This window comes from Ranitomeya variabilis, chromosome 6 (assembly GCF_051348905.1).
Source record: "Ranitomeya variabilis isolate aRanVar5 chromosome 6, aRanVar5.hap1, whole genome shotgun sequence".
NCBI classification, from domain to species: Eukaryota; Metazoa; Chordata; class Amphibia; order Anura; family Dendrobatidae; genus Ranitomeya; species Ranitomeya variabilis.
In genome coordinates, this window is record NC_135237.1 from 85,146,765 (window position 1) to 85,290,943 (window position 144,179).

At 42.7% G+C, this 144,179-nt stretch overlaps 1 long non-coding RNA gene across 1 annotated transcript; it reads right to left on the reverse strand.

The window, feature by feature from the left end:
* Positions 1-40,045: 40,045 nt before the first annotated feature.
* Positions 40,046-86,244, reverse strand: LOC143781847 (uncharacterized). The gene is made up of 4 exons (XR_013216817.1): positions 85,696-86,244; positions 54,005-54,112; positions 53,851-53,925; positions 40,046-40,236 (listed from the first exon to the last, which is right to left on the reverse strand). It is a non-coding gene; the product is annotated as an uncharacterized LOC143781847 (long non-coding RNA).
* Positions 86,245-144,179: the final 57,935 nt, after the last annotated feature.

Genomic DNA, 144,179 nt, shown 5'->3' on the forward strand with positions numbered 1-144,179 from the left:
AACCTCAGGGCTACATGTCTGATAGACACCTCTCTATCACTAACCCCTGGGCTTGATGCCAGCCGTGATTATTTACAAAACACAGCTGTCATCAATTCCAACTACCATTACCCTGATTGCCACCTCACCAGGGCAATCGGGAAGAGCAAGAGCCTAACAAAGTGCCAGAATTGGCGCATCTAATGTGATTCACCAATTTTGGGGTGGCTGTAGGCTGCTAATAATCCAATCCCCATCCTGCGTAATACGCCCCAGACCCATGTATCTAATCCTCATGCTGCGTGATATGCTCCAGACATGTGTATCTAATCCCCATCCTGCGTGATATGCCCCAAACCCTTGTATCTAATTACCATCATGCGGGATACGCTCCAGAACCATGTGTCTAATGCCCATCCTGCATAATATGCCCCAGACCTGTGTATCTAATCCTCATCTTGCATGATACGCCCCACACTCTTGTATCTAATCCCCATCCTGCTTGATATGCCCCAGGCTCATGTGTCTAATCCCTATCCTGCATGATACACCCCAGACCAGTGTATCTAATCCCTATCCTGTTTGATATGCCCCAGACCATGTGTCTAATCCCCATCCCTCATGATACGCCCCAGATCAGTGTTTCTAATCCTCATCTTGCTTGACACGCGCCAGACCAGTGTAACTAATCCCCATCCTGCGTAATACGGCCCAGGCCAGTATATATAATCCCCATCCTGCGTGATATGCCCCAGACACGAGTATCTAATCCCATCATGGTCATGCATGATACTCCCTAGACTTGTGCATCTAATACCATCATTGCCATGGGTGATACACCCCAGACCCATGTATCTTATCCCATCATTGGCATGTGTGATACGCCCCAGACCCGTATATCTAATCTTATGTGAGATACGCCCCAGATCAGTGTATCTAATCCCATCATTGGCATGGGTGATACGCCCCAGACTAGTGTATCTAATCCCATGATGGCCATGGGTGATACACCCCAGCCCCATGTATCTAATCCCATCATAGGCATGCATCATACACCCTAGACCCATTTGTCTAATCCCATCAGGTGCATGGATGATAACGCCCCAGAACCGTGCATCCAATCCCATTATGAGCATGCATGATATGCCCCAGACCAGTGTATCTAATCCCATCATGGACATGCGTGATATGTCCCAGACCTGTATATTTAATCCCATCATTGGCATGGGTGATACACCCCTTAACGGTATATTTAATTCAAACGTGGGAGATACATCCCAGACCAGTGTATCTAATCCCATCATGAGCATTGGTGAGATACCCCATGCCAGAGTATCTAATCCCATCTTGAGTATGGGTGAGACACCCCAGACCTGGGTATCTAATCCCATCATTGGCATGGATGATATGCCCCAGACCCTTGAATCTAATCCCATCTTTCATGATACGACCCAGACCAGGGCATTTAATCCCATCATGTGATACAATGCACTAAGCCCTGTATCTAGATACACTGAGTGTAACACACTCTGGAATTAATCACAGCACGTAATACACGCCAAGTATCTAAGCCTAGTTTGATACCGAGAGCTGCACCAACTAACACCTACTTGTCAGCATCACTTTGCAGTCATCAACAATATGGCTCCTCACCGTGATCCTAAACTGTATCCTTTCTTATCCCTTTGCAAACACCCAGAAGGGGAGGAGAGGAGTGACATCACAAAAATGTCAGCAGATTCAGCACACATTTGCTGCAGTCGTAATGTGAGTTAGTTGTACACTAGGTTTTCTTGGCAAATTTCAGCAGCTGCTCCACCTAGTGTTTAATAGTGGAAATGTTAAACATTTTTTAATTTATTTTTATTATTTTCCTCCATTAAAAGCAGATGATAATACTTTTTAAAACAATTAAAACATTAATATTTTTTATTTTTTCAATTGTTGAAAATGCATTTTTTTATGGCACCTTACCTTTAAGGGCTGACAATAAAACATTCAAAATCAACGAGAAATGGGAGTTAACAGAAAAAAAATGGTAAGAAACATTTTCCCCGTATACAGGCGAAAGCACCTGTCTGTTATGACCTCCCCCCAGTGGTATTAAACACCTGCTCAGACATGACGCTAACGGCAGGACAGTACAACACATCCAAGGCATAGAGGCACAGATCATGCCAGGCGTTCAGCTTTGAGACTTAATAGCTGAAGACCACAGAGGAATTAGGGAGTATGCTGGTTTTGTCGATCAGGTGATCAGGTATTGTGCAATCATCTTTAAAAACTTTTCACCCTTGTCAAAAATACCCGGTCATCAGGCCCTGGGCGCTGGCTGGTGTCAGGAAATTGGCCCAAGCCTTTCACCTTAAATTGTACCCCTGCTTGTACTATATGTCTTCCTTGCCTCTCGTTCTTGGTTGGGCAAGGAAGCTTGACCCTTTCTGCTAGTGTTGCCTGATGGGAATTTTTCCAGCATATTTTTCACAATGACCTTCTGGTATACCACCATTTCAAAATGCCTATGTGCCTCAGGAAGAAGAAATGCAAAATTCTGCTTGCAGGGTGGGTCTAGCAGGGTAAACAACCAGTACTCTTTTTTTGCCCAAGATGAATGTAACACGAGGGTCACGGGAAAGTCAGCAGTACATAAAGTGAACCATATGTGCCAAGGTCCCTACAATCAACACTTCCCTGTCTCCACCATGATTACTACTCTCCATCTCCTCCTCCATCTCTTCCTCCTCATTCACCTCCTCAGCCCATCCAAATAGGAAAGACGGGATGAATGTTGTGTGGGTACTAGTCTCATTTGCCAGCTCCTGTTCCTCCTCATCTACCTCAGCCTACACCTCCTCATTTTTACCCAATCTGCGCTGAGCAGATGAGATGAGGCTAGGCTGGGTATTATTTCCCTGTCTTTTCTTCCCCTGTCTCCACCTGGTCCGCATGCAAAGCTTCATGTTTAAGTGTCAGGAGTGGCTGTTTAAGTAGACACAGAAGCGGGATCGTTGCGCTGATAATGGTGTCATCGCAACTCTTCATCTTTGTGGAGTCCTCAAAGTCTTGGAGAACTGCACACATGTCAGACATTCATGCCCATTCTTCAATTGTTATGTGTGGAGGCTGACCAGAATACCAACAGGTGTGTTGGAGCTAAATTTCCACAACTGGCCTCTGCTGCTCACAAAGCCTTGCCAGCATGTGCAGTGTGGAGTTCCAGTAAATGGCCATGTCACACACCAGCCAGGGCAGTGGGGTACTCGGTACCGGGTCTGGTTGGCTGTTAAAGGGGATGTCACGGTGGCTGCAACCCGGTCTGTAGACCTGAGGCTCAATGTTAAAGGGGAACGGTCTTTAAAGGGGAAAATGTTCAAAGTCTGTTGTGACTCCACCTGTGGTGTTTGGTCACTAGTCTGAATGACGCTGCATTGAAGGGGTCCCCTTGGGGATGTTGTGGCAGCATGGGTGTTACACTTCCCACAGGTGAAGCGGGGTCCCCAGGGGTCCTAAGGTGTGTGGCTAAGATGATGATATGTGCCGATGAATATATAGAGGAGACAGTTGTAAGTCTTTACCTGGTTTACTGTAGTTTGCTGGCCACAGTCCAGGGCACCAGGCACGGGTGATGGTGGTCCGGCCAGCTCTGAGGTAATGGAGAGTTCCCTTGTTCCAGTAGAGGTCCGTGAGCCTTTCCAACTAGAGCCTGCTGTAAATGAAGTCCCTGCTGCCTGAAGCTTTCTGCAGAGTCCTCTATTCCCCCTGTCCTGAGACAGGTACCTGCATGATGGGCAGCTTGAGCTTTTTTACAGGGACTCTATCATGCCCCGGGCTCCTCAGGTGCTGCTGCTTCTCAGGCATGGTGCAGGCAGTTAACATGTAGTGTCGTGCCCTCCGGTTCTGCCAAGTGTCATACAGTTCCACTAAGGCCTCAGGCTCCCGGTACCTGGCTTCTGCGCTATGGCTCTGAGGGTGCCCGGTCACAGTTCCCCTCTAAGCCCTGTTCCTCTCCTTTGCTCCTTCCTTTCTGGCTCCTCCACATTCAACCCCTCAGGTCTTCCTCCTTCCAGAGGCTGCAGCTCCCTCATGGCTGCCAGGCCTCTCTGTCTGCACTCAGTTCCAGACTTCCTTCTAATTCAGTGTCTCCCAGCAACTAAGTAGCTCCTCCTTCAGGTCAGGACACATATTGCTTAGGGAAGCTCCCCTGAATCCCGGTCCTGAGCTCCCCCTCCTGGCCAGGATTTGGAATATGTTGTGTGTGGGTGCTTTACCTGGTGAGGAGAACTCCATTGCCTCTGATCATGACATTACCCTCCCCAAAGGGAGCGCAACATCACTGTAGCAACCGGCTACCTGGGGTGCTGCACCAAGACCTACCGTAAGAGGTGCGGGATGCAGCTAAGGAGTTAAGTCACAGTCATCAAAGCTATCATTCAACTGCAGAAAGGACCCCGCATTTGTCCACATACACTGATTGTTTGTCCTGAGCAGACCTGGGTCAGTAATGAAACTAAGGACCACTTCGCCACTGCAGTGGATAACCATGCATGTACCTCTCTACATTCTGCCGCCAAAATACTAAATACTGAGATAGGGCCTGCAGTTAGAGAGATAGCCACATTGGCTGTTTCGGGCCATGCTTATTGCCAAAATCAGCGACCCGGAACTTCTGGATTTACTGACACATTTACTGTTTGTTCCATAATTAAGTATCCTAATCCACACTTATGTGCTCACATGGCACGCAATGGACTTCAGACCAAACTTGAACTTTTTATTTCAGGAGAGAGTCTCTGAGGAACATTTTAGTATATGACAATTGTTCTAATTCAATAGATTTCGCTTATGGCTAAATAGACGTCGCAGTTGGTTGGTTTTTAGGGTATTTTCAGTATAGTTGAGGATGAATTGTTCCTCTGAGTTCATTGAAGTCACATCAGGGATGGGAGAGGGATATTTGTTTGGGGGATAGAGGTAATTGATTGTAAGATTGTAAACTGTTGTGTGGTACTGCAGACGAGCCCATACGTTACACTCATATAATTGTCCCAGTTCTCAGGATGTTAACAGGTAACAGACGACCAGTTTAGACAGGCTTGCCAGTACGTACATGGGCAAGCACAGTGGCTCAGTGGATAGCACCGCAGCCATGCAGCGCTGGAGTCCTGGGTTCTAATACCACCAAGGACAACATCTGAAAAGAGTTCTCTCCGTGTTTGTGTGGGTTTCCTCCGTGTTCTCCGGTTTCCTCCCACTTTCCAAAGACACACTGATAGGGAATTTAGATTGTGAGCCCCATCGGGGACAGTGATGATAATGTGCAAAACTGTAAAGCGCTGCGGAATATGTTATGCTATATAAAGATTATTATTATTTATAGAAATTATATACCAAAATAAATACCAATCTTGCGGATGTACTCTTTTATAGTAAGATCCCTCGTACAGGACGTGCCCATTGCACTCCACTAGGGAAAGGGGGAGGGGCAAAACTCCCAAATAGATATGTATTAATAAACTAGAAAGAGCATAATGCCCCAGGAACAACAAATATACAACATGATCAATATAATATTTAAACTAGAAATTTTATTAACATGATACAAAAAGACTAAAAACAACACGGTTATGTGAGGATATGGTGTATGACTACTGAGAACACCAGCAAAGGGATACACACATATACAAAAGTACAGGGGTACAATCATGGAGCCATATGGCATGAGAAATGCAGGTAGAACGAGCAGTATTGTGCAAGAACAGGAAATGTAGCATAAGGTAAGGGGGGATACTAATCTAGACCATAGATTAGTATCCCCCCCCCTTACCTTATGCTACATTTCCTGTTCTTGCACAATACTGCTCGTTCTACCTGCATTTCTCATGCCATATGGCTCCATGATTGCACCCCTGTACTTTTGTATATGTGTGTATCCCTTTGCTGGTGTTCTCAGTAGTCATACACCATATCCTCACTAGTGTTGAGCATTCCGATACTGCAAGTATCGGGTATCGGCCGTTGTTTGCTGTAGCGGAATTTCCGATACCGAGATCCGATACTTTTGTGGTATCGGGTATCGGGTATCGCAACAACATTAATGTAATAATGTGTAAAAGAGAGAATTAAAATAAAAAATATTGCTATACTCACCTCTCCGACGCAGCCTGGACCTCAGCGAGGGAACCGGCAGCGTTGTTTGTTTAAATTTCGCGCTTTTACTTGGTTACGTGAAGTCCCGGCTTGTGATTGGTCAGGGCGGCCATGTTGCCGGGACGCGGACCAATCACAGCAAGCCATGACGAAATTACGTCACGGCTTGCTGTGATTGGTCCGCGTCCCGGCAACATGGCCGCCATTAACCAATCACAAGCCGTGACGTCACGGGAGGCTGGACATGCGCGTATTTTAAAAAGCGCGCGTGTCCAGCCTCCAGTGACGTCCCGGCTTATGATTGGTCACGGCGCCATGTTGCCGGGACGCGGACCAATCACAGCAAGCCGTGACGAAATTACGTCACGGCTTGCTGTGATTGGTCCGCGTCCCGGCAACATGGCCGCCATTAACCAATCACAAGCCGTGACGTCACGGGAGGCTGGACATGCGCGTATTTTAAAAAGCGCGCGTGTCCAGCCTCCCGTGACGTCACGGCTTGTGATTGGTTAATGGCGGCCATGTTGCCGGGACGCGGAGCAATCACAGCAAGCCGTGACGTAATTTCGTCACGGCTTGCTGTGATTGGTCCGTGTCCCGGCAACATGGCCGCCCTGACCAATCACAAGCCGGGACTTCACGTAACCAAGTAAAAGCGCGAATTTTAAACAAACAACGCTGCCGGTTCCCTCGCTGAGGTCCAGGCTGCGTCGGACAGGTGAGTATAGCAATATTTTTTATTTTAATTCTTTATTTTACACATTTATATGGATCCCAGGGTCTGAAGGAGAGTTTCCTCTCCTTCAGACCCTGGGAACCATCAGGAATACCGTCCGATACTTGAGTCCCATTGACTTGTATTGGTATCGGGTATCGGTATCGGATTGGATCCGATACTTTGCCGGTATCGGCCGATACTTTACGATACCGATACTTTCAAGTATCGGACGGTATCGCTCAACACTAATCCTCACATAACCGTGTTGTTTTTAGTCTTTTTGTATCATGTTAATAAAATTTCTAGTTTATATATTATATTGATCATGTTGTATATTTGTTGTTCCTGGGGCATTATGCTCTTTCTAGTTTATTAATTTATAGAAATTATAGTAGGTATAGATTGTTTGAGCGCCACGCTGTACAGCACAGTGGTCTCAGCCTCCCAGTTGAATGTCTGTATAATGTTTTGATTTTTGCTATTTTTTGGTTGAGTCATCCACATAACTAAGCAAAATAATTACTGTGAGGGAACTGTGTAGGAGTTTTTTCGCCTGCAATTTTGCTGTATCCTGAGGAACACAGCACGGTACACGACTTAAAGATGCAGCATGCATGTAAATAGAATCTGTATCTAAATTGTACCCAAACAAGTCTTGGACCAGTCTCCAAACTCATCCACGTTACAGAATTATTTATATGTGTTTAATAGCTTTAAATGCAACTTATCTTTTTCATAATTAGATTTTTAATATGTAGCTGCAATGTAGATTCACATTTGAACCATATAGAAAACCAATCAGATATGATGTTTTAAATGGGCAGAAAACAGCAAACATATCATTAACCCACACTGACAATTCTCATCATCAAATCCAAAATCTATGATCAGTCTTTGGCAAAGGCTTTCTGTAGCAGAACTTTCCCATGGTCATTTAGATAGCAAAATCACTTCCTTCTATGTCTTCTGAGTCATGCTCAGCATGATATTTTGTTCAGAAGTCATTGTCTCCTATAATAGTGATGTATCACACAACCTTTACTGTGGAGAAATACCAACGGCCATTTATTTTTTTATTTACACATAGAAAACATATTTCACAATCCCCACAGTTAAATGAATTGGAATATTTTAATGTATTGAAAAAATATTAAATCTGAAATCAAACACACAGGAAATGCACAAACTGTGCAGTTGAAAGTCATGTCTCTGCTGTGTTACAAGGCATGATAAAGGGTTGACTTATATAAAGCCCCTCTGCTGTATGGTATTGTAGAATTTACAATAGCTATCACTAGGGTTGAGCGACTTTCATTTTTTTAAGATCGAGTAGGGATTTGGGAAACCCGATTTTGTCCAGAGTCGAGTCGAGTGCAGTCGGCCGATTATCGCTAAAAGTCGGGGATCGACCGAAACACGAAACCCAATGCAAGTCAATGGGGAAGCATAGTCGGCAGTGAGTGGAGGCCAGGAAAACACCTACAGTGCCCATTTTAATGCCAAAAACATCCATTCTTGTTTCTGAAGCTTGCCAATCTTAATTAACTGTATAATAATAGTTGGGCATAGGGAATTGGGGGAAAGTTGTGGGGGGAGTAGGGCTGGCTCAAGTTTTTCGTGGGCCCAGGAAATGCGGACTACGTCACGGCGGTGTTGCAGGGAAAGGTAAGTATTTAAACGTTGCAAGTGCTGTGATCCTGAGCAAGCAGGGGGGGGCCCACTCGTTCGCATTGCCACTGGCACAGGGCCCCTCAAAGTACGGCGGTGTGTTTGCATGGCGGGGGCGCCTCCCACCAGCAGCGACACTTTTGCGTACTCTGAGGGGCCCTGTGCCAGTGACGTCGCCAACGAGTATGCCCCCCCACCTGATGAAGGAACCTGCACTTTCATCTGCACCTTCCTCTTTGTCCCTGTGTAAGGTGGTATAACATGCGGGAAGGGGAACCTTACTTTCAGCAGGGTCAGATTCTGGCTGTGTAGAGTACAAGGGGAATGTAGTGGTCTAGGTCAATGTACCAGCAGACTCATTTAGCAGTGGCTGGGCAATGGGCAGGATGAGGAGGAAACAGATATAGGGCCAAAGAATAAAGTAGGCTAAATGCAGTTCAAAATTGGTAACAGGACTAAACAGGCGGCATTGCTTTGTTCAGTGGAGTAGCAAACCCAAGAGCAGCAGACACTGTTTCAAGGGCCTAACCACACTAGTAGGCCAAATGCAGTTTAATATCTGATAGTATAGGGCGAAAGCCAGAATTTGGAAGCTCAGCTTTGTTCAGTTGAGGACAACACCAGGGAGGGGCAGACACCTTTAGTAGGCCGGAAAAGCCTATTGCATTTTTTAAAATGGTAATTTGGAGCAGAAGGTTGAAGCTCAGCTTTATTTAGTTGAGGACAACACCAGGCAGGGGCACACAGACAGACACCTTTAGTAGGCCGGAAAAGCCTATTGCATTTTTTAAAATGGTAATTTGGAGCAGAAGGTTGAAGCTCAGCTTTATTTAGTTGAGGGCAACACCAGGGAGGGGCAGAAGCCGTTAGTAGGCCCTAACCACCATTTTTTTTTTTTAAAACCACTTAATGAGAGCCGGAAGGTTGAAGCTCAGCTTTATTTAGTTGAGGACAACACCAGGCAGGGGCACACAGACAGACACCTTTAGTAGGCCGGAAAAGCCTATTGCATTTTTTAAAATGGTAATTTGGAGCAGAAGGTTGAAGCTCAGCTTTATTTAGTTGAGGACAACACCAGGCAGGGGCACACAGACAGACACCTTTAGTAGGCCGGAAAAGCCTATTGCATTTTTTAAAATGGTAATTTGGAGCAGAAGGTTGAAGCTCAGCTTTATTTAGTTGAGGACAACACCAGGCAGGGGCACACAGACAGACACCTTTAGTAGGCCGGAAAAGCCTATTGCATTTTTTAAAATGGTAATTTGGAGCAGAAGGTTGAAGCTCAGCTTTATTTAGTTGAGGGCAACACCAGGGAGGGGCAGAAGCCGTTAGTAGGCCCTAACCACCATTTTTTTTTTTTAAAACCACTTAATGAGAGCCGGAAGGTTGAAGCTCAGCTTTATTTAGTTGAGGACAACACCAGGCAGGGGCACACAGACAGACACCTTTAGTAGGCCGGAAAAGCCTATTGCATTTTTTAAAATGGTAATTTGGAGCAGAAGGTTGAAGCTCAGCTTTATTTAGTTGAGGACAACACCAGGCAGGGGCACACAGACAGACACCTTTAGTAGGCCGGAAAAGCCTATTGCATTTTTTAAAATGGTAATTTGGAGCAGAAGGTTGAAGCTCAGCTTTATTTAGTTGAGGACAACACCAGGCAGGGGCACACAGACAGACACCTTTAGTAGGCCGGAAAAGCCTATTGCATTTTTTAAAATGGTAATTTGGAGCAGAAGGTTGAAGCTCAGCTTTATTTAGTTGAGGGCAACACCAGGGAGGGGCAGAAGCCGTTAGTAGGCCCTAACCACCATTTTTTTTTTTTTAAAACCACTTAATGAGAGCCGGAAGGTTGAAGCTCAGCTTTATTTAGTTGAGGACAACACCAGGCAGGGGCACACAGACAGACACCTTTAGTAGGCCGGAAAAGCCTATTGCATTTTTTAAAATGGTAATTTGGAGCAGAAGGTTGAAGCTCAGCTTTATTTAGTTGAGGACAACACCAGGCAGGGGCACACAGACAGACACCTTTAGTAGGCCGGAAAAGCCTATTGCATTTTTTAAAATGGTAATTTGGAGCAGAAGGTTGAAGCTCAGCTTTATTTAGTTGAGGACAACACCAGGCAGGGGCACACAGACAGACACCTTTAGTAGGCCGGAAAAGCCTATTGCATTTTTTAAAATGGTAATTTGGAGCAGAAGGTTGAAGCTCAGCTTTATTTAGTTGAGGACAACACCAGGCAGGGGCACACAGACAGACACCTTTAGTAGGCCGGAAAAGCCTATTGCATTTTTTAAAATGGTAATTTGGAGCAGAAGGTTGAAGCTCAGCTTTATTTAGTTGAGGGCAACACCAGGGAGGGGCAGAAGCCGTTAGTAGGCCCTAACCACCATTTTTTTTTTTTTTAAAACCACTTAATGAGAGCCGGAAGGTTGAAGCTCAGCTTTATTTAGTTGAGGACAACACCAGGCAGGGGCACACAGACAGACACCTTTAGTAGGCCGGAAAAGCCTATTGCATTTTTTAAAATGGTAATTTGGAGCAGAAGGTTGAAGTTCAGCTTTATTTAGTTGAGGGCAACACCAGGGAGGGGCAGAAGCCGTTAGTAGGCCCTAACCACCATTTTTTTTTTTTAAAACCACTTAATGAGAGCCGGAAGGTTGAAGCTCAGCTTTATTTAGTTGAGGACAACACCAGGCAGGGGCACACAGACAGACACCTTTAGTAGGCCGGAAAAGCCTATTGCATTTTTTAAAATGGTAATTTGGAGCAGAAGGTTGAAGCTCAGCTTTATTTAGTTGAGGGCAACACCAGGGAGGGGCAGAAGCCGTTAGTAGGCCCTAACCACCATTTTTTTTTTTAAAAACCACTTAATGAGAGCCGGAAGGTTGAAGCTCAGCTTTATTTAGTTGAGGACAACACCAGGCAGGGGCACACAGACAGACACCTTTAGTAGGCCGGAAAAGCCTATTGCATTTTTTAAAATGGTAATTTGGAGCAGAAGGTTGAAGCTCAGCTTTATTTAGTTGAGGGCAACACCAGGGAGGGGCAGAAGCCGTTAGTAGGCCCTAACCACCATTTTTTTTTTTAAAAACCACTTAATGAGAGCCGGAAGGTTGAAGCTCAGCTTTATTTAGTTGAGGACAACACCAGGCAGGGGCACACAGACAGACACCTTTAGTAGGCCGGAAAAGCCTATTGCATTTTTTAAAATGGTAATTTGGAGCAGAAGGTTGAAGCTCAGCTTTATTTAGTTGAGGACAACACCAGGCAGGGGCACACAGACAGACACCTTTAGTAGGCCGGAAAAGCCTATTGCATTTTTTAAAATGTTAATTTGGAGCAGAAGGTTGAAGCTCAGCTTTATTTAGTTGAGGGCAACACCAGGGAGGGGCAGAAGCCGTCAGTAGGCCCTAACCACCATTTTTTTTTTTAAAAACCACTTAATGAGAGCCGGAAGGTTGAAGCTCAGCTTTATTTAGTTGAGGACAACACCAGGCAGGGGCACACAGACAGACACCTTTAGTAGGCCGGAAAAGCCTATTGCATTTTTTAAAATGGTAATTTGGAGCAGAAGGTTGAAGCTCAGCTTTATTTAGTTGAGGGCAACACCAGGGAGGGGCAGAAGCCATTAGTAGGCCCTAACCAAAGTTGAAGGCCAAATGCAGTTTAATTTCTGATACTATAGGCCGAAAGCCAGAAGGTGGAAGCTCCGATTTAGACAGTGGAGGACAATTTGAATTAGGGACTGCAGCCAGACTTAGTAGGCTGTCCCCTGTGGACCATGCATCCACCACATTAACCCATTGCGCCGTAATGGACACGTAATCTTCCGTGGCCATGCCTACAGGTCCATGCGTCTGTTGTCAGGTGCACCTTTGTACTCACAGATTGCCAGAGTGCATGGACAATGCGGTCTTCTACATGCTGGTGGAGGGTTGGGATGGCTTTTCTTGCAAAAGAAGTGTCGACTGGTTAGCTTGTAGCGTGGTACAGCGTAGTCCATCATGGCCTTATTAATAGTAAATAAAATATATAACTAGGCTCTATGAACTTTTAAATAGGTTCCAGGGGTACACGGGCAGCATTGGTGTGGTCAGTGGAGGAGTATTGCAAGTAGGGGCTGCAGACAGGCTATCACAGGCCTAAAATAACAAACAGTAGGCAGTCATGGCAGTTTTACATCGGTTACATGGATACACAGGCAGGCACTCCAGGCAGCATTGTGGTCAGTGGAGGAGTATTGCAAGTAGGGGCCGCAGACAGGCTATCAAAGGCCTAAAATAACAAACAGTAGGCAGTCATGGCAGTTTTACATCGGTTACATGGATACACAGGCAGGCACTCCAGGCAGCATTGTGGTCAGTGGAGGAGTATTGCAAGTAGGGGCCGCAGACAGGCTATCAAAGGCCTAAAATAACAAACAATAGGCTCATTGCAGTTTTACAGCGGTTACATGGATAGACGGGCAGGCAGCTTGGTGGTGAGTGGAGGAGTATTTAAAGTAGGGACCGCAGACAGGCTATCAAAGGCCTAACATAACAAACAATAGGCTCATGGCAGTTTTACAGCGGTTACATGGATACACGGGCAGGCAGCTTGGTGGTCAGTGGAGGAGTATTTAAAGTAGGGACCGCAGACAGGCTTCAAAGGCCTAACATAAGAAAATGGGCTGGCTGTAGGCACTTTATAATTGGTTCCAGGGGTACACGGGCAGCAGTGGTCTGGCCAGTGGAGGACTAGTGGAAGGAGGGACCGCAGACAGGCTTCAAAGGCCTAACATAAAAAAATGGGCTGGCTGTAGGCACTTTATAATTGGTTCCAGGGGTACACGGGCAGCAGTGGTCTGGTCAGTGGAGGACTAGTGGAAGGAGGGACCGCAGACAGGCTTCAAAGGCCTAACATAAAAAAATGGGCTGGCTGTAGGCACTTTATAATTGGTTCCAGGGGTACACGGGCAGCAGTGGTCTGGCCAGTGGAGGACTAGTGGAAGGAGGGACCGCAGACAGGCTTCAAAGGCCTAACATAAAAAAATGGGCTGGCTGTAGGCACTTTATAATTGGTTCCAGGGGTACACGGGCAGCAGTGGTCTGGCCAGTGGAGGACTAGTGGAAGGAGGGACCGCAGACAGGCTTCAAAGGCCTAACATAAAAAAATGGGCTGGCTGTAGGCACTTTATAATTGGTTCCAGGGGTACACGGGCAGCAGTGGTCTGGTCAGTGGAGGACTAGTGGAAGGAGGGACCGCAGACAGGCTTCAAAGGCCTAACATAAAAAAATGGGCTGGCTGTAGGCACTTTATAATTGGTTCCAGGGGTACACGGGCAGCAGTGGTCTGGTCAGTGGAGGACTAGTGGAAGGAGGGACCGCAGACAGGCTTCAAAGGCCTAACATAAAAAAATGGGCTGGCTGTAGGCACTTTATAATTGGTTCCAGGGGTACACGGGCAGCAGTGGTCTGGCCAGTGGAGGACTAGTGGAAGGAGGGACCGCAGACAGGCTTCAAAGGCCTAACATAAAAAAATGGGCTGGCTGTAGGCACTTTATAATTGGTTCCAGGGGTACACGGGCAGCAGTGGTCTGGCCAGTGGAGGACTAGTGGAAGGAGGGACCGCAGACAGGCTTCAAAGGCCTAACATAAAAAAATGGGCTGGCTGTAGGCACTTTATAATTGGTTCCAGGGGTACACGGGCAGCAGTGGTCTGGTCAGTGGAGGACTAGTGGAAGGAGGGACCGCAGACAGGCTTCAAAGGCCTAACATAAAAAAATGGGCTGGCTGTAGGCACTTTATAATTGGTTCCAGGGGTACACGGGCAGCAGTGGTCTGGCCAGTGGAGGACTAGTGGAAGGAGGGACCGCAGACAGGCTTCAAAGGCCTAACATAAAAAAATGGGCTGGCTGTAGGCACTTTATAATTGGTTCCAGGGGTACACGGGCAGCAGTGGTCTGGTCAGTGGAGGACTAGTGGAAGGAGGGACCGCAGACAGGCTTCAAAGGCCTAACATAAAAAAATGGGCTGGCTGTAGGCACTTTATAATTGGTTCCAGGGGTACACGGGCAGCAGTGGTCTGGCCAGTGGAGGACTAGTGGAAGGAGGGACCGCAGACAGGCTTCAAAGGCCTAACATAAAAAAATGGGCTGGCTGTAGGCACTTTATAATTGGTTCCAGGGGTACACGGGCAGCAGTGGTCTGGTCAGTGGAGGACTAGTGGAAGGAGGGACCGCAGACAGGCTTCAAAGGCCTAACATAAAAAAATGGGCTGGCTGTAGGCACTTTATAATTGGTTCCAGGGGTACACGGGCAGCAGTGGTCTGGTCAGTGGAGGACTAGTGGAAGGAGGGACCGCAGACAGGCTTCAAAGGCCTAACATAAAAAAATGGGCTGGCTGTAGGCACTTTATAATTGGTTCCAGGGGTACACGGGCAGCAGTGGTCTGGTCAGTGGAGGACTAGTGGAAGGAGGGACCGCAGACAGGCTTCAAAGGCCTAACATAAAAAAATGGGCTGGCTGTAGGCACTTTATAATTGGTTCCAGGGGTACACGGGCAGCAGTGGTCTGGTCAGTGGAGGACTAGTGGAAGGAGGGACCGCAGACAGGCTTCAAAGGCCTAACATAAAAAAATGGGCTGGCTGTAGGCACTTTATAATTGGTTCCAGGGGTACACGGGCAGCAGTGGTCTGGTCAGTGGAGGACTAGTGGAAGGAGGGACCGCAGACAGGCTTCAAAGGCCTAACATAAAAAAATGGGCTGGCTGTAGGCACTTTATAATTGGTTCCAGGGGTACACGGGCAGCAGTGGTCTGGTCAGTGGAGGACTAGTGGAAGGAGGGACCGCAGACAGGCTTCAAAGGCCTAACATAAAAAAATGGGCTGGCTGTAGGCACTTTATAATTGGTTCCAGGGGTACACGGGCAGCAGTGGTCTGGTCAGTGGAGGACTAGTGGAAGGAGGGACCGCAGACAGGCTTCAAAGGCCTAAAATAACAAACAATAGGCTCATGGCAGTTTTACAGCGGTTACATGGATACACGGGCAGCTTGGTGGTGAGTGGAGGAGTAGTGAAAGGAGTGTCTGTCCCAGTACTCCCAAAATATAAATAGATGTTAATGTCTCGCAAAACAACCAAAACAAAAAAAAAGGTGGCATACTTAGGTACAGGGGTGGGCTCATCTGCTGAGTTTCTGACATAGTAATTTGGCAGTAACTATTTAATGGTGCCAATATAGGACACAGACACAGACTACTTTAAGTTGCATCATAGATGTCTACAAATTTGTATTGTCAGTGCCAGACATTGAATGATGTCAGCGAATAGACTAAAGATTGGTGGAGCTGTGCGACATAATTTTGCATGTGGTAGAGCACATTTTGAGCTGGGGTAGGGGGGAACTCTCTAGAGGCCGGCGGGACCGCCCCAGGGCCCCTCATGTTACAACGGTGTGTCTGACGTTGGGTGCGCACCACCACCGCCAGAGACACTACATTGTACTATGAGGGACCCAGTAGCAATGCCGTCAACCAAAAGCGAGCACACCCACCTCTTCAGACAAACAGCAGTCTCACGGGTGCTTGCGCCAAGTCGCGATACCACGGCCCCGTGTGGGGAGTTTGGCCATTTAGGGAGGTGTAAACATGTCGTATGCTGTACAATCAGCTGCAGCAAATTAGACATTAGAAAAGTAATTCACAGGCAAGAGCCTTTCATAGGAAAGCTAGGTGTCGGCCGGGCAAGGTGGGGCAAAAGATTTCGAAATCCAGTTGTGGTTCATTTTAATGAATGTTAGATCGTCAACATTTTGGGTAGCCAGACGAGTCCTTTTTTCGGTTAATATTGAACCTGCAGCACTGAATACTCTTTCTGATAGGACACTTGCTGCCGGGCAAGCAAGCTCCTGCAATGCATATTCTGCCAATTCTGGCCAGGTGTCTAATTTGGAGGCCCAGTAATCAAATGGGAATGACGGTTGAGGGAGAACATCGATAAGGGATGAAAAATAGTTAGTAACCATACTGGACAAATGTTGTCTCCTGTCACTTTCAATTGATGCAGCAGTACCTGTCCTGTCTGCGGTCATAGCAAAATCACTCCACAACCTGGTCAGAAAACCCCTCTGTCCAACGCCACTTCTGATGTGTGCACCCCTAACACTCCTAGTCTGCTGCCCCCTGGAGCTCGTGTGAGAACGATCACGTGCGCTGTGTGCTGGGAATGCCTGAAGCAAACGGTCAACAAGAGTTGATTGTTTGGTTGCTAATATTAGTTCCAAGTTCTCATGTGGCATAATATTTTGCAATTTGCCTTTATAGCGTGGATCAAGGAGGCAGGCCAACCAGTAATCGTCATCGTTCATCATTTTCGTAATGCGTGTGTCCCTTTTTAGGATACGTAAGGCATAATCCGCCATGTGGGCCAAAGTTCCAGTTGTCAAATCTCCGGTTGTGATTGGTTGAGGGGCAGTTGCAGGCAAATCTACGTCACTTGTGTCCCTCAAAAAACCAGAACCCGGCCGTGACACGCAACCAATTTCCTGTGCCCCCGGGAAAGGTTCGGCATTAAAAATATACTCATCCCCATCATCCTCCTCATCCTCCACCTCCTCTTCGCCCGCTACCTCGTCCTGTACACTGCCCTGACCAGACAATGGCTGACTGTCATCAAGGCTTTCCTCTTCCTCTGGTGCAGACGCCTGCTCCTTTATGTGCGTCAAACTTTGCATCAGCAGACGCATTAGGGGGATGCTCATGCTTATTACGGCGTTGTCTGCACTAACCAGCCGTGTGCATTCCTCAAAACACTGAAGGACTTGACACATGTCTTGTATCTTAGACCACTGCACACCTGACAACTCCATGTCTGCCATCCTACTGCCTGCCCGTGTATCCTCCCACAAATAAATAACAGCACGCCTCTGTTCGCACAGTCTCTGAAGCATGTGCAGTGTTGAGTTCCACCTTGTTGCAACGTCTATGATTAGGCGATGCTGGGGAAGGTTCAAAGACCGCTGATAGGTCTGCATACGGCTGGCGTGTACAGGCGAACGTCGGATATGTGAGCAAAGTGCACGCACTTTGAGGAGCAGGTCGGAGAACCCAGGATAAGTTTTCAATAAGCACTGCACCAGCAGGTTTAAGGTGTGAGCCAGGCAAGGAATGTGTTTCAGTTGGGAAAGGGAGATGGCAGCCATGAAATTCCTTCCGTTATCACTCACTACCTTGCCTGCCTCAAGATCTACTGTGCCCAGCCACGACTGCGTTTCTTGTTGCAAGAACTCGGACAGAACTTCCGCGGTGTGTCTGTTGTCGCCCAAGCACTTCATAGCCAATACAGCCTGCTGACGCTTGGCAGTAGCTGGCCCATAATGGGACAACTGGTGTGCAACAGTGTCATCTGCCGATGGAGTGGTTGGCAGACTGCGTTCTGTGGAAGAGCTGTAGCTTCTGCAGGAGGACGAGGAGGAGGAGGAGGAGGGGGTGCGAACGCCTACAGCCAACTGTTTCCTAGACCGTGGGCTAGGCACAACTGTCCCTAAATTGATGTCGCCTGTGGACCCTGCATCCACCACATTCACCCAGTGTGCCGTGATGGACACATAACGTCCCTGGCCATGCCTACTGGTCCATGCATCTGTAGTCAGGTGCACCTTTGTACTCACAGATTGCCTGAGTGCATGGACGATGCGCTGTTTAACATGCTGGTGCAGGGCTGGGATGGCTTTTCTGGAAAAAAAGTGTCGACTGGGTAGCTCGTATCGTGGTTCAGCGTACTCCATCAGGGCTTTGAAAGCTTCGCTTTCAACTAACCGGTAGGGCATCATCTCTAACGAGATTAGTCTAGCTATGTGGGCGTTAAAACACTGTGTACGCGGATGCGAGGATAAGTACTTCCTTTTTCTAACCAGAGTCTCATGTAGGGTGAGCTGGACTGGAGAGCTGGAGATCGTGGAACTTTCGGGTGTGCCGGTGTACATGGCAGACTGAGAGACGGTTGGAGACGGTATTGTTTCCGCCGGTGCCCTAGATGCAATATTTCCTCCTACAAAACTGGTGATTCCCTGACCCTGACTGCTTTTGGCTGGCAAAGAAACCTGCACAGATACTGCCGGTGGTGCGGAAAATGGTGGCCTTACAGTGACGGAAGGGATTTTGCGTTGCTGACTAGCTTCATTGGCCGAGGGTGCTACAACCTTGAGGGACGTTTGGTAGTTAGTCCAGGCTTGAAAATGCATGGTGGTTAAGTGTCTATGCATGCAACTAGTATTTAGACTTTTCAGATTCTGACCTCTGCTTAAGCTAGTTGAACATTTTTGACAGATGACTTTGCGCTGATCAGTTGGATGTTGTTTAAAAAAATGCCAGACTGCACTCTTCCTAGACTCGGATCCCTTTTCAGGGATTGCAGACTGAGCTTTAACCGGATGGCAACGCTGTGCTCCAACAGGTTTTGGCTTTGACACGCGTTTTGGGCCAGATACGGGCCCGGCAGATGGAACCTGTTGCGATGTTGATGCCTGCTGCGGCCCCTCCTCCACCTCCGCTTCTGAACTACTGCCGCCTGCACCCTGTTCCCCCAATGGCTGCCAATCGGGGTCAATAACTGGGTCATCTATTACCTCCTCTTCGAGCTCGTGTGCAACTTCGTCTGTGTCACTGTGTCGGTCGGTGGTATAGCGTTCGTGGCGGGGCAACATAGTCTCATCAGGGTCTGATTGTGGATCTGTACCCTGAGAGGGCAATGTGGTGGTCTGAGTCAAAGGAGCAGCATAGTACTCTGGCTGTGGCTGTGCATCAGTGCACTCCATGTCGGAATATACTTGTAATGGGCATGGCCTGTTAAATGTTTCACTTTCTAAGCCAGGGACGGTATGTGTAAAGAGCTCCATGGAGTGACCCGTTGTGTCGCCTGCTGCATCCTTCTCTCTTGTTGTAGTTTTTGCTGAGGAGGACAAGGAAGCGACTTGTCCCTGACCGTGAACATCCACAAGCGACGCGCTGCTTTTACATTTACCAGTTTCGGAAGAGGAGGCAAAAGAGCTAGAGGCTGAGTCTGCAATGTAAGCCAAAACTTGCTGTTGCTGCTCCGCCTTTAAAAGCGGTTTTCCTACTCCCAGAAAAGAGAGCGTTCGAGGCCTTGTGTAGCCTGACGACGAAACTGGCTCCACAGCTCCAGACTTAGGTGGAATATTTTTATCCCCACGACCACCTGATGCTCCACTACCACTACCATCATTACCAGCTGACAATGAACGCCCACGACGACCTCTTGCACCAGACTTCCTCATTGTTTTAAAATCTTAACCAAAGTAACTTTATTTGTTGCTGTCAAACAACTTACACGGTGAGCTATAACTTCAGTATGATTTCAATATCCCTTAACAGGTTGGTGAGACCACAAGGAAAATCAGGCACAATGTTACACACTCTGTTTTCTGTGGCACAAAATCACAGAGATGACACACACGCAGGACTGTCACTCAAGCACTAATGTCAATATTAATCTCCCACCTAATTTATTTTTATTTTTTTCTCAGGGAGACTTTAGAAACCAAATAATATTAAAAAAAAAAAAAAAAAAAAAGGCTTTCTATGGCCCACAATTAGAGAGAGAGAGGTGGCACACCCAGGAGTCAAGACTGGCGCACAAGCTGAAAGGGCAATATTACTCTCCCACTGTTTTTTTAAGTTTTTTTTTTATTTCAGGGAGACTTTAGAAACCAAATAATATTTAAAAAAAAAAAAAAAAAAATAGGCTTTCTATAGCCCACTGAATGAGAGAGAGAGGTGGCACACCCAGGAGTCAAGACTGGCACACAAGCTGAAAGGGCAATATTACTCTCCCACTGTTTTTTTATTTATTTATTTTTTTTTTTCAGGGAGACTTTAGAAACCAAATAATAAGAAAAAAAAAAAATAAATAAATAGGCTTTCTATAGCCCACTGAATGAGAGATAGCACACACAGCAGTGGCACACAAGCCCTGACTGAGGCCAATATTTTTCTCCCACTGATTGATGTAGTGTTTTTGTGTTGAGGTAGATTTTAGAACACAAATCAAGGAAAAAAAAAAAATGCTTTCTATGGCCCACTGAATGAGAGAGAGGTGGCACACCCAGGAGTCAAGACTGGCACACAAGCTGAAAGGGCAATATTACTCTCCCACTGTTTTTTTATGTATTTTTGGTTTTTTAAGGGAGACGTTAGAAACCCAATAATATTTAAAAAAATAAATAAATAGGCTTTCTATGGCCCACTGAATGAGAGGGAGAGAGGTGGCACACCCAGGAGTCAAGACTGGCACACAAGCTGAAAGGGCAATATTACTCTCCCACTGTTTTTTTATGTTTTTTTTTTTTTTTCAGGGAGACTTTAGAAACCAAATAATATTAAAAAAACCAAAAAAAAAAATAGCCTTTCTATGTCCCACTAAATGAGAGAGAGAGGTGGCACACCCAGGAGTCAAGACTGGCACACAAGCTGAAAGGGCAATATTACTCTCCCACTGTTTTTTTATGTATTTTTTGTTTTTTAAGGGAGACTTTAGAAACCCAATAATATTTAAAAAAATAAATAAATAGGCTTTCTATGGCCCACTGAATGAGAGGGAGAGAGGTGGCACACCCAGGAGTCAAGACTGGCACACAAGCTGAAAGGGCAATATTACTCTCCCACTGTTTTTTTATGGTTTTTTTTTTTTTTTCAGGGAGACTTTAGAAACCAAATAATAAGAAAAAAAATAAATAAATAAATAGGCTTTCTATAGCCCACTGAATGAGAGATAGCACACACAGCAGTGGCACACAAGCCCTGACTGAGGCCAATATTTTTCTCCCACTGATTGATGTAGTGTTTTTGTGTTGAGGTAGATTTTAGAACACAAATCAAGGAAAAAAAAAAATGCTTTCTATGGCCCACTGAATGAGAGAGAGGTGGCACACCCAGGAGTCAAGACTGGCACACAAGCTGAAAGGGCAATATTACTCTCCCACTGTTTTTTTATGTATTTTTGTTTTTTTAAGGGAGACTTTAGAAACCCAATAATATTTTAAAAAAAAAATAAATAGGCTTTCTATGGCCCACTGAATGAGAGGGAGAGAGGTGGCACACCCAGGAGTCAAGACTGGCACACAAGCTGAAAGGGCAATATTACTCTCCCACTGTTTTTTTATGTTTTTTTTTTTTTTTTCAGGGAGACTTTAGAAACCAAATAATATTAAAAAAACCAAAAAAAAAAATAGCCTTTCTATGTCCCACTAAATGAGAGAGAGAGGTGGCACACCCAGGAGTCAAGACTGGCACACAAGCTGAAAGGGCAATATTACTCTCCCACTGTTTTTTTATGTATTTTTTGTTTTTTAAGGGAGACTTTAGAAACCCAATAATATTTAAAAAAAAAAAATAAATAGGCTTTCTATGGCCCACTGAATGAGAGGGAGAGAGGTGGCACACCCAGGAGTCAAGACTGGCACACAAGCTGAAAGGGCAATATTACTCTCCCACTGTTTTTTTATTTATTTATTTTTTTTTTTCAGGGAGACTTTAGAAACCAAATAATAAGAAAAAAAATAAATAAATAAATAGGCTTTCTATAGCCCACTGAATGAGAGATAGCACACACAGCAGTGGCACACAAGCCCTGACTGAGGCCAATATTTTTCTCCCACTGATTGATGTAGTGTTTTTGTGTTGAGGTAGATTTTAGAACACAAATCAAGGAAAAAAAAAAAAATGCTTTCTATGGCCCACTGAATGAGAGAGAGGTGGCACACCCAGGAGTCAAGACTGGCACACAAGCTGAAAGGGCAATATTACTCTCCCACTGTTTTTTTATGTATTTTTGGTTTTTTAAGGGAGACGTTAGAAACCCAATAATATTTAAAAAAATAAATAAATAGGCTTTCTATGGCCCACTGAATGAGAGGGAGAGAGGTGGCACACCCAGGAGTCAAGACTGGCACACAAGCTGAAAGGGCAATATTACTCTCCCACTGTTTTTTTATGTTTTTTTTTTTTTTTCAGGGAGACTTTAGAAACCAAATAATATTAAAAAAACCAAAAAAAAAAATAGCCTTTCTATGTCCCACTAAATGAGAGAGAGAGGTGGCACACCCAGGAGTCAAGACTGGCACACAAGCTGAAAGGGCAATATTACTCTCCCACTGTTTTTTTATGTATTTTTTGTTTTTTAAGGGAGACTTTAGAAACCCAATAATATTTAAAAAAATAAATAAATAGGCTTTCTATGGATCACTGAATGAGAGGGAGAGAGGTGGCACACCCAGGAGTCAAGACTGGCACACAAGCTGAAAGGGTAATATTACTCTCCCACTGTTTTTTTATGTTTTTTTTTTTTTTTCAGGGAGACTTTAGAAACCAAATAATAAGAAAAAAAAATAAATAAATAAATAGGCTTTCTATAGCCCACTGAATGAGAGATAGCACACACAGCAGTGGCACACAAGCCCTGACTGAGGCCAATATTTTTCTCCCACTGATTGATGTAGTGTTTTTGTGTTGAGGTAGATTTTAGAACACAAATCAAGGAAAAAAAAAAAATGCTTTCTATGGCCCACTGAATGAGAGAGAGGTGGCACACCCAGGAGTCAAGACTGGCACACAAGCTGAAAGGGCAATATTACTCTCCCACTGTTTTTTTATGTTTTTTTTTTTTTTTCAGGGAGACTTTAGAAACCAAATAATAAGAAAAAAAATAAATAAATAAATAGGCTTTCTATAGCCCACTGAATGAGAGATAGCACACACAGCAGTGGCACACAAGCCCTGACTGAGGCCAATATTTTTCTCCCACTGATTGATGTAGTGTTTTTGTGTTGAGGTAGATTTTAGAACACAAATCAAGGAAAAAAAAAAATGCTTTCTATGGCCCACTGAATGAGAGAGAGGTGGCACACCCAGGAGTCAAGACTGGCACACAAGCTGAAAGGGCAATATTACTCTCCCACTGTTTTTTTATGTATTTTTGTTTTTTTAAGGGAGACTTTAGAAACCCAATAATATTTAAAAAAAAAAAATAAATAGGCTTTCTATGGCCCACTGAATGAGAGGGAGAGAGGTGGCACACCCAGGAGTCAAGACTGGCACACAAGCTGAAAGGGCAATATTACTCTCCCACTGTTTTTTTATGTTTTTTTTTTTTTTTCAGGGAGACTTTAGAAACCAAATAATAAGAAAAAAAATAAATAAATAAATAGGCTTTCTATAGCCCACTGAATGAGAGATAGCACACACAGCAGTGGCACACAAGCCCTGACTGAGGCCAATATTTTTCTCCCACTGATTGATGTAGTGTTTTTGTGTTGAGGTAGATTTTAGAACACAAATCAAGGAAAAAAAAAAAAAATGCTTTCTATGGCCCACTGAATGAGAGAGAGGTGGCACACCCAGGAGTCAAGACTGGCACACAAGCTGAAAGGGCAATATTACTCTCCCACTGTTTTTTTATGTATTTTTGGTTTTTTAAGGGAGACGTTAGAAACCCAATAATATTTAAAAAAATAAATAAATAGGCTTTCTATGGCCCACTGAATGAGAGGGAGAGAGGTGGCACACCCAGGAGTCAAGACTGGCACACAAGCTGAAAGGGCAATATTACTCTCCCACTGTTTTTTTATGTTTTTTTTTTTTTTTCAGGGAGACTTTAGAAACGAAATAATATTAAAAAAACCAAAAAAAAAATAGCCTTTCTATGTCCCACTAAATGAGAGAGAGAGGTGGCACACCCAGGAGTCAAGACTGGCACACAAGCTGAAAGGGCAATATTACTCTCCCACTGTTTTTTTATGTATTTTTTGTTTTTTAAGGGAGACTTTAGAAACCCAATAATATTTAAAAAAATAAATAAATAGGCTTTCTATGGCCCACTGAATGAGAGGGAGAGAGGTGGCACACCCAGGAGTCAAGACTGGCACACAAGCTGAAAGGGTAATATTACTCTCCCACTGTTTTTTTATGTTTTTTTTTTTTTTTCAGGGAGACTTTAGAAACCAAATAATAAGAAAATAAATAAATAAATAAATAGGCTTTCTATAGCCCACTGAATGAGAGATAGCACACACAGCAGTGGCACACAAGCCCTGACTGAGGCCAATATTTTTCTCCCACTGATTGATGTAGTGTTTTTGTGTTGAGGTAGATTTTAGAACACAAATCAAGGAAAAAAAAAAAATGCTTTCTATGGCCCACTGAATGAGAGAGAGGTGGCACACCCAGGAGTCAAGACTGGCACACAAGCTGAAAGGGCAATATTACTCTCCCACTGTTTTTTTATGTTTTTTTTTTTTTTTCAGGGAGACTTTAGAAACCAAATAATAAGAAAAAAAATAAATAAATAAATAGGCTTTCTATAGCCCACTGAATGAGAGATAGCACACACAGCAGTGGCACACAAGCCCTGACTGAGGCCAATATTTTTCTCCCACTGATTGATGTAGTGTTTTTGTGTTGAGGTAGATTTTAGAACACAAATCAAGGAAAAAAAAAAATGCTTTCTATGGCCCACTGAATGAGAGAGAGGTGGCACACCCAGGAGTCAAGACTGGCACACAAGCTGAAAGGGCAATATTACTCTCCCACTGTTTTTTTATGTATTTTTGTTTTTTTAAGGGAGACTTTAGAAACCCAATAATATTTAAAAAAAAAAAATAAATAGGCTTTCTATGGCCCACTGAATGAGAGGGAGAGAGGTGGCACACCCAGGAGTCAAGACTGGCACACAAGCTGAAAGGGCAATATTACTCTCCCACTGTTTTTTTATGTTTTTTTTTTTTTTTCAGGGAGACTTTAGAAACCAAATAATATTAAAAAAACCAAAAAAAAAAATAGCCTTTCTATGTCCCACTAAATGAGAGAGAGAGGTGGCACACCCAGGAGTCAAGACTGGCACACAAGCTGAAAGGGCAATATTACTCTCCCACTGTTTTTTTATGTATTTTTTGTTTTTTAAGGGAGACTTTAGAAACCCAATAATATTTAAAAAAATAAATAAATAGGCTTTCTATGGCCCACTGAATGAGAGGGAGAGAGGTGGCACACCCAGGAGTCAAGACTGGCACACAAGCTGAAAGGGCAATATTACTCTCCCACTGTTTTTTTATGTTTTTTTTTTTTTTTTCAGGGAGACTTTAGAAACCAAATAATAAGAAAAAAAATAAATAAATAAATAGGCTTTCTATAGCCCACTGAATGAGAGATAGCACACACAGCAGTGGCACACAAGCCCTGACTGAGGCCAATATTTTTCTCCCACTGATTGATGTAGTGTTTTTGTGTTGAGGTAGATTTTAGAACACAAATCAAGGAAAAAAAAAAAAAATGCTTTCTATGGCCCACTGAATGAGAGAGAGGTGGCACACCCAGGAGTCAAGACTGGCACACAAGCTGAAAGGGCAATATTTACTCTCCCACTGTTTTTTTATGTATTTTTTGTTTTTTAAGGGAGACTTTAGAAACCCAATAATATTTAAAAAAATAAATAAATAGGCTTTCTATGGCCCACTGAATGAGAGGGAGAGAGGTGGCACACCCAGGAGTCAAGACTGGCACACAAGCTGAAAGGGCAATATTACTCTCCCACTGTTTTTTTATGGTTTTTTTTTTTTTCAGGGAGACTTTAGAAACCAAATAATATTAAAAAAACCAAAAAAAAAAATAGCCTTTCTATGGCCCACTAAATGAGAGAGAGAGGTGGCACACCCAGGAGTCAAGACTGGCACACAAGCTGAAAGGGCAATATTACTCTCCCACTGTTTTTTTATGTATTTTTTGTTTTTTAAGGGAGACTTTAGAAACCCAATAATATTTTAAAAAAATAAATAAATAGGCTTTCTATGGCCCACTGAATGAGAGGGAGAGAGGTGGCACACCCAGGAGTCAAGACTGGCACACAAGCTGAAAGGGCAATATTACTCTCCCACTGTTTTTTTATGTTTTTTTTTTTTTTTCAGGGAGACTTTAGAAACCAAATAATAAGAAAAAAAATAAATAAATAAATAGGCTTTCTATAGCCCACTGAATGAGAGATAGCACACACAGCAGTGGCACACAAGCCCTGACTGAGGCCAATATTTTTCTCCCACTGATTGATGTAGTGTTTTTGTGTTGAGGTAGATTTTAGAACACAAATCAAGGAAAAAAAAAAATGCTTTCTATGGCCCACTGAATGAGAGAGAGGTGGCACACCCAGGAGTCAAGACTGGCACACAAGCTGAAAGGGCAATATTACTCTCCCACTGTTTTTTTATGTATTTTTTGTTTTTTAAGGGAGACTTTAGAAACCCAATAATATTTAAAAAAAAAATAAATAGGCTTTCTATGGCCCACTGAATGAAAGGGAGAGAGGTGGCACACCCAGGAGTCAAGACTGGCACACAAGCTGAAAGGGCAATATTACTCTCCCACTGTTTTTTTATGTTTTTTTTTTTTTTTCAGGGAGACTTTAGAAACCAAATAATATTAAAAAAACCAAAAAAAAAATAGCCTTTCTATGGCCCACTGAATGAGAGAGAGAGGTGGCACACCCAGGAGTCAAGACTGGCACACAAGCTGAAAGGGCAATATTACTCTCCCACTGTTTTTTTATGTATTTTTTGTTTTTTAAGGGAAACTTTAGAAACCCAATAATATTTAAAAAAAAAAATAAATAGGCTTTCTATGGCCCACTGAATGAGAGGGAGAGAGGTGGCACACCCAGGAGTCAAGACTGGCACACAAGCTGAAAGGGCAATATTACTCTCCCACTGTTTTTTTATGTATTTTTTGTTTTTTAAGGGAGACTTTAGAAACCCAATAATATTTAAAAAAATAAATAAATAGGCTTTCTATGGCCCACTGAATGAGAGGGAGAGAGGTGGCACACCCAGGAGTCAAGCCTGGCACACAAGCTGAAAGGGCAATATTACTCTCCCACTGTTTTTTTATGTATTTTTTGTTTTTTAAGGGAGACTTTAGAAACCCAATAATATTTAAAAAAAAAATAAATAGGCTTTCTATGGCCCACTGAATGAGAGGGAGAGAGGTGGCACACCCAGGAGTCAAGACTGGCACACAAGCTGAAAGGGCAATATTACTCTCCCACTGTATTTTTATGTATTTTTTGTTTTTTAAGGGAGACTTTAGAAACCCAATAATATTTAAAAAAATAAATAAATAGGCTTTCTATGGCCCACTGAATGAAAGGGAGAGAGGTGGCACACCCAGGAGTCAAGACTGGCACACAAGCTGAAAGGGCAATATTACTCTCCCACTGTTTTTTTATGTTTTTTTTTTTTTTCAGGGAGACTTTAGAAACCAAATAATATTAAAAAAACCCAAAAAAAAAATAGCCTTTCTATGGCCCACTGAATGAGAGAGAGAGGTGGCACACCCAGGAGTCAAGACTGGCACACAAGCTGAAAGGGCAATATTACTCTCCCACTGTTTTTTTATGTATTTTTTGTTTTTTAAGGGAGACTTTAGAAACCCAATAATATTTAAAAAAAAAAATAAATAGGCTTTCTATGGCCCACTGAATGAGAGGGAGAGAGGTGGCACACCCAGGAGTCAAGACTGGCACACAAGCTGAAAGGGCAATATTACTCTCCCACTGTTTTTTTATGTTTTTTTTTTTTTTTTCAGGGAGACTTTAGAAACCAAATAATAAGAAAAAAAATAAATAAATAAATAGGCTTTCTATAGCCCACTGAATGAGAGATAGCACACACAGCAGTGGCACACAAGCCCTGACTGAGGCCAATATTTTTCTCCCACTGATTGATGTAGTGTTTTTGTGTTGAGGTAGATTTTAGAACACAAATCAAGGAAAAAAAAAAAAATGCTTTCTATGGCCCACTGAATGAGAGAGAGGTGGCACACCCAGGAGTCAAGACTGGCACACAAGCTGAAAGGGCAATATTACTCTCCCACTGTTTTTTTATGTATTTTTTGTTTTTTAAGGGAGACTTTAGAAACCCAATAATATTTAAAAAAAAAAATAAATAGGCTTTCTATGGCCCACTGAATGAGAGGGAGAGAGGTGGCACACCCAGGAGTCAAGACTGGCACACAAGCTGAAAGGGCAATATTACTCTCCCACTGTTTTTTTATGTATTTTTTGTTTTTTAAGGGAAACTTTAGAAACCCAATAATATTTAAAAAAAAAAATAAATAGGCTTTCTATGGCCCACTGAATGAGAGGGAGAGAGGTGGCACACCCAGGAGTCAAGACTGGCACACAAGCTGAAAGGGCAATATTACTCTCCCACTGTTTTTTTATGTATTTTTTGTTTTTTAAGGGAGACTTTAGAAACCCAATAATATTTAAAAAAATAAATAAATAGGCTTTCTATGGCCCACTGAATGAGAGGGAGAGAGGTGGCACACCCAGGAGTCAAGCCTGGCACACAAGCTGAAAGGGCAATATTACTCTCCCACTGTTTTTTTATGTATTTTTTGTTTTTTAAGGGAGACTTTAGAAACCCAATAATATTTAAAAAAAAAATAAATAGGCTTTCTATGGCCCACTGAATGAGAGGGAGAGAGGTGGCACACCCAGGAGTCAAGACTGGCACACAAGCTGAAAGGGCAATATTACTCTCCCACTGTATTTTTATGTATTTTTTGTTTTTTAAGGGAGACTTTAGAAACCCAATAATATTTAAAAAAATAAATAAATAGGCTTTCTATGGCCCACTGAATGAAAGGGAGAGAGGTGGCACACCCAGGAGTCAAGACTGGCACACAAGCTGAAAGGGCAATATTACTCTCCCACTGTTTTTTTATGTTTTTTTTTTTTTTCAGGGAGACTTTAGAAACCAAATAATATTAAAAAAAACCAAAAAAAAAATAGCCTTTCTATGGCCCACTGAATGAGAGAGAGAGGTGGCACACCCAGGAGTCAAGACTGGCACACAAGCTGAAAGGGCAATATTACTCTCCCACTGTTTTTTTATGTATTTTTTGTTTTTTAAGGGAGACTTTAGAAACCCAATAATATTTAAAAAAAAAAATAAATAGGCTTTCTATGGCCCACTGAATGAGAGGGAGAGAGGTGGCACACCCAGGAGTCAAGACTGGCACACAAGCTGAAAGGGCAATATTACTCTCCCACTGTTTTTTTATGTTTTTTTTTTTTTTTTCAGGGAGACTTTAGAAACCAAATAATAAGAAAAAAAATAAATAAATAAATAGGCTTTCTATAGCCCACTGAATGAGAGATAGCACACACAGCAGTGGCACACAAGCCCTGACTGAGGCCAATATTTTTCTCCCACTGATTGATGTAGTGTTTTTGTGTTGAGGTAGATTTTAGAACACAAATCAAGGAAAAAAAAAAAAATGCTTTCTATGGCCCACTGAATGAGAGAGAGGTGGCACACCCAGGAGTCAAGACTGGCACACAAGCTGAAAGGGCAATATTACTCTCCCACTGTTTTTTTATGTATTTTTTGTTTTTTAAGGGAGACTTTAGAAACCCAATAATATTTTAAAAAAAAAATAAATAGGCTTTCTATGGCCCACTGAATGAGAGGGAGAGAGGTGGCACACCCAGGAGTCAAGCCTGGCACACAAGCTGAAAGGGCAATATTACTCTCCCACTGTTTTTTTATGTATTTTTTGTTTTTTAAGGGAGACTTTAGAAACCCAATAATATTTAAAAAAATAAATAAATAGGCTTTCTATGGCCCACTGAATGAGAGGGAGAGAGGTGGCACACCCAGGAGTCAAGACTGGCACACAAGCTGAAAGGGCAATATTACTCTCCCACTGTTTTTTTATGTTTTTTTTTTTTTTTTCAGGGAGACTTTAGAAACCAAATAATATTAAAAAAACAAAAAAAAAAAATAGCCTTTCTATGGCCCACTGAATGAGAGAGAGAGGTGGCACACCCAGGAGTCAAGACTGGCACACAAGCTGAAAGGGCAATATTACTCTCCCACTGTTTTTTTAGTTTTTTTTTTTTTTTTCAGGGAGACTTTAGAAACCAAATAATATTAAAAAAAAAATAAAAAAAAATAGGCTTTCTATAGCCCACTGAATGAGAGATAGCACACACAGCAGTGGCACACAAGCCCTGACTGAGGCCAATATTTTTCTCCCACTGATTGATGTAGTGTTTTTGTGTTGAGGTAGAATTTAGAACACAAATCACGGAAAAAATAAATAGGCTTTCTATGGCCCACTCAGTGAGAGATGGCACACACAGGGATGGCACTGTAGCAGAAATGCCAATCTTAGTCTCCCACAAAAAAAACAAAAAAAAAACAGGGACTGTCCTACAATTACTATCTCCCTGCAGTAATCTAAGCCAGGTATGGCAGGCAGCAATAGGAGTGGACTGATGCACAAATTAAATAAAAAGTGTGGACAAACAAAAAAGATAGCTGTGCAGAAAGGAAGGAACAAGAGGATATGTGCTTTGAAAAAAGCAGTTGGTTTCCACAGTGGCGTACACACAGCAATACAGCTATCACGGAGCCTTCTAGGGCAGCCCAATGAGCTACAGCGCTGAGGGGAAAAAAAAAAAAAAATAGCTTCCACAGTCCCTGCACACCGAAGGTGGTGTTGGACAGTGGAAATCGCTGCAGCACAAGCGGTTTGGTGGTTAGTGGACCCTGCCTAACGCTCTCCCTGCTTCTGACGAAGCGGCAGCAACCTGTCCCTAAGCTCAGATCAGCAGCAGTAAGATGGCGGTCGGCGGGAACGCCCCTTTATAGCCCCTGTGACGCCGCAGACAGCAAGCCAATCACTGCAATGCCCTTCTCTAAGATGGTGGGGACCAGGATCTATGTCATCACGCTGCCCACACTCTGCGTTCACCTTCATTGGCTGAGAAATGGCGCTTTTCGCGTCATTGAAACGTGACTTTGGCGCGAAAGTCGCGTACCGCATGGCCGACAAGCACAGGGGTCGGATCGGGTTTCATGAGACGCCGACTTAGCCAAAAGTCGGCGACTTTTGAAAATGATCGACCCGTTTCGCTCAACCCTAGCTATCACTCATGTAAGAAGTGAAATCTGGCATTGTACTATACCTATATTTCTCTGCTGTATCTGTGCATCATGAATCGTGGTATGTGTTAAAGGGGGGGGGGGCACTGAGACTCTTTGACCCGGGGCCCTCAAAAACCTGGAGCCGGCCCTGATGATATACCGTATTTTTCAGACTATAAGACGTAATGGACCATAAGATGCACCCCAAATTTTCAAAAGGAAAATAGGTTAAAAAAAATAATGTGTCAAATGGGGGTCCATCTTACAGTCCAAATTCAGCTTACCACGGAGGGGGATAGGCACAGGTGCAGGAGTGGTCACAGGGGTTGTTCAGTGGTCCAGGCTGGTGCGGTGGCCTCTGGGAAGTTTCATCTCAGGCTGGTGTGGCAGCGGTGCTCTGTGCTATGGCGGTGGTGCTCTGTGCTGCGATGGTGGTGCTCTGTGCTGCGGCAGCAGTGCTCTGTGCTGTGGTGGCTGTGCTCTGTGCTGCAGTGGCGGCGCTCTGTGCTGTGGCACTCTGTGCTGGGGCGGCGGTGCTCTGTGCTGGGGTGGTGGCAGCGCTCTGCTGCAATGGCAGTGCTCCGCCAGCATTTTGACAAAGCCCAGAGGCCTCCGCAGCTCCATTGCTGTGATGCGGTGGCTTCTGGCAAAATTGCTGCTGGGGGCGGCGCATGCTCAGATTCAAATCTTGGCAATGGGGCTTTGACAAAATGCTGGCGGAGCACCGCCGCTGCAACACAGAGCGCCGTCGCTGCCCCAGCACAGAGTGCCACCGCTGCACACTGCATTTGTAGGTGTATTCTAACTATAAGACGCACCCCAATTTTCCCCACAAAAAATTGGGAAAAAAGTGCGTCTTATAATCTGAAAAATATGGTAATAGCCATGTACAGTATCTACTATATAATTGTCTAAGGGTCACTTCCGTCTTTCTGTCTGTCTGTCTGTCCTTCTGTCTGTCTTGGATATTCATTGGTTGCAGCCTCTGTCTGTCATGGAATCCAAGTCGCTGATTGGTCGTGGCAAAACGCCCACGACCATTGCCACGACCAATCAGCGACGCGCACAATCCGGAAGAAAATGGCTGCTCCTTACTCCCCGCACTCAGTGCCCGGCGCATACACCCCTCTGGTCACCGCTTACACAGGGTTAATGCCGGCGGTAACAGACCACATTATGCCACGGGTAACACACTCTGTTACTGCCACTATTAACCCTGTGTGACCAAGTTTTTACTATTGACGCAGCCTATGCAGCGTCAATAGTAAAAACATCTAATGTTAAAAATAATAAAAAAAATAAAAAATCATTAGATACTCACCTTCCGCTGCCTTTCCCGCTTCTCACGATGCTCCGGCTGGTCCATGCAAGCGGCACGTTCCGGAGGCAAGGATGGTCTGGGAGAAGGACCTGCCATGACATCACGGTCATGTGACCGCGACGTCATCACAAGTCCTGTGCGCCTGCGCGAGAAGGACCTGCCGTGACATCACGGTCATGTGACCGCGACATGGTCATGTGACCGCGACGTCATCACAGGTCCTGCGCGCCTGCGCGAAAAGGACCTGCCATGATGTCACGGTCATGTGACCATGACATCATCACACCCTGGGACCGGAAGCTGCCGCCTGCACCCCACACAGGCGACAGAACTACAACGCACCTGCGGAAGGTGAGTATATGTTTATTTTTTAATTTTTTTAACCTGTGACATATGTGGCTGGGCAATATACTATGTAGCTGGGCAATATACTACATGACTGCCCAATATACTACGTCGCTGGGCAATATACTACGTCGCTGGGCAATATACTACGTCACTGGGCAATATACTACGTCGCTGGGCAATATACTACGTCGCTGGGCAATATACTACGTCGCTGGGCAATATACTACGTGGCTGGGCAATATACTACGTCACTGGGCATTATACTACGTCGCTGGGCAATATACTACGTCGCTGGGCAATATACTTCGTGGACATACATATTCTAGAATACCCGATGCATTAGAATCGGGCCACCATCTAGTGTATATATATTGGTGTTGCCTGCTTTTTATTCAAACTTCGACTAACACTTAATATTAAACTGTAGACAAAAACTGAAAGCTAGAATTAGTCTTTGGTCTCCCAAAAATTAAGGTTTTACACAAGACGATGTTCAGCATTACACGTCCGCTATTCGGTAACTGTTTCCTGGTTGGGAATCACTTATTAGCCCATTTAGACTGGCAAACCATGCTTCATAGTTACTTAGCTGCATGATTGAAAAAAGACACATGCCCATCAAGTTAAACCAGGGGACTTTGTCATGATGCATGATAAAGTCTGTCCTAAAGAGCATGATCTTTAGCATCGATCAACTGGATCAACATTCAGAATAACAATTTTATTCATGTACATAAGTATTTATTGGAGATGAGTAAATAAATTCCAGTAGAACTGAAATTTACCTCTACAAAAATCTGCATTCTCCAAAATGAGATTTTCTTGTAATTCGCTTACATGCTGGCCGCCATTTTTCGTAACCTTAAAGGGCCATCAAAAGGTTAGGAAAATACTTATCCTCACCTCTCAAGTAATGCCCTTGGGCCCCTCTGCTCCTCACCATCACCAATTCAGCCTTCACTGCATCTTATGATCCTTATCACTGACATTTAAATCGCACATTGTGATGCCAAAATTACTGTATGTTTTTTCTGCAACACTAAAAAAAATGCAATAACAGGCAATCAAAACATTGTATATGCCCCAAAGTGGTATCAATAAAAACATCAGCTATGGGCACAAAATAACAATCCCTCAAATAGCTCCATCAACCAAAAATGTAAAATGACACTGGTCTCGGAAAAATTGTGGCCCAGGCAATATTATTTTACAAATGTACGATTTTTTTTCCACCACTTAACAAACAATATGCATTTTTGGTATCTCTGTAATTGTACTGACCTGGAGAATCATATTACCAGGTACTTTTTAATATATAGTAAACATAGTAAATAAAAAACAAAACAGTTGTGGATTTGCGCTTTTTTTGCAATTTTGCTAAACTTTTTTCCCATTTCCTTGAACATCTCATGATGTATTGAATAGGGTAATTTAAAAGTTCAACTTGTCTGGTAAAAAACAAACACTCATGTGGCTATGTTGATGGAAAAATAGAAAAGCTATAGAACAAGTGAAAATGCAAAAGTGGAAACTAGGCAGGTCGAGAAGGTTAAATTAAGAAATGGGTGATACCGGTTGGTGGGGTGTCCTTACGTATTCCTTTACTGTCCAATTAATGCTGCCGAGGCCAGACTGTGTGGGACTCCACTTCAACAAGAAGATAAGTGTTGCTCAATTATCAATTTATTTATCAATTTCTGGGAGGAATAACAGAGGATTTGTACAACACAGAGTTATATAGTTACATAGGTTGAAAAAGACCTAGGTCCATCAAGATCAACATTTCATATAGTTACTGATGCAGAGTTATTATTTCATGGAGTATAAAATGATTTACCATATATGCTTGTGTATAAGCTGAGTTTTTCAGCACAGCTCAGAGCAGGTGCTTGCAAGCCTGCAGCACTGCCTGTCAGATCACTGATCTGACACAGTGGTATGCAAAGTGTCAGATCAGCGATCTGACATTATAGCATGATGTCCCCCCCTGGGGCAATGTTATGAAGTTAAAAAATATATTTACATATGTAAAAAAAAAAATTCCTAAAAAAATATATTGTTCCACTAAATAATTTTTTTTATCTAAGTAAAAAACAAACAATAAAAGTACACATATTTAGTATTGCCGCGTCCGTAGTGACCCAACCTATAAAACTGTCCCACTAGTTAACCCCTTCAGTGATCACTGTAAAAAAGTAAAAAATAAAAAAAACGAGGCAAAAAGCAATGCTTTATTATCATACCTGTTGTGAATTCCGTTCTCGAACTCCCTCCTGTGGTCATGAATGGTACTTCAGTGAGTTCTGTCCGTGGACTCCCTCTGGTGGCTGTGAGTGGAGCTGCTGGTTCTGAGATTCCTTCCCCACCTGCCCTCGTTTGGGGCTAGGCTGGATTCTCTATTTAACTCCACTCAGATCATTACTCCATGCCAGCTGTCAATGTTCTAGTACCGGTTCAGATCTCTCCTGGATCTTTCTGAGGACCTGACTACTCCAGCAAAAGCTAAGTTCTGGCTTGATCATTTGTTACTTATGGTTTTTCTTGCTAAGTTCTAGTCCAGCTTGCTATTGTGAAACTCCTGGCTAGCTGGTAGCTCTGGGGGTGCAGAGTGGCACCACCGCACCGTGAGTCGGTGCGGGGGTATTTTTTGCACACTCTGCGTGGTTTTTGTAGTTTGTTGTGTTGACCGCAAAGATCCCTTTTCTATCCTCAATCTGTTTAGTTAGACTGGCCTCTCTTTGGTAAAGCCTATTTCATCCTGTGTTTGTGATTTCCTCTTAACTCACAGTCAATACTTGTGGGGTGCTGCTTTTACCTTTGGGGAAATTTCTCTGAGGCAAGTGAGGCTTTGTTTCCTTTCTTTAGGGGTAGTTAGCTCTTAGGCTGTGAAGAGGCGTCTAGGCAGAGTCAGGCACGCTCCACTGCTATTTCTAGTTGTGTTGATAGGAGTAGGGTTTGCAGTCAGCAGAGTTCCCATTTCCCCAGAGCTCGTCCCGATTCCTTGTTTAACTATCAGGTCATTCCTGGTGCACCTAACCACCAGGTCCATAACACATACCGCCAAACAAAAAGTGGAATAACACGCGATCCAAAAGACGGATATAAATAAACATGGTACCGATGAAAACGTCATCTTGTCCCACAAAAAACGAGCCACCATACAGCGTCATCAGCGAAAAAATAAAAAAGTTATAGTCCTCAGAATAAAGGGATGCAAAACTAATTATTTTTATATAAAATAGATTTTATCGTATAAAAGCGCCAAAACATAAACAATGATATAAATTAGGTATTGCTATAATTGTGCTGACCCGAAGAGTAAAGCTGCTTTATCAATTTTATCAAACGTGAAACGGTATAAACGCCCCCCCAAAATTGCTGGTTTTTGTTCATTCTGCCTCACAAAAATCAGAATAAAAAGCGATAAAAAAAGTCACGTGCCCAAAAATGTTACCAATAAAAACGTCAACTCGTCCCGCAAAAAACAAGACCTCATATGACTCAGTGGACCAAAATATGGAAAAATTATAGCTCTCAAAATGTGGAGACGCAAAAAATATTTTTTGCAATAAAGAGTCTTTTAGTGTGTGACAGCTGCCAATCATAAAAATCCGCTAAAAATCCCGCTATAAAAGTAAATCAAACCCCTTTCATCACCCCCTTAGTTAGGAAAATATAATAAAATTTAAAAAATGAATTTATTTCCATTTTCCCATTAGGGTTAGGGTTAGGGTCGGGGCTAAAGTTAAGGTTAGGGCTACAGTTAGGGTTGGGGCTACAGTTAGGGTTAGGGTTACAGCTAGGGTTAGGGTTGGGGCTAAAGTTAGGGTTAGGGCTACAGTTAGGGTTAGGGTTGGGGCTAAAGATAGGGTTAGGGCTACAGTTAGGGTTGGGGCTACAGTTAGGGTTAGGGTTGGGGCTAAAGATAGGGTTAGGGCTACAGTTAGGGTTGGGGCTCCAGTTAGGGTTAGGGCTACAGCTAGGGTTAGGGTTGGGGCTAAAGTTAGGGTTAGGGCTACAGCTAGGGTTAGGGTTGGAGCTACAGTTATGGTTAGGGTTGGGGCTAAAGTTAGGGTTAGGGTCGGGGCTAAAGTTTGGGTTAGGGTTGGGGCTAAAGTAAGGGTTAGGGTCGGGGCTAAAGTTAGGGTTAGTGTTGTGTCTAAAGTTAGGGTTTGGGCTACAATTTGGGTTGGGGCTAAATTTCTCTTGTTACCCTTGGGAAAATACAAAACAGGGGGCTAAAAGATAATTTTTGTGAAAAAATATGATTTTTTACTTTTACTGCTTTACATTATAAACTTCTGTGAAGTACTTGTTGGGTCAAAGTGCTCACCACTCAACTAGATAAGTTCCTTAGGGGGTCTACTTTCCAAAAAGGTGTCACTTGTGGGGGGTTTCAGTGTTTAAGCACATCAGGGGCTCTCCAAACGTGACATGGCGTCCCATCTCAATTCCAGCCAATTTTGCATTGAAAAGTCAAATGGCGCTCTTCCCTTCCGAGCTCTGCCATGCACCCAAACAGTGGTTTACCCCCACATATGGGGTATCAGCGTACTCAGGATAAATTGCACAACAACTATTGGGGTCCAATTTCTTCTAATACCCTTGGGAAAATAAAAAATTGGGGGTGAAAATATCATTTTTGTGAAAAAATATGATTTTTTATTTTTACAGCTCTACATTATAAACTTCTGTGAAGAACTTGGTGGGACAAAGTGCTCACCACAAATCTAGATAAGTTCCTTAGGGGGTCTACTTTCCAAAATGGTGTCACTTGTGGGGAGTTTCAATGTTCAGGCACATCAGGGACTCTCCAAACGCGACATGGCGTCCTATCTCAATTCCAGTCAATTTTACATTGAAAAGTCAAATGGCGCTCCTTCCCTTCTGAGCTCTGCCATGCACCCAAACAGTGGTTTACCCCCACATATGGGAAATCAGCAAACTCAGAACAAATTGTACAACAACTTTTGGGGTCCAATTTCTCCTTTTACCCTTGGTAAAATAAAACAAATTGGAACTAAAGGCATTTTTTGTGAAAAAGAGTTAAATGTTCAATTTTTTTTAAACATTCCAAAAATTCCTGTGAAATACCTGATGGGTTAATAAACTTCTTCTGTGAAATACCTGAAAGGTTAATAAAGTTCTTGAATGTGGTTTTGAGTACCTTGAGCGGTGCAGTTTTTAGAATGTTGTCACACTTGGTTATTTTCCATCATATAGACCCCTCAAAATTACTTCAAATGTGATGTAGTCCCTAAAAAAATGGTGTTGAAAAAATGAGAAATTGCTGGTCAATAGTGTTGAGCGATACCGTCCGATACTTGAAAGTATCGGTATCGGAAAGTATCGGCCGATACAGGCAAAGTATCGGATCCAATCCGATACAGATACCCGATACCAATACAAGTCAATGGGACTCAAGTATCGGACGGTATTCCTGATGGTTCCCAGGGTCTGAAGGAGAGGAAACTCTCCTTCAGGCCCTGGGATCCACATTAATGTGTAAAATAAAGAATTAAAATAAAAAATATTGCTATACTCACCTCTCCGACGCAGCCTGGACCTCAGCGAGGGAACCGGCAGCGTTGTTTGCTTAAAATTCGCGCTTTTCCTTACTTACGTGATGACCCGGCTTGTGATTGGTCGCGTGCCGCCCATGTGGCCGCGACGCGACCAATCACAGCAAGCCGTGACGTAATTTTAGGTCCTTCAGGATTTTAAAATTACGTTCTGGCTTGTGATTGGTCACGTCGCGGTCACATGGGCGACGCGACCAATCACAAGCCGTGACGTCACGGGAGGCTGGACACGCGCGCATTTTAAAATTTTACATGGATATGGATCCCAGGGCCTGAAGGAGAGTTTCCTCTCCTTCAGACAATGGGAACCATACACTGAGAACTTCTGATTCCGATTCCTGATACCACAAAAGTATCGGATCTCGGTATCGGAATTCCGATACCGCAAGTATCGGCCGATACCCGATACTTGCGGTATCGGAATGCTCAACACTAGTCAGAATCACTGGGATCCGTTGGATCGTTTCAGAGTTATAACCTCATAAAGGGACAGTGGTCAGAATTGTAAAAATTGGCCTGGTCATTAACGTTCAAACCACCCGTGGGGTAAAGGGGTTAATAGCATAAAACTAGAACTCCATATGAACAACCCTTACCAGTTTATAAGTGAAGTCATTACCATACCCAGTTCACACTGATATATGAGTAAAACGGACTGCATGCTTATCCCCCTATATTTCATTTCTGCAATAAAACATTATTTATCTATTTGCTATAATTACCATGCAACCCCAGCATTTTTTTCCACCAATTTTAACACAAGTGAATTGTGTTAAAAGCAAATATTTTTGTTATGCATTTATTTCATATTTACAACTCAAAAAGAGAAGATTGCAAATTGTCATGAGAGATCCTGTATTGTGGTTAGGGTGTAATTTGTGAGACTATTTATATAACAACCGCAGTAGATAATCAGCCAAGAAGAAAAATGTAAGGACTATTGGCAAAACACTGCTTTTTTTTCTTGCTCAGCTGTTGCATGCTACAAATGTGCTAGAACAGGGATTCAAAGATCTGAGTTCCTATATTTAAGCAGATTGCAATTACAGTGTAAGCAAGCAGAGCTCCTGCACCAAATGGTTGCAATTAGAGAATAAGTCGGCATGACATATTTCTTAGTGGCAAGCGGCTAAATGTCAGTTTCTGCTGCTACATATTGCTCACACTTTTGCAAAGATGTCAGCATTGCGAAGGGGAAAAATAATCTTGTATATGTTTCTCTTAAAACTCAAAGACATTTGTATCTTTAATCAGCAGCGAGTGGGGAAAGGGATACCACTCTAGCCCATATGATTTTAATTAGGGGTTATGAAAGCAAAAGTGTGAAGATAGGATTCTGACTGCTGGATGGTCACAGAAGCCGCTCCACAGCTGCACATGTTACTCACAGAGGGACCATTCCAGGATGTAGGTTGATGACAGCAGTGCAGAGAGATCTTTGATAGCTTTGCATTTTTTAGGGGATTTGATGAGCAAACATGTGGCTTTATAACCAAACTCTGCAATAGAAAGCACATTTAGGAAAAGAAAATGAGGGAACATGATCTCTAGAAGGCAAATAAAAAATCATCAAGAAGTGGAGATACAGCTTGTAAAGTCTATTATCATCATACAGTTGTTAACAGGTAATAGCTGGAAAGTTTGCTTTATTCCCTCGTATTGGGAACCATTACACATATTGTTTATGTTACTTAGGAGGAAGGGGAAATGGCAAGTATTCTTTAAACTGACTAATCTCTTCCAAACACATGGCTAACTCTGGTTTGGGACTTTTGAAGATTTTTGAAATTCACAAGCCCTCACATGGCCATTTTCACCCCAAAATAAAAAAAGTTATGGCTCTGGGAAGAAGGGGAGCAAAAAACAAAAACGCAAAAAAAAAGAAGAAAATACCTCCTGTCATGAAGGGGTTAAAGCTCTACATTATGCCAACCATTCATTTGTTTGTACCCTGAGACATGCATGAATAAATCAACAGCTGGGTGTTACTATTTGGGGGGTATATCCATGCATTATATGACTCTGTCCAATCAGTTCTGCCAGATTTAACAAGGGACATGGTAACATAAAACTATCAATTTTTTTTCGTAAATGTTCAGGCTTAAAAACAGAGAAAAAGCACAATGTTGAGCTCTATGAAAAGATGCTTAGGACAGTTATTTTCTTGGGAATACAAGTATTTACTTTACCAAAATAGACATACCAGGGGTGCTGACAGGTCCTTCATAAGGTTTGAGAGGAGGTCTTCATTTTAGCATTTCACTCACATATACAAATGGCTCACATTCTATACAAAAGAGCCGAAGCTTCTTCAAAACAAAACCCCTCAAAAAAGCGTTTTCACGCACTTTCTATGACTTCATGTATTGTAGAAAACATAAATGTGGCTTATTTTTGTTGGATCTAGAATGCGAAAACAAGAGAGAGCTCACTCTCAGACATACACACATATTAAACTAAGCACGAAACAAACGCATTTCTGATTCCTGTTATGTTTCAAAACCGTAGTCCAATGTACACTCATCTGAAATACGTGTTGAAAGATAGTAAAAAAAACTTTTGTATTCTACGCAGCACGATGAAGAGAAATAAATTGTATTTAGGATATAAACTAAAACCTTTAGGTTTGAAAGCAACGATTCTGTATAAATGAGATGCAGTCATGGCTGAAAGTGATGGCGCCATTTAAATTGTTCAAGTTTTTCTCCCAGAAAATTATTGAAATTACATATTTTTTTTCAATATCAAAAGGCATCCTTATCAAAACAAAACAAGTTTGGGGCAAAGAACTCACATAATGTGCATTGCAAAAGAGAGGGTAAAGAAAACCCACAGAGTATATATCCTTAACCCCTTCACCCCCAAGGGTGGTTTGCACGTTAATGACCGGGCCAATTTTTACAATTCTGACCACTGTCCCTTTATGAGGGTATAACTCTGGAACGCTTTGACGGATCTTGGCGATTCTGACATTGTTTTCTTGTGACATATTGTACTTCATGGTAGTGGTAAAATTTATTCGATATAACTTGCGTTTATTTGTGAAAAAAATGGAAATTTGGCGAAAATTTTGAAAATTTCGCAATTTTCCAACTTTGAATTTTTATGCCCTTAAATCACAGACATATGTCACACAAAATACTTAATAAATAACATTTCCCACATGTCTACTTTACATCAGCACAATTTTGGAACCAAAATTTTTTTTTGTGACGGAGTTATAAGGGTTAAAAGTTGACCAGCAATTTCTCATTTTTACAACACCATTTTTTTTTAGGGACCACATCTCATTTGAAGTCATTTTGACGGGTCTATATGATAGAAAATACCCAAGTGTGACACCATTCTAAAAACTGCACCCCTCAAGGTACTCAAAACCACTTTCAAGAAGTTTATTAACCCTTCAGGTGTTTCACAGGAATTTTTGGAATGTTTAAATAAAAATGAACATTTAACTTTTTTTCACACAAAATTTATTTCAGCTCCAATTTGTTTTATTTTACCAAGGGTAACAGGAGAAAATAGATCCCAAAAGTTGTTGTACAATTTGTCCTGAGTACGCTGATACCCCATATGTGGGGGTAAACCACAGTTTGGGCGCATGGCAGAGCTTGGAAGCAAAGGAGCGCCATTTGACTTTTCAATGCAAAATTGACTGGAATTGAGATGGGACGCCATGTTGCATTTGGAGAGCCCCTGATGTGCCTAAACATTGAAACCCCTAACAAGTGACACCATTTTGGAAAGTAGACCCCCTAAGGAACTTATCTAGATGTGTGGTGAGCACTTTGACCCAACAAGTGCTTTACAGAAGTTTATAATGCAGAGCCGTAAAAATAAAAAATCATATTTTTTCACAAAAATGATCTTTTCACCCCCAATTTTTTAATTTTCCCAAGGGTGAGAGAAGAAATTGGACCCCAAAAATTGTTGTGCAATTTGTCCTGAGTACGCTGATACCCCATATGTGGGTGTAAACCATTGTTTGGGCGCAGGGCAGAGCTCGGAAGGGAAGGAGCGCCATTTGACTTTTCAATTCAAAATTGACTGGAATTGAGATGGGACGCCATGTTGCATTTAGAGAGCCCTTGATGTGCCTAAACATTGAAACCCCTAACAAGTGACACCATTTTGGAAAGTAGACCCCCTAAGGAACTTATCTAGATGTGTGGTGAGCACTTTGACCCACCAAGTGCTTCACAGAAGTTTATAATGCAGAGCCGTAAAAATAAAAAATCATATTTTTTCACAAAAATGATCTTTTCACCCCCAATTTTTTATTTTCCCAAGGGTAAGAGAAGAAATTGGACCCCAAAAATTGTTGTGCAATTTGTCCTGAGTACACTGATACCCCATATGTGGGTGTAAACCATTGTTTGGGCGCAGGGCAGAGCTCAGAAGGGAAGGAGCGCCATTTGACTTTTCAATGCAAAATTGACTGGAATTGAGATGGGACGCCATGTTGCGTTTGGAGAGCCCCTAATGTGCCTAAACATTGAAACCCCCCACGAGTGACACCATTTTGGAAAGTAGACCCCTTAAGGAACTTATCTAGATGTGTGTTGTTGAGCACTTTGACCCAACAAGTGCTTCACAGAAGTTTATAATGCAGAGCCGTAAAAATAAAAAATCATATTTTTTCACAAAAATGATCTTTTAACCCCCATTTTTTATTTCCCCAAGGGTAAGAGAAGAAATTAGACCACAAAAGTTGTTGTGCAATTTGTCCTGAGTACGACGATACCCCATATGTGGGTGTAAACCATTGTTTGGGCGCATAGCAGAGCTCAGAAGGGAAGAAGCGCTATTTTACTTTTCAATGCAAAATTGACTGGAATTAAGATGGGATGCCATGTTGCGTTTGGAGAGCCCCTGATGTGCCTAAACATTAAACCCCCCCACAAGTGACACCATTTTGGAAAGTAGACCCCCTAAGGAACTTATCTAGATGTGTTTTGAGAGCTTTGAACCCCCAAGTGTTTCACTACAGTTTATAACGCAGAGCCGTGAAAATAAAAATTATTTTTTTTTTTCACAAAAATGATTTTTTAGCCCCCAGTTTTGTATTTTCACAAGGGTATCAGGATAAATTGGACCTCAAAAGTTGTTGTCCAATTTGTCTGGAGTACGCTGATACCCCATTTGTGGGGGGGGACCACTGTTTGGGCGCATGACAGAGCTCGGAAGGGAAGGAGTGCCATTTGGAATGCAGACTTAAATGGATTGGTCTGCAGGCGTCACGTTGCATTTGCAGAGCCCCTGATGTACCCAAACAGTACAAACCCCCCACAAGTGACCCCATATTGGAAACTAGACCCCCCAAGGAACTTATCTAGATGTGTTGTGAGAACTTTGAACCCCCAAGTGTTTCACTACAGTTTATAACGCAGAGCCGTGAAAATAATTTTTTTTTTTTTCACAAAAATGAAATTTAGCCCCCAGTTTTGTATTTTCACAAGGGTATCAGGATAAATTGGACCCTAAAAGTTGTTGTCCAATTTGTCCTGAGTACGCTGATACCCCCTATGTGGGGGGGAACCACTGTTTGGGCGCATGACAGAGCTCGGAAGGGAAGGAGCGCCATTTGGAATGCAGACTTAAATGGATTGGTCTGCAGGCGTCACGTTGCATTTGCAGAGCCCCTGATGTACCCAAACAGTACAAACCCCCCACAAGTGACCCCATATTGGAAACTAGACCCCCCAAGGAACTTATCTAGATGTGTTGTGAGAACTTTGAACCCCCAAGTGTTTCACTACAGTTTATAACGCAGAGCCGTGAAAATAAAAATTATTTTTTTTTTTTCACAAAAATGATTTTTTAGCCCCCAGTTTTGTATTTTCACAAGGGTATCAGGATAAATTGGACCCTAAACATTGTTGTCCAATTTGTCCTGAGTACGCTGATACCCCCTATGTGGGGGGGAACCACTGTTTGGGCGCATGACAGAGCTCGGAAGGGAAGGAGCGCCATTTGGAATGCAGACTTAAATGGATTGGTTTGCAGGCGTCACGTTGCATTTGCAGAGCCCCTGATGTACCCAAATAGTACAAACCCCCCACAAGTGACCCCATATTGGAAACTAGACCTCCCAAGGAACTTATCTAGATGTGTTGTGAGAACTTTGAACCCCCAAGTGTTTCACTACAGTTTACAACGCAGAGCCGTGAAAATAAAACATATTTTTTTTCCCACAAAAATGATTTTTAGCCCCCCAAATTTTTATTTTCCCAAGGATAACAAGAGAACTTGGACCCCAGAAGTTGTTGTTCAATTTGTCCCTAGTACGCTGATACCCCATATGTTGGGGTAAACCCCTGTTTGGGCACACGGGAGAGCTCGGAAGGGAAGGAGCACTGTTTTACTTTTTCAACGCAGAATTGGCTGGAATTGAGATTGGACGCCATGTCGCGTTTGGAGAGCCCCTGATGTGCCTGAACAGTGGAATCTCCCCAATTCTACCTGAAACCCTACCCCTAACCTCACCCCTAACCGTTTACTGAACATTTTCTGACAGTCATAAGTGCCACGTATATAAGTGCCACGTATATAAGTGCCACGTATTTAAGAGCCACGTATTTAAGTGCCACGTATTTAAGTGCCACGTATTTAAGTGCCACGTATTTAAGTGCCACGATATTTCAGTGCCACGATATTTCAGTGCCACGTATTTCAGTGCCACGTATTTCAGTGCCACGTATTTCAGGCACTGAAAAATACGTGGCACGTAAATACGTGGCACTGAAATACGTGGCACTTTAATACGTGGCACTTAAATACGTGGCACTTAAATACGTGGCACTTAAATACGTGGCACTTAAATACGTGGCACTTAAATACGTGGCACTTAAATACGTGGCCACTGAAATATCGTGGCACTTATATACGTATATACGTATATAAACGTATATTTCAGTGCCACGTATTTCAGTGCCACGTATTTCAGGTTAGGGGTAGGGTTAGGGGTAGGGTTAGGGTTTTTTGTTTTTTTCTTGTTTTCTTGTGTTTTTCTATAAAAACGCATGCGTTTTACCGCGTTTACATGCATTTTTTCACACATGTGGTTTTTTTAAAAAACGCATGCAGATAAAAACGCAAGTGTGAAACCAGACTAAAAGACGCTTTTTATAGCAAAAAAGTTTTTGTGTCTCCACATTTTGAGACCTATAATTTTTCCACATTTTGGTCCACAGAGTCATGTGAGGTTTTTTTTTTTTTGCGGGACGAGTTGACGTTTTTATTGGTAACATTTTCGGACACGTGACCATTTTTTATCACTTTTTATTCCGATTTTTGTGAGGCAGAATAACCAAAAACCAGCTATTCATGAATTTCTTTTGGGAGAGGCGTTTATACCGTTCTGCGCTTGGTAAAATTGATAAAGCAGTTTTATTCGTCGGGTCAGTACGATTACAGCGATACCTCATTTATATCATTTTTTATGTTTTGACGCTTTTATACGATAAAAACTATTTTATAGAAAAAATAATTATTTTGGCATCGCTTTATTCTGAGGACTATAACTTTTTTATTTTTTTGCTGATGATGCTGTATGGCGGCTCGTTTTTTGCGGGACAAGATGACGTTTTCAGCGGTAACATGGTTATTTATATCCGTCTTTTTGATCGCGTGTTATTCCACTTTTTGTTCGGCGGTATGGTAATAAAGCGTTGTTTTTTGCCTCGTTTTTTTTTCTTTTTCTTACGGTGTTTACTGAAGGGGTTAACTAGTGGGTCAGTTTTATAGGTTGGGTCGTTACGGACGCGGCGATACTAAATATGTGTACTTTTATTGTTTTTGTTTGTTTTTTTTAGATAAAGAAATGTATTTATGGGAATAATATTTTTTTTATTATTATTATTTATTTAGGAATTTTTTTTTTTTTTTTTTACACATGTGGAAATTTTTTTTTTTACTTTTTTACTTTGTCCCAGGGGGGGACATCACAGATCGCAGATCTGATAGTGTGCACAGCACTCTATCAGATCCGCGATCATACTTTCATCGGAGCAGGCTGCAGCTTTCATCTGCAGCCTGCTCCGACCCGGAAGTGCTCCCTGCAGGACCCGGATACAGCCCCTCGGCCATTTTGGATCCGGGGCCTGCAGGGAGAAGACGTTCGGTACGAGGTGAGTACATCACCTTGTACCGATCGTCTCAGGGAAGCCCGCAGGGAGCCCCCTCCCTGCGCGATGCTTCCCTGTACCGCCGGTACACCGCGATCATGTTTGATCGCGGTGTGCCGGGGGTTAATGTGCCGGGGGCGGTCCGTGACCACTCCTGGCACATAGTGCCGGATGTCAGCTGCGATATGCAGCCGACACCCGGCCGCGATCGGCCGCGCTCCCCCCGTGAGCGCGGCCGATCGCGTATGACGTACTATCCCGTCGGCGGTCATGGGGGCCCACCCCACCTCGACGGGATAGTACGTCAAATGTCGGGAAGGGGTTAAAAATTCCATTTTTATTTTAACCAATTAAAACAAATAAGCAGATAACTAGTCATATAGAGACTGCTGAACATTGGTCCATGGAAAACACTAGCGGATACAAGCTCTAGTAAACGACAAAGTGCCATATATGTGATTCTAACACAAGACCTAAAGTGCTGAACGGTTAAATAACTCACTGTTCCAGATGAAGTACTTTATTCAGTGACGTGAACACACATCGGCGGGAGAGGTGAGTGTGGAAAAGGTTGGACTACGGTCATTTCGTGCTGTGTGCACTTCCACGGTTCCAAAGGTGAGAAGGTAGTGACAGGGACCCAACCTATATTGTGGATCAACCAACCTGGTTGCGTCAGAGCAATGCTTACAGGTACCATCCCCCTCACCGCTGTGAAAAATTGTCATCTTCCCAGCCCTAATGTTTTACATTGGTCAGTGTGCTGTCTGATTTTTACTCATTGTATTCATTGTATGGTCGGTCATCTGAGTGAGCACTAACACTGTGCAATCAGAGAGAGTCTGAACAAGTACTATGTAACCATCAAGAATACGAGTCTTGACTTTTACGTAGTGGCATAAGTGGAAGCTTGTGGGCCCCAATGCAAAAGCTCCAACAGGGCGACCAATTATTTCATGTCTTTAATACTAATGGTCTTTTCATATGTGCCAAAGGGGATTTTTTGGGCCCCCTAGGGTCTAGGCTCCAAGTGTGATTGCAACCTCTGCACCTACTGTAGTTACGCCCCTGCTTCTACTGTTACAATGTACATTCTGCTTCAAAATCCATAAACAAATGCTTCAAATACTCTTTGAATAGACTTCCTATTGATTTTAATGGAAAACGCTAAAAAACTCTTAGTAGAAAAAACACCTCCATGTGTACTGTTGAAGTGTTTTCCCATTACAATCCATAGGAAAGGAAGCTTATTCAAAAAGTATTTAAAGCTAAATTAAATAAAAAGTATTCCATTTCAGAGCAGAATCTGCTTCTAAATCGTTTTCAGAAAACTATATGAACACACCCATGCTTTATATGAACGTCTCATCATAAGCGTATGTGCATGCACCATCTTTTCAGATAGTTTCTGCCCAGAGTCCACCTAAAAAGTGCCCGAACAGCACACCATAAAGTTAACACAGTTCACCGTCTTATACCACTTCTTCCAACCGCTTCAGGGTTCGTATACGCTGACGCACTTAAAAGAAGAGACATTTCGGATGGCTTCTTCTCATAAGCTGCTCACTCTCTAATGTCTCAACAGGTGTTATCCCCATATTTACAACAGCCCTTGGAAATGGCTTAATATGACAATGTGGTCCTCAGAATAAAAAAGATTGTGCACCTCAGCTCTACAGGGCAGTCATACTTTACCTATAGGCACCATATTACCTATTTGGCAGCCAATTTTTTATTCACAAAGAGAAAAGTTGTTTTTCTTTGATTCTGTATAAAATTGACAGGAAAGGACCCCCAGACCACCTTCCACAAATATTAAGCAATCTACTACTTCTGGGTATCAGATAAGTTTCAGAAGAAGGTTTAATGCCATTTGTAAATTTCAGCTGCCGTTTCATGCATGCATCGGCCAAATGTTTCAAATTTGCGAGGATGTCTGTAGAGTTTAAGCAACAGCAGACACATTAAAGGAAAACAATTGTAAATGATTAGAAGATTGCAGGAAACATCCTTTTCATGTTTTACACAAGCGAGTCCTGTGATCGTGAGAACGCAACAACGTCCCGTTAGAAATTACCGAAGAAAATTAACAAATATTATCTTAAGTGTGATAGTTGGTTATTATAGTAATAGCCATCCGCGTTTACATTGGCCATTCTTCAGATGCAAAGTACCATGTTCCTTCTGGTTCTTTCTGTCATCTTATGCCTCATTAACTAGATATTAGCATTCAGTATTTGTGCCTTGTGCAGGGTAACATACTTCTGAAGAAACTTGGCACATATGTTTAATGTTTGGACCAACTTCAACTAATTATGAACTTCCCTAATTTTTTCCTAAAGGTTTTTTTCCTACCTGACCTCATATCTACAGTAGATATAACACACATTTATAATAATTTTAGCTAGTTACAGTCAAAAAAGAATATAATGATATTTATATGAATTGCTGACATTTGACATGTGTAATGTGTTTTAATGCCTTCATGGCCAGGCAATTTTATGGTTTTGAGCTTTTACTTTTTCCTCCCCTTTTTTATTTTTCCATCTACATGGCCATGTAAGGGCTTTTTTTGTGGGACACAATATATTTTTAAAGGATATTCATAATGCAAAATAATTTTTTTGTGATCTGGGGCTGGGTGAGGGCTTATTTTTTCTGTGCCGAGCTGACATTTTTATTGATACCATTTTAATAATGTAAAATAATGTTGAACTGTAAAGCGCTGCGGAATATGTTGGCACTATATAAATAAAGATTATTATTATTATGCTGCGGTGACAAAAAAAAAGGCCGATTCTGAATGCTGTGATACCAAATATGTGTATTTTTTTATTGTTTTATTTTGAATGGGCAATCGGGGGGGTGATTTGAACTTTTTTTTTTTATTTTCCCAAAAAAATTTTCTTACTATACACTTGCTTTATTAGTCTCCATGGGAGACTAGAAGCTGCAATCATCCGATCGTTTGTGCTACACATAGCAGGGTTTCAGCCCTGCTTTATGTAATTAAAATGATCACTTGCTATGAGCGCCAAGCACTGGGCTATCTGGCAATGACAACCACAGGGGTCTGCTGCAGACCCAGGTTTGCCATGCCAAACCAATAGCGACTCGTGGTCATGTGAGATGGGTGTCGATGGGCGGGATTAGTGACGCGCTTCCGGCACGAGCATGTTAAATGCTGTTGTCAGAGATGACAGTGGCATTTAATATGTCAACATGATTCAACCCGCGGACTCACTACCGATGCCCACAGCAAACAGGATGAGCCCACTTTGAACATAACTATAGCGGTAAAGAGGTTAAATTTGCTCAGCTCTCTCTATACATACACATCAGATGAATATGTATGCCACATGTTGGTAAGGGGTTAAAGGAGTTTTTTTTTTACTTATAAAAACTTGTACATTCTATAATATGCACTGTATATTAAATATCATGGCTTTGGACATCTCTGCTTGTTGCAATTGAATGAGACAATTCATTCAACATATCCAGACATTAAATTTGGACAGATTTTATTCCTCTTGAAGTAATCAATTGGAATAAATTCACATACAGATTTTTTGCAGAAATGATTCACTATATTTCAATCAGGTGTGCAAAAATATATGCACCTGCTGCATAAACTGTCTCATTTTCTGTATGAATATATTTTTAATGGCATTTTATATTTAGTACAGGAGAAGATGAGCAGAATGATATGTAGGGTATTTTAAAGGGGCTTTCCCATAAACCAAAGTTTCTTTTAATCAATAGATATTAGAATAAAAATAAGTTCCACAATTGTAACCCCCCTGCCCAGGAGCTATTGTTTGATCGGACCATGTTTCACCATGGTCAGACACAGCCATTACACAGTACACAGCAGGGGCACATTTATAAGGTTATCTCAGCAAAGGAACATTTTATTTAAACACATCCAATTGTGGAAGTTGTTAATATTCCAATATCTTTTGCTTAACATGGACTGTTGTTTGTGGAAAAACCCATTTAAGGTCTATAGGCTTAGAAGGTAAGGTTTGTAATTAGATCGAAAACTGGCTCAAAGACCGCATCCAGAGAGTTGTGGTCCAAGACTGCTACTCTAAATGGTATCCAGTTATTAGTGGTATAACCCAAGGTTCATTGATAGGTCCTCTATTATTTAACTTATTTATTAATGAAATATGAGTGGGTTATTTGTGGAGTTTCTATTTCTCTGCAGATAACATCAAATGATATAGTATAGTGCAGTCTATAGAAGATGTTCAGAAGTTACAAGCTGACTTCAACGAACTGAGTGTTTGAGCATCCACTTGGTAGATGAGTTTTAATGTGAAGAAATGTAAAGTTATGCACCTGGACACTAATAATATGCGGGCATCAAATGTTTTAGGGGAATAGAGCAAGGAGAGTCACTTGTAGAGAAGTATCTAAGTGTACTTGAGATCACAGACTAAATAAAAGCATGCAATGTCAGCAACTTCTAAAGACAACAGGACATTGTCATGTATTAAAACAATTACTACCGTATTTTCCGGTGTATAAAACGACTTTTTAACCCCTGAAAATCATCTCAAAAGTCATGGGTCGTCTTATACGCCAGGTACGGCGTGTGCAGGGAGCAGTCCTGTATGGTTCCCAGGATCTGGAGGAGAGGAGACTCTCCTTCAGGCCCTGGGATCCATATTCATGTAAAAAAAAGAATAAAAATAAAAAACATGGGATATACTTACCCTCTGACGGCCCGCAGTTCTCAGCGGTGCAAGCGGCAGCCTCCGAAGGACCTTTGATGACGTCACAGTCACGCGACCGGTCACGCAACTGTGACATCATCGAAGGTCCTTCGCTGAATGCATCCTTAGGAACGGAGGCCACCGCTTGCACCGCTGAGAGCCGCGGGCCGTCGGAGGGTAAGTATATCCCATATTTTTTATTTTTATTCTTTTTTTACATGAATGTGGATCCCAGGGCCTGAAGGAGAGTCTCCTCTCCTCCAGACCATGGGAACCATCCGCACCGCACATGCGATATAAGATGACTGGGCGTATAAGATGACCCCCGTCTTATACGGCAAGTATATGGGCGTATAAGATGACCCCCATCTTATACGGTGAGTATATCCCAAACTCCATATTTTATATGGAAAAGTTGGGGGTCGTCTTATACGCCCAGTCGTATTATACACCAGAAAAAAACGGTAGCTCTTGAGAATGTGATATAATACTATGACTCTAGAAAGCATTAATACAATGTCATCTACAATATGCCTTTCAGTTCAGGCCACCAGTTCATAGAAATGATGCCCTGGAGTTAAACAAGGTACAAATAAAAGCCACAAAACTGACGAGGGGTATGAAGGATCTTGGTTATCAGGTTAGATAAGAATTACATTTATTTAGTGTTGAGAAGAGTCGGTTAAGTGGGGACATGATTAACATGTACAAATACATAAATGGCTCATACAAAAAGTATTGTCAAAAGCTGTTTAATGTAAAACCTACTCAAAAGACACAAAAGTTCAATCTCAAGAGGAGACAAGCTTTCTTTACCGGAAGAACTATTAATCTGTGAAATAGTTTACCTCAAGAGCTGGTCACAGCTTAGATGCTTCTTAGAAGAAAATTAAATAAATACTTATGTAAATATGTAAGCTTTTTTCTGATTATTTGGTCCAGTAGATCAGCAATTGGGATCAGGAGGGAAAGGCTAGCTCTTTTGTGGCACACTGGATCACTTATTGTGGTTGTACATGTGCCTCTTCTGTTGGTCCTTTCACATCCTGGTTCTCTTGAACTGGATGGACAACTATTAACCATATTAACTATGTCACTATAGTATATTTTATATTTTTGTTTATTTTTTACTTTAAAGTCCAGTGGTTGGACTTAAGCAGTGATTGAGATCAGTGAGTAAGATTGCTCACTGGTCCACTAAACCTAAAATAATCCAGGATTTTAATTGGTCCTGTGGCTCTCTGTACCCTCTGCCTCATAATTGGATGACCGTATTCTTTGTACTGTAGCGCCTTGGATTCAACTGCAGCCTAAAACCCATACTAGCTGTTGGACAGCATTCCATATTTTTGATTCCTTGCACAACATTTATCTATATTTATTAGCATAGTCATGGTGGTTTTTCATGTATTTATCCTTCGTACCTTCAAGTCTAACATTTCAGGGTTATGTCAGATTTGTACAGGTGTATGTTATAGGAAAGAATGATTTCATTCATTGATCCAGCTGTGCCCTTGTTGTGCGGTATCCTAAAATAATTATACTGTTTGTACTTTGATCTACAGTATGGTCCTCGTCCAGGTACAGTCAATCAGTGATTCGTTTTTATATATAGTTAGAGCATTCATGTGTAACAAAATAAAGCAAAATTCTGAGTCTCAGCAATGACTGGAAAGCAAAACTGCGTCCAGTGATATATACTATAATATTTTTGGAGCAAATACTCTCTAAAATAATCTGTAAAGAAGTAAACCTCGCAGCAGGTTGTAAAGCTGTCCATACACTAGAATCATCTATGATTATTTTTGGGTGAAATATACCTTCGAATATTAAAGCTTGGTTCATTAGATAATCTGTCTGAATTGTATATCGAGGTCTTCTTAACATACCAAATAAAATGTCAAATTTCTGTCAAGTTTAAAGCTTCTATAAACTGTTTAGACTGGATGTACTCTGGTCATATACATTAACCTTCACAGATCATGTGGGGAAGATAAAAACATGAGGACAGAAGAACATTAGTCCACAGTGAGCTCTTTAGGAAAATTACACTTTGGGTCATTACTCTTGTAGTCAACAATTTCTGCTTTCTCAACCCTTACACATGTTGCAATTACGCTTGGAATGCTTGGGTGGCATTCAGGAATTATTTGCATAGCTGATCACAACTAAACATAATACCACATGATCTTTACATTCTGTGGACTTCTCTTAAAATAAAACAGAGTTCCCAGTCTTCATTTTTCTATTTTATTACTGTACTCACTTGCAAACTAAACTTTTGTTCTCTTCATTGCCACACCTTAAAGTCCATCTTCCCACACCATGACCTCTAGCAGACCTGCAAGCCCAAGAATAACAGTATCTCACTTTTTGCTTCTTTCCACATTTTCCCACACACAATGCAACCTCGACCTCACCTTCAGGTCTCCTGAGACCACTTTGGAAACCAATTCGATGACACATCCAACGGCCATGCGTGCAGAGCTGGACTAAAGCAGCCTCTTCCAAATGGTGTCACTGTCCACCTGAGCAAACAGTCAGTAAAGAAAGAAAGAGGGAAAAAAATAAGAAAAAGAACGTATTAAAGAAAACAAGTCTGTGAGGGAGGGCTGGCAGGGTGACAGCCTATGTACAATAACATTAGTCTTCCGTCTTGGCCAGCTGAAAGACCCTTCTGGACATGTCTATGCTTAAACTTTTTTTCTGACAGACTTCTCCAATGGAAACACATTCCTGTCATGCCTCACTGCTATTGCCTGTTTAGATTTCACATTACAAACAGCATTACATAGGCCAGAACTGGCATACTTACAGGCCCATCAGATGTAAACCCACAGTAGTAGAGGTAATGTTCAGCATGACTAGCATCTGAAATGTGAATGTCAGAATGCCCCAAACAGAATACAGAAAGGAACATACCAAATGAAAATAAATCTCTGTAATGTTACAAAAGCGAATCAATGCTAATTTTCACTTGTTTTCAATAATTCCTTGGCAAAGCGAAAAAGCAAAAACAAACCAAAATCAGACCAAAAAATCAAACCAAAAGTATTATACAAAAAGTAACAAAGACAATTTTATCATGAGTTTTCCTTTCTTAAGTACAATTTTTAATAAGAGTGAAGCCTGGAGGCTCGAAATCGGTAGTCTCCTGAAGAATATAGATGGGACATGCAATTTAAAAATTTAAAGGGGTATTATTATTATTATTATTATTTATTATTATAGCGCCATTTATTCCATGGCGCTTTACATGTGAGGAGGGGTATACATAATAAAAACAGGTACAATAATCTTGAACAATACAAGTAACAACTGGTACAGGAGGAGAGAGGACACTGCCCGCGAAGGCTCACAATCTACAAACGATGGGTGAGGATACAGTAGGTGAGGATAGAGCTGGTCGTGCAGTGGCCAAAGTACCCAAAGGGGTATGCCCATATACAAGATTCTATCCCAATATGTAGCAGGTGCAATAATAATAATAATGATAATAATAATAATAATAATAATAATATTAGCAAATACGTCCATATAGAAATGTAGTAGAGTTCTTCTGCTAAGCTATGTCGCTTACTCCATGTGCAGGGCATTGCAGTAGCTTAGGTATCCATGGTTATGATCAATACAGTAGCATGTAAACGTTTGGTCACCACTGGTCAAAATTACTGTTTATGTGAACAATTAAGCAAGTTAAAGATGAAATGATCTCTAAGAGGTCTAAATTTAAAGATGACACATTTCCTTTCTATCTAAGGCAAATATATATTTTCATCTTTTACATTTTAAAAATTACAATAAGGAAAATGTGCAAATGCTAAAATTTTGGCACCCTGCATGTCTATTACCTAGTAGCACCCACTTTTTGAAAGTATCACAGCTTGTAAATGCTTTTGTAGCCAGCTAAGAGTCTTTCAATTCTTGTTTCAGGTAATTTCATCCTTCCTTGGAAAATTCTTCCAGTTCTGTGAATTCCTGGGTCATCTTGCATGCACTGCTATTTTGAGGTCTAGACACAGATTTTTAATGATGCTCAGATCAGGGGACTGTGAGGTCAATTGTAAAACCTTCAGCTTGTGCCTTTTGAGGTCGTCTATTGTGGATTTCGACATGTGTTTAGGATCATTATCCATTTGTAGAAGCCATCCTCTTTTCAATTTCAGCTTTTTTACTGATGGTATTATGTTTGCATCAAGAAATTGTTGAAGTTTTATTGAATCTATTCTTCCCTTTACCCGTAAAATGTCCTCCTTGCCATTGGCTGCAACACAACCCCAAAGCATGATTGATCCACCCCCATGCCTAATGGTTTACAATATGTTCTTTTCCTGAAATTCTGTGCCCTTTTTTTCTCCACACATATCTTTGATCATTGTGGCCAAAAAAATCTATTTTAATAACACCAGTCCACAGAACTTTCCAAAATTTATCAGGCTTGTTTACAAGTTCTTTGCATGCTTCTGATGCTGAATTTTATAGTAAGGAAGCAGGAGAGGTTTTCTTCTGATGACTCTTCCATGAAAGTCATATTTGTGCAGGTGTCTCTGAACAGTAGAACAACATAGCACAACTCCAGAGTCTTCTAAATCTTTCTGAAGGTCTTTTGCAGTGAAGCGGCACTTCTGACTTGCCTCTCTCGCAATCCTACGAGAATCTCTCAATGAAATTTTGCTTGGTCTTCCATACCTTTTCTTGACCTCCACTGTTAACTGCCATTTCTTAAATACATTTCAAATTGAGGAAAGGGCAACTTGAAAATGCTTTGCTATATTTTCATAACCTTCTCCTGCTTTGTGGGCTGCCACAATTTTCATTTTTAGAGCGCTAGGCAACTGCTTAGAAGAACCCATGGCTGCTGTTTTTGGCACAAGGTTAGAGGAGGCTGGGCTTTTATAAAGCTGGAAAATTTGTATTACTTAGCCTTTCCTAATGATGATAGTGAAAAAGTCATAACCTTAAAAAGGCTAATTAAGATCTGAAACCTTGTTCAAAGTTAACTGAGCACACAAATCTTGGAGCAAGTGCAAACTTTTGCAACAGTTCATATTCCTTTTTTGCAATTTTTAAAATGAAAAAAGACAACATATTTTTTTACTCTAACATACAAAGGAGATGTGTCATCTTTAACTTTTGGCCTCTTACAGATCATTTCATCTTCAACTTTCTTAATTGCTTACATTACCAGTAATTTTGACCAGGGATGAAAACATTTTTACATGCCACGGTGACAACTAACTGTCAGTATAAGAGTGGTCATAGCCATTCATACTTAAGTTACTTCAATGCTCTGAACATGGGGTAAGTGACATAGAGAATCAGAAGAACTACTGTATAATACACTTATACGGTAATTGGAGGTATTTCCTAATATTAATATTATTACGCCTACAATATATTGGGATAGAATCCAGGAGATGGGTATACCCTATTAATACTATGTTTTAAATATAACTACCTAAAGGCTATGTGCACACGTTGCAGATTGCATGCGTTTTTGCTGTATTTTTTCGCCTTGAAAATGTGGCGAAAATGCAACGAAAATGCATACACAACACAACCCATTGAATTCAATGGGATTCCACAATGCTGTGCTAATGCGGCATAATTTTCCACGGTGGAATCGCATCGCAGAAAAATATGCAGCATGCTCATTTTTTGTGTGGAATCAGGGCGATTCTGCACACATAGGAATGCATTGATCCGCTTACTTCCCGCAATGGGCTATGCCCACCATGGGCAAAGTAAGCGAATCATGTGCAGATGGTACCCAGGGTGGAGGAGAGGAAACTCTCCTCCAAGCCATTAAAAAAAATGTAAAATACAAAATAGTAATATACTCACCTTCCGGCAGCCCTCGGATCCAGCCCAGGCCTTAGCGATGCTCCCGGCAGCTCCTGTTCCCAGTGATGACTTGTGACAATGACCAGGGATGAAGTAGTGGTCTCACGTGATGCTATGTCATCTGGGATCATTGTGGCAAGGCATCACTGGGAACGGGAGCTGCTAAGGAGCATCGCGAGGATCGGGAAGGCTGCGGAGGCCGCCGGAAGGTGAGAATATCACGATTTTTTATTTTTTAAATTATTTTTAACTTTGTATCTCTTTACTATTGATGCTGCCTAGGCAGCATCAATAGTAAAAAGTTGGTCACACTTGTCAAATGCTATGTTTGACAAGTGTGACCAACCTGTCAATCAGTTTTCCAAGCAATGCTACAGATCGCTTAGAAAACACTAGCATTCTGCAAACTAATTACACATGCCAATTCCTCATGCATTTTACCCACGGCAGGGAGTTGAGGAATTGCCGAAGAAATTTATGCTGCAATTCAGCAACGTGTGGACATAACCTTACTGTTATTCATGCAACTTTGTATAATGGCTTTTTATTCATTGTGATAATATATTTAGCAGCTGCAATCGTGAAATACCCATCTCATGTTGTCATGTCATCGCAGTGGCCAATATGAAATCAAGGAAACCTAAGTTGGGTAGTTACAGTCTCTTCTGAAGTGCACTAGAACTTAAAATATGTGATAAAAGCCAGGAAGCTCAGTTAGAAGAATTTTTTGGCCTGATGAATCTCTTGACAGCAACCCTTGCAGAGAATTGTCTACAATAAGAGATGCGTAAGACAATTTCAACCTTGCCCCTTCTGAAATTGGGTGGACTTCAGTATGTGTGATCAATATTGAAAAAAGAAACAGCACTCACCATTGCTTCTTAAAAAGAAAAGTGGGGAAGTAAAAAAGGACAACAGCCGTTTTGTACCTATCTTAATGCTTGTGCGGGTGCAAACCGAACGTTTTGTAAGACAAAGGAGAAATTGCTGGCCAACTTTTATCCCTAACTATTTTGTGTGACACATCTCTCTGATTTAAGGGCATAAGAATTCAAAGTTTGAAAATTGCAAAATTTTTCAAATTTTTGCTAAATTTCAATTTCTTCACAAATAAACACAAGTTATATCGAATAAATTTTACCCCTATCAAGAAGTGTAATATGTCACGAAAAAACAATCTCAGAATCAGAGGGATACATTGAAGCATTCCAGAGTTATAATCTCATAAAGTGACACTGGTCAGAATTGTAAAAATTGTCCAGGTCATTAACAGGCAAACCACCTTGGGGTGTAAAGGTGTCTTAACCATTGCCTTCCATATTTGTGCTCCTGTTAAAACCACCTGTGATTTTTACTATATATTGTAATACTGTAGTATTGCAGTTTATAGTAAAACTGATCAGATGATAGCAGGTTCAAAAATAAAAAAAAAATAAAAACATGCTTTTAAAAATGTATAAATAAAAATAGTACTGGGCAAAAGTTTTTGGGACGTGTGAAAAAAACCTGCGAAGTAAGAATGCTTGCAAAAATAGAGGTGTTAATATTTTATGTTTTGCAATTAATAAAATGCAAAGGTAATGAACAAAACATAAACCTAAATTAAATCAATTTGATGTGACTGCCTTTTTCCTTCAAAGCAGCATTAAAGCATCAATTCCTCTAGGCATATTTGCACAAAGTTTTTAAAGGAACTCAGCAAGGAAGTTCTTCCAAACATCTTGGAGAACTAACCACAGATCTGTGGATGTAGACTTATGCAAATCCTTCTGTCTCCTCATGTGATCTCACACAGACTGTTGTGAAATTGGATTCTGGGCTCCCCCTGTGGCCACTTGTGGAATTTAACTTGTGTGCATCATCCCCTCTGTTCACCTGCTCCTATCAGGATGTGGGAGTCGCTATATAACCTTGCTCCTCTGTCAGTTTCATGCCGGTCAACAATGTAATCAGTAGCCTTTCTGTGCTTGTTCCTGCTACTAGACAACTCCCAGCTAAGTTTGGACTTTTGTCCTTGTGTGTTTTTGCATTTTGTTCCTGTTCACAGCTGCTGTTTCGTTACTGTGTCTGGAAAGCTCTTGTGAGCGGAAATTGCCACTATGGTGTTATGAGTTAATGCTAGAGTCTTAAAGTAATTTCTGGATGGTGTTTTGATAGGGTTTTCTGCTGACCATGAAAGTGCCCTTTCTGTCTTCATACTATCTAGTAAGCGGACCTCGATTTTGCTAGACCTATTTTCATGCTACGTTTGTCATTTCATCTTAAATCACCGCCAATATATGTGGGGGCCTCTGTCTGCCTTTTGGGAAAATTTCTCTAGAGGTGAGCCAGGACTGTCTTTTCCTCTGCTAGGATTAGGTAGTTCTCCGGCTGGCGCTGGGCATCTAGGGATAAAAAAACGTAGGCATGCTACACGGCCACTTCTAGTTGTGCGGCAGGTTTAGTTCATGGTCAGTATAGTTTCCATCTTCCAAGAGCTAGTTCTCATATATGCTGGGCTATGTTCTCTCGCCATTGAGAATCATGACAGTTTGACCGGCCCAAAAAAGGGTTAAATTACTGGCTGAGAAAGGAGAGAAAAAAGAAGTCTGCTACAATTTTTTTTTTTTTTTCCCTCTAGTTCTGAGTGTGCTCTTAATTGAATCACTTGCTAGTCTGCCTATACTGCAGCCTTCCTCTCTTCCTCTCCTTCTAATCCTTGAATGGCTCTGTGTTCACCTGTTTCAAATGGATCTTCAGAGTGTAGCTACAGGTTTGAATAATCTCGCCACAAAGGTACAAAATTTGCAAGATTTTGTTGTTCATGCACCTATGTCTGAGCCTAGAATTCCTTTGCCTGAATTCTTCTCGGGGAATAGATCTCACTTTCAAAATTTTAAAAATAATTGCAAATTGTTTTTGTCCCTGAAGTCTCGCTCTGCCGGAGACCCTGCACAGCAGGTCAGGATTGTAATTTCCTTGCTCCGGGGCGACCCTCAAGACTGGGCTTTTGCATTGGCACCAGGGGATCCTGCGTTGCTCAATGTGGATGCGTTTTTTCTGGCCTTGGGGTTGCTTTATGAGGAACCTCATTTAGAGCTTCAGGCGGAAAAGGCCTTGATGTCCTTGTCTCAGGGGCAAGATGAAGCTGAAATATACTGCCAAAAATTCCGCAAATGGTCTGTGCTTACTCAGTGGAATGAGTGCACCCTGGCGGCGATTTTCAGAGAAGGTCTCTCTGATGCCATTAAGGATGTTATGGTGGGGTTCCCTGTGCCTGCGAGTCTGAATGAGTCCATGACGATGGCTATTCAGATCGATAGGCGTCTGCGGGAGCGCAAACCTGTGCACCATTTGGCGGTGTCTACTGAGAAAACGCCAGAAAATATGCAATGTGATAGAATTCTGTCCAGAAGCGAGCGGCAGAATTTTAGACGAAAAAATGGGTTGTGCTTCTATTGTGGTGATTCAACTCATGTTATATCAGCATGCTTTAAGCGTACTAAGAAGCCTGACAAGTCTGTTTCAATTAGCACTTTACAGTCTAAGTTTATTCTATCTGTGACCCTGATTTGTTCTTTGTCATCTATTACCGCGGACGCCTATGTCGACTCTGGCGCTGCTTTGAGTCTTATGGATTGGTCCTTTGCCAAACGCTGTGGGTATGATTTGCAGCCATTGGAGGCTCCGATACCTCTGAAAGGGATTGACTCCACCCCATTGGCTAGTAATAAACCACAATACTGGACACAAGTGACTATGCGTGTTAATCCGGATCACCAGGAGGTTATTCGCTTTCTGGTGCTGTATAATCTACATGATGTTTTGGTGCTGGGATTGCCATGGCTGCAATCTCATAACCCAGTCCTCGACTGGAGAGCTATGTCTGTGTTAAGCTGGGGATGTAAAGGAACTCATGGGGACGTACCTTTGGTTTCCATTTCATCATCTATTCCCTCTGAGATTCCTGAATTCTTGTCTGACTTTCGTGACGTTTTTGAAGAACCCAAGGTTGGTTCACTACCTCCGCACCGGGAGTGCGATTGTGCCATAGACTTGATTCCGGGTAGTAAATACCCTAAGGGTCGTTTATTTAATCTGTCTGTGCCTGAACACGCTGCTATGCGAGAATATATAAAGGAGTCCTTGGAAAAGGGACATATTCGTCCTTCGTCATCTCCCTTAGGAGCCGGTTTTTTCTTTGTGTCTAAGAAAGACGGCTCTTTGAGGCCGTGTATTGATTATCGACTTTTGAATAAAATCACTGTTAAATATCAATATCCGTTACCACTGCTTACTGATTTGTTTGCTCGTATAAAGGGGGCCAAGTGGTTCTCTAAGATTGATCTCCGTGGGGCGTATAATTTGGTGCGAATCAAGCAGGGGGATGAGTGGAAAACCGCATTTAATACGCCCGAGGGCCATTTTGAGTATTTGGTGATGCCTTTTGGTCTTTCAAATGCCCCTTCAGTCTTCCAGTCCTTTATGCATGACATTTTCCGCGATTATTTGGATAAATTTATGATTGTGTATCTGGATGATATTCTGATTTTTTCGGATGACTGGGACTCTCATGTCCAGCAGGTCAGGAGGGTTTTTCAGGTTTTGCGGTCTAATTCCTTGTGTGTGAAGGGTTCTAAGTGTGTTTTTGGGGTTCAGAAGATTTCCTTCTTGGGATACATTTTTTCCCCCTCTTCCATCGAGATGGATCCTGTCAAGGTTCAGGCTATTGGTGATTGGACGCAACCCTCTTCTCTTAAGAGTCTTCAGAAATTTTTGGGCTTTGCTAACTTTTATCGTCGATTTATTGCTGGTTTTTCTGATGTTGTAAAACCATTGACTGATTTGACTAAGAAGGGTGCTGATGTTGCTGATTGGTCCCCTGATGCTGTGGAGGCCTTTCGGGAGCTCAAGCGCCGCTTTTCTTCCGCCCCAGTGTTGCGTCAGCCTGATGTTGCTCTTCCTTTTCAGGTTGAGGTCGACGCTTCTGAAATCGGAGCTGGGGCGGTGTTGTCGCAGAGAAGTTCCGACTGCTCCGTGATGAGACCTTGTGCTTTTTTTTCCCGTAAATTTTCGCCCGCCGAGCGGAATTATGATATTGGGAATCGGGAGCTTTTGGCCATGAAGTGGGCTTTTGAGGAGTGGCGTCACTGGCTTGAGGGGGCCAGACATCAGGTGGTGGTATTGACTGACCACAAAAATTTAATTTACCTTGAGTCTGCCAGGCGCCTGAATCCTAGACAAGCGCGCTGGTCGTTGTTTTTCTCTCGGTTTAATTTTGTGGTGTCTTACCTACCGGGTTCTAAGAATGTTAAGGCGGATGCCCTTTCTAGGAGTTTTGAGCCTGACTCCCCTGGTAATTCTGAGCCCACAGGTATCCTTAAAGATGGAGTGATATTGTCTGCCGTTTCTCCAGACCTGCGGCGGGCCTTGCAGGAGTTTCAGGCGGATAGACCTGATCGTTGCCCACCTGGTAGACTGTTTGTTCCTGATGATTGGACCAGTAGAGTCATCTCTGAGGTTCATTCTTCTGCGTTGGCAGGTCATCCTGGAATCTTTGGTACCAGGGATTTGGTGGCAAGGTCCTTCTGGTGGCCTTCCCTGTCACGAGATGTGCGAGGCTTTGTGCAGTCTTGTGACGTTTGTGCTCGGGCCAAGCCTTGTTGTTCTCGGGCTAGTGGATTGTTGTTACCCTTGCCTATCCCGAAGAGGCCTTGGACGCACATCTCGATGGATTTTATTTCGGATCTGCCTGTTTCTCAGAAGATGTCTGTCATCTGGGTGGTGTGTGACCGTTTCTCTAAGATGGTCCATCTGGTTCCCTTGCCTAAGTTGCCTTCTTCTTCCGAGTTGGTTCCTCTGTTTTTTCAAAATGTTGTTCGTTTGCATGGTATTCCGGAGAATATCGTTTCTGACAGAGGGACCCAATTCGTGTCTAGATTTTGGCGGGCATTCTGTGCTAGGATGGGCATAGATTTGTCTTTTTCGTCTGCTTTCCATCCTCAGACTAATGGCCAGACCGAGCGAACTAATCAGACCTTGGAGACTTATTTGAGGTGTTTTGTGTCTGCGGATCAGGATGATTGGGTTGCTTTTTTGCCTTTGGCGGAGTTCGCCCTCAATAATCGGGCCAGCTCTGCCACCTTGGTGTCCCCGTTTTTCTGTAATTCGGGGTTTCATCCTCGATTTTCCTCCGGTCAAGTGGAATCTTCGGATTGTCCTGGAGTGGATGCTGTGGTGGAGAGGTTGCATCAGATTTGGGGGCAGGTGGTGGACAATTTGAAGTTGTCCCAGGAGAAGACTCAGCTTTTTGCCAACCGCCGTCGTCGTGTTGGTCCTCGGCTTTGTGTTGGGGACTTGGTGTGGTTGTCTTCTCGTTTTGTCCCTATGAGGGTTTCTTCTCCTACGTTTAAGCCTCGGTTCATCGGCCCGTACAAGATATTGGAGATTCTTAACCCTGTGTCCTTCCGTTTGGACCTCCCTGCATCCTTTTCGATTCATAATGTTTTTCATCGGTCATTGTTGCGCAGGTATGAGGTACCAGCTGTGCCTTCCGTTGAGCCTCCTGCTCCGGTGTTGGTTGAGGATGAGTTGGAGTACGTTGTGGAAAAGATCTTGGACTCTCGTGTTTCCAGACGGAAACTCCAGTATCTGGTCAAATGGAAGGGATACGGTCAGGAGGATAATTCTTGGGTCACTGCCTCTGATGTTCATGCCTCCGATCTTGTCCGTGCCTTTCATAGGGCTCATCCTGATCGCCCTGGTGGTTCTGGTGAGGGTTCGGTGCCCCCTCCTTGAGGGGGGGGTACTGTTGTGAAATTGGATTCTGGGCTCCCCCTGTGGCCACTTGTGGAATTTAACTTGTGTGCATCATCCCCTCTGTTCACCTGCTCCTATCAGGATGTGGGAGTCGCTATATAACCTTGCTCCTCTGTCAGTTTCATGCCGGTCAACAATGTAATCAGTAGCCTTTCTGTGCTTGTTCCTGCTACTAGACAACTCCCAGCTAAGTTTGGACTTTTGTCCTTGTGTGTTTTTGCATTTTGTTCCTGTTCACAGCTGCTGTTTCGTTACTGTGTCTGGAAAGCTCTTGTGAGCGGAAATTGCCACTCTGGTGTTATGAGTTAATGCTAGAGTCTTAAAGTAATTTCTGGATGGTGTTTTGATAGGGTTTTCTGCTGACCATGAAAGTGCCCTTTCTGTCTTCATACTATCTAGTAAGCGGACCTCGATTTTGCTAGACCTATTTTCATGCTACGTTTGTCATTTCATCTTAAATCACCGCCAATATATGTGGGGGCCTCTGTCTGCCTTTTGGGAAAATTTCTCTAGAGGTGAGCCAGGACTGTCTTTTCCTCTGCTAGGATTAGGTAGTTCTCCGGCTGGCGCTGGGCATCTAGGGATAAAAAAACGTAGGCATGCTACACGGCCACTTCTAGTTGTGCGGCAGGTTTAGTTCATGGTCAGTATAGTTTCCATCTTCCAAGAGCTAGTTCTCATATATGCTGGGCTATGTTCTCTCGCCATTGAGAATCATGACAACAGACTCTATGTTGAGATAAGGGCTCTCTATGGGTCATTTTATTACTTACAGAAATTGGTGTTCTTCTTTACTCTGGAAATAGTTCTTATTCATATTGGTCTTTATGTTGGGGCATTTTCCAGATAAAGACATAATTTAAAGTCAATCAGATGCTTCCATGATGGACAAATATCTGCCCAGGACTGTAAGAAGAGACAGAAAGATTTGCACAAGTTCATCCACAGAAGATCTCTGATTAGTTCTCTGAAATATTTTGGAACAACCTCCCTGCCGAGAACCTTCAAAAACTGTGTGAAAATGTATGTGGAAGAATTGATGTTTTGATGCTGTCAAAAACTGATTTGATATAGATTTCTTTTTTTCTTCTTTTCTGCATTTTGTTCACTGATAAAAATAAACTATTAAGGCAGGGTTCAGATTGCATTGTGCAGTCCGTTCAATGCATACGTTAAATGGACTGTGCAACGCTAGTGCCTTTTCCAAGATCACATTATGCGATCACGCTAGCGCAGATGCTCCATCTGCGCTATCGGTGATGGACCCGGAAACGCTGCAGACCGTGTCCGAGGGTCCGTCACAGAATGACGGCACTTCGCTAATGCATGCCGATTATAACATGCATTAGCGATGCGCTACATAATTGCAGTCAATGGGTGCGCTAATGTATCCGTTATATAGCGTTAGTGCCACTATGTAACGGATGCCGTCAGCACATTGCCATTAACGCAGTGTGAACCCAGCCTAACACTACTTTTCTTAGAAGCATTTTTACTTTGCAGCATTTTTTTCCACAACTGCCTAAAATGTTTGCCCAGTACTGTATATAAAAATTTGAATCACACCTACTTCCCCTATTAAAAACAAAGAGAATCAAAGAAGAAAAATAAAAGTCCAATTTATCAAAATATAAAATTATAATCAATCCGGTTGGTAGATACATATTGAAAAGCAAAGTTGAAATACCAAAATTGTGGTTTTTCGGTTACCACAACTCTGCAAATTAATGCAATACAAGTGATGAAAATGTCATGTCTACTAATCTATTTACTACTATCTCCTACTAAAGATACCGTATATCGAGTATAAGCCGAGATTTTCAGCCCAAAAAATGGGCTGAAAGTGCCCCTCTCGGCTTATACTCGAGTCATGGAAGGCGGGGGGGTCGGCGGGTGAGGTGGAGCGACGCCTGTCAAATACTCACCTGCTTCCAGCGCTCCTGGTGCAGTCCCCGCATGTCCCACGGTCTTCAGGCACGGCAGCTTCTTCCCCTGTTCAGCGGTCACTGGTACCACTCATTAAAGTTATGAATATGGGCTCCACTCCCATAGGGGTGGAGCCGCATATTCATTACTGTAATGTGCGAAACCGTGTGACCGCTCACTACAGGAAGAAGCTGCCGCTCCCGGAGATGTGGGACATGCGGGACCGCGCCGGGAGCAGGTGAGTATTTCATATTCACCTTTCCGCGTTCCTCCGCCACCTCGTCTTCCGCGTCTTCTGCAGTGACTGTTCAGGTCAGAGGGTGCAGTGACATATTAGTGTGCACACTGCCCTCTGCCTGAACAGTCAGTGCGGAGAGACTGGATGCTGAGGAGCAGCGGGCAGCGACGAGAGGTGAGTATGTCATTTTTTTTTTAGTGCAGCAGCAGCATTACATGTGGCACAATGCAATATGGAGCATCTATGGGGCCATAATGAACTGCATGGAGCATTATCTGGAGCATCTATTGGGCCATAACTGCATGGAGCATTATATGGGGCATCTATGGGGCCATAACTGCATGGAGCATTATATAGGGCATCTATGGGGCCATAACTGCATGGAGCATTATATGGGGCATCTATGGGGCCTGTCATGGTTCCCAATGGCAAGGGAACGTAAGAAACATATAAATAACGAACGAGCTCTCGGGTGATGGAAACTCGAGTTGACCGTGAGCTAAATCTACCACACAACTAATAGTAGCCAGGGAGCATACCTACGGCTTCCTATATGCCACGCGCCAGCCGGAGGACTAACTACGCCTGGTAGAGGAAGAAACAGACCTGGCTTACCTCTAGGGAAATACCTCAAAAGATGATAGCAGCCCCCCACATGTAATAACGGTGAATTAAGAGGAAAAGACATACACAGTATGAAAGTAGATTTAGCAAAGAGAGGTCCACTTACTTGATAGCAGAAAGATACAAAAGAGGACTTCACGATCAACTGAAAACCCTTTCAAAAACCATCCTGAAATTACTTTAAGACTCCTGTGTCAACTCATGACACAGGAGTGGCAATTTCAGCCCGCAAGAGCTTCCAGCTACAGAGAATTACAAAAACTGCAAACTGGACAAAAGATACAAAACAAAAGGACAAAGTCCACTTAGCTGATCAGCAGACTAGTAGCAGGAACATGCAACCGAAGGCTCTGGTTACAATGATGACCGGCAAGGAAATGACTGGAGAGCAAGGCTAAATAGGAAACTCCCAAACGCTGATGGAAGCAGGTAAACAGAAGCAGCAAAGTGCAAACAAGTCACCAATACCACCAGCAACCACCAGGGGAGCCCAAAAAGCGGATACACAACAGTACCCTCCCCTTAAGGAGGGGGCACCGAACCCTCACAAGAACCGCCAGGGCGATCTGGATGAGCCCTATGAAAGGCACGAACCAAATCCGAGGCATGAACATCAGAGGCAGTTACCCAAGAATTATCTTCCTGACCATAGCCCTTCCATTTAACCAGATATTGAAGTCTCCGTCTGGAAATACGGGAGTCCAAGATCTTTTCTACCACGTACTCCAATTCACCCTCCACCAGCACAGGAGCAGGAGGTTCAGTAGAAGGAACCACCGGTACCTCATATCTCCGCAACAGCGACCGATGGAACACATTATGGATAGCGAAAGATGCCGGGAGGTCCAAACGAAAGGAGACAGGGTTAAGAATCTCCAAAATCCTATAAGGACCGATGAACCGAGGCTTAAATTTAGGAGAAGAAACCCTCATAGGGACAAAACGGGAAGACAACCACACCAAGTCCCCAACACGAAGGTGGGGGCCAACACGACGACGGCGGTTAGCAAACTGCTGAGTCCTCTCCTGGGACAATTCCAAATTATCCACCACTTGTCCCCAAATCTGATGCAACCGATCCACTACCGCATCCACTCCAGGACAATCCGAAGATTCAACCTGACCAGATGAAAAACGCGGATGAAACCCTGAATTGCAAAAGAAAGGAGAAACCAAAGTGGCAGAACTAGCCCGATTATTAAGAGCAAACTCTGCCAACGGCAGAAAGGCAACCCAATCATCCTGATCCGCAGACACAAAACACCTCAAATAAGTCTCCAAAGTTTGATTAGTTCGTTCCATCTGGCCATTGGTTTGAGGATGGAATGCAGACGAAAAAGACAAATCAATGCCCAACCTGGCACAGACTGCCCGCCAAAATCTAGACACGAACTGGGTACCCCTGTCAGAAACGATGTTTTACGGAATACCATGCAAGCGAACCACATTTTGAAAAAACAGAGGGACCAACTCAGATGAGGAAGGCAACTTAGGCAATGGCACCAAATAAACCATTTTAGAAAAACGGTCACACACCACCCAGATGACAGACATCTTCTGAGAAACAGGGAGGTCCGAGATAAAGTCCATAGACTCAGAGCGGCGCCAGAGTCCACATAGGCATCCACGGTAATAACTGATAATGAACAAATCAAGGTTACAGACAAAATAAATTTGGACTGTAAAGTGCCAATTGAAATAGACTTGTCAACCTTCCTAGTACGTTTAGAGCATGCCGATATAACATGAGCTGAATCACCACAATAGAAGCATAACCCATTTTTACGCCTATAATTCTGCCGCTCGCTTCTGGACATAATTCTGTCACATTGCATTTTCTCTGGCGTCTCTTCAGAAGATACCGCCAAATGGTGCACGGGTTTGCGCTCCCGCAAACGCCGATCAATCTGAATTGCCAATGTCATGGACTCATTCAGACCTGTAGGCGCAGGGAACCCGACCATAACATCTTTAACGGCATCAGAAAGGCCCTCTCTGAAATTTGCCGCTAAGGCGCACTCATTCCACTGAGTAAGCACAGACCATTTACGAAATTTTTGGCAGTATATCTCAGCTTCATCTTGCCCTTGAGATAGGGCTATCAAAGCTTTTTCAGCTTGAATCTCCAAATTAGGTTCCTCATAAAGCAACCCTAAAGCCAGGAAAAACGCATCCACATTGAGCAACGCAGGATCCCCTGGTGCCAATGAAAATGCCCAATTTTGAGGGTCACCTCGCAGCAAAGAAATTACAATCTTAACCTGCTGGACAGGATCTCCTGAGGAGTGAGGTCTGAGAGAAAGGAACAATTTACAATTATATTTGAAATTCAGAAACCGAGATCTATCACCGGAAAACACCTCTGGTGTAGGGATTTTAGGTTCAGAAATAGGAGTATGCATAACAAAATCTTGCAAATTTTGAACCTTCGTAGCAAGATTATTTAAACCTGCAGCCAAACTCTGAGGATCCATCTTTAAACAGGTGAGCTCAGAGCCATTCAAGGATTATAAGGAGAGAAAGGCAAAGGCAGTAATTAGAGCTGAAATACAACTGATCCAACTATGGAGCAAGCATAGGGAAAAAGAAGAAAAAAAAACAAACAAAAAAAAATTTACCGACTTCTTTTTTCTCTCCTTTCTTCTGCCAATAAGTTTTAACGGGGCCGGTCATACTGTCATGGTTCCCAATGGCAAGGGAACGTAAGAAACATATAAATAACGAACGAGCTCTCGGGTGATGGAAACTCGAGTTGACCGTGAGCTAAATCTACCACACAATTAATAGTAGCCAGGGAGCATACCTACGGCTTCCTATATGCCACGCGCCAGCCAGAGGACTAACTACGCCTGGTAGAGGAAGAAACAGACCTGGCTTACCTCTAGGGAAATACCTCAAAAGATGATAGCAGCCCCCCACATGTAATAACGGTGAATTAAGAGGAAAAGACATACACAGTATGAAAGTAGATTTAGCAAAGAGAGGTCCACTTACTAGATAGCAGAAAGATACAAAAGAGGACTTCACGGTCAACTGAAAACCCTTTCAAAAACCATCCTGAAATTACTTTAAGACTCCTGTGTCAACTCATGACACAGGAGTGGCAATTTCAGCCCGCAAGAGCTTCCAGCTACAGAGAATTACAAAAACTGCAAACTGGACAAAAGATACAAAACAAAAGGACAAAGTCCACTTAGCTGATCAGCAGACTAGTAGCAGGAACATGCAACCGAAGGCTCTGGTTACAATGATGACCGGCAAGGAAATGACTGGAGAGCAAGGCTAAATAGGAAACTCCCAAACGCTGATGGAAGCAGGTGAACAGAAGCAGCAAAGTGCAAACAAGTCACCAATACCACCAGCAACCACCAGGGGAGCCCAAAAAGCGGATACACAACAGGGGCCATAATGAACTGCATGCAGCATTATATGGGGCATCTATGGGGCCATAAAGAACTGCATGGAGCATTGTAAGGGGCATCTATGGGGCAATAAAGAACTGCATGGAGCATTATATGGAGCATTACATGGGGCCATAAAGAACTGCATGGGGCATTATATGGGGCATCTATGGGGCCATAAAGAACTGCATGGAGCATTATATGGGGCATCTATGGGGCCATAAAGAACTGCATGGAGCATTATATGGGGCATCTATGGGGCCATAAAGAACTGCATGGAGCATTGTATGGAGCATCTATGGGGCCATAAAGAACTGCATGGATCATTATATAGGGCATTTATGGGGCCATAAAGAACTGCATGGAGCATTATATTGGGCATCTATGGGGCCATAAAGAACTGAATTGAGCATTATATGGGACATCTTATGGGGCCATAAAGAACTGCATGGAGCATTATATGGGGCATATTTGTATGTGGAGCATCTTATGGGGCCATAATGAACTGTATGGAGCATTATATGGGGCCTATTTTGTATGGAGCATCTTATGGGGCCATAATGTACATTATGGAGCATGATATGGGGCTCCTGATTCAATATGGATATTCAAAAACACTTAACCTACTGATGTCTCAATTAATTTTACTTTTATTGGTATCTATTTTTATTTTTGACATTTACCTGTAGCTGCTGCATTTTCCACCCTAGGCTTATACTCGAGTCAATAAGTGTTCCCAGTTTTTTGTTGCACAATTAGGGGGGTCGGCTTATACTCGAGTATATATGGTATATAAAAATAATTAGCACATTACACACAAAAAGAGCCATCATACAGCTCCGTCAACTGAAAGATAAAGAAGTTACAAAACTTGGAAAATGGCAATAGAAGCAACAACATTTTTTTTTCCATTTAAATAAAAAAAAAGACATTAACAAATAGTGTTGAGCGATACCGTCCGATACTTGAAAGTATCGGTATCGGAAAGTATCGGCCGATACCGGCAAAGTATCGGATCTAATCCGATACCGATACCCGATACCAATACAAGTCAATGGGACTCATGTATCGGACGGTATTCCTGATGGTTCCCAGGGTCTGAAGGAGAGGAAACTCTCCTTCAGGCCCTGGGAACCATATTAATGTGTAAAATAAAGAATTAAAATAAAAAATATTGCTATACTCACCTCTCCGACGCAGCCTGCACCTTACCGAGGGAACCGGCAGCGTTGTTTGCTTAAAATTTGCGCTTTAACTTCCTTACGCGAAGTCCCGGCTTGTGATTGGTCACGCGCCGCCCATGTGGCCGCGACGCAACCAATCACAGCAAGCCGTGACGTAATTTCAGGTCCTTCAGGATTTTAAAATTACGTTCCGGCGTTGTGATTGGTCGCGTCGCGGTCACATGGGCGACGCGACCAATCACAAGCCGTGACGTCACGGGAGGCTGGACACGCGCGCATTTTAAAATGCGCGCGTCTCCTGCCTCCCGTGACGTCACGGCTTGTGATTGGTCGCGTCGCCCATGTGGCCGCGACGCAACCAATCACAGCAAGCCGTGACGTAATTTCAGGTCCTTCAGGATTTTAAAATTACGTTCCGGCGTTGTGATTGGTCGTGTCGCGGTCACATGGGCGACGCGACCAATCACAAGCCGTGACGTCACGGGAGGCTGGACACGCGCGCATTTTAAAATGCGCGCGTCTCCTGCCTCCCGTGACGTCACGGCTTGTGATTGGTCGCGTCGCCCATGTGACCGCGACGCGACCAATCACAACGCCGGAACGTAATTTTAAAATCCTGAAGGACCTGAAATTACGTCACGGCTTGCTGTGATTGGTTGCGTCGCGGCCACATGGGCGGCGCGCGACCAATCACAAGCCGGGACTTCGCGTAAGGAAGTTAAAGCGCGAATTTTAAGCAAACAACGCTGCCGGTTCCCTCGGTAAGGTGCAGGCTGCGTCGGAGAGGTGAGTATAGCAATATTTTTTATTTTAATTCTTTCTTTTACACATTAATGTTGTTTCGATATCGATACCCGATACCACAAAAGTATCGGATCTCGGTATCGGAATTCCGATACCCGCAAGTATCGGCCGATACCCGATACTTGCGGTATCGGAATGCTCAACACTATTAACAAATGATATTGCTGTAATCATACTGACCTGGAGAATCATGTTGATAAGTAATTTTTACTATACATTAATTTGCTGAGGAAGGTATTCTTAGTTTCTAAGTGAAGAAATATAGAAGCATAGAATATACAGTATCTTACTTGGTTGAAAATATTTTGATACCACGGGTAAGGAAAAATCTCTGTTTTATTCTAGATACTTTTCTGACCAACATAAACAGACAATACTATGCACCAATTTTCTCCATACTCGTGTCCAAACATCTTGTTGAAAATATTTGGAACAGTTGTGTGGAATTGATAGCACAATATCCAGAGTACTTCATGTAGATATAATATGACAACATTAAATATATTGGAGTTACTCAATGGATTATTATTTGAAAATGGTTATTTTGCACAAAAAGTAAATGGCATAGAGTTAAAAAGAATGTAAAAAAATTAAATTACTGTTTGGAGGTAGCCTTAGCTATAGAGTTAGGAAAAAATAATTTTATGATTTTTTGTCAGAAATCGAACATAGTTAATAAAATATATGTTCCTTGAACGGAAGGCATGATAAACCCCTACATGGCCTTCTAGGGATTCAGGTACAATGTGGTGTTTTTAGTTGTACAGCTAGTGATTGACTAGATTGTACAGAGACCAGTTGGGTGTAGATGTGGTTTAGCTCTATAGCAAGTCTTCCTTACTACCTTTACCCATGTGGGAGTGTGGTATATGCTTAACAGTATAGCCAGACCATTGTGTAGGCTGAGGTGTCAACATTGATCCTGTGGGCACCTTGGCCACAGAGCTTCAGGCCTTGTCTTTGGATGGTTGTGGACATTAAAGAACAACAGCAACTTCTATGTCCTACAGATTCAAGTGTCTCGAGCTGACAGAATGTTGCAGTTGAACCCAAGGAAAATTTGCCGGACTGCATAGATGGGCATATAATTAAGTTGTCCATCTTTTCTGCTTCGTATAATTTATACTTTCACCTCCGTTCTGTATCCTCTGGATACGAGAGCCAACAAGTGGGCAATATTTTGTCTTTGCTCCTTGGAAATGCAAAGGTTTGGGCATTTAGAGAAAAATTAAAATCTACACAGACATCTCTGGAGAGGGGACATATCACCATTAGTGTTGAGCATTCCGATGCTGCAAGTATCGGGTATCGGCCGATACTTGCTGTATCGGAATTCCGATACCGGGATTCCGATACTCTTGTGGTATCGGGTATCGGGTATCGCAACAACATTAATGTTAAAATGTGTAAAAGAGAGAATTAAAATAAAAAATATCGCTATACTCACCTGTCCGACGCAGCCGGGACTTCAGCGAGGGAACCGGCAGCGTTGTTTGTTTAAAATTCGCGCTATTACTTGGTTACGTGAATTCCCGGCTTGTGATTGGTCAGGTCGGCCACGTTGCCGGGACGCGGACCAATCACAGCAAGCCGTGACGAAATTACGTCACGGCTTGCTGTGATTGGTCCGCGTCCCGGCAATATGGCCGCCCTGACCAATCACAAGCCGTGACGTCACGGGAGGCTGGACACGCGCCCATTTTAAAATGAGCGCGTCCAGCCTCCCGGCTTGTGATTGGTTGACCGCGGCGCAACCAATCACAAGCCGTGACGTCACGGGAGGCTGGACACGCGCCCATTTTAAAATGAGCGCGTCCAGCCTCCCGGCTTGTGATTGGTTGACCGCGGCGCAACCAATCACAAGCCGTGACGTCACGGGAGGCTGGACACGCGCCCATTTTAAAATGAGCGCGTCCAGCCTCCCGGCTTGTGATTGGTTGACCGCGGCGCAACCAATCACAAGCCGTGACGTCACGGGAGGCTGGACACGCGCCCATTTTAAAATGAGCGCGTGTCCAGCCTCCCGTGACGTCACGGCTTGTGATTGGTCAGGGCGGCCATATTGCCGGGACGCGGACCAATCACAGCAAGCCGTGACGTAATTTCGTCACGGCTTGCTGTGATTGGTCCGCGTCCCGGCAACATGGCCGACCTGACCAATCACAAGCCGGGAATTCACGTAACCAAGTAATAGCGCGAATTTTAAACAAACAACGCTGCCGGTTCCCTCGCTGAAGTCCCGGCTGCGTTGGACAGGTGAGTATAGCGATATTTTTTATTTTAATTCTTTCTTTTACACATTTATATGGTTCCCAGGGCCTGAAGGAGAGTTTCCTCTCCTTCAGACCCTGGGAACCATCAGGAATACCGTCCGATACATGAGTCCCATTGACTTGTATTGGTATCGGGTATCGGTATCGGATTGGATCCGATACTTTGCCGGTATCGGCCGATACTTTCCGATACCGATACTTTCAAGTATCGGACGGTATCGCTCAACACTAATCACCATCACATTGAACATATGAGATTAATTATAGCTGGGGAAGAGAGAAACTAATTATGACTGGAGAAGAGAGAGAGAGCTGACACGTCAACCTCCATTAAAGTAGGGGCGTCCTGCAATGACCAGATAGTTACAATAGGAGATTTGCTCTGGGAAAAAGACACCAAGACTGAGACTCGTTTACGCAAAGGCAGGGATGGCAATTCCAATGCATAATCTTCCTCTGATCTAAGCATGGCTTCCAGACCTTTTGGAGCCAGTGGTCAGAGATAAATATTGGGGATTATATCAATCCAACGTTTATGGGAGATATATTTTCGGCGTCGGAGAGAAGGTATGAACATAATGCATTCACTGACATCACAGTAAGGCCGGTAGAGGCATTCCACCTTAATATTGGTCTGATGTATGGTGCTATCCATGCAATGTTTAATCTCTACAGACAGGTAATATCACGATAAGAAACATTATGCAATATCTACTGCCTGGGACCTCCTGGGATGAAGATATTCTGTAAGTTGGGGATCTCATAAAATTCAAAAAGACCTAAGACACCCAACAACCAGCCCTCACATGAGCTCACCAAGAGGAAGTATGTGGGCCTTACCTTGAATTGATAAAAATAAAAGTTTGGGCTTCTGTCATTGTAAGTCTTGGAAAGTACAGCTTGCTGTGGGTTCTGTCCGTTTCCCTAAGAAGTACCTCCATTTGCTTAGCTCTGAACCATTTCCGTGGTTCAGGTTTAGTAATTTTTTTTGTTATCCTCTTTATTTTATGTAACCATATATAGCATATTATTTTGTTCCCATTTTGTATTATCTTTGTATGTTTTTTTATAACCACTGCCTGCCTTTCCAGATTACATATATAAAATGCAATATCTCTGTTCCTCTTTCTCTTTAAACTGCACCCCTGAAGCCATACACTACCTGTAATATATGCCCATTCAGCCTGTATAAATGATTGGTGGTGGTAGCTAGTAGATCTTTTTGTTATTGTGTTGTCGTATTTTTTTCTGTTCTTGGCTTCATTAATGTTTACACTGACAAAGTTACTGTGGCTGAATTCAAGATCTGTAAGTTGGTTCAGAGTGATTGTACAGCTGAGGACTACTGCTCTGAGGTTAGATGTTGGGCGGTAGAGAGCCTCTGGAACGACCCCGCTTTTAAGAGTCAGTTTTGGCAAGGACTTTTAGACCAGATTAAGGACACATTGGTATACAGTCCTTGTCTGCCTTGTCTAATTGTTCTTATTGTCTTTTTTCTTCCATCTCGATTTGCTCCTCTACAGTAATTTTCCACTTTCCCATTTTGGTTTGCTCTATCATATCCTGGATGGAGATTTTTAGAGGGAGAATAAGGACAAAAAAAGACTCAGCATTTGAAACAGGGATGGAAAGGAGCAATAGTTCAACAGACAGAAGAACCAACCACAAAGAAACAGGTCACGAGATCGAAACTCCAAACCAAGCTATGACAGTATCCCCCCTCTATGAGGTGCCACGCCACTGGACCAACAGCAAATCCCTCATATGACATCACTGATAGAACTCCCTCACCAGGCGATCTTCAGGACTATAACCTTTTTGCTTGATGAAATACTGCAGGCGGCAACTCGTTCAACCTCATACTCTCGATCCTCCTAAAAATCCACCTCAATTATGTCATAAGGACTGGGTGTCCCCTCATATCTTTTTGCCCCCGAGGGTGGTTTGCACAATAATGACCAGGCCACTGTCCCTTTATGAGGTAATAACTCTGGAATGCTTTCATGGATCCCGGTGATTCTGAGACTGTTTTTTTGTGACATATTGTACTTCATTATAGTGGTAAAGTTTCTATGATATGGCTTGCCTTTATTTGTGAAAAAAACTGAAATTTGGTGAAAATTTTGAAAATTTCGCAATTTTCCAACTTTGAATTTTGATGCCCTTAAATGAAATGTTACTCAAAATACTTAATAAGTAACATTTTCCACATGTCTACTTTACATCAGCACAAATTTGGAACCAATATTTTTTTGTTTGGAAGAGGCTGTGTTGCATTTGGAAAGCCTCTGATGTGCCTAAACTGTGAAAATGCCCACAAGTTATACCATTTTGGAATCTTGACCCCTCAGGGAACTAATCTAGATGTGTATTGAGCACCTTGAACCCTCAGGTGCTTCACAGATGTTTATAACGTTGAGCCGTAAAAATAAAAAAAATCAAATTTTCCCCACAAATATGTTTTCAGCACAAAATATTGCATTTTCATAAGAGTAACAGGAGAAATTGTAACATACAATTTGTTGTGCAATTTCTCCTGAGTACGCTGGCACCCAATATGAGGGAGAAAAGTATTGTTTGGGCGCATGACAGGGCATGATTCATGGTAAGCACTTTGAACCCTCAGGTGCTTCACAGAAGTATATAAAGTTGAGCAGTGAAATTAATAAAATCACATTTTCCTCACAAAAACGTTGCTTTTGCCCCAAGTTGCCAGAATTTTTTTTACAACAAACTTGGGTCCATTTTTTCCTGAGTGTGCCAATACCCTAGATGTAATCCGGAGATATTTTTCAGGCACAGTGCACAGCTCAGAACACAAAGTGCACCAGATTTGCAGGTACCATGACCCACTGGAAGAGCCCATGAGATGCCAGTACAGCAGAACCCCCCATAAGTGACCCCATTTTACAAACTACACCTCTCAATTAATTCATCTAGGGGTGCAGTGATCATATTGTCACCATGGGTGTGTCACAGAATTTTATACCATTGAGCAGTAAAGAAAAAAATATACATTTTTACCATCAAAATTTAGTTTTAGTCCCAGCTTTTACATTTTCACACAAGCTCTATTTGCCTCCTGGAGCACGGATTTTCCCAGAAGAGTTTGCGGACTCCATATACAGAGCCACTAATTGCTAGAAGAGCAGAATACCCCTCATTCTGTATATACATAGAATACATACAGTGGGGGAAATAATTATTTGATCCCTTGCTGATCTTGTAAGTTTTCCCACTGACAAAGACATGAACAGTCTATAATTTTAAGGGTAGGTTAATTTTAACATTGAGAGATAGAATATCAAAAATAAAATCCAGAAAATCACATTGTATAAATTATATAAATTTATTTTCATATCTGTTAAAATAAGCAGAAAGTGTCAATCCCTTTAACCCCTTCTGTGCATGGCCAATTTTCTTTTTTGCGCTTTTATTTTTCCTTCACTTCTTCCAAGGGCCAGAACCACATAATAATTTTCTTTATAAACAGAACAACATAATATACTGCAAAACCGTAAAAACATTTGAAATGCAATGAAATGGCAAAAAAAGCACAAAAAATGCAATTGATTACTGGTTCTAGTTCTATGACGTTCAAAATTACCTGCAAACATGAAGAAGTCAGTACAATTATAGTATAATTTTAATTAAAGAATACTGAAGCACCACTAGAAGTAGTATTGGGGAGCACACAAGCTCAGCTCCCTCTACCCGCCCCACGGGCGTAGACCACACAGGATAGCTCCCAACAAAGATACAGGCAAAAAAACGGAGCAAGAACATCCACAGCAACATATTTTTAAAACTAAAAAAGTATAAAGTTTATTCAATAATTACAACATAGTAACATCAATATTACAACTGTAATGAGTGCTAAATGCACTCTGCAGACACAGAGAGGCAACAATAGAGGGGAAATGATGATAGCCACACACAGGGGGGGGGAAAGCACATGCAGTTGTGCCCTTTCACCCCCATGAAGCACTGGGACGCTCAGCTCACAATAACAATCACCTATAGGGTCCTTCCGGTATCCCCTTATGAATATAACACAGAGTTATGGAGCACAAGTGTGCGCCATACTCAATAAAGCTTACCCATTGTAGTTGCAAACATGAAGAAGTCAGTACAATTATAGTATAATGATTTCAAACTTGCAGTTTTTAATTATTTTGATGAAAAAAATTCTGTTCACCAAGATGTGTGAATCTTGTTTTTTTAATATTTCTATTGATACCATTTTGAGTAACATGTAATGTTTTAATCACATTTTATTGCATTTTGTGTTAGGCCGGCGTCACACATGCGAGTTTTACGGACGTAAGAGCGCAGAAACTACGTCCGTAAAACTCGCATAACATACGGCACAATTATTCTCAATGGGGCTGCTCCTATCAGCCGTATATTACGGATCCGTAATATACGGCTTTCTACATGCTGCGTTTCGCATGCTGCGTTTGTCAGCGTATTGCGCAAAAAAATCGCCAATGAAAGTCTTTGGGGGCGAGAAAAATACGGATTCCACACGGACCAGCAGTGTGACTTGCGAGAAATACGCAGCGGTGTTAGTGAAAAGTCGGTAATTCAACTGCCGGCTTTTCATTTCTCCTGCACAAACCCGACAGGATATGAGACATGGTTTACATACAGTAAACCATCTCATATCCCCTTTTTTTTTGCATATTCCACACTACTAATGTTAGTAGTGTGTATGTGCAAAATTTCAGCGCTGTAGCTGCTAAAATAAAGGGTTAAATGGCGGAAAAAATTGGCGTGGGCTCCCGCGCAATTTTCTCCACCAGAGTGGTAAAGCCAGTGACCGAGGGCAGATATTAATAGCCAGGAGAGGGTCCATGGTTATTCGCCCCCCCGTGGCTAAAAACATCTGCCCCCAGCCACCCCAGAAAAGGCACATCTGGAAGATGCGCCTATTCTGGCACTTGGCCACTCTCTTCCCACTCCCGTGTAGCAGTGGGATATGGGGTAATGAAGGGTTAATGCCACCTTGCTATTGTAAGGTGACATTAAGCCAGATTAATAATGGAGAGGCGTCAATTATGACACCTATCCATTATTAATCCAATTGTTTGAAAGGGTTAAAAAACACACACACACATGATTTAAAAGTATTTTAATGAAATAAACAAAGCGGTTGTTTTAATAATTTATTGCTCTCTCAATCCATTTTCAGGCCCTCGCTTGGCAAAATAATAAACGCACAAGATACATACCTTCAGATGACCTATCACGTTCAACGAGGTAATCCATCTGAAGGGGTTAACTAATATTACAGGCACGAGCTGCGATAAACCACTCGCTCGTGCCTGTAATCCCCGAAAATCTCGCAGTACGGATGCCATACGGATTACATACGGAGGATGCCATGCGCAAAATATGCTGACACACCCTGACTACGGATCAATATTTTGGGAACATTTCTCCGTATTACGGCCGTAGTACGGACGTATAATACGTGGCGTATTGTCTTACGCCAAGTGTGACGCCGGCCTTAGGGTTGGTGGATTGCACTAAATTAAAATAAATAATAAAGTGCAATCTCAACCTGGGGTCCACCATGCAGTGATGTATAACTGCTGCTAGTGAACAACGGCGGAACGAAGCAGTGAGCGTAAACCTTAATCGGACTTCGTTAATTCCACACAGTATGAACGGAACGCAAAGTATAAAGCTCAGTTACCCATAGGGACGATAGCACGTGGGTTGCGCTCGCTCTGCAACTAAACTGTGCCAATCGCACACAAGAATGAAGCAGATGCAGAGCCAAAGGAAAGAACAAATGTGATGCTAGATGCAAAGCCCTGACCCTTTCCCTGAGAGGTGTAGCCTGAGGGTTGGACTTGCACTGTAACTCAGCTGTGCTAACTGCACACATGGAGGAAACAGATGCTAAGCCAAGGGGTAGCTACCCAGTACTAACCCTACCTGCCAACATAAGAACTCTCAGTGTATAGGGCGTCATGTGCAAACAGAGTGGTAGACTATCCACTCACAAACACCACACATAAGTGATACTAGCGTGCCCACGTGTGCCACTGAAAGCCTTATAAAACCCTAGGCTCCACCTCAAACACACACCCAGGCAGCCATGGCATCGCCCGCGGGCCAATCTGGAGCAACCACATCACCAGAGCAGCTAACGTCCGACCACCAATGAGAAGACGCCAAATCACAGACATGCTCATTAAGGTGATCTCTGGACTTAGACTCCAGAGCGCAGGACTGCACCAGAACATCACTGGTTCCAACAGACTTAGCTGGAGAGCCAGCAGTAACCAAGTACTGTATATACCATGAGCCTGAGCAAGATGCTGGGACCAATATCTGTGCTGAGCAGCACCTGCCTTGGCTGGAGCTGCATGGGAGAACACAGCACCAGGCAATGCTTGGGATCTATCCCGTGTAGCGGGAGAATCCCGACACCTAACACTGTGTGTGTAGTGAGGGGTGCAACAATTGAAAAACAGCAATGCTGAATATGTTGTTTTCACTTTGAATGGAGTAAAATGGGGGATTACTTATTTATTTTAAATATTTTATAAGTATAGTAGTTTGCGAAAGTATTCACCCTCACCAACCCACTCCCCACCCCTCACTCCCTTGTATTTTTCATGCTTTGCAACCTCACAACCTGGAATTTCACTTTTTTGTTTTGGAGGGTTTTCGTCAGTTCATGTAAAGAACATGCCTAAAACGGTAAACATTTGGTTTTCTTTTTGTTATGAAGCAAACAACAAATAGGACAAATTAATTAATCGAAAACTTCAGTGTGCATAACTATTCTCCAACCCTAAAGTCAGTACTTTGTAGAGCCTCCTTTTGTGGCAATTACAGCTGAAAGTCACTTTGGATAAGTTTCTATGAGCTTTCCACATATTGTCACTGGGATCTCATCTAACCACAGCACCTACCTCCAAACATTTGTGGAGTTTCCCACATGTCTTTTGGCGAACTCAAAATGAGCCTTACAATTCTTATGTGGTAGTAAAGGCTTTTTCCTGCCCTCTCTTCCAGAAAGATCACCTCTATGGAGTGTACGGCTTATTGTGGTTGTATGGACAGATACTCCAGTCTCTGCTTGGGAACTCTGAAGCTCCTTAGGGGTTACCTTTGGTCTCTGTGCTCCCTCTCTGATTAATGCCCTCCTTGCCTGAACTGAGAGTTTTTGTGGGCTTGCACCATACGTTTTTAGGGCTTCATAGCAAAGAGGATGAATTCATATGCACATGCCAATTTTTAGTTATTTGATCTCATAAATTTTATTTCTGCCTATATTTTTCTCACTTCAAATCATCAACATAAGACAATTTTGGGGTGATGCATCACACACAAATCGGATTACAAAAATATTAAAACACAGGTTGCAATGTAACAAATTAGGTAGAAAGCTAGGTAGGAAGAATAATTTCGTAAGCCACTTTATGTTGTTTTTTAACTTTTTAAAATTTTCCTCATAGAACTTAAACCTGCGGTCCTGTGATAGTTTATCATTTATACAACTGCATCACAGTATGGAGGTAAAACCACAGTCTCCTATGAAACCTAGACTGAAGCTTAGCTTCAAAGAAGCAATTGTGTTGCAAGGAGTGGCGATGAGCATCTGGAATTGAGAGCCTCCAGCCCATTGAAGAGGTTAACAGCAGTGATAAGAGCTACACCACAGCCGGCATCTGCAATGTATGGTGTGCACTCAGCACCTGAGCCTACTCCTTACACTTACAACCATCAGGTGATATACATTTACATCACATGTCAGGAATGTCTTAACTGTTATTGTATTGTGTTCAGTTATTTAATTTGTCATGATACCAATCAAATGCAATCTTGCACCCTGCCATTAAAAAGACAAATTCTTTAACTTTAAGGCTTCGGCACCCATGCACATTAGACTAATGTCCTCCAAACCCGCTGATATCAGCAAGATTAGTCAACAATCTAACAAATATGTTGGTCTCCTGTCCCTCCTAAAACAAACAATGATAGGGAGAGAAGGATCTGGCCTGTTGAATTTCCAATGGCAAGTCATTTTATTTTCTGGGAGATAAGCACCTGCCAGAAGAAATAAGCTGAACCGAAAACTCCTGTGAATGCAGGCATTGGGCTAGATCGTTGTCGGTCAAACAAATGTTCAGCCGACAGCCACATAGTGTGTTTGGGGCCCCTAGAAACAACTTAAAGAGGGCAATATCTGTATATTAATGCCATCATAAGTTTACTGGGAATTTTGATGTCAGTTTTGGTGTGGTTATTGCCGTTTTCAATAATTAGTTACAGTATTACATTTTTCTTAATCCAATAAATAACATTTTGCGGTATGCAGGTTTTCTTGACAGGACCAGCAATCATAGCCAACTTCCTTCTAGAGAGACAGAAATTCTCTCCAAGTCTAACTCCTCCCAGCGAAACTCAGACAGTGCCAAAGATTGGCCTTGCAACTCCTATCCACAGGTTCCCTGCCGTGCTCATTTATCACAGGAGTTAACCATTACACAATGAGAAAAATCATAAACCACGCTTATACTTTTGTTCCACTGGCAGGGACACAATAAAATTATAGCCTATTTGAAGCCGGCCAAACTGATATCCTGACACATTGGCATGTTGCTCAACAAAATAATAAGTGCTCATACTCAGTGGTATGCTGTTTATGAAGTTAATAATGGTCTCCGCTTGACATTAAACAATAATCTCATGCCTCAGATTCCAAGTTTATAAAGTTTACATTTTTTACATTTTTACGGGACGTATATCAAAGATCTCTTTTTTGCAAATTCCAAATACAGACAATTATAGTGGGCTGTACTATCAACACTGATTTTACTGGTCACCAAATGTTTGCGTAAAAGTAGTCTATTCCTGAGAGGTGAAAATTTTATGAAATTGAGTTAATCATGTATTCTTGTATTTGACAAGAACTTTGTCATGGAAGAAAAAAAGGAAGGGCATTTCATAGGCAGGATCATCTGGATAGTATGTATTATGAGCAGATTTGGCATCAAGGCACCCAACTGAGAAAGCATGTGTTAGGAGGCAGACTTTTAGGTGTTTATCTTCCAATCATATTGAAATAGCTGTCATGGACAATTCCCAAGGCTTTGATTTATACCTAGTGTTGAGCATTCCGATACCACAAGTATCGGGTATCGGCCGATACTTGCGGGTATCGGAATTCCGATACCGAGATCCGATACTTTCGTGGTATCGGGAATCGGTATCGGGATTAATATCAATGTGTAAAAGAAAGAATTAAAATAAAAAATAGGGATATACTCACCTCTCCGACGCAGCCTGGACTTTACCGCCGTAACCGGGAGCCGTTGTACCTAAAAATGCGCGCTTGAAGGGCATTAGATGACATCACGGCGCTCTGATTGGTCCGTAGCGGTCACGTGACCGCTACGCGACCAATCACAAAGCAGTGACATCACCTAAGGTCTTTCAAGCTCTTGAAAGACCTTAGGTGACGTCACTGCTTTGTGATTGGTCGCGTAGCGGTCACGCGACCGCTACGCGACCAATCAGAAGCTGCGGACGTCTTCTAAGGTATTTCAAGCACTTGAAAGACCTTAGGTGATGTCACTGCTTTGTGATTGGTCGCGTAGCGGTCACGCGACTGCTACGGACCAATCAGAGCGCTGTGACGTCATCTAAGGCCCTTCAAGCGCGCATTCTTAGGTACAACGGCTCCCGGTTACGGCGGTAAAGTCCAGGCTGCGTCGGGGAGGTGAGTATATCCCTATTTTTTATTTTAATTCTTTCTTTTACACATTGATATGGATCCCAGGGCCTGAAGGAGAGTTTCCTCTCCTTCAGACCCTGGGAACCATACAGGATACCGTCCGATACTTGGTGTCCCATTGACTTGTATTGGTATCGGGTATCGGTATCGGATTAGATCCGATACTTTGCCGGTATCGGCCGATACTTTCCGATACCCATACTTTCAAGTACGGTATCGCTCAACACTATTTTTATACCACGTCTTTGGTCATTAATAACAGCAAAAGAGGTAAACTAAACTTGGGACTTTTTGGGGTTCATCCCACAAGGATTGGTGGAAGAGTTTATTATTAATAGTAAGTTACTGTATTTGTACTTTTCATCATCGATGCATGTTAAGGCTAAACCAGATCATTTGACAAAAAAAGGGAAAAAGTCAGTTCACCCATATAAAAGCCCAAAGCACAAAGACCGGAAGTGCCGCAGAAAAGAAACTGAAGAAAGAATGGATTCTAGTGTTAATATTTTAAGTTAAGAACACTATTTTTTAGGTAAGTATATAAAAAGTCACAACCCCTGTATAGGGATATCTAACAAATGTGTTTCAGACTGTCGTTTTTAATAATTGCATCTGATTCAAAAATACCAAATGTGTAAGAAATAATGACAAGTTAATTTAAAAGTAAAGTATCCCTTTCCTTTAGTGACAATTTTTATTTTGCAGTTTATTTTGTCCCTTTCTTCGAAAAGATTTTTTTTAATTGACATAAATGTAATGTACTGTAGATAAAAAAAAGTTGGGTAAAATGGAAAAAAACACAATTTTGCCATTGTTTTTTGGGGGGTTTAATTTTTATGGCATTCACTGTGCAATAAAAAGGATCTGAAAGTGGGTTTCTGCAGGTCAATCTGATTATGGAAATACTAAAAGTATTATTTATATATATATATATATATATATATATATATATATATATATATATTAATACTTTAAAAAAAATGCAGAACTATTTTTTGAATGGTTTGTTTCAACATATTATGACACACATTATTTTTCACCTGTGGAGCTTGTGTGAGGGCTTATTTTTTTCAAAAGCAAGCTGTAATTTTTCTTAGTACTTTTTTGAGGTACCTACAATATTTTGATGGCTTTTTATTCCAATGGGGTGAGGTGGCATAAAAACATAAATTCTGTCAATTTTTCTTGATTTACGGTGATGGACTTTTACAGATGTAGCAATATCAAACATGCTTTTTAATTCTGTACTTTTCTACTACCTTAGTCCTCTTGGGGTAATTGATCCTGTGATTGATTGATCACTTGTGCAATACACTGCAATACTGTAGTATTGCAGTCAATATTCAAATGAATGTTCTCCTATGAAGCCCATGGGTAACTTGAATACTTGTTCACTTTTCAAAGCGTTCAAGGCTTATCCAGTCACATTTGCTGATGTTCAAAAATGTAAGATCAGTCCGGTGGTTAATCTTGATTGTATTGCCTTTATGTTCTGATGGATATTTCCTGAGGAACACTAATAGAGTCTTCACGTCTGTGGTTGTATGATATTATTCTTAGCTTCTCCTTAGCGCTCCATTGTTAGTGTACAGAAGGAGTTTGGTAGGATTTTTGTGGCAATATCATGCATGTTATGGCGGTTGCTATGACATCATTAAGAGGAATTTGCAGTTGTTGATTTGACATCATCTTTCCTTCAGTTTTCTACGGTTGCTATGAAAACGCCTTTCATGCAGTACGACATCACTACTACATCAGAGGGAATTTGCTGAAGCTGTTGCTAAGAAGTGCAGTTTAATACAGTTGTATGATGTAATCACCTTTTATGCAGTTTACTATGGTTGCTATGACAACTTTTATGCATATTGCTAGAAACACTATGACATCATCACCTTTCATCATTGTCGTTCACACCAACGGTAGCTTATGAAGTACTGTATGGTTAATTATTCAGAATTAGCCTCCATCCATCCAATTTAATAACTCATATAATATGTAAGTGTCTGTTATATATATATATATATATATATATGTGCGTGTGTCTATATATTTACAAATACATATATGTATATATATATATATATATATATATATATATATATATATATATATATATACACACACACACACATATATGAGTTTAGGATCTATTTTAACGACATTCACCATGTATAATGTTTTCTACACATATTCATTAAAGATTCGAGAGAGCTGTGAGCTAAGTCTCAGCTCCTACTTTCTAATATTTTTCTGGGATCCCTTGAATAACATTGTTATTTTTTTTGGACATCCCTATGTAGTTCTTTGGCTGAGGATTGTGTTCCTCCTACACATTTCCTGTCTGCACCATCCTAGGCGACTCCAATGCCTTTTATAAGGATTAATTCAGCTGAGTAAAAATCACAAGGTTTTTACCCTGAGAATAGTTGGTGTTTATGACTATTTGCAACCAATATTAACTATTTAATACGCCAGTTTCGAAAAATAGCAGTGTTAAAGAATAATAAGAAAAGTAATGAAAATGTTTATTGAATTCTTTTAACAGGTCCGACATATTTTCACTGTCTTAGAGAACTGTTGTCAGTTATGTCCACTGTAAAAGATGAGGATTCAATTTTTACATTGCAAAGAAAAAAAAAGTTTAACTCTTTTTTTCATCCATGTGGCTATTTTTGCATTATATTATTATTATTATTATTATTATGTTTCATGCAGATTATTATGATATCATCAGAGGAAGTTTGTTGTTGTCTTGTCACTATAAATGAGTGGATTTGCCAATATTCTAAATCATCAAATGATGAAGATTTTACTGGGAAATTTGATTTGCAGCAAAGTTATTAAAAGCAAATTGAATGTTCCTTACTATGTTCTGGGGACTCTCCAGACCCCAAGACCCCAGAGTACAAAAATTGTAAAATGTAAAAAAAAAGTACCACACAGCTCACCTGACCTGCAGCTTGCGTCAGATCCTCAGTGCCTCTTTTTTCCCCCTTTTCCTGACCTACAGCCTGCGTCCGATCCTCAGTGCCTCTTTTTTCCCCCTTTTCCTGACCTACAGCCTGCGTCTGATCCTCAGTGCCTCTTTTTTCCCCCTTTTCCTGACCTACAGCCTGCGTCCGATCCTCAGTGCCTCTTTTTTCCCCCTTTTCCTGACCTACAGCCTGCGTCCGATCCTCAGTGCCTCTTTTTTCCCTCTTTTCCTGACCTACAGCCTGCGTCCGATCCTCAGTGCCTCTTTTTTCCCCCTTTTCCTGACCTACAGCCTGCGTCTGATCCTCAGTGCCTCTTTTTTCCCCCTTTTCCTGACCTACAGCCTGCGTCCGATCCTCAGTGCCTCTTTTTTCCCCCTTTTCCTGACCTACAGCCTGCGTCCGATCCTCAGTGCCTCTTTTTTCCCCCTTTTCCTGACCTACAGTATGTGTCCGATCCTCAGTGCCTCTTTTTTCCCCCTTCTCCGATTGCTCACACTGTCTTCATATTTTTCACTCTAGGCCATGACTTCCACCTGGACTAGGCCTAGAACGTCACTACAGCTATGTCGTCAATCAAGCAACTCAAATTATAATGCTGGATGTCATGCCATGATGGCATGGCATGACAGCCACAGTTGTTTCTGAGGCCCAGAACAGGAGGAAGATTCAAAAGACAATGAGTGATGCGAGAAGGGGAAAAGAAGCAGCGCCGATAACCGGACAGTGCACTGCGGGGGCAGTGGGATAAGTGAGCAGTGAGATATTAATTAATCATTTGCCTTGAACACTATGGTACCGCAAAATGGTGGCTGCCATTTTGTTGAATTAGCATTAAGTGAATTGTAAAAAATCAACATTTTGGAGAATACAGATTTTGGTAAAATTTGAAGATAATTCAATTTCACTAAATTTGCTTATCTGAATTTATAACAATATACTGTATAATGTGTTTGCTAATATACTAACTTACTGCCGTCTTCTCTGTTATTGAGCGGCTTTCTGCTCCTCTTCTCAATGACATCTTTGCTCTTCAGAATATGTGTATCACTCTGTGTGAGCTGGAAGTCTCTTTTACAATCTATTCTTATGCCGTCCTGTTCTGACGCTCCATAGATTTACAGTGTAAACTCCACTTTCGGGTTATAAAGAGCGCAGTGTGGCCCAGAGAGTCTGAAGAGCTGTCGGTGATGTCACTTGGAAGAATAGCAGAATGCCACTTGATAACGGTGAAGACTGCATTAGGAGAGAATATCAACACACACATTGCACTACATATGCAGATTATTATTTATTGTTATAGCACCATTTATTCCATGGCGCTTTACATGTAAGGAGGGGTATACATAATAAAACAAGTACAATAATCTTAAACAATACAAGTCACGACTGGTACAGGAGGAGAGAGGACCCTGCCTGTGAAGGCTCACAATCTACAAGGGATGGGTGAGAATACAGTAGGCAAGGATAGAGCTGGTCATGCAGCGATTTGGTCGATCGGTGGTTACCAGAAGTTACCTGAAACCAGAAGTTTACATACACTATATAAAAAGACACACATGCTTGTTTTTATCTTTTTTTATTTACCATGTTCACTATGTTGTAAATCTAACCTGGCAATACGATTCCCCAGATCAGTACACATATATCAAACATGTATAGTTTATTTTTTATTAAGTTGTGAAAAAAAAATCTGAAATGTATATACTTTTCTTTTTTTCATATTTTTGCCATTTTACGAGACCCGTAGCGTTTTCATATTTTGGGATCATGTTGTAGGATGGCTTATTTTTTGCACCCTGAGCTGATGTTTTTATTGACACCATGTTGTGGCAGCCAAAAAATGTTATTCTGGAGTTTTTTTTTTTTCCTCATTACGCCGTTTACCGATCTTGTTAATGTACTTTGTATTTTGATAACACAGCGATATCATATATGTGTATATACATACACATTGCAGTGCTTCTTCACTGCTATGTATAGCAGAAATAATGATCTCCAATTAACGCTGGCCGGTGTTCACAGGAGTATCATAATGACAGGCACAGTGGTCTCCAGTAGACCCCCGGCTGTCATGACAACCCATTGACAGTGATTGACAGTGGGTTTTAATTGGTTAACAGCTGCGGGTGGAGGTCTGATCCCCCGGCAGCTGTTAAAGGCACATGACAGCTGATTAAATTAGCTCTCATGTGCAGGAAAAGATGGCGGCTCATCACCAGAGCCCACATCAAAGTCGGGGACACGATATATGACATAAATATACGTCATATGTCATGAAAGGGTTAAACCCACCTCCCCACCAATCATCATTCATGTTTTGTTAACTATTTCCTACCTCCTTAAAAAATTTTATCTCCTGTTCTTCTTCATTTCACCCATTTTCATGTGCCCATGAATATATGAGTTTTAGTGTTTTGGGTTTTTTTTCTATTTACTTTATGCATAAATAATGAAAACCGAACTCAGATTGGTTGTTGTGGACAACAAAGTCAGTTTTACATAAAATAATGAGACTTCAACCTCTTGGATCTTTGGTTACCGATAATACATTTCACCTAAAAAGTATGCAAGTTTAAAAGATTGCAGGTTTCTACCATTTTTATTGATCTCATATTCGTAGTGATTCCTAGTGTAGTCCTGCAGGTCCAAAATGAAGAAAGTTACTGGAAACTTCAAAAGAAGGCCACGTTCCCACCTTCAGTATGTGGTCAGTATTTCACATCAGTATTTGTTAGCCAAAACCAGGAGTGGAATAATCAGAGGAAAAGTAAAGTATAATAGAAACACGTCACCACTTCTGTATTTTTCACCCAATCCTGGTTTTGACTTCTAAATACTGATGTAAAATACTGACCAAATACTGAAGGTGGCAATGTGGCCTAAAAGAGACATCTGATACACAGAATCCTGGAGACTGTAAGGTTGTGTGCACATGTTCAGGATTTTTCACGTTTTTATCACTACAAAAACGCTTAAAAAACGCATAGATATGCATTCCATCATTTATAATGCAATCCACAATTTTTGTGCATATGTTACATAGTTACATAGTTACATAGTTATTAAGGTTGAAGGAAGACTTTAAGTCCATCTAGTTCAACCCATAGCCTAACATACCCTAACATGTTGATCCAGGGGAAAGCAAAAAAAACCCATGTGGTAAGAGTAAGCTCCACCATGGGGAACAAAATTCCTTCCCGACCCCACATACGGCAATCAGACTAGTTCCCTGGATCAACGCCTTATCAAGGAATCTAATATATATACCGTGCAACATTATACTTTTCCAGAAAGGTATCCAGTCCCCTCTTAAATTTAAGTAATGAATCACTTATTACAACATCATACGGCAGAGAGTTCCATAGTCTCACTGCTCTTACAGTAAAGAATCCGTGTCTGTTATTATGCTTAAACCTTCTTTCCTCCAGACGTAGAGGATGCCCCCTTGTCCCTGTCACCGGTCTATGATTAAAAAGATCATCAGAAAGGTCTTTGTACTGTCCCCTCATATATTTATACATTAACATAAGATCACCCCTTAGCCTTCGTTTTTCCAAACTAAATAGCCCCAAGTGTAATAACCTATCTTGGTATTGCAGACCCCCCAGTCCTCTAATAACCTTGGTCGCTCTTCTCTGCACCCGCTCCAGTTTAGCTATGTCTTTCTTATACACCGGAGACCAGAACTGTGCACAGTATTCTAAGTGTGGTCGCACTAGTGACTTGTATAGAGGTAAAATTATGTTCTCCTCATGAGCATCTATGCCTCTTTTAATGCATCCCATTATTTTATTTGCCTTTGTAGCAGCTGCCTGACACTGGCCACTGAATATGAGTTTGTCATCCATCCATACTCCCAGGTCTTTTTCATTGATGGTTTTGCCCAGAGTTTTAGAATTAAGCACATAGTTATACATCTTATTACTTCTACCCAAGTGCATGACCTTACATTTATCCTCATTAAAGCTCATTTGCCATTTATCAGCCCAAGCTTCTAGTTTATCATAAATCATCCTGTAATATAAAATTGTCCTCCTCTGTATTGATTACCCTGCAGAGTTTAGTGTCATCTGCAAATATTGAAATTCTACTCTGAATACCCCCTACACGGTCATTAATAAATATGTTAAAAAGAAGAGGGCCCAATACTGACCCCTGTGGTACCCCACTACTAACCGCGACCCAGTCTGAGTGTGCTCCATTAATAACCACCCTTTGTTTCCTATCCCTGAGCCAGCTCTCAACCCACTTGCACATATTTTCCCCTATCCCCATTATTCTCATTTTATGTATCAACCTTTTGTGTGGCACCATATCAAAAGCTTTTGAAAAGTCCATATACACTACATCCACTGGGTTCCCTTGGTCCAGTCTGGAACTTACCTCTTCATAGAAGCTGATCAGATTAGTCTGACATGAATGGTCCCTAGTAAACCCATGCTGATACTGGGTCATGAGGTTATTCCTCTTCAGATACTCCAGCATGGCATCCCTTAGAATGCCCTCCAGGATTTTACCCACAGTAGAGGTTAAGCTTACTGGCCTATAATTTCCGAGTTCAGTTTTTGTCCCCTTTTTGAATATTGGCACCATATTTGCTATACGCCAGTCCTGTGGTACAGATCCTGTTATTATGGACTCTTTAAAGATTAAAAATAATGGTCTATCAATGGCTGTACTTAATTCCTGCAGTACTCCGGGGTGTATTCCATCCGGGCCCGCAGATTTGTCAATTTTTGTGATTTTTAGATGCCGCCGTACTTCCTGCTGGGTTAAGCAGGTAACATTTAATTGGGAATTTTTATCACTAGTCATATTGGCTGCCATGGGATTTTCTTTTGTAAATACTGATGAAAAAAAGTCATTTAGCATATTGGCTTTTTCCTCATCCTCATCCACCATTTCACCCAGACTATTTTTAAGGGGGCCAACACTATCATTTTTTAGTTTCTTACTATTTATGTAGTTAAAGAATATTTTGGGGTTATTTTTGCTCTCTCTAGCAATGAGTCTCTCTGTCTCAATCTTTGCTGCCTTGATTTGCTTTTTACAGAATTTATTTAATTTTTTGTATTTATTTAATGCCTCCTCACTACCTACTTCCTTTCTTTCTCTAAATGCTTTCCTTTTGTCCCTTATTGCGCCCCTTACAGCTCTATTTAGCCATATTGGTTTCCTCCTATTTCTAGTATGTTTATTCCCATACAGTATATACTGTGCACAGGTCCTATCCAGGATGCTAATAAACGTCTCCCATTTTCTTTGTGTACTTTTATGTCTCAGGATATCGTCCCAGTTAATTGCACCAAGATCCTCTCTCATCCGTTGGAAATTTGCCCTCCTGAAGTTTAGTGTTCTTGTCACCCCTATACTGCACATCTTACATAGTTACATAGTTACATAGTTATTAAGGTTGAAGGAAGACTGTAAGTCCATCTAGTTCAACCCATAGCCTAACCTAACATGCCCTAACAATCTTATTAAAGGAGACATGAAAACTTATTATTTTGTGATCACTATTCCCCAAGTGACCCCCAACCCTTATATTTGATATGCGGTCTGGCCTGTTGGTTAATATTAGGTCTAGCAGTGCCCCCCTTCTTGTTGGGTCCTGAACCAGTTGTGAAAGGTAATTGTCTCTCATAGTTGTCAAAAACTGATTACCTTTACTGGAACTGCAGGTTTCTGTTCCCCAATCTATTTCAGGGTAGTTGAAGTCCCCCATAATAATGACTTCTCCTTGAGTCGTAGCTTCATCTATTTGCTTTACGAGGATATTCTCCATTGCTTCCATTATTTTTGGAGATTTATAACAAACCCCTATCAGTAATTTATTATTTTTTCCCCCTCCCCTTATCTCCACCCACAGGGACTCTACATTTTCATTAGATTCACCTATATTATCACGCAGGATGGATTTTAAGGTCGATTTTACATACGGACACACCCCACCCCCTCGCTTATCTGTACGGTCATTTCTGAAAAGGCTACAGCCCTGCAGGTTAACAGCCCAGTTATGGCTCTCATCCAGCCATGTTTCAGATATCCCCACCATATCATAATTATGTTCCAACAACATTAGTTCTAATTCATCCATTTTGTTGGCGAGGCTTCTGGCATTAGTATACATGCACTTGATGTTCCTCTCTGTACCTCTATTCTTTCTTAAAATACTAACTGTTCTAACCCCACCCCCCATGCCACCGCCACCCCCAACTTCCTTATTTGTGCCCAGGTCTCTATCTGCACTATCTTCCCCTCCTATAAAATGAATACCCTCCCCCCAATCCCTAGTTTAAACACTCCTCCAACCTTCTAGCCATTTTCTCCCCCAGCACAGCTGCACCTTCCCCATTGAGGTGCAGCCCGTCCCTAGCGTAGAGCCTATAGCCAACTGAGAAGTCGGCCCAGTTCTGCAGGAACCCAAACCCCTCCTTCCTACACCAATTCTTGAGCCACTTATTAACCTCCCTAATCTCCCGTTGCCTCTCTGACGTGGCACGTGGTACAGGCAGTATTTCGGAAAATACCACGTTGGAGGTCCTTGCTTTCAGCTTGCAGCCTAATTCCCTGAAATCATCTTTAAGGACCTTCCACCTACCTCTAACTTTGTCATTTGTGCCAATGTGCACCATGACCGCTGGGTCCTCACCAGCCCCTCCCAGTAATCTGTCCACCCGATCAGCGATGTGTCGGACTCGAGCGCCAGGTAGGCAGCACACCGTTCGACGATCCCTGTCTTTGTGACAGATTGCCCTATCTGTTCCCCTAATAATTGAGTCCCCCACTACCAGCACCTGTCTGGCCTGCCCTGCTCTCCTATTTCCCCCCTTACTGGAGCAGTCACTCCTCCGGCTATCAGAGGACATGCCTGGCTGCAGCAGTGCTACCCCTGTACTGGCACCCCCCTCATCTGCCAACTTAGCAAACTTATTGGGGTGAGCCAGATCAGGACTAGCCTCCCTGGCACTCTTCCCTCTACCCCGCTTTCTGAATGTCACCCAGCTACCTACTTCACTGTCCTGCAGCTCCATCCTACCATCTTCCTCCTCATCTATCCCATTGAGTGTCTGCTCTGTGAGCAGAAGACTCCTCTCCATATTGTCTATGGATCTCAGTGTTGCCAGCTGCACATTTAGATTCAGAATCTGGGATTCCAAATGCACAACGTGCTCACATCTCGCACAGCAGTATGCACCCTCGACCGGCTGATCAAGGACTGCATACATGTGTCAAGATGTGCACTGGATGGCATTAACAATAGTGGAGCACATTTCCTAATGGGGATTGCACCACACAGAAACGTTAAATAAAAAATAAATACAAGTATTAATTAAAAACAGACAGCAATTCCTCCCTTGGAAACTCCCTGATTCCAAAGTCACTGAATCACAAGTCCCACTTACCGCCATCCAAACTTACACTCAGGTCACACTCAGCTCGCTCACACTCGCTATGCTGAAAATTTATAGATTTTTTTTTCCTCTATTTCCCTTCAACAACCCTTCATTTGCCTTCCAAATACCTGTTCACTAGTGTTGAGCGATACCGTCCGATACTTGAAAGTATCGGTATCGGAAAGTATCGGCCGATACCGGCAAAGTATCAGATCTAATCCGATACCGATACCCGATACCAATACAAGTCAATGGGACTCAAGTATCGGACGGTATCCCTGATGGTTCCCAGGGTCTGAAGGAGAGGAAACTCTCCTTCAGGCCCTGGGATCCATATTAATGTGTAAAATAAAGAATTAAAATAAAAAATATTGCTATACTCACCTCTCCGACGCAGCCTAGACCTCACCGAGGGAACCGGCAGCGTTCTTTGCTTAAAATGCGCGCTTTTACTTCCTTCCGTGATGTCACGGCTTGTGATTGGTCGCGTGCCACCCATGTGGCCGCGACACGACCAATCACAGCAAGCCGTGACGTAATTTTCAGGTCCTCAATGCCTAATTCTAGGCATTCATGATTTTAAAATTACGTTCCGGCTTGTGATTGGTCGCGTCGCGGTCACATGGGCGACGCGACCAATCACAAGCCATGATGTCATGGGAGGCAGGAGACGCGCGCATTTTTAAAATTACGTCACAGCTTGTGATTGGTTGCGTGCCGCCCATGTGACCGCGACGCGACCAATCACAGCAAGCCGTGACGTAATTTCAGGTCCTGAATGCAGAAATAGGCATCAGGACCTGAAATTACGTCACGGCTTGCTGTGATTGGTCGCGTCGCGGTCACATGGGCGGCACGCAACCAATCACAAGCCGTGACGTCACGGAAGGAAGTAAAAGCGCGCATTTTAAGCAAACAACGCTGCCGGTTCCCTCGGTGAGGTCCAGGCTGCGTCGGAGAGGTGAGTATAGCAATATTTTTTATTTTAATTCTTTATTTTACACATTAATGTTGTTTCGATACCGATACCCGATACCACAAAAGTATTGGATCTCGGTATCGGAATTCCGATACCCGCAAGTATCGGCCGATACCCGATACTTGCGGTATCGGAATGCTCAACACTACTGTTCACTGAATCACAAGTCACACTTACCGCCGTCCACACTTACGCTCAGGTCACACTCAGCTCGCTTACACTCGCTATGCTGAAGATTTATAGATCTTTTTTTTCCTCTATTTCCCTTCAACAACAAGCCACCTTGCTGTTCAAGTGCACTTCCAAAAAGGATGCACTTCCGTGAAAAAAAACACCTCGGGGTAAAAAACGCAGCATGTTCATTAATTTTGCAGATTTTTTGCTTTTTTACAGCTATTTAATTGCATTGGGAAAGCTCCGGAAAAAAACGCGAAAAAAACGCAGTAAAAACGTGAAAAAAAACGTATGCGGATTTCCTGCAGAAAAAGTCCGGTTTTGTTCAGGAAAATTCTGCAGAAAATCCTGACGTGTGCACATAGCCTAATTCAGAGTGAGCAACTCGAATAAGATTTAATTTCTATTTATGTATAAAATGTATTGATTTTTAATTATAGTTACATTAGGTAATACAAAATGTATTGCACACACTGTCATGGATTCCCTCTTTCCCAGCGAGAGTGGGCGATCATATGACCGCAAGCACATAAACTGCATACTTGCATTTAAGTGATGGCTTAGTTGTACTGGAAATACGTGGGAATCATTACAGTAATCTGAACTCAGTAATTAGTAGTGTTGAGCGATACCGTCCGATACTTGAAAGTATCGGTATCGGAAAGTATCGGCCGATACCGGCAAAGTATCGGATCCAATCCGATACCGATACCCGATACAAATACAAGTCAATGGGACTCAAGTATCGGACGGTATTCCTGATGGTTCCCAGGGTCTGAAGGAGAGGAAACTCTCCTTCAGGCCCTGGGAACCATATTAATGTGTAAAAGAAAGAATTAAAATAAAAAATATTGCTATACTCACCTCTCCGAGGGAACCGGCAGCGTTGTTTGCTTAAAATTTGCGCTTTTCTTTCCTTACGTGAAGTCCCGGCTTTGTGATTGGTTGCGTCGCAGTCACATGGGCGACGCAACCAATCACAAGCCGTGACGTCACGGGAGGCTGGACACGCACGCATTTTAAAATGCGCGCTTGTCCAGCCTCCCGTGACGTCCCGGCTTGTGATTGGTTGCGTCGCGGTCAACCAATCACAAGCCGGGAGGCTGGACACGCGCGCATTTTAAAATGCGCGCTTGTCCAGCCTCCCGTGACGTCCCGGCTTGTGATTGGTTGCGTCGCGGTCAACCAATCACAAGCCGGGAGGCTGGACACGTGCCTTAAGGGCCTGAAATTACGTCATGGCTTGCTGTGATTGGTTGCGTTGCCCATGTGACTGCGACGCAACCAATCACAAAGCCGGGACGTAATTTTAAAATCCTTAAGGACCTGAAATTACGTCACGGCTTGCTGTGATTGGTTGCGTCGCCCATGTGACTGCGACGCAACCAATCACAAGCCGGGACTTCACGTAAAGGAAAGAAAAGCGCGAATTTTAAACAAAGAACGCTGCCGCTTCCCTCGGTAAGGTGCAGGCTGCGTCGGAGAGGTGAGTATAGCAATATTTTTTATTTTAATTCTCTCTTTTACACATTTTTACATTAATGTTGTTTCGATACCGATACCCGATACCACAAAAGTATCAGATCTCGGTATCGGAATTCCGATACCCGCAAGTATCGGCCGATACCCGATACTTGCGGTATCGGAATGCTCAACACTAGTAATTAGTAATCTACAGTTGCATAGACTGATTGTGGAAAACCCCTTTAAAAAAGAATATAAACTAGTAGACCAGAAGGAACAAGACTCAGAACGCCGATGTACATTTCGCCTTAAACTTTCTTAAGGAGTGATATAACTCCTTAAGAAGTGGCATGACCCCTTTTTTAAACTAAACCCAACCAATGAAAAATTATTTAAATAAATGCTTAGTAAATAATTTTTCATTGGTTGGTTAAAAAGGCGCTCGTGCCCTAAGTCGGAGTTCTAGTTGTTGATCCTTCTGGTCAACTACTCTTTTGACATATGGTATGTTGTCATCTGACACTTCTATCTACTTACTTGCACTTTATCCCACTGTAGTATTCCACATATACTGTATATATTATCACTCTATCCATGTAAGGTCCCATGCACAACCACTTTATTTAGCATTGACTATTGACCATGTATTTTACCCATTTATATGATATGCTTTTCCACAATGTTCCCTCTGTATGATCCTCCACATTTTTAATATCACTTTTTTATGTCATTTTTTAGTTGTTCTTAATAAATTGAATTCATAGTATATTCCTTGTTGAGTAGCTATGTGTTCTTGTAGGTTTTATAGTTATAACTCTATTGTTATAACCTTGTAGGCATACAGGACACTTGGACCAAAAAAATAACCATCACATTTTGACAAGGATTGAGACAACCCCTTTAAAGTCCCACTTTTTGTAATTATAGGTCCCCAGTGATCATGCACTTGTCACCTGTTCTATGCATAGATAATAAAATATTTGAAATGTCTTTTGACAATATTAACCTCTTTCTGACCTCGGACGGGATAGTACGTCCGAGGTCAGATACCACGCTTTGATGCAGGGCTCCGGCGGTGAGCCCGCATCAAAGCCAGGACATGTCAGCTGTTTTGAACAGCTGACATGTGCTCGCAATAGTGGCGGGTGAAATCGTGATTCACCGGCCGCTATTAACTAGTTAAATGCTGCTGTCAAACGCAGACAGCGGCATTTAACCGGCGCTTCCGGCTGGGTGGCCGGAAATGAGCGCATCGCTGACCCCGGCAAATCATTGGGGGTCAGCGATGCTTTTGAATAGTAACCATAGAGGTCCTTGAGACCTCTATGGTTACTGATCGCCGGTAGCTGTGAGCGCCACCCTGTGGTCGGCGCTCATAGCACACCTGCATTTCTGCTGCATAGCAGCGATCTGATGATCGCTGCTATGTAGCAGAACTGATCTCGTTGTGCCAGCTTCTAGCCTCCTATGGAGGCTATTGAAGCATGGCAAAAGTAAAAAAAAAAGTTAAAAAAATGTGAAAAAAATAAAAAAATATAAAAGTTTAAATCACCCCCCTTTCGCCCCATGCAAAATAAATCAATAAAAAAAAATCAAACCTACACATATTTCGTATCACCGTGTTCAGAATCACCCGATCTATCAACAAAAAAAAACATTGACCTGATTGCTAAACAGCGTAGCGAGAAAAAAATTAGAAACACCAGAATTACGTTTTTTTGGTCGCCGCGACATTGCATTAAAATGCAATAACGGGCGATCAAAAGAATGTATCTGCATTGAAATGGTATCATGAAAAACACCAGCTCGGCATGCAAAACATAAGCCCTCAACTGACCCCAGATCATGAAAAATGAAGACGCTACGGATATCGGAAAATGGCACAATTTTTTTTTTTTTAGCAAAGTTTGGATTTTTTTTCACCTCTTAGATAAAAAAAGCCTAGTCATGTTAGGTGTCTATGAACTTGTAATGACCTGGAGAATCATAATAGCAGGTCAGTTTTAGCATTTAGTGAAACTAGCAAAAAAGCCAAACAAAAAACAAGTGTGGGACTGCACTTTTTTTGCAATTTCACCGCACTTGGAATTTTTTTCCCATTTTCTAGTACACGACATGCTAAAACCAATGATGTCGTTCAAAAGTAAACTTGTCCTGCAAAAAATAAGCCCTCACATGGCCATATTGACGGAAAAATAAAAAAGTTATGGCTCTGGGAAGGAGGGGAGCGAAAAACGAACACGGAAAAACAGAAAATCCTAAGGTCATGAAGGGGTTAATCACAACAATAGGCTCAGTCAACTTGAGCTTAATAATTAATAAATAAGTTCAAATCAGTAGCTATTCCCTGGCCCTAAAGCTAGATAATAGACCTTCTCAGTAATCATGCAGAAGAAAACGTATGAAGGGCACTTCAGCTCTGTTCCTTAAATGGACACAGCTGACTAGACCACCAAAATCCTGCTACTCCTTCTTTAAAAATCAACTTTGAGCCATAAACTGTGTAAGAAAACCAGCATTCACAAAGTATTATTATGGCACAATAGATATACCCAAGTGTTATCTCTTCCATAAGGAACTAGGGGCCTAATATAGACTGTAACCTAAAAGTATCAGCAGATGCTTATTCATATATACAGTTGAAACCAGAAGCTTACATACACTATAAAAAAGACACATATCCATGTTTTTCTCAATATCTGACATGAAATCAAAATAAACCTGCCCCGTTTTAGGTACACTGTGTTCCAAATTATTATGCACATAGAGTTTAGGAGTGATAAGGTTAGAATTTTTCTGTTTGTCATTTAAACTCATTGATGGTGATGTGTGTCAGGGCTCTTTATATCACTGAAAGCAATTGCAGATACCTGTGCACATTAGTTTGGCAGGTGTGTCCAAATAAAGGCAAGACTACTTAAAAAGGCTGTTCCACATTATTAAGCAGCCTACATTTTTTGCAAAAAAAAGGATGTGTCGGCTGCTGAGAAGCAACAAATTGTGGAGTATTTAGGTCAAGGCATGACTACAATCAACATTGCCAAGACACTTCATCGTGATCATCGCACAATCAAGAAGTATGTAGCTGATTCCCAGCACACACGTGTGCGTGATGATAAGGAAAAATTGAAGACTCTTTCCAACAGGCAATTGCGTAAGGTTAAAAGAGCAGCTGCAAAAATGCCTTTTCATAGCAGCAGACAAGTTTTTGAAGCTGCTGGTGCCTCCAACGTCCCCAGAACAACAAGATGCAGGGTCCTTCAGAGGTTTGCAACTGTGCGTAAGCCATCCTGTCGACCACCTCTATCCACTGCACACAAGCAGAAACGGCTCCAGTGGGCCAAACGATACATGAAGACTGACTTCCAAACTGTTTTGTTCACCGATGAGTGCCGTGCAACGCTCGATGGTCCAGATGGATGAGTGGAGGATGGACACCCCATGAAAACACGGCTAAGGCACCAACAAGGAGGAGGTGGAGTAATGTTTTGGGCTGGAATCATGGGGAGAGAGATTGTCGGCCCCTTTATGATCCCTGAAGGGGTAAAGATGAACTCCATAATCTATGTGGAGTTTCTAAAACAACACTCCCTGCCATGGTTCAAGAGGAAGAACCGTGCTTTCCGCAGCAAGATCATTTTCATGCATGATAATGCACCGTCTCATGCTGCAAAAAACACATCTGCATCTCTGGCTGCTATGGGCATAAAAGAGGACAAACTTAAGGTGTGGCCGCCATCTTCCTCTGACCTCAACCCCATTGATAACCTCTGGAGCATCATCAAAAGGAGTGTCTATGATGGCGGGAGGCAGTTCACATCTAAGCAACAGCTCTGGGAGGGTATTCTGTCCACATGAAAAACAATTGAAGCAGAAACCATCCAAAAACTGACAAATTCAATGGACGAGAGAGTTCAGAAGCTTCTTTTGAACAAGGGGTCCTATGTGCAAATGTAACATCACCTAGAATAAAGTTTTCACTTGAAAACTGTTTGATTTCATTTTGCAATAAGCTGATAATGCTTATATCTTCACAATTGACCATTTTTTTGTTCAAAATAAAAAAAAGGTTGAAAACTCTGCTGTGCATAATAATTTTGAACATGCATTTTGAGTGTTTATTTTTTTTTAAAAAAGATACTGTTTTCATAGGCAGTTTGTTCCAAAACATTGCAATTATACTAGATTAGTAGATGACTGGAAAATAACAATGACTGCAATTCAGATAGGTAATTTAGAGAAAATATGAGGAAATATTATTTGCATAATAATTTGGAACACAGTGTAAATTAGGATTACCATAATTATTAATATTTGTCAAATACCAGAATAATGAGAGAGAGACACTAATATTACTTTGCCTTTAAACAATTCTGGACTGCCCATATGATGATGCCATGTGTTTGGTTGGAAGCTTCTGATTGTCAGGACTCTGAACATTTTTTACCTTTTGTGCATTACTGCCCTTTTCCAAGATGGCGTCTTTGGTCTCATGTGCACTGTGTCTTCCTGCTATAAAACTCCACCCCAGCCTTCAGTCTGTGCTAGACTATTCTGCCTTGCATCCAGCTCCTGACCTCTGATCACTCCCTGGCTATACACCTGCTCCTGTGAACCTGTGTGGTGATCCTGCTACTCTGCTCTGAGTTCCTGCTGCATACACAAGTTTCCAGTAATCCTCCATCATCTGCTGCTCGTGTTTACTTCCATCTGCATTTGCTGGACATATAAGCTGTTGCTGCTTTCCAATAGCCTGAGACTATTAACCAGGCCTCCCTGGTTGAGCTAAGGCTACTTTCACACTAGCGTCGTGCACTGCACGTCGCTATGCGTCGTTTTGGAGAAAAAACGCATCCTGCAAAAGTGCTTGCAGGATGCGTTTTTTCTCCATAGACTTTTATTAACGACGCAGTGCGACGCATTGCCACACGTCGCAACCGTCGTGCGACGGTTGCGTCGTGTTGTGTCAGACCGTCACCACCAAAAAATGTTGCTTGTAACGTTTTTTGGTGCATCGTTCCCGTCTTTTCCGACCGCGTATGCATGGCTGGAACTCCGCCATCACCTCCCCGCACCTCACAATGGGGCAGCGGATGCGTTGAAAAACAGCATCCGCTGCCCCCGTTGTGCGGCACTTCCACACCTAGTGTCGGTGCGCCGCCACGTCGCATAGCGACGTGCAGCGCACGATGCTAGTGTGAAAGTAGCCTAAGATATGATTTGAACTGCCTAATAAGCATATCTATCTGTGTCTGGACTAAGTCAAGGATTTATTCATGTCAAGTATCCTCAAGAATAACTGTGCTTCATAAAGGTTCTGCTTGATTGCATTTTTCTCTGAAGTTTCCTATAGACTGCTTAGCTGCGTTTATTATTTGCACCAAGTGTTGTGGACTTGAGTTTCTCTCTGCACCTGTTTGAATCACTGTGTGACAACATAGACTTTACCACTTATAAAACTGTGTCCTGTAGTTGTCTTGTTCCACGCAAAGAGTCTCCTGAGTTATCCCCTATAATTATTACACTGATCTGAGTTAATTAGAGACACACCTGTGAATGTATTTTAATGCACACCTGAAACACACTGTTTCTTTGTGTAGCATCATGGGAAAGTCTCAAGAAATCAGTCAAGATATCAGGAAGAGAATTGTGGACTTGCACAAGCCTGGCTCATCCTTGGGTACAATTTCAAGATACCTGAAGGTGCCTCGTTCATCTGTACAAACTATTATATGCAAGTACTAACAAGGTGAGATTGTCCAGCCATCATACCACTCAGGAAGGAGATGGGTTCTGTGTCCCAGAGATGAACGTGCTTTTGTCCGACATGTGTATATCAACCCAAGGACAAAGGCAAAAGACCTTGTGAAGATGATGGCGGAAGCTGGTAAGATTGTGTCAATATTCTCTGTGAAACAAGTACTGTATCAACATGGGCTGAAAGATCACTCTGTCAGGAAGAAACCATTACTCCAAAAGAAGCATAAAAAAGCCAGATTGATGTTTGCAAATGCACACAGAAACATAGTCCTTCATTTTTGGAGACATGTCTTGTGGTCTGACGAAACTAAAATTGAGCCTTTTGGGCATAATGATTATCGTTAGGCTTCCAAGCTTCTCCCTTTATCCTCCAAACGTAAGAACACCATCCCAACTGTGAAACACCCGGGTGTCAGCATCACATTGTGGGGTTGTTTTGCTGAAGGAGGGACTGGTGCACTTCACAAAATAGATGGCATCATGAGTAAAGAAGATTATGTAGCAATACTGAAGCAACATCTCAAGACATCAGCCAGGAAGTTAAAGCTTAGGTGGAAATGGGTCTTTCAAATGGAAAATAACCTGAAGCATACTGTCAAATTGGTATCAAAGTGGCTTAAGGATAACAATGTTTTGGAGTGGCCATTACAAAGCCCTGATCTCAATCCTATTGAAAAATTTCTGGGCAAAGCTGAAAAGGCAGGTGGAAGCAAACAAAAACCTGGTATCAATTACACCAGTTTTGTCAGGAGGAATGGGCCCAAATTCTGACCAACTATTGTGAGAAGCCTGTGGAAGGATATTCCAAACGTTTGACCCAAGTCATTCAGTTTAAGTGTAATGGTACCAAATACTAATGAAATGTATGTAAACTTTTGACTTTGCAGTAAGTGATAAAAATGCCTTAAAACATTCTCTCTCTCTCATTGTTCTGGCATTGGGCAAATATTAATAATTATGGTAATCCTAATTAACCTAAAATGGGAAAGTTTTATTCTAATTTCATGTCAGATATTGAGAAAAACATACAGTGTGTCTTTTTATATAGTGTATGTAAACTTCTGGTTTCAACTGTATTTAATTTGAGCATATTCTGACTATACCTATTACTATTTGTAAAAGTTGCAGATGTTTGGGTACTGTGATCTACTTGATGCTCAGACATTCGGTGCACCACCTACTTCCTGCAATGTTCTCTTATCCAAGTTTGCTGAGCACAGACATGAAATATTTTTTGAACCTTTTTAAAAACACGATACAAAGGTAACTTCTTTTACGAGTGTTAAAAAAAAGTCTTCCAAAATAAATTAAATATTTGCAGATTAATTATGCTGAAATCAATATGTTTGCAGAAAGTACCAAAGGCATCCAAGAGATTGTGTAAAGCCAAATCAGAGCTATGAAGTTGTGTCCCAAGACAGCATGGCGTGCCAGGAAGCATAAACTTAATACGAAAACTAAATTTTTTTCAAAAGCAAAAGTATAAATTTACTTTCTTCCAATGTGGTGAGCTTTCAGAAGGATTCACAAAATGGTAATTGTAGAAAGTGTGTGTGTTTTGACAATTCTACTGGTCACTACTCAATAACATTACATATAATTCTATCAGGTAATTTTTTATATATATATATATATATATATATATATATTTTTTTTTTTTTTGTCATTTTATTATTATAATTTTATGCATTGCAATATGATACTGCTATCCATTCTGTCAGTGGGTAATTAGTTTTTACTACACTCTAGTTACTCTTTTATTTAATAGGCGACTCCCATTACATAAAGTGATGGCATATCCTAAGGATAACCCTCCTTTACAGGCATATATTTTGCAAATATCTTATAAGCGGGATGAATGGTGTAATTTATGTCTAATTTTTTTAAGCTTTACATAAAATGTTAAACAAAACTGAAACTGACACCATTACATACAGCTCTGGCAAAAATTAAGAGACCACTGCAAAATGCTCAGTTTGTCTGATTATTCTCATTATAGGTATATTTTTGAGTAAAATGTAAATTGTTCATTTATTCTGTAAACTTCTGACAACATGTCTCCGAATTTCCAAGCAATAAATTTTGTATTTTTTCTGAAAAGGAGAAATGGTCAAAAATTTTAAAAAAAACAGTGCTTTCAGACCTAAAATAATGCAAAGAAAACAAGTTCATAATCATTTAGAAACAACAATACTAATGTTTTAACTCAGGAAGAGTTCAGAAATCAATATTTTGTGGAATAACCATGATTTTTAATCACAGCTTTCATGCGTCTTGGCATGCTTTCCACCAGTCTTTCACACTGCTTCTGGCTCAAAAATGGAAGCAGTTCTTCTTTGTTTGATGGCTTGTGACTATCCATCATCCTCTTGATTACATTCCATAGGGGAGGCACTCACATTACATGTCTCATACTGGTAACACCTGTATTTCATTTAAAATAAGCTGTGGAGGTGGATTATCAGGGAGCTCTGTGCCCAGCCCATAGATCTTAATAGTTAATTTACATATTAATAAAAATGTAGCTTTCTATAACCTGCATGCCCATATAGATGGCTTAGAATGGTTGATCCTATTGACATATTCCACTTAGAGCAGTATTCCCATGTAGGGTTGAGCGAAACGGATCAGACAAATTCAAACATTCAACAGTGTGGGATCGGCCATACAGTCGGCGATCTTCGCGCCAAAGTCGCGTTTCATATGACGCGTTCAGCGCCATTTCTCAGCCAATGAAGGAGGACGCAGAGTGTGGGCAGCGTGATGACATAGATCTCTGTCCCCACCATCTTAGAGAAGGGCATGACAGTGATTGGCTTGCTTTCTACGGCGCCACAAGCGGTATAAAGGGGCGTGCACGCTGTCCGCCATCTTACTTCTGCCGATCTTAGCATAGGGAGAGATTGCTGCAGCTTCGTCAGAAGAAGGGACATAGTTAGGAAGGAAAGATTAACCCCCAAGCCGCTTGTGCAGTAGCGATTCCCACTGTCCAACACCACCTTTGTTTTGCAGGGACAGTGGAGGCTATATCTTTGTGCATCAGCTCTGTAGCTTATTAGGCTGCCTTATAAGGCTCCCTGATAGCTGCATTGCTGTTTGCACCGCTGCTGTGCAAACCAACTGCTTTTTTAAAAGCAAAAATCCTGTTGCTCCTTTCTACAGTTATCTTGTTTATTTGTCCACACTTTTGTGTACAGCAGTCCATTTTGTTGCTGGCATACTTGTCCTGAGATCATTGTAGGGAGATTGAAATTGTACTACAGTCCTTGGATTTTTTTCAGATATCTTCCAGCCACTTTCTGCCACTTACATTGTGTTGTGTTAAACACTGTGCCTGAGATGTGGTGCTGTCTCCCCCCCAAAAAAGGGAGATTCAAAGTGTCAGAAAGTGGATATACGTCAGTTCTGTTAGTTTGTCGTATATCAGCCAGCCACGTTCTGCCACTTACATTGTGTTGTAAAATACACTGGGGCCTGAGTTTGGGTTCAGTCTCCCCCCAAAAAAAGTGAGATTGAAAATCTCACAAAGTGGATAAACCTCAGTCATTTTAGTTTGTGGTGTATCAGCCAGCCACTTGCTGCCACTCACATTGCATTGTAAAATACACAGGGCCTGAGTTTGGGTTCAGTCCCCCCCAAAAAAAAGTGAGATTGAAATTCTTACAAAGTGGATATACCTCAGTCCTCTTAGTTTGTGGTGTATCAGCCAGCCACTTGCTGCCACTTACATTGCGTTGTAAAATACACTGGGGCCTGTGTTTGTGTTCAGTCTCCCCCCAAAAAAAGTGAGATTGAAAATCTCACAAAGTGGATAAGCCTCAGTACTTTAAGTTTGTGGTGTATCAGCCAGCCACTTGCTGCCACTCACATTGCGTTGTTAAATACACTGGGGCCTGAGTTTGGGTTCAGTCTCCCCCCAAAAAAAGTGAGATTGAAAATCTCACAAAGTGGATATACCTCAGTCCTCTTAGTTTGTGGTGCATCAGCCAGCCACTTGCTGCCACTCACATTGCGTTGTAAAATACACAGGGCCTGAGTTTGGGTTCAGTCTTCCCCCAAATAAAGGGAGATTGAAATTCTCACAAAGTGGATATACCTCAGTCCTCTTAGTTTGTGGTGTATCAGCCAGCCACTTGCTGCCACTCACATTGCATTGTAAAATACACAGGGCCTGAGTTTGGGTTCAGTCTCCCCCCAAAAAAAAGTGAGATTGAAATTCTCACAAAGTGGATATACATCAGTCTCCTCTTAGTTTGTGGTGTATCAGCCAGCCACTTGCTGCCACTCACATTGCGTTGTAAAATACACAGGGCCTGAGTTTGAGTTCAGTCTCCCCCCCAAAAAAAAGTGAGATTGAAATTCTCACAAAGTGGATATACCTCAGTCCTCTTAGCTTGTGGTGTATCAGCCAGCCACTTGCTGCCACTCACATTGCGTTGTAAAATACACAGGGCCTGAGTTTGGGTTCAGTCTCCCCCCCAAAAAAAGTGAGATTGAAATTCTCACAGAGTCGATACACCTCAGTTCTCTTAGTTTGTGGTGTATCAGCCAGCCACTTGCTGCCACTCACATTGCGTTGTAAAATACACAGTGCCTGAGTTTGGGTTCAGTTTCCCCCCAAAAAAGTGAGATTGAAATTCTCACAAAGTGGATATACCTCAGTCCTCTTAGTTTGTGGTGTATCAGCCAGCCACTTGCTGCCACTTACATTGTGTTGTGTTATACACTGGGCCTGAGTTGTGGTGCAGTCTCCCCCCCAAAAAAAGGGAGAATTAAATTCTCAACAAGTTTATATACACCTTCTACTTTGTTTTTAAGTACCATATAACGGTTGTTATTTTGGTTAGATTTTCCCAAAAATGAGGAAGTCTGGTGGAAGAGGCCGTGGGCGGTCGTTGCCAGCTGATACTGATGGTGGTGGTGGTGGTGTTGGAGCATCTGGTGGTAGTGGGAAAAGCAAAATAGCAGCTGAGGCTGGAGGTGTTGAGCCAGCATCATCGTCTGCCTACACAAGGCCTCGAAGGCTCCTTTATCTGGGAGTAGGAAAACAAGTTTTAAAGCCGGAGCAGCAGGAAAAAGTTTTGGCTTTCATTGCTGACTCAGCCTCTAGCTCTTTCGCCTCCTCTTTCAAAAGTTCCAAATATAAAAGCAGTGAGTCGTCAGTGGATGCTCCCGGTCAGGAACAAGTTGCTTCCTTGTGTCCTTCACCCAAACCTAAAGTGAAGGATGCGGCAGGTGACACTACAGTTTACTCCATGGAGCTCTTTACACATACCGTGCCTGGGTTAGAAAGGGAAATTGTTAACAGCCCATTACAAGATGAATCAGACATGGAGTGCACTGATGCACAGCCACAGCTAGATTATTATGCTGTTCCATTGACTCAGATCACTACATTGCCCTCGCAGTGTACTGAGCCACAAACTGACCCTGATGAGACTATGGTGCCCCATCCCAAATGCTATAGCACCTTACACGGTGACACAGAGAAAGGTGCACATAACATTGAAGAGGAGGTGATAGATGACCCAGTTGTTGACCCAGATTGGCAGCCATTGGGGGAAGAGGGTGCCACTGACAGTAGCTCAGAAGCGGAGGAGGATGATCCACAGCAGCCATCAACATCACAACAGCTTTCATCTGGCAGGCCCGACTCAGGCCAAAAAAGTTTGTCAACCAAAAAAACAGTTTTAGGACAGCGTGGCCATCTGGTGAAAGTAGCACAGCGTGCAATGCCTGAAAAGGTATTGCATAGTAGGAAAAGTGGAGTGTGGCAATTTTTTAACCAAGATCCGAATGATCAGTGCAAAGTTATCTGTAAGAAATGCTCAAAGACCTTTAGCAGAGGGAAGAATCCCCTAAATTTAAATACAACGTGCATGCGTAGACATTTAACCAGCATGCACTTGCAAGCCTGGACTAACTACCAAACGTCCTGTACCATTGGTGCACCTGCTCAGAATGAAGGTAGTCAGCAACGCTACACTGCTTCCCTCACAGTAAGCCCACCAGTTAGGACACCACCAGCAGCAAATGTGGAGGTATCGTCGCAAGGCCAAAGCAGTCAGGGAATCACAAGGTTTTGGTAGGAAACACTGTATGTAGGTCAACATCAAGAATACCATCACCAGCCCTCTCTCAATCGGCCATGTCCACCACCACCACCACCGCTAGTTCCACCATATGCACCTCTCCAGTCCAGCTCACCCTGCAAGAGACTCTCGTTAAGAAAAGAAACTACTCATCCTCTCATCCGCGTACACAGGGTTTGAATGCCCACATTGCTAGACTAATCTCGTTAGAGATGATGCCCTACCGGTTGGTTGAAAGCGAAGCTTTCAAAGCCCTGATGGCCTACGCAGTACCTCGCTATGACCTACCCAGTCAACACTTCTTTGCACAGCGGCGGTGATGGTTCTCACACGAGCTGTAGGGGGCAACATGGCAGAGGTGTTAGAGGTGCACAAATCAGAAGTGGCATTGGACAGAGGGGTTTTATGACCAGGTTGTGGAGTGATTTCGCAATGACCACAGACACGACAGGTACTGCTGCATCGATTCAAAGTGACAGGAGACTGCATTGGTCCAGTATGGTTACGAACTATTTTTCCTCCCTTATCAATGTTCTCCCTCACAGGTCATTCCCCTTTGATTACTGGGCATCTAAAATAGACACCTGGCCTGAATTGGCAGAATATGCATTACAGGAGCTCACTTGCCCTGCTGCTAGTGTGCTATCAGAAAGAGTCTTCAGTGCTGCTGGTTCAATACTGACCAAAAAAAGGACTCGTCTGGCTACCCAAAATGTTAATGATCTAACCTTCATTAAAATGAACCAATCATGGATTTCAAATTATTTTGCCCCACCTTCCCCTGCTGACACGTAGCTTGCCTGGAAAATGTCTTGCTTTTGGCCTCCTCTGACTGACTGACCCAATTCCTCCATTTTCAGCTGCTGAATGTCCACCATAGGCCATTTTTTTACCTCCCTAAATGGGCTGACTCCCCCCAAAGGGCCGTGGTCACCACCTATCGCAAGCACCCGTGCGAGTGCCGTTTGCCTGGACAGGTGGGTGTGCCCACTCTTGGGCGACGGCACTGGCACAGGGTCCCTCATAGTACAATGAAGTGTCTCTGACGGTGGTGCACAACCAACTTCAGACACACTGTCGTAATATGAGGGGCCCTGTGCCAGTACTGCTGCCCACGAGAGAGTGTTCCCCCCAGGTCGAACAGTGCTCTACCACTTGCCAAACTTACCTCTTCCTGTTCCACCACTGTGTAGTCTGTGCTGTTAAATCCTTCAATGACACTGCCAATACAAATTTTTTGAAATGATAGATGATAGCAAAAATATACAGGGGCTCTGTCCTCCATTTAGACCAGTTAATACTTTGCGCCAACTATCACTGTCTGCTGCTCAGCAGAGGAGCCCACCCCTGTACCTAGCTATGCCACCTGTTTATTTATGAACATTTTTTGGGCAGACATTTACCTCACTTTATTATTTTGGCCTACTAACTGTGTCAGCCACTCCTTACAGTTGTCCTCCACTGAGCAAAGCTATGCCGCCTGTGTACTCCTGTAACCAATTTTGAACTGCATGTAGCCTACTTTTTTATTTTAGGCCTACTAAGTCTGTCTGCGCCACTCCTTACAGTTGTCCTCCACTGAACAAAGCTATGCCGCCTGTGTACTCCTGTAACCAATTTTGAACTGCATGTAGCCTACTTTTTTTTTTTAGGCCTACTAAGTCTGTCTGCGCCACTCCTTACAGTTGTCCTCCATTGAACAAAGCTGAGCCACCAGTTTACTCCTGTTTTGAATACTAAACTGCATTTGGCCTACTTGTTTGGTTGGGCCTACTAACTGTGTCTGCGCTCCTTGCTTTTCTCCTCCACTGAACAAAGCAGAGCCGCCACTTTACTCCTGTTTCGAAAATTAAACTGCATTTGGCCTACTTGTTTGGTTGGGCCTAATAAGGGTGTCTGCCGCTGCTTGTTGTTCTCCTCCACTGAACAAAGCTGAGCCACCACTTTACTCCTGTTTTGAATATTAAACTGCATTTGGCCTACTTGTTTGGTTCGGCCCACTAACGGTGCCTGCCGTTACTTGTTGTTCTCCTCCACTGAAAAAAGCTGAGCCGCCACTTTACTCCTGTTTTGAATATTAAACTGCATTTGTCCAACTTGTTTGGTTGGGCCTACTAACGGTGTCTGCCACTCCTTGCTTTTCTCCTCCACTGAACAAAGCTGAGCCACCAGTTTACTCCTGTTTCAAATATTAGACTGCATTTGGCCTACTTGTTTGGTTGGGCCTACTAATGGTGTCTGCCACTGCTTGTTGTTCTCCTCCATGGAAGAAAGCTGAGCCGCCACTTTACTCCTGTTTCGAATATTAAACTGCATTTGGTCTACTTGTTTGGTTGGGCCTACTAACGGTGTCTGCCGCTGCTTGTTGTTCTCCTCCACTGAACAAAGCTGAGCCACCACTTTACTCCTGTTTTGAATATTAAACTGCATTTGGCCTACTTGTTTGGTTGAGCCTACTAACGAGGTCTGCCGCTGCTTGTTGTTCTCCTCCACTGAACAAAGCTGAGCCACCACTTTACTCCTGTTGCGAATATTAAACTGCATTTGGCCAACTTGTTTGTTTGGGCCTACTAACGGTGTCTGCCGCTCCTTGCTTTTCTCCTCCACTGAACAAAGCTGAGCCGCCAGTTTACTCCTGTTTCAAATATTAAACTGCATTTGGCCTAATTGTTTGGTTGGGCCTACAAACTGTGTCTGCCCCTCATTATAGCTGTCCTCCACTGCACAAAGCTATGCCGACTGTGTACTCCAGTTACCAATTTTGTACTGCATTTAGCCTACATTATTATTTTAGGCCTACTAATTCTGTCTGCACCACTCATTACAGCTGTCCTCTATTGAACAAAGCTATGCCGCCTGTTTACTCCTGTTACCAGTTTTGAACTGCATTTAGCCTACTTTTTTATTTTAGGCCTACTACCTGTGTGTGCCTGCGCCATTTAATACAGCTGTCCTCCACTGAGCAAAGCTATGCCGCCTATGTACTCCAGTTACCAATTTTGAACTGCATTTAGCCTCCTTTTTTTTTTTAGGCCTACTAAGTCTGTCCGCTCCACTCATTACAGCTGTCCTCCATTGAACAAAGCTATGCCGCCTGTATACTCCTGTTACCATTTTTGAACTGCTTGGAGCCTACTTTTTTAATGTGGGCCTACAAACTGTGTCTGCGCCGCTCATTACTGCTGTCCTCCATTGAACAAAGCTTTGCCGCCTGTTTACTCCTGTTACCAGTTTTGAACTGCATATAGCCTACTTACTTTTTTGGGCCTACTAACTGTGTCTGCCACTCCTTACAATTGTCCTCCACTGAACAAAGCTATGCCGCCTGTGTACTCCTGTAACCAATTTTGAACTGCATTGAGCCTACATTTTATTTTAGGCCTACTAAGTCTGTCTGCGCCACTCCTTACAATTGTCCTCCGCTGAACAAAGCTATGCCGTCAGTTTACTCCTGTTACCTATTTTGAACTGCATTTAGCCTACTTACTTTATTGGGCCTACTAACTGCAAGCCTCTCATTACAGTTGTCCTCCGCTGAACAAAGCTTTGCCGCCAGTTTAGTCCTGTCATCAATTTTGAACTGCATTTAGCCTACTTACTTTATTGGGCCTACTAAGTGTCAGCCTCTCATTACAGTTGTCCTCCGCTGAACAAAGCTATGCTGCCTGTTTAGTCCTGTTACCAGTTTTGAACTGCATTTAGCCTACTTTATTATTTGGGCATATATCTGTGTTTCCTCGTCATCCTGCCCATTGCCCAGCCACTGCTAGATGACTCTGCTGGTACATTGACACAGACCACTACATTCCCCTTGCACTACACAGCCAGAATATGACCCTGCTGAAAGTCAGATTCCCCTTCCCGCATACTATACCACCTTACACGGGGACAAAGAGGAACGTGACGCATTGACACATTCCGCGTTTCCTGGGCCAACAACAAACTTGAGCCATCCGTACCCCCCCACAAATTTAGCCAAATGACCCCCAGTTTTCAATGCCTAACTATTATTATAAAGTAAATTAAGATTGACAAGCTTCAGTAATAAGAATTGATGTTTTTGGCATTAAAATGGGCACTGTAAGTGTTTTTCTGTCCTCCACTCTCTGCCGACTTTGATTCCCCATTGACTTGCATTGGGTCTCGTGTTTCAGTCGGTCCCCGACTTTTCGCATTAATCGGCCGATTTCACCAGACCCGACATTTGAGAAAGTCGCTCAACTCTATTCCCATGCTATTAAATTAGTTTAGTTAGTTAGAAATATCATTTTTTTCTATCTGCTGTCATTCCCCTGTAATGAGAACTTTTATTATACAGTGGGTACGGAAAGTATTCAGAACCCTTTAAACTTTTCTCTCTTTATTTCATTGCAGCCATTTGGTAAATTCAAAAAAGTTCATTTTTTTCTCATTAATGTACACTCTGCACCCCATCTTGATTGAAAAAACAGAAATGTAGTAATTTTTGCCATTTTTTTATCATTTATTATTATGGTGGACAGCCATTTTCATGTCTCTCCAGAGATGCTCAATTGGGTTTAGGTCAGGGCTTTTGGTGGGCTAGCCAAGAATGGTCACAGAGTAGTTCTGAAGCCACTCCTTTGTTAGCTGTGCTTAGGGTCATTGTCTTATTGGAAGGTGAACCTTCGGACAAGTCTGAGGTCCAGAGCACTCTGGAAGAGGTTTTCATCCAGGATATATCTGTACTTGGCCGCAGTCATGTTTCCTTCAACGGCAACCAGTCATCCTGTCTCTGCAGCTGAAAAACACCCTATAGCATGATGTCTCCACCATGTTTCACTGTTGGGATTGTATTGGCAGGTGATGTCTGGTTTTCTCCTCACATACTGCTTAGAATTAGCACTAGTGATGAGCGAATGTGCTCGCCACTACTCATTACTCGCCCGAGTATCACTGTACTCAGTGTACTCAGCGAGAACCGAGCATTTCTGGGATTACTCAGCGGGAACTGGGGTCTCCACCCTGCATTTTTGGCGGTCTTTAGAGACCCAATCAACATGCAGGGATTGTCTGTCAGGCACTGTAACACCGCAGCCATCTTTCTTGTGGTCTTGCAGTGATTGGCTGGCCGCACAGCATTATCAGGGGTATAAGAGACCGGACGGCGTCCTGCTCGGCGCATTCAGCTCCGGAATCAGACAGTGTAGGGAGAGCTGCTGCTGAGATAGGGTCAAATTTGGGGATTTCTTAGTCAGTGTGGGGTCTACCATCCTAAACTACTCAAATCCAGCTAAACCAACAGTCCTTCTAAGGACTTATTCCAGAGTATATAGGTTGCAGTGTTAGGTAGGCAGGGGAGTGTACGTCGCTCTATACATATCAGTGCAAGGCCTGCAGGCACTGAATGTGTGTATATAGATATCATTGCATACATCAAGAAGGTCCATTCCATTACTGCTTGCTGCTACTGCTACCTATAGCATATATCGACCATATATACCTAGCCCCAGGTATAATTGGCTAAGAAATTTTTTTTGCCAGGTTAAAAGAGATTATTTTATTGCAATGCAATCCAGAGCCCTTTTTTTCTCCACTTGCTTTTTGGCACTGCAACATACAGCCAGATCCTTTTCCTAGCACAGCGTGAAAATCCAGCAATTTTAAAGGGGTCACAAAATTCACTTATGAGTGTGCAGAAAAATCTTTCATTTTTTTGTGGTACGGTAGAGTAGAATTTTTTGGAGTGTCTTTTGAGTGTCTTTGATACCATTTTGCTGACTCCCCCAAAAATACATACAGGCCACATATTTTACAGTGTGGTATATCTGTGACACATCTCATACATCCGTGTGCTAAAGATTTGGGCATTTTAGGCCTAAATTCCATTTTTTGCTGTCTGTTACTCTAGTTATATACAGCACTATTTTCTATTTTGCAGACCCCCCCCCCAAAAAAAAAAAGGCCACATATTTGGCAGTGTGGTATCTCTGTGACAGGCCTCAGGTCTTTTTCCTGTCTATTACTCTAGTTATACACAGCGCTATTTTGCATTAAAAAAATAAAAAAATACAGGCCACATATTTGGCTGTGTGGTATCTCCGTGACATTCCTCATATATCTGTGTGCTCCAAGCTTGGGCATTTTCGCTGGCATTCCAGTGTTTTTCCTGTCTGTTACTTTAGTTATATACAGCACTATTTAGCAGACCTAAAAAAAAATACAGGCCAGATATTTGGCAGTGTGGTATCTCGGTAAAAATACTTCTGTTTCAGCTGCTTCATGACTCTCTTAAATGCTCCAACTACTACCACCATCATCATCTACTGCCTAGAGGCAGTCACTGCGCAAATAGAAAGTCTGAGGAGCAGAGGGTGAACGCTTGGGTGGTGTTGTACTCTGTCTCTGGATTATGAAGGCGAAATCTTCTAGATTAAATCATGACTGAAAGAGCAAGAGCACGTGGAAGAGCATGGGGCCAGGACTCACAACTACTGAAGCCTGGTGTTCCTGGGCCGGATTCTGACAATCCATCACCTACTAATACTGAACTGGTTGGACGAGGACATCAAAAAGGAGCCTCTGCATAAGCTAGATATTTTGACATTTCGGCTGTATTTCAAGACCTGTCTATTGGAGAGCATGGTGGTCATAGATGTGACTTCTACACCACCACCTGAGCTGCTGCCTCACCACCACCCGAGCTGTTGCACCCCTGACCTTCTGTTTCTTCCCCATTACCAGTAGAATGTAAGTCTTCTCCCCTCTGTACCAGTCTGTTTTTGTAAATTTGTTTTAAGTAGACAATATCTATTATTTTGTATGTAACCCCTTCTCATTTACAGCACCATGGAAGCAATGGCGCTATCTAAATAAATAATAATACTATATGGGTGTTTCCACTAGATAATCCATCCAAAATGTTATTCAATCAAAATCTTGTTTTTCTGACAACTCTGTTCAGCTGTGCACAAACTATGTCAAATTGGTAGCTAGACTCCAGTGGGTCTTGTCACAGTGTCATGTTGACTACAGTCCACAGATGTTATCTGAATCCCTAATCTCACCTCTACTTTACCAGCATGATGAATTAATAGGAAAAGCATGTGGTATTGATGGAGCTGTTGTTTTCTTGCAAAAGAAACTCAATAAGATCAATGAGGTGGTTAGCCACACAAGGAATGGAGAAATAGTAAAGATGACAATTAGTTTCACATTTGAGTTAAAACACACTTCACCAACTTGCTTTCACTTTTACAACATTATATTCCGAAGCCTTGAAGAAAAAGATGAATATATTGTGAAGCAAACAGGTATGAATAATTATCACCCAAATGATGTTACATAAGTCAGAACATACACAACCTATCTGTGGGGAAATGATTTACCACCAAAATTTTGAAGCATGAGACTAGTGTCTTCTTGCAGATTGATATGAGCTACAAAGTCCTTCAAAGTGAAACTGTTCTGGACGTAATGTACAATTTTACCTTGAAAATTAGAAGAAAATGCCTTCTATGAAGTGCGGGCCATAGTACTGTATGAGCCCAACGTGGTTCAGCAAATATAAACTAGCAAAATCAGGGTCTCCCGTGAGCGGGAAAGTATATGCTGATACGGTGGGTTACACAAGTCTATACAGTACTCGGTTCTCTGTTTTCAGCACGTGCGCTGTACTCACGGTCATGAAGCACACGGCACCTCGATCTCTGTCAGCTACTGTGAGCACTGCACTCTTCTCACCATGCTGCGTGCTGCCTGTTCCTGCCAAGACTGAAGCACCAACAACCACTGGCGCGCTCCCTCTCTGGCAGGGTGCTGCACCCGATCTCTCTCTGGCAGCACACACAATACTCACTAGCCCGGAACGTTCGACATCTTGCTCCATGGTGATCAATGGGCACCCTGCACGTCTCTCCTCATAGTTTCTGTCAGCAGTGGTGGTGGGGTGCTTGAGCATGGGGCTGTGCTATACGGATTCTCCGTGACTGCCGCACTCACTGGTCCTTGCGGCTGGCGGCGGGAGACAACGAATGCTGAGCTGCGCGTGGCTGGTGCTCCCAGCATGGGCACTTCTCTCCCTGGCTGCTGCTGAAAACACCTGGCTCTGCACTCTCTGCAGCGGTCCCTCACTCTAGATTGCTGCTGGGCACACTGATCCCCTCAGTATGGTGGTCCTCTTCAGACAGTAGGGCCCTGCCACAGCAGCGGTACTCTGTCGTGGGGAGGGGAAATGGAGCATGCTGCTCACCTTCGTGCTCACTGACCAAACTCTCCTGCTGTGAGCGCCTTTCCCTTTTATATCTCTGCTTCCCTCCGTCAAGAGGAAGTTCTCCCTCACTCCAGCTTCTCCCAGGCAACAGAGGAAGGTCCTCCTCACTAAATCTTCTCCCCGGGAACAGAGGATGCAGCCTTTTCAGTTCCGGACCCGGCACACAGGTACCCGCGGTCTTGTTGTCCCCCTTACAATTTGACCATGCTGTTACTTATCCTATGGATAAGAATAGCTTTAAAACTTGGTACAATCCCTTTAAATTAGTATTTCCATTTTACTATGCAATGGAATACGCCAGCTATGTGGGTATCGGCAGTCCCTCCATTCATAGGTGCTCTTCAGTGGTGGCTGGGGACACCCATGTTAAGATTTGGAAAGAACACTGGAGTACATATTAACAACTTTTCTTAATTCATTGTATCATTTAGAGTAAAAAGGATGAACAAAACTCAGACAACCCTTTCACAGTTCCTATATTCCTCCATGTAAAATAAAAGCAGCCTGCATTCACCTCCAGTGTATTGTAGAGTTTATTTTTGTTCGACAACTTGGAGAACTGCTGTCAATCACTATATTCACCAATGTAAAATAAAAATAGCCTGTACTCTACTCCGGTGCCATTGCCATTCCAGAGATGTCAGTTTCGGGATGCCCTGGTTCCTTGTGACATTATGTCATGTGAATCCAGCAGCCAATCAGCAACCACTAATGGGCCACTTGAGACTCACTTCCTTTGGACGAAAGTGACATCTGGAGGAAGTCAGAGAATGGCAGAAGCTCTCACTTCTTCTAGATATCAGTTTCATCCAAAGGAAGTGAGAGTAAAGCAGCTATTAGCGGCCACTGATTGACTGTAGCACTCACGTGACATAACAACATAACGCAAGTCGGTGCTGAGTATAGTCTGTTTTTATTTTACATGGAGGGAAAATAAGTATTTGAGAAGGGGTTGTCCAGGTAGTAGACAACCCTTTTAAACATAATTGTAAAATATATTAAAAGTGACAAAAATAAACTTTACCATATTTTTAAAACATCTAATTTTTTCCTCAACATGGAATACAAAAGTGGTTGCTTAATATAATACAAATGATCAGAAGTCCCACTAACTTAGATTTAGACTGTAAAAAAGTAAAAAAAAAACCTATATTCTTAAGATAAATGGGCTAAAGGAAACATGTTTTAATGAAACACAGATTGCATACAGTATTAGTGATATACCTCCTTTCTCCAGATAGCCAAAATGTTGAGATTTATTCTGTGCATGCCTTGCTTCATGCTGAGTGTTGTTTTGACTCTTCCACAGCTCCTCCTTTTATAATGTAAAGATTTAGCTTTACATACAAAGTCAGTTATTTTTGCAGAACTTGGCATTGGATGGTTGCCATATTATATTTTATAAACATGGAATTCTCTGCTTTCTGCAAGGCTTACCCTTGGGATGGGTGCATGAGACCAAACTTATATGAAAGCATCTCATGTTTGCAAACTTTGTATCCCCCTGGTCTCTTTCTGTTCTGGTCTAGGATGATCTTGCACAGCTTGATAGCCCATTTCTCAACTAAACAAATGCCATAAGCCCTTTTTCTTTTTTACAGCCATTTAAAGAAATAATATTAAATGCCAATGGTCATGTGGCTGGGCTTGTCTCCTCAAAGTCATGAAAAATGCTCAATGTCTGTTATCAATTTCTTTGGGGTTGTCCAGGGAATACTGGGGGGATTCAGATCTGAGTTATAGATGACACCTCAAAGCCACAGAGGCTTTTGAAGCTGGTACCCATTACAACATCAATGTGACAGACTGCTTTTGTAGCTGATCAAAAAAAAAAATTAAAAAAGAGTGCTGAGGAATAGCTTTTCTCCTTTTTCACATAGTAATGTCACACAGACAGGGACGAAAAAAATAATGACATGGATGTAGTAGTATTAATTCCAAAACATACCTAGCTCATTTCACTGCTTCCTAATCCTAAAGGCAATATAAAGTGGAGTCATTTTTTGACCTATGGAATAAAAAAAATCAGGGCTCATACATGGAAGTAAAAGTTTAGATGACATCTTTGAGTCAGAGTAAGCATGGTGTAAAAATTTCGAAGATTTCCTGATTTGTTTTTAATGGAACATGTTGGTGCTATATAAAGCATGTTGGTGCTATATAAAGCATGTTGGTGCTATATAAAGAATGGTGATAGAAAAATAAAAAAATAAAAGATAAAGCACCAGAAGTTTTTTCTTAAAAAATATGGCTAACATAAAAGCCTTGTTGAAACTATAGTCTTTTTTCTCATATATTACACATGCATTAAGGGAGGACAGAACAACTACTCTAACTACGAGTTGATCCCTTCATATGTATAATTTAAAGGACGTCTGTCATTCCAAAATTGCTATTTAAATGGAATCTGTCAGTACGATCAACCCCCCCAACCTGTCTATATGGGCATGTAGGTCATAAAAGTTGAAAAAAATGACGTCTTGATATCTGATGATCTGATGCATTATTCTAGAGAAATCTACATTTTTCTTAGTATGTAAATGTGCTGTTATGATCTATCGGCCAGACATACTGTAGATCTCGCTGAGAATCAGTCTGATTTTGAAGATTTTCCATAATCACTGTATAAGTCTTTTTTGCCTGTAGAGTGTAACCTCTTGTGGGGTCCACTCTCTCCCTCTCTTTTTCACACCTGTAGATGATATGCTCTTATGATCAAAAGGGACCTTTCTCTCTTTCTTGCCTCTACTCAGTAATAATGGCCCATCTGAGTCCTGCACAGTAATAATACACTCCTTTTGTGTCTCACACAATAACAGTGACTCTTTGTTATTCTCACAAATAGAGATGAGTGAACCTCTCAAAGTTTAGTTCGGTTCTATGAAAATCCCAATGTTCGTCGAACACACCCGAACCTCATTAAATTCAATTGGAGGTAAAACCAAATGTATACACAACAGCATAAGGGATGACAAAATGTTTCCCACACAGCTAAAATTAGGGACAGACAACATGAAAAGTGGCATCAATTGCCCCACAATAGAACATTTTATAATGGCACAGAAGCAGTCAGCCATGGGCCATGCATGAGGTGTCAGGGTCTGGAACAGCATTTAGAATTTTGAATTGAAGTTTCAATTAAGACCTGGTGGTTAAGGGAGCAGTGTAAGCCTTTTTTCCTGGCAGCCCTGATACCTCATGCAACAGCTCAAATATTTTTTTCCCAGCCACATTCAGGTGGCATAAACATTAGTTGCATAGAGTACTATTGGTGGAAAAATATACGGAAACTAACACAGGTAGTTGACTGATTTATTGACCCACAGTCCGAAGTTCGAAAGTTGATGGCTGTTGCAGTCCCCCTGTACCAGTTGCCCAGTCGACATTACTTTTCTAAGTGCTACACCAGCATGTCACAGACAACATCACCTATTTCCTGAAAACATCTATGTCTGTCAGGGTGCATTTCACCATTGAAACCTGTATGATCAAACATGGCCAGGGGAGTTACATCTCACTAACAGGGCACTGGGTGACTCTGGCGGTTATGAAGGCAGGCAGTCAAGAGGCTACTCTACAAGTCTTTTAATCCCCAAGGCTTGTGGGACAAACCTCTGTATCTAACACTTTCTCCATTGCTTCTGGCACCTCCAACTTCTCTAGGGCCTTCACCTGTGGCCTCAACCTTTCTCTTAATGAGACATGCATTACAACAGTGCAGAGAGAATCCCCTCCACCTCTGTATTGCGCAGCCAGGGCTCACTGCAATCAGGCAGTGTAAAAATCAATATGCCTTGGAGATCGCAGTCACACAGCTCAAAACTTGACCAATGGCAGTCTCTACTGAACCTGTATGTTCTCTTTTTATATAGACAGGGACATGTGACTTCGGCAGCCAATCACAGAAGACCTTGTGTCATGATGTTGTGGATGGTTTCTGCACACTGATTGGCTGCTGGAATGTACACACATTTGAGATTGATGAATGTTTTCTGAACAAGTTTGCTCATCTCTACTCACAAATAATGTTCCATCTGCAGTTCCTTGCAGTAGTAATGTTCACTTATGTCTCCTTACAGTTATACAAAACTCTATTGGAAGTCCCTTCATGTTCGCTCCCAAGATGATACCCCTTCAATGGTCCTCATAGAGGATGCCGTCCTAAAAGCTGATCCCACACAGTATGAGGTTTCCAAATTCCTCCATCTTGAAAGTATTAATGCCCTACAAACCTCAAACATTATGATCATCTCTACTGCCCCCACACAGTATGATGGTCCCCACTTTTCCCAAACACAGTATGATGGTCTTCATTAGAGATGAGTGAACCTTTCAAGATTCGGTTTGGTTCAGTTTGGATTGGCAAACATCCCGATCGCCGAACAGTTCACCGCCCTAATGTGGGTGAAATTACAGGGGGGACAGCTAATGAGGGAGCCATTATATAGCATGGAAGCAAATGCAGGGGCCATTATACAGCATTGGAGTTAAAGCGGGGGCCTTTATACAACACAGTATCTAATGTGGAGGCCATTTTACGGAGTGGAAGATAATGTGTGGGCCATTATACAGCAGGGAGGCAAAAGCAGGAACAATTATACAGCATGGTGGGAGATATGGGGACCATCATACAGTGTGGGAGCTAATGCGAAGGCAATTATACAGCATGGGAGCTAATACGGGGGGCCATAATACAACATTAAAGCTAATATGGTGGTCGCTATACAGCAATGTGGGATCTAATGCGGAGGCTATTATACAGCTTGGGAGCTAATATGGGGGTCATTATACAGTGTGGAAACTAATGCTTGGGCCATCATACAGTGTAGGAGCTAATGTGATGGCCATTGTAAAGTTTGGGGGCTACTGCTGGGACCCTCAAAGTGTTTGGGGCCTTATACAGTGTGACGGTTACTGTGGGGACTAGGGTTGAGCGAAACGGGTCGTTCATTTTCAAAAGTCGCCGACTTTTGGCAAAGTCGACGTCTCATGAAACCGAGCCAATCCCAACGTTGCATCGGCCATGCGGTACGCGACTTTCGCGCCAAAGTCGCATTTCAATGACGCGAAAAGCGCCATTTCTCAGCCAATGAAGGTGAACGCAGAGTGTGGGCAGCGTGATGACATAGGTCCTGGTCCCCACCATCTTAGAGAAGGGCATTGCAGTGATTGGCTTGCTGTCTGCGGCGTCACAGGGGCTATAAAGGGGCGTTCCCGCCGACCGCCATCTCACTGCTGCTGATCTGAGCTTAGGGAGAGGTTGCTGCCGCTTCGTCACAAGCAGGGAGAGCGTTAGGCAGGGTCCATAAACCACCAAACCGCTTGTGCTGTAGCGATTTCCACTGTCCAACACCACCTTCGGTGTGCAGGGACAGTGGAAGCTAATTTTTTTTTTTTCTCTCAGCGCTGTAGCTCATTGGGCTGCCCTAGAAGGCTCCGTGATAGCTGTATTGCTGTGTGTACGCCACTGTGGAAACCAACTGCTTTTTTCAAAGCACATATCCTCTTGTTCCTTCCTTTCTGCACAGCTATCTTTTTTGTTTGTCCACACTTTTTATTTAATTTGTGCATCAGTCCACTCCTATTGCTGCCTGCCATACCTGGCTGAGATTACTGCAGGGAGATAGTAATTGTAGGACAGTCCCTGTTTTTTTTTTTTTTTTTTTTGTGGGAGATTAAGATTGGCATTTCTGCTAGAGTGCCATCCCTGTGTGTGCCATCTCTCACTCAGTGGGCCATAGAAAGCCTATTTATTTTTTTCCTTGATTTGGGTTTTAAAATCTTCCTTAACAAAAAAACACTACATCAATCAGTGGGAGAAAAATATTGGCCTCAGTCAGGGCTTGTGTGCCACTCCTGTGTGTGCCATCTCTCACTCAGTGGGCCATAAAAAGCCTATTTATTTTTTTCCTTGATTTGGGTTCGAAAATCTACCTTAACAAAAAACACTACATCAATCAGTGGGAGAAAAATATTGGCCTCAGTCAGGGCTTGTGTGCCACTCCTGTGTGTGCCATCTCTCATTCAGTGGGCCATAGAAAGCCTTTTTTTTTTTTTTTATTATTATTTGGTTTCTAAAGTCTCCCTGAAAAAAAAAAAAAAAAAAAAAAACAGTGGGAGATTAATATTGCCCTTTCAGCTTGTGTGCCAGTCTTGACTCCTGGGTGTGCCACCTCTCTCTCTCAAATTGTGGGCCATAGAAAGCCTATTTATTTTTTTCCTTGATTTGGGTTCGAAAATCTACCTTAAAAAAAAAAACTCCATCAATCAGTGGGAGAAAAATATTGGCCTCAGTCAGGGCTTGTGTGCCACTCCTGTGTGTGCCATCTCTCACTCAGTGGGCCATAGAAAGCCTATTTATTTTTTTCCTTGATTTGGGTTCAAAAATCTACCTTAACAAAAAAACACTACATCAATCAGTGGGAGAAAAATATTGGCCTCAGTCAGGGCTTGTGTGCCACTCCTGTGTGTGCCATCTCTCACTCAGTGGGCCATAGAAAGCCTATTTATTTTTTTCCTTGATTTGGGTTCGAAAATCTACCTGTCATGATTCTCAATGGCGAGAGAACATAGCCCAGCATATATAAGAACTAGCTCTTGGAAGATGGAATCTAAACTGACCATGAACTAAACCTGCCACACAATTAACAGTGGCCGGGTAGCGTGCCTACGTTTTATCCCTAGACGCCCAGCGCCAGCCGGAGGACTAACTAATCCTAGCAGAGGAAAATACAGTCCTGGCTCACCTCTAGAGAAATTTCCCCAAAAGGCGGACAGAGGCCCCCACATATATTGGCGGTGATTTTAGATGAAATGACAAACGTAGTATGAAAATAGGTTAGCAAAATCGAGGTCCGCTTACTAGATAGCAGGAAGACAGAAAGGGCACTTTCATGGTCAGCTGAAAACACTATCAAAACACCATCCAGAAATTACTTTAAGACTCTAGTATTAACTCATAACACCAGAGTGGCAATTTCAGATCACAAGAGCTTTCCAGACACAGTAACGAAACAGCAGCTGTGAACTGGAACAAAATGCAAAAACAAACAAGGACGAAAGTCCAACTTAGCTGGGAGTTGTCTAGTAGCAGGAACATGCAAAGAAAGGCTTCTGATTACATTGTTGACCGGCATGAAACTGACAGAGGAGCAAGGTTATATAGAGACTCCCACATCCTGATGGGAACAGGTGAACAGAGAGGATGATGCACACAAGTTCAATTCCACCAGTGGCCACCGGGGGAGCCCAGAATCCAATTTCACAACAGTACCCCCCCCTCAAGGAGGGGGCACCGAACCCTCACCAGAACCACCAGGGCGATCAGGATGAGCCCTATGAAAGGCACGGACAAGATCGGAGGCATGAACATCAGAGGCAGTCACCCAAGAATTATCCTCCTGACCGTATCCCTTCCATTTGACCAGATACTGGAGTTTCCGTCTGGAAACACGGGAGTCTAAGATTTTTTCCACAACGTACTCCAACTCACCCTCAACCAACACCGGAGCAGGAGGCTCAACGGAAGGCACAACCGGTACCTCATACCTGTGCAACAATGACCGATGGAAGACATTATGAATAGAAAAAGATGCAGGGAGGTCCAAACGGAAGGACACAGGGTTAAGAATCTCCAATATCTTGTACGGGCCGATGAACCGAGGCTTAAACTTAGGAGAAGAAACCCTCATAGGGACAAAACGAGAAGACAACCACACCAAGTCCCCAACACAAAGCCGAGGACCAACACGACGACGGCGGTTGACAAAAAGCTGAGTCTTCTCCTGGGACAACTTCAAATTGTCCACTACCTGCCCCCAAATCTGATGCAACCTCTCCACCACAGCATCCACTCCAGGACAATCCGAAGATTCCACCTGACCGGAGGAAAATCGAGGATGAAACCCCGAATTACAGAAAAACGGGGACACCAAGGTGGCAGAGCTGGCCCGATTATTGAGGGCGAACTCCGCCAATGGCAAAAAAGCAACCCAATCATCCTGATCCGCAGACACAAAACACCTCAAATATGTCTCCAAGGTCTGATTAGTCCGCTCGGTCTGGCCATTAGTCTGAGGATGGAAAGCAGACGAAAAAGACAAATCTATGCCCATCCTAGCACAGAATGCCCGCCAAAATCTAGACACGAATTGGGTCCCTCTGTCAGAAACGATATTCTCCGGAATACCATGCAAACGAACAACATTTTGAAAAAACAGAGGAACCAACTCGGAAGAAGAAGGCAACTTAGGCAAGGGAACCAAATGGACCATCTTAGAGAAACGGTCACACACCACCCAGATGACAGACATCTTCTGAGAAACAGGCAGATCCGAAATAAAATCCATCGAGATGTGCGTCCAAGGCCTCTTCGGAATAGGCAAGGGCAACAACAATCCACTAGCCCGAGAACAACAAGGCTTGGCCCGAGCACAAACGTCACAAGACTGCACAAAGCCTCGCACATCTCGTGACAGGGAAGGCCACCAGAAGGACCTTGCCACCAAATCCCTGGTACCAAAGATTCCAGGATGACCTGCCAACGCAGAAGAATGAACCTCAGAGATGACTCTACTGGTCCAATCATCAGGAACAAACAGTCTACCAGGTGGGCAACGATCCGGTCTATCCGCCTGAAACTCCTGCAAGGCCCGCCGCAGGTCTGGAGAAACGGCAGACAATATCACTCCATCCTTAAGGATACCTGTGGGCTCAGAATTACCAGGGGAGTCAGGCTCAAAACTCCTAGAAAGGGCATCCGCCTTAACATTCTTAGAACCCGGTAGGTATGACACCACAAAATTAAACCGAGAGAAAAACAACGACCAGCGCGCCTGTCTAGGATTCAGGCGCCTGGCAGACTCAAGGTAAATTAAATTTTTGTGGTCAGTCAATACCACCACCTGATGTCTGGCCCCCTCAAGCCAGTGACGCCACTCCTCAAAAGCCCACTTCATGGCCAAAAGCTCCCGATTCCCAATATCATAATTCCGCTCGGCGGGCGAAAATTTACGGGAAAAAAAAGCACAAGGTCTCATCACGGGGCAGTCGGAACTTCTCTGCGACAACACCGCCCCAGCTCCGATTTCAGAAGCGTCGACCTCAACCTGAAAAGGAAGAGCAACATCAGGCTGACGCAACACAGGGGCGGAAGAAAAGCGGCGCTTAAGCTCCCGAAAGGCCTCCACAGCATCAGGGGACCAATCAGCAACATCAGCACCCTTCTTAGTCAAATCACTCAATGGTTTAACAACATCAGAAAAACCAGCAATAAATCGACGATAAAAGTTAGCAAAGCCCAAAAATTTCTGAAGACTCTTAAGAGAAGAGGGTTGCGTCCAATCACAAATAGCCTGAACCTTGACAGGATCCATCTCGATGGAAGAGGGGGAAAAAATGTATCCCAAGAAGGAAATCTTTTGAACCCCAAAAACGCACTTAGAACCCTTCACACACAAGGAATTAGACCGCAAAACCTGAAAAACCCTCCTGACCTGCTGGACATGAGAGTCCCAGTCATCCGAAAAAATCAGAATATCATCCAGATACACAATCATAAATTTATCCAAATAATCGCGGAAAATGTCATGCATAAAGGACTGGAAGACTGAAGGGGCATTTGAAAGACCAAAAGGCATCACCAAATACTCAAAGTGGCCCTCGGGCGTATTAAATGCGGTTTTCCACTCATCCCCCTGCTTGATTCGCACCAAATTATACGCCCCACGGAGATCAATCTTAGAGAACCACTTGGCCCCCTTTATACGAGCAAACAAATCAGTCAGCAGTGGTAACGGATATTGATATTTAACCGTGATTTTATTCAAAAGCCGATAATCAATACACGGCCTCAAAGAGCCATCTTTCTTAGACACAAAGAAAAAACCGGCTCCTAAGGGAGATGACGAAGGACGAATATGTCCCTTTTCCAAGGACTCCTTTATATATTCTCGCATAGCAGCGTGTTCAGGCACAGACAGATTAAATAAACGACCCTTAGGGTATTTACTACCCGGGATCAAATCTATGGCACAATCGCACTCCCGGTGCGGAGGTAGTGAACCAAGCTTGGGTTCTTCAAAAACGTCACGATAGTCAGACAAGAATTCAGGAATCTCAGAGGGAATAGATGATGAAATGGAAACCAAAGGTACGTCCCCATGAGTCCCTTTACATCCCCAGCTTAACACAGACATAGCTTTCCAGTCGAGGACTGGGTTATGAGATTGCAGCCATGGCAATCCTAGCACCAAAACATCATGTAGATTATACAGCACCAGAAAGCGAATAATCTCCTGGTGATCCGGATTAATACGCATAGTTACTTGTGTCCAGTATTGTGGTTTATTACTAGCCAATGGGGTGGAGTCAATCCCCTTCAGAGGTATAGGAGCTTCCAAAGGCTCCAAATCATACCCACAGCGTTTGGCAAAGGACCAATCCATAAGACTCAAAGCGGCGCCAGAGTCGACATAGGCGTCCGCGGTAATAGATGATAAAGAACAAATCAGGGTCACAGATAGAATAAACTTAGACTGTAAAGTGCTAATTGAAACAGACTTGTCAAGCTTCTTAGTACGCTTAGAGCATGCTGATATAACATGAGTTGAATCACCACAATAGAAGCACAACCCATTTTTTCGTCTAAAATTCTGCCGCTCGCTTCTGGACAGAATTCTATCACATTGCATATTTTCTGGCGTCTTCTCAGTAGACACCGCCAAATGGTGCACAGGTTTGCGCTCCCGCAGACGCCTATCGATCTGAATAGCCATTGTCATGGACTCATTCAGACCCGCAGGCACAGGGAACCCCACCATAACATCCTTAATGGCATCAGAGAGACCTTCTCTGAAAATCGCCGCCAGGGCGCACTCATTCCACTGAGTAAGCACAGACCATTTACGGAATTTTTGGCAGTATATTTCAGCTTCATCTTGCCCCTGAGATAGGGACATCAAAGCTTTTTCCGCCTGAAGCTCTAAATGAGGTTCCTCATAAAGCAACCCCAAGGCCAGAAAAAACGCATCCACATTGAGCAACGCAGGATCCCCTGGTGTCAATGCAAAAGCCCAATCTTGAGGGTCGCCCCGGAGCAAGGAAATTACAATCCTGACCTGCTGTGCAGGATCTCCGGCAGAGCGAGACTTCAGGGACAAAAACAATTTGCAATTATTTTTAAAATTTTGAAAGCAAGATCTATTCCCTGAAAAAAATTCAGGCAAAGGAATTCTAGGTTCAGACATAGGTGCATGAACAACAAAATCTTGCAAATTTTGTACCTTCGTGGCGAGATTATTCAAACCTGTAGCTACACTCTGAAGATCCATTTCAAACAGGTGAACACAGAGCCATTCAAGGATTAGAAGGAGAGAAAGAGAGGAAGGCTGCAGTATAGGCAGACTAGCAAGTGATTCAATTATGAGTACACTCAGAACTAGAGAAAAAAAAAAAAAATTTTCAGCAGACTTCTTTTTTCTCTCCTTTCTCAGCCAAAAATTTAACCCTTTTTGGGCCGGTCAAACTGTCATGATTCTCAATGGCGAGAGAACATAGCCCAGCATATATAAGAACTAGCTCTTGGAAGATGGAATCTAAACTGACCATGAACTAAACCTGCCGCACAATTAACAGTGGCCGGGTAGCGTGCCTACGTTTTATCCCTAGACGCCCAGCGCCAGCCGGAGGACTAACTAATCCTAGCAGAGGAAAATACAGTCCTGGCTCACCTCTAGAGAAATTTCCCCAAAAGGCGGACAGAGGCCCCCACATATATTGGCGGTGATTTTAGATGAAATGACAAACGTAGTATGAAAATAGGTTAGCAAAATCGAGGTCCGCTTACTAGATAGCAGGAAGACAGAAAGGGCACTTTCATGGTCAGCTGAAAACACTATCAAAACACCATCCAGAAATTACTTTAAGACTCTAGTATTAACTCATAACACCAGAGTGGCAATTTCAGATCACAAGAGCTTTCCAGACACAGTAACGAAACAGCAGCTGTGAACTGGAACAAAATGCAAAAACAAACAAGGACGAAAGTCCAACTTAGCTGGGAGTTGTCTAGTAGCAGGAACATGCAAAGAAAGGCTTCTGATTACATTGTTGACCGGCATGAAACTGACAGAGGAGAAAGGTTATATAGAGACTCCCACATCCTGATGGGAACAGGTGAACAGAGAGGATGATGCACACAAGTTCAATTCCACCAGTGGCCACCGGGGGAGCCCAGAATCCAATTTCACAACATCTACCTTAACAAAAAAACACTACATCAGTCAGTGGGAGAAAAATATTGGCCTCAGTCAGGGCTTGTGTGCCACTCCTGTGTGTGCCATCTCTCACTCAGTGGGCCATAGAAAGCCTATTTATTTTTTTCCTTGATTTGGGTTCGAAAATCTACCTTAACAAAAAAACACTACATCAATCAGTGGGAGAAAAATATTGGCCTCAGTCAGGGCTTGTGTGCCACTCCTGTGTGTGCCATCTCTCATTCAGTGGGCCATAGAAAGCCTTTTTTTTATTTTATTATTTGGTTTCTAAAGTCTCCCTGAAAAATAAATAAATAAAATAAAAAAAAAACAGTGGGAGATTAATATTGCCCTTTCAGCTTGTGTGCCAGTCTTGACTCCTGGGTGTGCCACCTCTCTCTCTCAAATTGTGGGCCATAGAAAGCCTATTTATTTTTTTCCTTGATTTGGGTTCGAAAATCTACCTTAAAAAAAACACTACATCAATCAGTGGGAGAAAAATATTGGCCTCAGTCAGGGCTTGTGTGCCACTCCTGTGTGTGCCATCTCTCACTCAGTGGGCCATAGAAAGCCTATTTATTTTTTTCCTTGATTTGGGTTCGAAAATCTATCTTAACAAAAAAACACTACATCAATCAGTGGGAGAAAAATATTGGCCTCAGTCAGGGCTTGTGTGCCACTCCTGTGTGTGCCATCTCTCATTCAGTGGGCCATAGAAAGCCTTTTTTTTATTATTATTATTTGGTTTCTAAAGTCTCCCTGAAAAAAAAACAAACAAAAAAAAAACTGGGAGATTAATATTGCCCTTTCAGCTTGTGTGCCAGTCTTGACTCCTGGGTGTGCCACCTCTCTCTCTCAAATTGTGGGCCATAGAAAGCCTATTTATTTTTTTCCTTGATTTGGGTTCAAAAATCTACCTTAAAAAAAAACACTACGTCAATCAGTGGGAGAAAAATATTGGCCTCAGTCAGGGCTTGTGTGCCACTCCTGTGTGTGCCATCTCTCACTCAGTGGGCCATAGAAAGCCTATTTATTTTTTTCCTTGATTTGGGTTCGAAAATCTACCTTAACAAAAAAACATTACATCAATCAGTGGGAGAAAAATATTGGCCTCAGTCAGGGCTTGTGTGCCACTCCTGTGTGTGCCATCTCTCACTCAGTGGGCCATAGAAAGCCTATTTATTTTTTTCCTTGATTTGGGTTCGAAAATCTACCTTAACAAAAAAACACTACATCAATCAGTGGGAGAAAAATATTGGCCTCAGTCAGGGCTTGTGTGCCACTCCTGTGTGTGCCATCTCTCACTCAGTGGGCCATAGAAAGCCTATTTATTTTTTTCCTTGATTTGGGTTCGAAAATCTACCTTAACAAAAAAACACTACATCAATCAGTGGGAGAAAAATATTGGCCTCAATCAGGGCTTGTGTGCCACTGCTGTGTGTGCCATCTCTCACTCAGTGGGCCATAGAAAGCCTATTTATTTTTTTCCTTGATTTGGGTTCGAAAATCTACCTTAAAAAAAACACTACATCAATCAGTGGGAGAAAAATATTGGCCTCAGTCAGGGCTTGTGTGCCACTCCTGTGTGTGCCATCTCTCACTCAGTGGGCCATAGAAAGCCTATTTATTTTTTTCCTTGATTTGGGTTCGAAAATCTACCTTAACAAAAAAACACTACATCAATCAGTGGGAGAAAAATATTGGCCTCAGTCAGGGCTTGTGTGCCACTCCTGTGTGTGCCATCTCTCACTCAGTGGGCCATAGAAAGCCTATTTATTTTTTTCCTTGATTTGGGTTCGAAAATCTACCTTAACAAAAAAACACTACATCAATCAGTGGGAGAAAAATATTGGCCTCAGTCAGGGCTTGTGTGCCACTCCTGTGTGTGCCATCTCTCACTCAGTGGGCCATAAAAAGCCTATTTATTTTTTTCCTTGATTTGGGTTCGAAAATCTACCTTAACAAAAAACACTACATCAATCAGTGGGAGAAAAATATTGGCCTCAGTCAGGGCTTGTGTGCCACTCCTGCGTGTGCCATCTCTCACTCAGTGGGCCATAGAAAACCTATTTATTTTTTTCCTTGATTTGGGTTCAAAAATCTACCTTAACAAAAAAACACTACATCAATCAGTGGGAGAAAAATATTGGCCTCAGTCAGGGCTTGTGTGCCACTCCTGTGTGTGCCATCTCTCACTCAGTGGGCCATAGAAAGCCTATTTATTTTTTTCCTTGATTTGGGTTTGAAAATCTACCTTAACAAAAAAACACTACATCAATCAGTGGGAGAAAAATATTGGCCTCAGTCAGGGCTTGTGTGCCACTCCTGTGTGTGCCATCTCTCACTCAGTGGGCCATAGAAAGCCTATTTATTTTTTTCCTTGATTTGGGTTCGAAAATCTACCTTAACAAAAAAACACTACATCAATCAGTGGGAGAAAAATATTGGCCTCAGTCAGGGCTTGTGTGCCACTCCTGTGTGTGCCATCTCTCACTCAGTGGGCCATAAAAAGCTTATTTATTTTTTTCCTTGATTTGGGTTCGAAAATCTACCTTAACAAAAAACACTACATCAATCAGTGGGAGAAAAATATTGGCCTCAGTCAGGGCTTGTGTGCCACTCCTGCGTGTGCCATCTCTCACTCAGTGGGCCATAGAAAACCTATTTATTTTTTTCCTTGATTTGGGTTCGAAAATCTACCTTAACAAAAAAACACTACATCAATCAGTGGGAGAAAAATATTGGCCTCAGTCAGGGCTTGTGTGCCACTCCTGTGTGTGCCATCTCTCACTCAGTGGGCCATAGAAAGCCTATTTATTTTTTTCCTTGATTTGGGTTCGAAAATCTACCTTAACAAAAAAACACTACATCAATCAGTGGGAGAAAAATATTGGCCTCAGTCAGGGCTTGTGTGCCACTCCTGTGTGTGCCATCTCTCACTCAGTGGGCCATAGAAAGCCTATTTATTTTTTTCCTTGATTTGGGTTTTAAAATCTACCTTAACAAAAAAACACTACATCAATCAGTGGGAGAAAAATATTGGCCTCAGTCAGGGCTTGTGTGCCACTCCTGTGTGTGCCATCTCTCATTCAGTGGGCCATAGAAAGCCTTTTTTTTTATTTTATTATTTGGTTTCTAAAGTCTCCCTGAAAAATAAATAAATAAAATAAAAAAAAAACAGTGGGAGATTAATATTGCCCTTTCAGCTTGTGTGCCAGTCTTGACTCCTGGGTGTGCCACCTCTCTCTCTCAAATTGTGGGCCATAGAAAGCCTATTTATTTTTTTCCTTGATTTGGGTTCGAAAATCTACCTTAAAAAAAACACTACATCAATCAGTGGGAGAAAAATATTGGCCTCAGTCAGGGCTTGTGTGCCACTCCTGTGTGTGCCATCTCTCACTCAGTGGGCCATAGAAAGCCTATTTATTTTTTTCCTTGATTTGGGTTCGAAAATCTACCTTAACAAAAAACACTACATCAATCAGTGGGAGAAAAATATTGGCCTCAGTCAGGGCTTGTGTGCCACTCCTGTGTGTGCCATCTCTCACTCAGTGGGCCATAAAAAGCTTATTTATTTTTTTCCTTGATTTGGGTTCGAAAATCTACCTTAACAAAAAACACTACATCAATCAGTGGGAGAAAAATATTGGCCTCAGTCAGGGCTTGTGTGCCACTCCTGCGTGTGCCATCTCTCACTCAGTGGGCCATAGAAAACCTATTTATTTTTTTCCTTGATTTGGGTTCGAAAATCTACCTTAACAAAAAAACACTACATCAATCAGTGGGAGAAAAATATTGGCCTCAGTCAGGGCTTGTGTGCCACTCCTGTGTGTGCCATCTCTCACTCAGTGGGCCATAGAAAGCCTATTTATTTTTTTCCTTGATTTGGGTTCGAAAATCTACCTTAACAAAAAAACACTACATCAATCAGTGGGAGAAAAATATTGGCCTCAGTCAGGGCTTGTGTGCCACTCCTGTGTGTGCCATCTCTCATTCAGTGGGCCATAGAAAGCCTTTTTTATTTTTTATTTTATTATTTGGTTTCTAAAGTCTCCCTGAAAAAAAAACAAAAACAAAAAAAAAAAATGTGAGATTAATATTGCCCTTTCAGCTTGTGTGCCAGTCTTGACTCCTGGGTGTGCCACCTCTCTCTCTCAAATTGTGGGCCATAGAAAGCCTATTTATTTTTTTCCTTGATTTGGGTTCGAAAATCTACCTTAAAAAAAACACTACATCAATCAGTGGGAGAAAAATATTGGCCTCAGTCAGGGCTTGTGTGCCACTCCTGTGTGTGCCATCTCTCACTCAGTGGGCCATAGAAAGCCTATTTATTTTTTTCCTTGATTTGGGTTCGAAAATCTACCTTAACAAAAAACACTACATCAATCAGTGGGAGAAAAATATTGGCCTCAGTCAGGGCTTGTGTGCCACTCCTGTGTGTGCCATCTCTCACTCAGTGGGCCATAAAAAGCTTATTTATTTTTTTCCTTGATTTGGGTTCGAAAATCTACCTTAACAAAAAACACTACATCAATCAGTGGGAGAAAAATATTGGCCTCAGTCAGGGCTTGTGTGCCACTCCTGCGTGTGCCATCTCTCACTCAGTGGGCCATAGAAAACCTATTTATTTTTTTCCTTGATTTGGGTTCGAAAATCTACCTTAACAAAAAAACACTACATCAATCAGTGGGAGAAAAATATTGGCCTCAGTCAGGGCTTGTGTGCCACTCCTGTGTGTGCCATCTCTCACTCAGTGGGCCATAGAAAGCCTATTTATTTTTTTCCTTGATTTGGGTTCGAAAATCTACCTTAACAAAAAAACACTACATCAATCAGTGGGAGAAAAATATTGGCCTCAGTCAGGGCTTGTGTGCCACTCCTGTGTGTGCCATCTCTCACTCAGTGGGCCATAGAAAGCCTATTTATTTTTTTCCTTGATTTGGGTTCGAAAATCTACCTTAACAAAAAAACACTACATCAATCAGTGGGAGAAAAATATTGGCCTCAGTCAGGGCTTGTGTGCCACTCCTGTGTGTGCCATCTCTCATTCAGTGGGCCATAGAAAGCCTTTTTTTTATTTTATTATTTGGTTTCTAAAGTCTCCCTGAAAAATAAATAAATAAAATAAAAAAAAAACAGTGGGAGATTAATATTGCCCTTTCAGCTTGTGTGCCAGTCTTGACTCCTGGGTGTGCCACCTCTCTCTCTCAAATTGTGGGCCATAGAAAGCCTATTTATTTTTTTCCTTGATTTGGGTTCGAAAATCTACCTTAAAAAAAAAAAACTCCATCAATCAGTGGGAGAAAAATATTGGCCTCAGTCAGGGCTTGTGTGCCACTCCTGTGTGTGCCATCTGTCACTCAGTGGGCCATAGAAAGCCTATTTATTTTTTTCCTTGATTTGGGTTCGAAAATCTACCTTAACAAAAAAACACTACATCAATCAGTGGGAGAAAAATATTGGCCTCAGTCAGGGCTTGTGTGCCACTCCTGTGTGTGCCATCTGTTGTGAATTTGGATTCTGGGCTCCCCCGGTGGCTACTGGTGGAATTGAACTGGTGTCTTCATCTTCTCTGTTCACCTGTTCCCATCAAGATGTGGGAGTCGCTATATAACCTTGCTGCTCTGTTAGTTGCTTGCCGGTCAACAATGTTATCAGAAGCCTCTCTGTGCTTGTTCCTGCTCCTAGACAACTACTAGATAAGTTGGACTCTTGTCCATGTTTGTTTTTGCATTTTTGTTCCAGTTCACAGCTGTAGTTTCGTTACTGTGTCTGGAAAGCTCTTGTGAACAGGAATTGCCACTCTGGTGTTATGAGTTAATGCCAGAGTTTTAAAGTAATTTCTGGATGGTGTTTTTGATAGGGTTTTCAGCTGACCATGAAAGTGTCCTTTCTGTCTTCTGCTATGTAGTAAGTGGACCTCAAATTTGCTAAACCTATTTTCATACTACGTTTGTTATTTCATCTCAACTCACCGCCAATACATGTGGGGGGCCTCTGTCTCCTTTCGGGGTATTTCTCTAGAGGTGAGCTAGGACTAATATTTTCCTCTGCTAGCTTTATTTAGTCCTCCGGCTGGTGCTGGGCATCTAGAATCAACGTAGGCATGCTACCCGGCCACTGCTAGTTGTGCGTTAGGTTTAGTTCATGGTCAGCTCAGTTCCCATCTTCCAAGAGCTAGTTCCTATATATGCTTATGCTATGTTCTCTTGCCATTGAGATCATGACAGTTTGACCGGCCACCAAAGTGTTAATTGTTTGGGCTGAAGCAGGAGAAAAAGAAGTGTTGAAGGGAATTTTTTTTTTTTTCCCCCTCAGAGTTTTGCTGCCTAGCCCTTAATTGCTGTCTAGCTGCTTCTTACCTCCTCTTAACCCTTGAATGGCTCTGTGTCCACCTGTTTGTAATGGATCTTCAGAGTGTAACTGCAGGTTTGAATAATCTCGCCACGAAGGTACAAAATTTGCAAGATTTTGTTTGTCATGCACCTGTATCTGAGCCGAGAATTCCTTTGCCGGAATTTTTCTCGGGGAATAGATCCGGGTTTCAGAATTTTCGAAATAATTGCAAATTATTTTTGTCCCTGAAATCTCGCTCTGCCGGAGACCCTGCACAGCAGGTCAGGATTGTGATTTCCTTGCTCCGGGGCGACCCTCAAGACTGGGCTTTTTCATTGACACCAGGGGATCCTGCGTTGCTCAATGTGGATGCGTTTTTTCTGGCCTTGGGGTTGCTTTATGACGAACCTCATTTGGAGCTTCAGGCAGAAAAAACTTTGATGTCCCTATCTCAGGGGCAAGATGAAGCGGAAATTTACTGCCAAAGATTCCGTAAATGGTCTGTGCTTACTCAGTGGAATGAGTGCGCCCTGGCGGCGACTTTCAGAGAGGGTCTCTCTGATGCCATTAAGGATGTTATGGTGGGGTTCCCTGTGCCTGCGGGTCTGAATGAGTCCATGACAATGGCTATTCAGATCGATAGGCGTTTGCGGGAGCGCAAACCAGTGCACCATCTGGCGGTGTCCACTGAGAAGTCGCCAGAGAGTATGCAGTGTGATAGAATTCTGTCCCGAAGCGAGCGGCAGAATTTTAGACGGAAAAATGGGTTGTGTTTCTATTGTGGTGATTCTACTCATGTTATATCAGCATGCTCTAAGCGCACTAAAAAGCTTGGTAAATCTGTTTCCATTTGCACCTTACCGTCTAAATTTATTCTATCTGTGACCCTGATTTGCTCTTTGTCATCTATTACCACGGACGCCTATGTCGACTCTGGCGCCGCTCTGAGTCTTATGGATTGGTCCTTTGCCAAACGCTGTGGGTATGATTTAGAGCCTTTGGAGACTCCTATTCCTCTGAAGGGGATTGACTCCACCCCATTGGCTAATAATAAACCACAATACTGGACACAAGTAACTATGCGTATTAATCCGGATCACCAGGAGATTATTCGCTTTCTGGTGCTGTATAATCTACATGATGATTTGGTGCTAGGATTGCCTTGGCTGCAATCTCACAACCCAGTCCTAGACTGGAGAGCTATGTCTGTGTTGAGCTGGGGATGTAAGGGGGCTCATGGGGATGTACCTGTGGTTTCCATTTCATCATCCATTCCCTCTGAAATTCCTGAGTTCCTGTCTGACTATCGTGACGTCTTTGAAGAATCCAAGCTTGGTTCGTTACCTCCGCACCGAGAGTGCGATTGTGCCATAGATTTAATCCCGGGTAGTAAATACCCAAAGGGTCGTTTATTTAATCTGTCTGTGCCTGAACATGCTGCTATGCGAGAATATATAAAGGAGTCCTTGGAAAAGGGACATATTCGTCCATCGTCATCTCCCTTAGGAGCCGGTTTTTTCTTTGTGTCAAAAAAAGACGGCTCTTTGAGACCATGTATTGATTATCGGCTTTTGAATAAAATCACTGTTAAATATCAATACCCATTGCCGTTGCTGACTGATTTGTTTGCTCGCATAAAGGGGGCCAAGTGGTTCTCTAAGATTGACCTTCGTGGGGCGTATAATTTGGTGCGAATCAGGCAGGGGGATGAGTGGAAAACAGCATTTAATACGCCCGAGGGCCACTTTGAGTATTTAGTGATGCCTTTTGGTCTTTCTAATGCTCCGTCAGTTTTCCAGTCCTTTATGCATGATATTTTTCGCGATTATTTGGATAAATTTATGATTGTGTATCTGGATGATATTCTGATTTTTTCGGATGACTGGGACTCTCATGTCCAGCAAGTCAGGAGGGTTTTTCAGGTTTTGCGGTCTAATTTTTTGTGTGTGAAGGGTTCTAAGTGTGTTTTTGGGGTACAGAGGATTTCCTTTTTGGGATATATTTTTTCCCCCTCTTCCATTGAAATGGATCCTGTCAAGGTTCAAGCTATTTGTGATTGGACGCAGCCCTCTTCTCTTAAGAGTCTTCAGAAATTTTTGGGCTTTGCTAACTTTTATCGTCGATTTATTGCTGGTTTTTCGGATATTGCTAAACCATTGACCGATTTGACTAAGAAGGGTGCTGATGTTGCTGATTGGTCCCCTGATGCTGTGGAGGCCTTTCGGGAGCTTAAGCGCCGTTTTTCCTCTGCCCCTGTGTTGCGTCAGCCTGATGTTGCTCTACCTTTTCAGGTTGAGGTCGACGCTTCTGAGATCGGAGCTGGGGCAGTGTTGTCGCAGAAAAGTTCTGACTGCTCCGTGATGAGGCCTTGTGCCTTCTTTTCCCGTAAATTTTCGCCCGCTGAGCGGAATTATGATGTTGGGAATCGGGAGCTTTTGGCCATGAAGTGGGCTTTTGAGGAGTGGCGCCATTGGCTTGAGGGGGCCAGACATCAGGTGGTGGTATTGACTGACCACAAAAATTTGATTTATCTTGAGACCGCCAGGCGCCTGAATCCTAGACAGGCGCGCTGGTCATTATTTTTCTCTCGGTTTAATTTTGTGGTGTCATACCTACCGGGTTCTAAGAATGTTAAGGCGGATGCCCTTTCTAGGAGTTTTGAGCCTGACTCGCCTGGTAACTCTGAGCCCACAGGTATCCTTAAGGATGGAGTGGTATTGTCAGCCGTTTCTCCAGACCTGCGGCGGGCCTTGCAGGAGTTTCAGGCGGATAGACCTGATCGTTGCCCACCTGATAAACTGTTTGTTCCTGATGATTGGACCAGTAGAGTCATCTCTGAGGTTCATTCTTCTGCGTTGGCAGGTCATCCTGGCATTTTTGGTACCAGGGATTTGGTGGCAAGGTCCTTCTGGTGGCCTTCCCTGTCACGAGATGTGCGAGGCTTTGTGCAGTCTTGTGACGTTTGTGCTCGGGCCAAGCCTTGTTGTTCTCGGGCTAGTGGATTATTGTTGCCCTTGCCTATTCCTAAGAGGCCTTGGACGCACATCTCGATGGATTTTATTTCAGATCTGCCTGTTTCTCAGAAGATGTCTGTCATCTGGGTGGTGTGTGACCGTTTTTCTAAGATGGTCCATTTGGTTCCTCTGCCCAAGTTGCCTTCTTCTTCCGAGTTGGTTCCTCTGTTTTTTCAAAATGTTGTTCGTTTGCATGGTATTCCTGAGAATATCGTTTCTGACAGAGGGACCCAATTCGTGTCTAGATTTTGGCGGGCATTCTGTGCTAGGATGGGCATAGATTTATCTTTTTCGTCCGCTTTCCATCCTCAGACGAATGGCCAGACCGAGCGGATTAATCAGACCCTGGAGACATATCTGAGGTGTTTTGTGTCTGCTGACCAGGATGATTGGGTTGCTTTTTTGCCATTGGCGGAGTTCGCTCTCAATAATCGGGCCAGCTCTGCCACTTTGGTGTCCCCGTTTTTTTTGTAATTCGGGGTTTCATCCTCGATTTTCCTCTGGTCAGGTGGAATCATCGGATTGTCCTGGAGTGGATGCTGTGGTGGAGAGATTGCATCAGATCTGGGGGCAGGTGGTGGACAATTTGAGGTTGTCCCAGGAGAAGACTCAGCTTTTTGCCAACCGCCACCGTCGTGTTGGTCCTCGGCTTTCTGTTGGGGATTTGGTGTGGTTGTCTTCTCGTTTTGTCCCTATGAGGGTCTCTTCTCCTAAGTTTAAGCCTCGGTTTATCGGCCCGTATAAGATATTGGAGATTCTTAACCCTGTTTCCTTCCGTTTGGACCTCCCTGCATCCTTTTCTATTCATAACGTTTTTCATCGGTCATTATTGCGCAGGTATGAGGTACCGGTTGTGCCTTCCGTTGAGCCTCCTGCTCCGGTGTTGGTTGAGGGTGAGTTGGAGTACGTTGTGGAGAAAATCTTAGACTCTCGTGTTTCCAGACGGAGACTCCAGTATCTGGTCAAGTGGAAGGGATACGGCCAGGAGGATAATTCTTGGGTGAATGCATCTGATGTTCATGCCTCCGATCTGGTTCGTGCCTTTCATAGGGCCCATCCTGATCGCCCTGGTGGTTCTGGTGAGGGTTCGGTGCCCCCTCCTTGAGGGGGGGGTACTGTTGTGAATTTGGATTCTGGGCTCCCCCGGTGGCTACTGGTGGAATTGAACTGGTGTCTTCATCTTCTCTGTTCACCTGTTCCCATCAAGATGTGGGAGTCGCTATATAACCTTGCTGCTCTGTTAGTTGCTTGCCGGTCAACAATGTTATCAGAAGCCTCTCTGTGCTTGTTCCTGCTCCTAGACAACTACTAGATAAGTTGGACTCTTGTCCATGTTTGTTTTTGCATTTTTGTTCCAGTTCACAGCTGTAGTTTCGTTACTGTGTCTGGAAAGCTCTTGTGAACAGGAATTGCCACTCTGGTGTTATGAGTTAATGCCAGAGTTTTAAAGTAATTTCTGGATGGTGTTTTTGATAGGGTTTTCAGCTGACCATGAAAGTGTCCTTTCTGTCTTCTGCTATGTAGTAAGTGGACCTCAAATTTGCTAAACCTATTTTCATACTACGTTTGTTATTTCATCTCAACTCACCGCCAATACATGTGGGGGGCCTCTGTCTCCTTTCGGGGTATTTCTCTAGAGGTGAGCTAGGACTAATATTTTCCTCTGCTAGCTTTATTTAGTCCTCCGGCTGGTGCTGGGCATCTAGAATCAACGTAGGCATGCTACCCGGCCACTGCTAGTTGTGCGTTAGGTTTAGTTCATGGTCAGCTCAGTTCCCATCTTCCAAGAGCTAGTTCCTATATATGCTTATGCTATGTTCTCTTGCCATTGAGATCATGACAGCCATCTCTCATTCAGTGGGCCATAGAAAGCCTTTTTTATTTTTTATTTTATTATTTGGTTTCTAAAGTCTCCCTGAAAAAAAAACAAAAACAAAAAAAAAAAATGTGAGATTAATATTGCCCTTTCAGCTTGTGTGCCAGTCTTGACTCCTGGGTGTGCCACCTCTCTCTCTCAAATTGTGGGCCATAGAAAGCCTATTTATTTTTTTCCTTGATTTGGGTTCGAAAATCTACCTTAAAAAAAACACTACATCAATCAGTGGGAGAAAAATATTGGCCTCAGTCAGGGCTTGTGTGCCACTCCTGTGTGTGCCATCTCTCACTCAGTGGGCCATAGAAAGCCTATTTATTTTTTTCCTTGATTTGGGTTCGAAAATCTACCTTAACAAAAAAACACTACATCAATCAGTGGGAGAAAAATATTGGCCTCAGTCAGGGCTTGTGTGCCACTCCTGTGTGTGCCATCTCTCACTCAGTGGGCCATAGAAAGCCTATTTATTTTTTTCCTTGATTTGGGTTCGAAAATCTACCTTAACAAAAAAACACTACATCAATCAGTGGGAGAAAAATATTGGCCTCAGTCAGGGCTTGTGTGCCACTCCTGTGTGTGCCATCTCTCACTCAGTGGGCCATAAAAAGCCTATTTATTTTTTTCCTTGATTTGGGTTCGAAAATCTACCTTAACAAAAAAACACTACATCAATCAGTGGGAGAAAAATATTGGCCTCAGTCAGGGCTTGTGTGCCACTCCTGTGTGTGCCATCTCTCACTCAGTGGGCCATAGAAAGCCTATTTATTTTTTTCCTTGATTTGGGTTCGAAAATCTACCTTAACAAAAAAACACTACATCAATCAGTGGGAGAAAAATATTGGCCTCAGTCAGGGCTTGTGTGCCACTCCTGTGTGTGCCATCTCTCACTCAGTGGGCCATAGAAAGCCTATTTATTTTTTTCCTTGATTTGGGTTTTAAAATCTACCTTAACAAAAAAACACTACATCAATCAGTGGGAGAAAAATATTGGCCTCAGTCAGGGCTTGTGTGCCACTCCTGTGTGTGCCATCTCTCATTCAGTGGGCCATAGAAAGCCTTTTTTTTTTATTTTATTATTTGGTTTCTAAAGTCTCCCTGAAAAATAAATAAATAAAATTAAAAAAAAACAGTGGGAGATTAATATTGCCCTTTCAGCTTGTGTGCCAGTCTTGACTCCTGGGTGTGCCACCTCTCTCTCTCAAATTGTGGGCCATAGAAAGCCTATTTATTTTTTTCCTTGATTTGGGTTCGAAAATCTACCTTAAAAAAAACACTACATCAATCAGTGGGAGAAAAATATTGGCCTCAGTCAGGGCTTGTGTGCCACTCCTGTGTGTGCCATCTCTCATTCAGTGGGCCATAGAAAGCCTTTTTTATTTTTTTATTTTATTATTTGGTTCCTAAAGTCTCCCTGAAAAAAACATTTTTTTCTTATTTGGTTTCTAAAGTCTCCCTGAGAAAAAAAAAAAAAATAGGTGGGAGATTAATATTGACATTTGTGCTTGAGTGACAGTCCTGCGTGTGTGTCATCTCTGTGATTTGGTGCCACAGAAAACAGAGTGTGTAACATTGTGCCTGATTTTCCTTGTGGTCTCACCAACCTGTTAAGGGATATTGAAATCATACTGAAGTTATAGCTCACCGTGTAAGTTGTTTGACAGCAACAAATAAAGTTAATTTGGTTAAGTTTTTCAAACAATGAGGAAGTCTGGTGCAAGAGGTCGTGGCCGTGGGCGTTCATTGTCAGCTGGTAATGATGGTAGTGGTAGTGGAGCATCAGGTGGTCGTGAGGATAAAAATATTCCACCTAAGTCTGGAGCTGTGGAGGCTGTTTCGTCGTCTGGCTACACAAGGCCTCGAAACCTTTCTTTTCTGGGAGTAGGAAAACCGCTTTTAAAGCCGGAGCAGCAACAGCAAGTTTTGGCTTACATTGCAGACTCAGCCTCTAGCTCTTTTGCCTCCTCTTCTGAAACTGGTAAATGTAAAAGCAGCGCGTCGCTTGTGGATGTTCACGGTCAGGGACAAGTCGCTTCCTTGTCCTCCTCAGCAAAAACAACAACAAGAGAGAAGGATGCAGCAGGCGACACAATGGGTTACTCCATGGAGCTCTTTACACATACCGTCCCTGGCTTAGAAAGTGAAACACTTAACAGGCCATGCCCATTACAAGTAGATTCTGACATGGAGTGCACTGATGCACAGCCACAGCCAGAGTACTATGCTGCTCCTTTGACTGAGACCACAACATTGCCCTCTCAGGGTACTGATCCACAATCAGACCCTGATGAGACTATGTTGCCCCGCCACGAACGCTATACCACCGACCGACACAGTGACACAGACGAAGTTGCACACGAGCTCGAAGAGGAGGTAATAGATGACCCAGTTGTTGACCCCGATTGACAGCCATTGGGGGAACAGGGTGCAGGTGGCAGTAGTTCAGAAGCGGAGGTGGAGGAGGGGCCGCAGCAGGCATCAACATCGCAACAGGTTCCATCTGCCGGGCCCGTATCTGGCCCAAAACGCGTGTCAAAGCCAAAACCTGTTGGAGGACAGCGTGGCCATCCGGTTAAAGCTCAGTCTGCAATCCCTGAAAAGGGACCCGATGCTAGGAAGAGTGCAGTCTGGCATTTTTTTAAACAACATCCAATTGATCAGCGCAAAGTCATCTGTCAAAAATGTTCAACTAGCTTAAGCAGAGGTCAGAATCTGAAAAGTCTCAATACTAGTTGCATGCATAGACACTTAACCACCATGCATTTTCAAGCCTGGACTAACTACCAAACATCCCTTAAGGTTGTAGCACCCTCGACCAATGAAGCTAGTCAGCAACGCAACATCCCTTCCGTCACTGTAAGGCCACCATTTTCCGCACCACCGGCAGTATCTGTGCAGTTTCTTTGACAGCCAAAAGCAGTCAGGGTCAGGGAATCACCAGTTTTGTAGGAGGAAATATTGCATCTAGGGCACCGGCGGAAACAATACCGTCTACAACCGTCTCTCAGTCTGCCAGGTCCACCGGCACACCCGCAAGTTCCACGATCTCCATCTCTCCAGTTCAGCTCACACTACATGAGACTCTGGTTAGAAAAAGGAAGTACTTATCCTCGCATCCGCGTACACAGGGTTTTAACGCCCACATAGCTAGACTAATCTCGTTAGAGATGATGCCCTACCGGTTAGTTGAAAGCGAAG